Raw genomic sequence first — 111,301 nt, forward strand, 5'->3', positions numbered from 1 at the left:
AAGGCAATAACTCAACATGCCAACAAGGCATCAAGGAAATAAAGACATCTCAGTATCAGCTCTCTTCATGTCGTCTACTGACAGCTAAATGAGCACAATTCTATGGTCTTCTTGGCTTTTGGCATCTATTCCTCAGCTGAAGGTTTATACATCATCGTAATCAGGACAGCCAGGCTGGGAGACAGATCCAAAATTCTCAGTCAGTGATGAAAATCAAGCTTTTTTAGTTCCATCATATTAAAGCAAATTACATTTTCATTTCCATTTGTCCTGACAGGAAATAGCAGAAAATGCCACATTTTGTTTAAACATGGGCTGAATGCTATGCAGGTTAATATCTGAGCTGATCTCGTGGTACAAAACAAACAAAAATCGTTCCTATTTTCACACGTGAAGTCAAAACTTTCTGGGAAGTTGAGTATATTGGATGTTTAATGGTAGAAACAGACTTTTTAGACTTCTAGAGACTGACTGATGTGAGTTTAAATCAAATCTGAATCCGATGTGCTTATCTTTCTAGTTGTGGTCTGCAAAGATGTCAGGTTTTTAAAACTAATTAAAGGGCAATAGTGTGATATTTTGTATTTATTTATTTCCTTTTTTTGTCCTTCTTTAAGAAATTTGTATTGAAATAAAAACAAGTGCAAGGGCTTTTATTTTGTCCTGATGAAACCCACTTTACTATACTTGACATAATTCTTTTTGATTTACACAGATATGCAGATATACTACATGTGTAACATTCATGTCATTGTTTAAATGTTTAATAATAAAGTACATGAATAACTTGAGCTTATTATATATCATAGTAAAGTATATTTCCTATTAACTAGGCAGGTCATTCTCTTTCTCTTGACAACGCTGTCTTTAAATAAAAATATATAATTCTCTATATTCCTATCTATTCCAAACAACGGTAGTAAGTAACAAAGTTTCAAATTTGTCTTTCACTTTGACTCTTAATTTAATAATAATAAAATAATGAACAAGAGGTCAGAGGTCAAATGTGGCATGATACCTTAAATCTTTCTATGACACTTTCTGTATGTGGACCAGAGATGGGCAATAACGCATAATCCGATTACTTTTTTCAAGTAACGAGTAAAATAAGGGATTACTATTGCAAAAAAGGTAATTAGATTATTGTTACTTTCCCGTTAGCACGCTGTGTTACTGCGTTACTACGTTACTAAACCGTGATTTCGTTTGCGAGAGTGTCTCGTGACAATGATGTAAGCGTTGTTCGTGGCAACAGCTGTGTGCAGATCATTAATGGATAATATAACGAGTGCGGGAGAGAGAACGACTGTGCAGCGTTTAACTCACGTTCAGTATTCCAGTGCCATTGTTCTGCCATTTGAGTACTGGCTAGCGTACTCCGAATCTGGGAACATATCCTTCATGGACGTGTTGAAAACATCCACAAACGTGAATGGGATGTTGCTTGTAGCTAACAGCATAGCCATCTTTGTCTCGGCATAAATACCACCCTTGGGTCTCCCTTTGCCAACATGGCCTAAAATACTGGGCCGTGATCGGTGCTGCACGCATATTTCCTTCTCTTGCTGGTCGTTGCTATTTCTCTTCTGCTTCGTCTTCCTTTGTTCTGATTCCCGCGCTTGACTTCGAGGTGTCACCGTTATTATTGTCCGGCCGGCAACGGAAGCCCAGTTAAGGATGCTTTAGCAATTTTTTTGTTTTGTTTTTTAAAGTCTTAAAAAGTCTTTAAAATTTACAAACTCTCAATGGGAGATAATATTGGTGCAATTACATCTGAACAAAAAACATAGGAAAAAACAAAACAACAAAAACAAAAAATTAACATTTACAATATAAATGGGCCATATTCTTATGACATTTTACATTTTCTTTTCCGGCAACACTAACATACGTGAGGCTTACCTGGTACAAAAAATTAAACACATTTATTAATAGTGTTTCATAATTATTCATTATTAGTTTCAGGAATCTGATTTGACTGTAAAGAGGGCAGCTTTATTTGTCCTTTAGAGTAACATAAATGATTTTGTATCAAACTCAACAGAAGTAAAGGGATCACGTTACAAACTTTGTTATATACTCTAGGGGAACACTAAATGTTAAACTTGGCATTAAAAACACCTATTTTGAGAAACTGCCCCTTCTCCTCAAGTAAATCTGTTATAAAGATGTTTTTTTCATTCCACTCTTTAATGAATGACTTCCTATTAATTGTAATGGTCCTTTTATTCCACAAGGTGGAGCCATGGGGCGTGAGGTCATGGGGAAGAACCATCTTCCAATAAGATAAGACTTGCTTATGATATTCTGACAGTTTGACAAGCAACTTCCATATATCAAAATCACATTTCAGGAGAAAATCCAACCCTCCCACATTTTTGAAAATATTTTTGGGGATATGGAACGATATGATGGGAGAGGCGTGAGTTTCTCAAAATGGGCTCAATGAGTGCAGCACGGATAAGATCTTAGAGAGGCTACGGCTGCTGTGAATACTCAGAATAAGATCTCTGACTGCAGACTGGATACATCTCGGAAGGGCTAGCTCGGAATAACATCTCTGGGCGCAAATTGGATGACATCCCAGGGAGGCACACTGTTGTGAGTTCTCAGAAATCGCCTCCTTGAGCACAAGAAATGACAACATCACAGAACGCAAGTGTGGCGAAGCTCGCGGCTCTCCAACGGGAGATTGAGAGACTAGTGTTGGACTGTAGAACTGCTTTGAAATTCATATGAGCTGTTCGCACTAAAGTAAAAACCACCATCACTTATGCGGATACCTCTTTGGCGCCAGCTGCGGTCTCAAGGCTGGAGCTGAACAACAACACCCTGATAACGACTGTGTTTAGTCTGTTCCTTCCCATTCCAGGCAAGGCCACCTGGAAGACTGTTTACTTAGCCTAGCAGGGCGAAGGACACTGTCTCAGCTGAACTCTGGACACGCACACACATACATATACACTGATATGCACACACTCATCCCCCCTCCCTTTCCAAACGCCTTCAACACTTATTCCCTTCCGATGCTGACGGTGGATCAAGGAGACCAGCGCACACAGGCCCGGATGTACTGTCTAATTCGGCTGTCTCTCACCCTTTACCCACCCCTGTTGCTTGTCATGTGTTTCTTTGGTGTATTAAGAGTTTTTTCATGTGCTATGTGCAGAGGTGTTTTTTTCTGTTCTCAAACTGATCTCCCTGTTGGAGCTCAGTCTGGGGGGAGTTATTTTTTTTCTCCTTATCTTTCCTCATGTGGTGCACTCATTTCACTCATAAAATGTGCCGGTCATAATAACGTTACAGGCTATGCTAGGCTTTGGCCCACATCAGTCTAAAATTGTATGCAACCATGAATAACGTGTTTTGGAAACTAACTGCACAACAGCAGCACTATTAGTTCTCTCAGTCTCAGAGCAGCATTTCTAATTTTGATTGAAACTGTCAGAGAAAACGGCAGCCTCGAGCAAGCCAGGATAATAATACTAAAATGTTTAATTATTACTACATTACCTTTGACTAAAACTCTTGTTTGCGAGCAGCTTATTGATCTTGATAAAGACGTGCTGCTTACTTGTGTAAAAACAGTGAAATATAAAAAGTGTTTACTAATTTGTACCAACGTGAGAGAGAAATGGATCTGAAACCACTGAAACCAGAGTGTTTGCAGACACACAGATAATGAAGACATGCTGCTCGGAAATGTTAGATACAGATAAAAATGGAGTGTGTGTTTGTGAGTGTGTGTGTGTGTGTGTGTTTGTGAGTGTTTGTGTGTGTGTGTAGGTGTGTGTGTGTGTGTGTGTGTGTGTGTTTGTGTGTTTGTGAGTGTTTGTGTGTGTGTGTGTGTTTGTGTGTGTGTGTGTGTGTGTGTGTGTGTGTGTTTGTGAGTGTTTGTGTGTGTGTGTGTGTGTGTGTTTGTGTGTGTGTGTGTGTACTGAGCCAAGATTGCGAAACAGCCTAACTGCCTCGGTAATTATGGACCTTATAGTCCTTACAAACACGCACGCAGCGGTGCACGAGCCACTGCAGTGGAGCTCACGTACAGCTTTGTGGGCTCAAAATGTGGTTATAAATATTTTGTACTTGTACTTTTGTATGTGTAAAAAGAATTTGTGCGTGTGTGTAAAAAAGATTTGTATGTGGACTTAGCCAAAAAAAACAAAACGTGTGAATCTCTGCAAGTTACAAGTACGAATTTTGACGCTATTTTTCTTCCTTTCATCTGATTGGTCAATGTCATGTCAATCACAAATGTAACAATCCAATCAGAGAACAGATGGGTTTGGCTGTCGGAGGGCAGCTTTTTTGAACTGCGGGTTATTACTCTATAATATTACTTACTCTAATATTACTAATAATAATTATTAGTAATATTAATTATTAATTATCTAATAATATACTAATCTAATATTACTTACACCACACATCATAATAATCTGACAATAATATAATATTGGCCATATTATATTATTGTCAGATTATTATGATATATATATATATATATATATATATATATATATATATATATATAGGCTTTAAAACCAAGTTAACACTGTAAGTACAAACATCACTAATGTCACACAACTTTGCCAACATGTGGCCAACAGCAATGTTTTAATGTTCTTCATTATTAAACATTCGCACATGAATAAGTGACGTCATATTCAGTACTTACTTTTGACAGTTCACTCTTCGGTCGCTCCCTTCTGCCGTATTTTGCGGCAATTATCCACACCCACCGCCACGCTATGAATTGTGGGGTATATGGGACCACGAAGCGTGCACCGGACCACGCTTGATATTTGGGGAAATCGACGGCGCATTTGGAGTACGCATTTGAAGTACACTTCGAATTGGGACAGTCGTCGTCGCGTGGCGGTGACGTAATCGCACTTAAAATGCATACTTCAAGCGTGCAGACCCTGAATTGGGACACAGCAGACGAATGGTACAGTCGGGGTCACATAGGTCACAAAAGATTCTTTATACTTTTCATGTCATATCTTATCATTTGCTGGGTTTTTAATTTTCTGAATAAATCTGTCAGCGTGCTGTTTCCGTATCCTCTACGAAAGGAGTTTCTTGGATTTGGGACCATTTTCATAATAATTCTGCTTAATGAATTTAGCCCTTTTCTCTATTTGGTCATCATATAACCTGTTTAATATCTGCTGTGCTTCTTTCATTTGTGATAAGGTGTCATCGTTGTTACTTTTCATATGTTCTGATTGTAGGTGTTTCAGTCTCGTAGTGAGGTCTTTTAGATACTTCTCTTTTTCCTTTTTTTTATATGAGGACCACAAAATTAGCTTCCCTCTAAGAACTGCCTTCGCTGCATCCCATAAAATACTGAGGAGAAACATGTTATTATAGTCCATGTATTCCTTAAATTCTTCTTTTACAAACCTTTTGAATTTGACATCATTTAGTAGACTAGTATTAAGCGTCCATGAGTGCAGAAGTGTCAGGTACACGCCTGCATGGTCCGAAATATCTCTCAGCCCTATATCACAATTTACAATCCTGTGCTTATCAAAGTGTGACATAAACAAATAGTCCAGTCTTGAATACATATGGTGGGAATGTGAAGAAACAGTATATTCCCTCCATACGTCGACCAACCCTTCTTCTTTTAACATATTGAGCTTCTGATTGTGACACTTTAGTTTTACTGGACGTGTCCAGAAAAAGTGAATATCTCCACCACATATTAATACGCCTGATGTTTCTGTTGCAATTGATTCAAAAAGGGTCCTGATCAGATGTTTATCAGTCCCTGGCCATCTGTACACATTAAACTGTCTAACTTCCTTGTGATCTGTGACCCTTTAACCAGTATATAACACCCCTCCTTATCTCTGATTTGTGAGGAAAGTTGGAAATGTACTTTGACAATAAGATGGCGTGTGGGATATGTGAGGAATAATACAGATTTTTAAACCCCATTTTACACAAGTTTTTGTGCTCGGTGGCAGAAAGATGTGTTTCTTGCCAGAAAATGGTAAATGGCCTGTATTTGTATAGCGCTTTACAGTCTATAAGGACCCCAAAGCGCTTTACACATTCAGTCATCCACATATTCACACACTGGTGATGGCAGCTACATTGTAGCCACACCCACCCTGGGGCGCACTGACAGAGGCGAGGCTGCCGGACTCTGGCGCCACCGGGCCCTCTGGCCACCTCCAGCAGGCAACAGGTGAAGTGTCTTGCCCAAGGACACAACGACTGTCGGAGCCGGGGCTCGAACCGGCAGCCTTCTGATTACAAGACGAACTCCCAACTCTTGAGCCACGATCGCCCCCCCAAAAAAAAGATAGAGTCCCAGAGAGCCCCTCGTAGTGCTGCTGGGTGATCTCCGCTCATCATAGCAGCGCTCTTGGAGAAAGCCAGTAACATCCCATAACTGCGGTCAAACCTATTACTCTTATTTTACAGAGAACTGCAGTCTTAGATTAGGTGTTACTATCCAAACGCTTGAATCCCTGGAGCTTTTCCTGGATGTATTTCATCCGTTCCTCCCGGGTCTGCCGCGGCGCTCCGCTCGCTCTTTCCCAGAATGGCGTCCTCGGCTTGTGTCTGGGGATGCGTGGTATTGGGTCATCTGCTCCCTTTTCCATCAACTTCCTCTTCTCCAGGTCTTCGGATGCGTCGTAAATCACGGGCCCGTTTTCATAAAACACACAGTCTGGGACAGTGGCTCAGCTGCCCCTCTGTTGGTCTTCCTTGGTGTCTTGTGTTCTGGGGGCCTCTGGATGTCTGGATGATCTCCTCCATACCTGCTTCATGCCCTGGAGGACAGGGCTGTGGCCCCCCCACACCCTCTAGCAGATCATTACATGAAGGAACCTTTTAAAAACAAGCGCGTCCATGCTCACAGGTGTACACACGGGTGCTCACACACACAAACTACACCCTTTTTGGCTCCTACCTCAAAGCACAGTGTGCGCTGTCGATCTTACGTGCTGCACAATAATGTTTAATATTTAGTATTTACTGTTATATTCACATAGATCATCATGATGTTGTTTATTATGTTGCTCTGTTTCTTCTGCTTGTTTTCTTTTTTCTTTCTCAACAGGTGAAATTAAAAAAGTATCTACTGCTAGCTAGTTTATTGTGATCGTGTTGTTTTTATTATGTTGCTCCTTTTTTGTTTGTTTTCTCTTCTGTTTTTTTTCTCCATACAGGTGATCCAGGTGTTTGTTTGTTTTTCTTTTTGTTCCTTCCCCCCTTTCTCATCATCTCTTCTGCCCTCTGTTTTTCTTTCTCTCCTTCTCTTTCTTTCATTCTTTCCTTCTCCCTGTCCTATCCCCCAGTCATGTCTGTCCCGTCTGTAACAACCGATAATAAAATAAAATAAATACACAATTATAATAAAGGTCAATCAAATGGACCAACATGGCATCTTTCTTGGCCTTCAAACAACAATTCTGATGGCTAAAGATCCAAATGGGACAGGCAAAAAAATAAATGAATAAATAAATGATGATAACCATGTGCAGCTTCTCTCGTCTTCCATTTTTCCATGATATGTTTCACTCTACATCAGACACGTGTTAAAGTGTGTTGGCTGCATATTAAGTTCAAAATGCTGATGAGCTCTGATCCAGTTGACTGATATACTCTGCTCTACATCCTGCACTGAAATATGAGGATTGTGTGTTTATTAAAATTTAAAATCATCATGGAGTCATTGACAGAAGAGCATCAACGTTCAGCCTGATAAATTAGATTTAGATATTTTTATTTCAGAAATGATTCCTAACAAAAATGGAGAATATAAAAACACAATCAAAGCAGTAACGTCCATATTATGAAGTGTTTGCTGTATCAGACAATCATGTTTATTCACAACAATGAAAACAATATAGTGCAGATAAACATGGTGCTGTAATGAATCTGCTCTTAAACACAATAACAAAATACATTTTCCAAGAGAGATGATAATGATTCACATCAGAGTGAAGAACGAATACATTTACAACTGGTTTCTAACATTTATTATAGATCGAACTGATCACTGATAGAAACAGAAGAATATTCAAAATGATACTCTGAGAGATACATGAATGAGATATGGATAAACATCAAATCACATAAAACAAAAAAGCACATAATCATTATAACTGAAATAAAATATGAGCAGAAATAAACAAGAATTAAGTCGAAAGATAGAAAAAGGCAAAATGTTTAAAATATATAATCATATAAGAGACTGAACCGTCCAGTCAGGTCACAGATTCATATCTACAATAATATTTTTGTTTGTTTTTGTTTTGATTTCTTCACTTCTATGTATTATTATTATTATTATTATTATTATTATTATTATTATTATCATCATAAGCATATTAAGTGTGTGCCTGAGCTGAAAGCTGCTCTCCTCTCCTGGTTTTCTGTGTCACACAGATCACAACAACACAAAGCATCACCTGCAGACCGTTGAGCAGTATCCATCTGACTCTGTAGAAGGTCGAGTAAACCCCAAAGGGCTCTCTGTAGATCAGAACTGTTTTTACTGCTGACACACACTCACCTGACTTAAAACCTGCACACACATACTCTCCTGCATCTTCCAGTGAGACATTAGAGATTATCAGGCTGTCATAGGAACAAGTGATTCTATTGTCACTGCAGAACTCAGCAGTGTACGCAATTTTAACTTCTGTTTGAATCAACTTAAAGAACAAAAAGTCCAAAGTACTATTTTTCCAATCATCAGAGCATCTCATAGTGACTTCATCTCCCTCTGAGAAAACCTTTACTGCAGGTGGACCAAATTTAGGGCACACCAAAAGCCTGTACATATGTCTTACTTTTTCACCTACACAGTAGTAGATACCTGAATCATTTAACATTAGTGATGGAAGTACCAGTGAGAAGTTTCGACCAATTTCTTGATCAATATTGTAGGAACCTGCTTCCTTCATCCACCAAACTGGGGGCTGGTCATGAATGGGGTCCATGAAGGGACACTCCAGCACAGCTGTGTCTCCCTCTGAAACATAACGTAGCTTTGTTTCTTTGGTCAAACGTACACTCACACACTGCTGTTGGTTCATCACCAGGCAGATGTAAACAGTTTGTTCTTCATTGAAGACATGAAGAAGTGATGTGTTTTTCACCTCCAGGAAACTTTCTTGGACTTTATTCACCTTCAAAATTCTGTCTCTGAAAATACTCAGCATGTCTTGTTCCCACTTACTGTCATGTCTGATCCAACACACCGTCAGATTCTCACCTGCTCCTTTACATTGTACGTCTACAGTGGCATCAGGACTTGTGATATCTTCTTCCCACCAATATTCTCCCCACCTTACTGTCTTACACACAGTCAGGCTGATGTTTCTCTCATATGTCACGCTGCCCTGAGTCCAGCACACATCTTGGTACAGTCCAGAGTCTGAGTGGGTCAGGCTGTTGAGAGTAAATGAAGGAGAACCATGAAATGTCTCAGGAAATGAGAGTCGTCCTGTCAGGTCTTCATGTACTGTGAAGTTTCTGTTCCAGGGGTCAGAGATGTTCCACAGGACCAGAGTATCTTCACCAACACGTCTGGAGGTGATGCAGGAGCTGTTTTGATCTGGGAGCTTGAACTGTAAAGACTCTCCTTCTTCTTTTATGGCGATAAATTCTTCTGCATGAATGTTGCTGATGAGAGTGAACAGCAGGGAGAAGCAGAGCTGTGCGACTGCAGCCATCCTGCTCAGAGGTCTCGTGGTGAGTGTCGTACAAGCACTGACACTGCTCGCTTCATGAGCTTCCTGTTTGTGGTTGGAGGAGGAATGCCACTTCTTTATCACATCATCAAGGAACACTTTGAAGCATTTGGCTCAATATCACGCCGTATATCTGCTTTCACTCTTCACAGGCCAAAGTGTGGACACGTTTTTTTATACTTCATTGCATGGGTCCAGGGGTATCAAACATGTGGCCTGGAGCACAGAACCGGCCAGTCACAGTGTCCAATCTGAACCATTACAAGTGAGATTATGTCAGCTTTACCACACAGCCATGAATATTATGAATATGTAAAAGTCCTTTCTAAACTATTAATAGTTTTTTTTCACAAAAAAGACAGAAAGATGGCGGGGCGCTAGGTCGCAGCAGCCACACCGTGTCCTGTCTTGTCTACAATATCCCGACCATAACTTGAACCTGGTATTTAATACCTACTGCACAATCCACTTCGTATTGTCTCTGTCCTGTCTTCGTGTACAGTAGTCCCTCGCTATAATGCGGTTTACCTTTCGCTGATTCTTTTGTGTGCAATTTTGCATGTTTTTTCTTTTGGGGGGGGGGGGGGGTTAACAACGCATTGCGTTCTGTATCTTGATTGGCTGTAGACCATTGTCAAATCAATCTGGTGCCGTGTCTCCTGTACAGTACAAAATGTGTTCAGCTTGTCAATTTTACATAACTCTTTGATCACTAGCAGTGTGACTCTGAAGTGCTGTACAGTATGTTTGTAAGTCTTCTCCCCAACAAACACAAAAATATCGACGAAACGTTTTGCACTGTCAAAAGGCAGCGGCGGGTGTTTTTGGTTTCATTCTATAATACTGGACTCATTTTTCTATGGAGGACCGCGAGAGCCACGCGCATCGAAATAAAGAATTCTGTGCTTAAATAATGAATTGTAGAATAAATTCTGCATTTGTAAATTTATTTTTGAATTCCAATTTAATAAACTCATTTCAAAATCCATTTCCCTTTCCTGTTCGCTGGCGCTGCAGGCGACGGCGTGGGAGCCGCAGGTGGTGGCTGGACGGGCCCCTCGGACCCTCCAGCTGAGGCAGACGAAGGCTGGACGGGCCCCTCGGACCCTCCAGCTGAGGCAGACGAAGGCTGGACGGGCCCCTCGGACCCTCCAGCAGGAACAGGCGGTGGAGTAAATGACTGAGGTGAGAACTGAGCAGGTGACTGAGCTGATAGGTGAGCTAAAGTCTGAGCTACGGAGAGAAGTTTAATATGTATCGACTGTTGTAAAGATGGTAGTAATGGTGGGTAAGGTGGTGGATCCGCAGTAAGCTGAGCTAGTTCCCCTGAGCCTCCAGAACCTGAAGAAAACTGCTGGACGGGCTCACCTGAGCCTCCAGCGAGGTCAGAAACAGGTGCAGGTACCTGCCGGACACCAGCCACTCCCACCCGAGGAGAAGGTACGGGTGCCGGAGCTAACTGGTTCCCGGTCATCCTCACACTGGGAGCCGGGACAGGCACCGTCAATGGCTGGGCAGCTGCTGTCCCCACCCGAGGAGCTGGCATGGGTGCAGCGACAGGCAGAGGCTCAGCCGGCCTGGATACCGGAGCAGGGACCAGCTGGACCTCAGCTTCCCTCACCTGAAGCACTGAAACAGGTGCAGGGGAATGCTGGGGCAGCGCTGCGCTGGGAGCAGGAACACAACGGTGCAAAGGAGCAGGCTCAGCAAACACAGACTCCTCTAAAATGTTTTTTAGCTTCCTACCACCACCACGTCTAACAGTCTTAACAGTTTTCACAGTCTCAGAATTTACAGTGTGCACATGATTGTCTTTTTCCAGCTCAGAGGGAGCAGAATGAAAACAGTCATTATACCTCACCACGGGGAGTGGCTCAGCAGAGACAGAGTGGCGACCGCGTGAGCGTCGCTTTCTCCGGAAAGTGGGAGGTGGCAAACTGGGCTGCGAATCCTCCAAAAGACCAGGCTGCGATGAGGAAGCAAAGAGTTTGTGAAGCTCAGAACGTGGCAGACCCAAAAACAGAGCAAAGGACTGCAGTGGAGTGAGTCTAACGTCCGGCGTCACGTAATCCTTCTTCCTCCGCCGCTTAACCCTCTTGTCGGACTGGTAATCCAGGGGTGGAGGCGGAGGTGTAGCGACTGGAGAGAATGAGCACGTGCTCAATCTGATCGCCCGAGGCATAGGCGCCGGCTCGGCCGTAGCCATGGCAGTTTGGAGGCTGCGGGGCCCTCCCCAAGCCAAACGTGAACCATAGAAAGGTGATTCGAGCTCCCGGGCATGCTTAGCCTCCTGCCTCACGCTCTCCTTGAGGAAGGCAGAAACTGCGGGTCGCCGATACCACACGGAGTCTGCTGGGTCCATGTTATGGTCGCGATCTTCTGTTATGGAACGGCTGTGTGCACACAGGAATAGGACCCAAGGTGCAGACACTCGGAGGCAAAACTTAAACTCAAAACAGCTTTAATGTTAAACTCAAAAAAGCAACAAAACGGAGTATCCAAAAATAAGCTTACACAAACAGACTGACAGAACACACAGCTAGATAAACGGTAGATCGCGACAATGACAAACTGAAAAACAGGGCTCAAATACATAGAGGGAGCAATCAGGGAATGGACAACAGGAGGGAAACACAGCTGGGGCAAATCAGAACTGACGAGACAAGGAAGCGTAAACTGAACACACTGAGATAAGACAGAGACCTTCAAAGTAAAACAGGAAACACATAACACAGACTGAACAAAAGACACAGACTCACATGCAGGCACTACAACAGAGGGAACAGAGACGTGGGACCAGGGCAGACACAGACACTGACTGGACACGGGGATATAGCAGACAGGGGAGACAGCAACTAAGGATTACACAGAGACAAACCATAAGACATGACTCTAACGAAAACCCAAAGACTAGAAATTATAAATAATATAATAAACTCAAAAACCCTGGGCATCCTAACAATTAGAGCCTCTTAATGCGTGTTTTTTTGGGGGTTTCTGTCGGCATGGAATTACCAAAAACAGAGAGGGCATAGCCGAACATATGAAACAGGAAAAGACGGCCGTGTAATCCCTTTATTTCAAAAAAGTAACTGTATTCTGAATACCACCATTTTAAATGGTAACTGTAACGGAATACAGTTACTCATATTTTCAATTTTAATACGTAACTTCGGTACATGTATTCTGTTACTCCCCAACACTGAAAATAAATAAAAGAACATTGAAGTTCTTGAGATGTTCAGTGCAATAACACACAAGCTAATCCAAAAGTTAACAGCTCACATCATGACTTATGACCTCAAAGTCTGCCTGGATCTAAATGAGGGAACCATGCGGACCTCATCAGTACAGGGCCTGCTGCAGCACACAAACTAATTTATATATATATACACACACATATATATATATAGATATAAAAATATAAATTTGTTTTATTCTTATTTATTTTTTTAATTACCTCTTCATCTGCTTTCAGCTGCACAAACTCAAGTCTCACATATGAGTGACAAACCACAGTTGTGCTGTTGGAGCATCCACAGCCTCTGTGTGAGTGCACTGCAACATCATGACATGAAGAACACTGGACACTTGAACCCGCTTTCAGTCTAACTTTTTATCGCCAATAGACAAGTTGGCAAAATGTAACACTCAGAACATGGAGTCAACAAATAATACTAAAATGTTTAATTATTACTACATTACCTTTGACTAACACTCTTGTTTGCGAGCAGCTTATTGATCTTGATAAAGACGTGCTGCTTACTTGTGTAAAAACAGTGAAATATAAAAAGTGTTTACTAATTTGTACCAACGTGAGAGAGAAATGGATCTGAAACCACTGAAACCAGAGTGTTTGCAGACACACAGATAATGAAGACATGCTGCTTGGAAATGTTAGATACAGATAAAAATGGAGTGTGTGTGTGTGTGTGTGTGTGTGTGTGTGTGTGTGTGTGGCCTCCTGCTGACCAAAAGGGTCATAAAAGCAGGAAGCAACATCACAAGAAACCGATCTTCCAGACAGGATGTGCCTGTGATAAAACACTACAGCCCCCACCCAGAACCTCGAGAATCTGAGGAGGGGACAAAGAATTCCTTTCATCACAGAGTTAAAACAATGTAGACATGGTAAGCATAAAAATGACAACATTTAACAATTCACTTTAACAAATATCTCTCATTAACCAATGATTTTGTGTTTTGGACATACCATCAGTTTTATTTATTTTATCTTTTTTGACTTTTAATATCTTTTTTAAATAGATGCCTAAAGATTTAACTTCACTTTTCACGGGAATCGTCCTCATGCTTTTTTCCAACAATCATAAAGTGAACATTTCTTTAGATTCAGGTACAAGTCTGAAGCTTTAGAAAAAACTGAAATTCCATTCAAAGCTTTATCAAGCATTGATTAATCCTTCAAAAATATTACTGTGTCATCTGCGAACTGACGTCTTTTCAGTTCAGTATCAAATATATTTCTTCCTTCAAGGTCTATGAATGCCTATCACCGTTTCTGTTAGGGGACTTTACCCGAATGGATTTAGTGGCAGAAACACACACGAGCACAAGATTGTAGTGATGCAGGTTTATGTACACAGATGAGGGAATATTTACAAGGGAAGGGGCTATATACAGTGACAGATAAAAATGTGCACGGAAAGCAACGCTGACAGGATGAGACGGAGCCGGGGTATGCGGGCGAACCGATGACGCACCGGAATTACCTAAAAGCGAGGGACAAACAAAGTTACAGAGTACGTCGATCGCCGAGAGTTCAACTAAAAGTGGACGAGGAGAGTTGGAGAGCTTACTTGCAACACCGACATACAGATGTAACGGTGGTCACAGCCTGGTATGAAGTAATTCTCCGTCACGGATCCACAGAAGCCCACACACAGAAAACTAGGCAGGCGAACAGGCAGCGGGACAGACTAAAACAAAGGAGAAGCAGGCAAATGATGGATCCTAAAACATGCAGCTCAATAGCGTGGAATCAACAGATTCAGCTTGCACCAACACGTTACCACTTATGAAAACGACAATACTCCGACACCAGACGTCCGAGATTCAGCTCCATAAAAGCGCTCCCTAATGACGTCCGATGCGCCGCAGGTGTGCCGGAATGCCATCAAGCCCCGCCTCGCCCACCTGTGCCAAGAAAGAAAACAAAACCCAAAAACAACAAAAAACCTACCCACCACCTCCTAACAGTATCCCCCCCTCAAGGGACGCCTCCTGGCGGTCCTCCAGGCTTGTCAGGATACCTCCTGTAAAAATCCACAATAAGACCCGGGTCCACAATAAAAGCCCCAGGAATCCAGGAGCGCTCCTCCGGGCCATACCCCTCCCAGTCCACCAGAAACTGGAAACCACGACGGCGCACATCCAGCAGCCGCCGGACCGAATAGACAGGGCCGCCGTCCACAATTTGGGCAGGCGGAGGTGGTTCCAAGGGTGGACACAGTGGGCTGCGAGAGACAGGCTTGAGTTGGGAAACATGAAACGTGGGATGAACCTTCATGGAAGCCGGCAGTTGCAGCCTCACAGAAATAGGGTTAATGATGCGTTGGATGGTGAAAGGACCCAGGAAGCGAGGAGCAAGCTTCCTGGACACGCACTTCAGAGTAACATTTGCAGAGGACAGCCAAATCTGTTGACCCACAGTGTATTGAGGCGCGGGCGTTCTCCTCCGATCAGCAGCACGGCAAGTCCGAGTTGCGGTCCGGAGCAGCGCTGCCTTAGTCTGGCGCCAGATCCTCCGACTGCGGCGTAAATGGTCCTGCACCGCCGGAACCGCAATCTCCGCCTCCTGAGAAGGAAACAGTGGCGGCTGATATCCAAGGCATATCTCAAACGGAGAAAAACCAGTAGCTGCCGAGGTGAGGGAGTTATAAGCATATTCAATCCAGGCAAGATGACTACTCCAGGAAGCGGGGTCAGAGGAGGCCACACAGCGCAAGGCGGACTCCAGCTGCTGATTAGCCCTTTCAGTCTGTCCATTAGACTGCGGATGATAGCCCGAGGAAAGGCTCACCCCCACCCCCAAAGCAGTACAAAAAGCCTTCCACACTCGAGAAACAAACTGAGGCCCCCTGTCAGACACAATGTCCAAAGGAATCCCATGTAACCGAAAAACATGATCAACGAGCAAGCGAGCAGTTTCGAGGGCAGAAGAGAGCTTAGAGAGAGGAACAAAATGTGCTGCCTTGGAGAACCTGTCAACAATGGTGACAATAACTGAGTGATTAGCGGAACGCGGTAACCCAGTAACAAAGTCAACTGCAATATGCGACCAGGGCTGACCTGGGACAGGCAGGGGGTGCAGCAGCCCGGGAGGGGCCAGGTGACGGCTCTTATTGCGCGCACAAGTGTCGCAGGCCAACACATATTCGCGGGTGTCACTCTCCAAAGCGGGCCACCAAACCGTACGACGCACGCCGGGGTGACAGGCGAAGCGAGAAGCGTGTACCCAGTGCAAAACGCGGGCACGCACGGCCGACGGAACAAACAGCCTACCAGGCGGGCCCGAACCGGGGTCCGGGTCCTGCCGCTGCGCACTGCGCACCAGGCTCTCAATCTCCCACGTCACGGCCCCCACCACGCAGGACGAGGGGATGATAGTGGCCACCCCCGTAGACTCAGATGCGGGAGAAAATTGACGGGACAAAGCGTCAGGCTTAGCATTGCGGGAACCCGGTCGGAAAGAGATAGTAAAATGAAACCGGCTAAAAAATAGCTGCCACCTGGCCTGCCTGGAATTGAGCCGCTTCGCACACCGAATGTAAGAGAGATTCTTATGGTCCGTCCAAATCACAAACGGCTGTTCCGCCCCCTCTAACCAGTGACGCCACTCTTCCAAAGCCAGCTTAACCGCCAGCAGCCCACGATTACCCACGTCATAGTTCCGCTCAGCTGGAGAAAACCGCCGCGAAAAAAATGCGCACGGATGGAGACGGCCATCGTCGGGCGAGCGCTGCGACAACACGGCTCCCACACCCGCATCAGAAGCATCCACCTCCACAACAAACTGTCTGGAACCATCGGGGTGAACGAGAATGGGCGCGGAGCAAAACAACTCCTTCAACCGAGTAAACGCCTGCTCGGCCTCAGGCGACCAACTGAAAACTCGAGCCGGGGACGTCAGCCGGGTGAGCGGAAGAGTGATCTGACTGTAGTTCTTGATAAACCGGCGATAAAAATGAGCAAACCCCAGAAACCTCTGCAAGTGTTTGCGCGAGGAGGGAGTCGGCCAATCAGCAATTGCCCTGATTTTACCAGGATCGGGCCTAACTTGCCCCTTAGCAAAGACATAGCCCAGGAACGACACAGAACTAGCATGAAACTCACACTTTTCCGCTTTCACAAAAAGTTTGTTTTCCAAAAGCCGCTGCAAAACGCTGCGCACCTGCTGAACATGGTCCTCAAAAGATCGTGAAAAAACAAGAATGTCATCAAGGTAAACGAACACACACCGATTCAAAAAGTCCCGTAGCACATCATTAATCAATGCTTGAAACACCGCTGGCGCGTTAGTCAGACCGAAAGGCATTACCAGATATTCATAATGTCCACGTGGTGTGTTAAAGGCCGTTTTCCACTCATCTCCCTGGCGTATGCGCACCAAATGGTACGCATTACGAAGGTCCAGCTTCGTGAAAATGACCGCGTCCTGTACAGGTTCAAAAGCAGACGAGATCAGGGGAAGAGGGTATTTGTTCTTCACAGTTATATCATTAAGACCCCGAAAATCAATGCAGGGTCGAAGAGATCCATCTTTCTTGTCCACAAAGAAAAAACCCGCCGCCACCGGCGAGGATGACGGACGAATTAAGCCCGCCTCCAGTTACTCCGAGATATACCTCTCCATGGCCGCCTTCTCCGGACCAGAGAGGTTATACAGCCGGCTGGTGGGCAATGGAGCTCCAGGCAACAGTTCAATGCTACAATCATAAGGACGATGGGGGGGAAGCGAGAGCGCACAGCGTTTACTGAAAACTGCCCCCAGATCATGATACTGTTCAGGTACAGACGAAAGATCCAACTCCTCAGGTGCCAGCATAGACGAGCAGACAGGCGAGGGTGGAAGAGCAGACTGTAGACAGTGAGACAAGCAGTGGCTACTCCAACTCTCAATGCGACGGGTGGACCAATTAATCTGAGGGTTATGACGCTCGAACCACGGGTAACCTAAAACGATGGGAGACTCGGGGGAGGAGAAAACAAAAAACCGAAGAAGCTCGCGATGATTACCGGAAAGAACCAATGAAACTGGTTCAGTCTCGTGAGTAACAGAGGGTAATAACTGTCCGGTGAGAGCCACAACGGAGATGGGAACCTGCAGGGGCCGCGTCTTAATACCGAGACGCCTCGTGAGACCGCCGTCAATAAGGTTCTGCTCAGCGCCAGAATCCAAAAGTGCATTAGTGGAGAAAGCACCAGACGCGTTGGTCACAACAGCAGGAAGCTGCATGCGGGGGACTCGGGAAAGAGAGGAAGCGCTACCCACCAGTACCCCCACAGCTACTGGCGGGCACCCCCTTTTGACCGCAACGGGCAGGTGGACACAAAATGGCCCGACTGGCCACAATACAAACACAACCGCCCCTCAAACGTCCTCCGACGCTCCTCCGGAGTAAGCCTCGTACGACCCAACTGCATAGGTTCCTCAGCAGCGTCCGCTGGAGGAGACCATGCGTGGGCCGGACCGGAAAGAGGGGGGCGGGAGACTGCGCGCACAGCAGCGTGCTCTCCCCACCCAGCACGGGACCGGCCTCCCCTTTCTCTCTCCCGCTCGCGAAGGCGATTGTCGATACGAATGGCCAGATTAACGAGAGCCTCAAAACTCTCTGGTTCATCACGAGTGGCGAGCTCATCTTTCATGCGATCGCTTAACCCGATAATGAAAGCCCCGCGTAACGCGTCATCACCCCACCCCGTCTCAGCGGCTTTAACCCGGAAATCAATAGAAAACTCCGCCACCGACTGGCTCCCTTGTCGGAGCCCGTGCAGCTGCCGTGCCGCCTCGTCAGAGCGCAGAGGGTGATGAAAAACAGCTTTAAAATCCCGAACGAACTGTACATAAGATTCGGCCCAGTCCAAAGCACGATCACGAAGGGCACCGATAATATGGGAAATCTTAGAAGCATCATCAGAAAACGCTTGGGGAAACCGCTGAAAAAGCAGTGAAACCTGAATCAAAAAACCCCCACAGCGGCCCAATTCTCCCGTGAAAGGCACCAGAGCCGGGGGAGCGGGGTCACGAACAGAGCCCGAACTCTGCGGAACGGACGGTACAGGTGGGGGGGACGAAACAGTGGGTACGGTTGGAGGAACTAACCGAGCTAAAGTTTCTTGAATGGCTATCAAGGTCTCATTAACCCGACCAGCCCATTGCTCGGATTCCTTAAACTGCTGAGACAAGCTTGACAAAGACTCCTCGTGTTTCTGGAGTAATTCGCCAGAATCGGGACCTGCGCGTTCTGCCGAATCCATAAGAGTGGTCGGAGTATTCTGTTAGGGGACTTTACCCGAATGGATTTAGTGGCAGAAACACACACGAGCACAAGATTGTAGTGATGCAGGTTTATGTACACAGATGAGGGAATATTTACAAGGGAAGGGGCTATATACAGTGACAGATAAAAATGTGCACGGAAAGCAACGCTGACAGGATGAGACGGAGCCGGGGTATGCGGGCGAACCGATGACGCACCGGAATTACCTAAAAGCGAGGGACAAACAAAGTTACAGAGTACGTCGATCGCCGAGAGTTCAACTAAAAGTGGACGAGGAGAGTTGGAGAGCTTACTTGCAACACCGACATACAGATGTAACGGTGGTCACAGCCTGGTATGAAGTAATTCTCCGTCACGGATCCACAGAAGCCCACACACAGAAAACTAGGCAGGCGAACAGGCAGTGGGACAGACTAAAACAAAGGAGAAGCAGGCAAATGATGGATCCTAAAACATGCAGCTCAATAGCGTGGAATCAACAGATTCAGCTTGCACCAACACGTTACCACTTATGAAAACGACAATACTCCGACACCAGACGTCTGAGATTCAGCTCCATAAAAGCGCTCCCTAATGACGTCCGATGCGCCGCAGGTGTGCCGGAATGCCATCAAGCCCCGCCTCGCCCACCTGTGCCAAGAAAGAAAACAAAACCCAAAAACAACAAAAAACCTACCCACCACCTCCTAACAGTTTCACGTGTATTCTCATTTTCTTTCTCTGTCAGGCCTGAGGTCCCATCTTCTGCGGTACCGTGCGCTCTCCAGACAGCTCTCCTTCAGTTCTTTGTTTTCCTTCATCAGCGACTCCATCTTTGTCCTTAGCTTGTCAACTTCCTCTTTGTTTTCTTTGGTTGCCTTTGTGTTTGCTTCGATGCGTTGTTCAAAGCTTCTTGTCAAGCGAATCAAATCTTTCCTCACATGTTTTTGTGAAGGCTAGCAAGACTTCATATATATTCTAATTGCCCACCTGCTTCCCGGTAGTTTTGCTTCTCAGTTTTTGGGATTGGGACTTGGTAACGGAGTGTGGTCGCCCGTGGGTGTCGCCATATTTTGTTGAAGTTCCATCTCTTCTATATCTTCATCCTCACATGCTTCTTGCATTGCAGCGAGGTTGTAATCGTTGTTGGAAAGGCTGTTAGCTTAGGACAAACGGAGGAAAATGGAGGATTTTGTGTTGGAGGCAACCGTGAGTTCACTCACTGAAAATCTATTTGTGGCCGAAGATGTTTAATCTGTCCAAAAAAGTTGAAAAGCAATTTCTCAGTCTTTGTTTTCTGTTTGTGAAATCTTGTGCTCATGTGCAAGACCCTGCAGAAACACTGAAAAGCACCACAATAAACCAACTCTGCCAACCACACAGCTGTTTTAGGTCACCATGAATAGCTCACATTGTAAATCACAAAGAGCCAGTATATTATACTGTAGATTACACTCACTGTGACAGGATGGATTGAAGGAAGTAATTACACTCTGCTTCATTTGGTTACAGCTCAGATTAAGGGACAACACATGGACAGATGGAAAAAATGTCTGAAAAATATTTACTGGTAGAAAACATTTATTACAGAAGTTTCTGTTTGGCAAACTTCAAAGGGGGCTTAACAAAAGCTTGATTTTGTCAAACGACAGATAACTAACTATTTAGGAGGGTGCAATGACTGCCCTAAGCTTTCAGTAGAATATTAGCTCTGATTTCTAATTAAACTACAAACTGAGATAGAGCATATATGATTTTATCTCGGGGGCTCGACAGTAATTTGATTTATTCACACACTCACAGTGTATTCAGTTTCAAAGATCAGGGAGCACTTCTTTAGGGCTGGTCTGGAGACGTCAACAGACTTTAGGTGACAGGAAGTGCTGCAAGAAGTGAGAAAAACAGTATTCATCTCTTTTTGGTGCACATGATGACAGGTGTGATTCATGTATTGTGAGTATTATGTGTTGAGGATTTCTCTTTGTGACTGAGATTCTTACCGGTGGCAAGATTTATATTGAGCATGTGTCATGCATGTAGTGTCATCAGACACGTATGTGCTGTTCCACAAACATGTGATGTTTTTATTGTAGTCAGTGTTTTATTTCTCCAAACAGTCACACAGAAAAAAAAAGTTGGCTACAGATAAACGTAGAATAAACCGAGGACAGAACAACAGAAACAGAAGTGTTTCAGATCCTGCCTCAGTTTGTAAAACTAAAAGCAGTGATGATGTAATCCACACTCCTACTGTGTATACTAAGTACCACTTAAACTTACTGTGTTTAATTTACTTTCTTAACATTCATCCATTTTCTTCTACTTAAACAATTTAGCATTGCAGGGGTGAAAGCTAGAGTCAGCTTGCACAGGTCGAGGGGTAAGGTGCACCCTGGACGAGTCACCAATCTAGCAGAGGGCTCATTCAGGTATGGTTATCATCAGTGGAAATGATAATAATCACTCCTCCATCCCTATTAACCTGTAGGAGTCAGGGCAGAGGAGCACAGAGAGTGAGAGGGGAGAGACCTCTACTGGAGAGGCGAGTCAAGGGTTTCACAGGATGGAGTCATTTGTGATGCAGACAGTCTGATTAGAATTTAATGGAACTCAATATGGATATGAAATATGAAACATTTCAGTCATGGTAAAACTTGAGCTCTTATTTAGGAGAGTCAAGATTAGAAAGTGGAGAGAACAAAGAGATATATATAAGTCAAATTAGCCTGACTCACATATTTGTGAGGGATCTATTTTAATATTTCTTCAATTCAGGTCATTTAGTAATATTTTTCAGGGCTTTAAATTGCAACCACTTTAGTCACATGTGCCCAAAATGTAATCTGTGTAACTTCAAAATATTTGGAGCAACAAATTACTGTGGTGTGTGAGCAAAGGTCATGACATTAGCCTCTATGTTGTATCAGTTATCAGTTCAGTAGGTTTGAATGTATCTTGAAGGGTGAGGCAGAAGGAGAGGCTGAGGGAGAAAAAGGTCAGCAGGCAAGTTTAAGTCAGAGAGAGCAAGAAGAGACAGAGGAGCTGCAGCAAATGGATGGAGAGGCAGAAGAAGATCAAATTATTAGAGAGAGGAGAGCAAACAGGCCAAAAGAGAGAAAATGATGAAGCAGCTGCAGCAACTCATTCTACTACAGGGTTTGATTGTGGTGACAAAGACACAGGGCCCAGACAGCTGAAGCTGAAGAGCTATCCAGATGACTGTTGGTCACAGAAGCGAGCATTTCACCACAGCTGGTTTGAATATTCAGTCAGTCAGTCTCTGGTGTTCTGTTTGTGTCTCTCCCTCTTCACTCCCCCCCACCATGGTGGCATCTGGTTCCTAGTTCCTGCCTTGTTCTCCACACCCACTCATCACTCACCTGCTGCTCATCATCTATGATTGTTCCTGCCAGTACTTAAGGCCTTGGTGGAGTGCTGTTCTTTGCTGGATTGTTGTAGTTACCCCCATTAATGTAGTCCCAGCTCTCTCTTGTGAATCTGTTTGTCTGCCATCGTGTTTATTGGTTTTCCATTTTCTTCTCTCTGCACAGACCTTCCTGGACTCCCGCCTGTTTCCCGTGGATCCTGTTTGGATGAGCATGAGTGGGAGTGAGTTTCAGCGTGGGACTAGAGTTAGTGTGTTTGAGTCAGTGTGAAGAGGAGTGTGAACTAGTTACCCCTGCCCTGGCCCTTTCCTTTGAATTTCTAGAGCCCCTGTCCCTTCAACACTGTACATATGTATACATTTCACCTGGTGTTGTAAATAAACCTCCCTTTAGTTGCACAGTTCTGAGTCCTGCATTTGAATCATGCCTGATCTGATGTGACAGAGATGGAGATGTGCCGGGAGGGAGCTCATCATCAGAGATCATCAGGAGGAACATTATTTATTGATATCCAGAATTCATAGTTATGAGGAGACTGAAGAGGCTCTGAAGGACCGTTTTTACACAACAATGTGAGAAGTGCTTTGTGATAAAGTGGGGAGGACATTTATGGCGTGATGGATTGCGAAACAGGCTGAATTAATGTATGTTCAGATAATGCTGTAGCCACCAGGACTGTACTGTGTTTCACAAATACTAAACCGTGGCTCAGTCCTGACATCAAGGCTGCACTTAGGTGAAAAAGGAGAGTCTGCAAGTCAGGAAACAAAGAGGAACTGAAGAGCTGCAGAAAACAGAGATTAACACTGTCTGTCAACAGAGGTGGCAAAACACAGACATTTTTTAAATTAAGAGAAAGTACACATATACTTCTACTTAAGAAGTATAAAAAATACTTCAGTAAATATTTAAAGTACTGTGAAGTCAAAGTTATAGTCAAATGTATTTATATAGCAGATTTAAAACAACAACCGTTGACAAAGCTGCTGTTCAATTAAGATAAAAGAAATAAATACATTGGGAGACATGATAAGAGTTAAGAAAAAGAATCATAAAATTAGAAGATTTGAGTGAGAAATAAGATAAATAAAAGTGATACAAGCTCATTCTGTTTTAAAAGCCAAGGAATAAAAGTGGGTTTTCAGACGGGTTTTAAAAGTGTCCAATGTTGGGGAAGTCCTGACGTGAAGGGAGCTTAGGAGCAGTTACAGCAAAGGCAGCATTAATCTGTTCATCAAACATTAGATTAGAGTCAAAAAACACTCCTAGGTTCCTTGCAAAGATTTTTCTTTTTATTATTAATATGAATTCCTAAAGGGCCAAAATCACAGCGGTCACAGGGACCAAACACAATCACCTCTGTTTTCTGTTCATTTAGGTTAAGGAAGTTTAAAGCCATCCATGCCATCCTTAACATCCTCCAAACAATCTAGCGAACCCTTCAGAGGACTCACAGATTTACGTTTCAGTGGAAGGTAAATCTGTGAGTCGTCTGCATAGAATGGAATGAGATCCCATGTTTTTTAAAAGTTGAACCCATAGGGAACATATAAATAGAAAAGAGAACTGGACCAAGATTGGACTCCTTGAGGACCCCACAAGAAAGTGAGGCTTTTGAGGACGATGTATCCCCCAATCTAACAGAAAAACTTAAGGTAAGATTTAAACCACTCCAAAGCAGCCTTTGATTCTGACACAGTGCTCAAGCCGAGAGATAAGAATCCCATGATCTACGGTATCAAATGCAGCACTGAGGTCTAACACTATTAAAATGGCAAAATCTTCCAAGTCAGTAAAAGTTAAAAGGTCATTAAAAACTTTTACAAGAGCAGTTTCAGTGTTGTGGTGCGTTTTAAAACCAGACTGAAATACTTCACTAATGCCATTTTTATCTAGAAAGGTCTGGAGCTGAAGAAGGACAACTTTCTTTAGGAATGTCTGGACTGACAACCAAACATACCAAGCTTCTGTGTTTGAGCCAGAGACTGCACTTGTGGGTGAACAATACAAACATTTTATATTTCTTATATCAGTAATTTAACTTGCAACAAAACGTTCTGGGAAGCTTAAACTTAGTTTCAGAATAATTAAATCTGAGACTTTGTTTTATTGAAAAGGTTAATAAAGTTTTAAATTGTATCACAAATAAAATAAATTATTAAATAACACCAGCTACAATATTGGTAACATATGTGTGTTGTTCAGCAGAACTTTTGTCCAGGCTTTTGTTTAAATGCTCAGTTGAAAATCACTTTAACATAATTTTCAGCATAATTACTATTTTTGTGACTATTCAGTACTTGAGTATAATTTATTGAATTATTTAGTAACAAATGTGAAGTAAAAAGTTTTGATCACAAATGTGATTTTTCCAAAACGAATCTTGCTTAATAGTTCTGAACTGTTACTGTAAAGTTTATAATAAAGTCATAATAACCTGATATTTAGAATCTCCATATATCATTTCCTTTATGCTTATATGTTGTCAAACAATGGCAGTAAGAAACATAGTGTTAAAATAGCTCTATATAGCATTATCTCTTTAACCTTAAGATTCATCTTGAGAAGAGGTCAAAGGTCAGTTATCGTTATGGGGTCTTGCTATATGTTATGACACAAACATAGCACAGTTGTAAGTATCATAGTTTCTAGGCTCTAAGGCTTTTTGTCAGTTTAATAGTGAGCTTTACAAGATTGATTTTCGTGCCAAAGGCTGGCACAGAACTAAGTTCGCTTATGACCACTAGAGCTGGAAACAACCTCAAGCAATCCTAAGGCTAATCAGCACGGCTAGCATTTTAAAAACATTTGTTAAATGTTGTCATTGCTAACATATACCTGTTTAACAGCATGGTGAGTAGCGAGAACGCTAAGTTATTGTTAGCTTTGAAAAGAAAAATGTCAAAATGTAACATTAGCATGAGCTACATGCTAATGTTATTCACTTAAGCAAACATCTCAGTATGATTGAGATTGATTTGATTTGCTGCTTTCTAATATCTGTGTTTATTTCTGGATATACCTATACCTGCGTGGTTAGTATACATGCTACTTAAAGGCTGACAGAGGCAGTAAGTGTGAAAGACCATAAATTAACTGTAAATTACGTTGCGTGAGCTCCATTCATATAGTTATATCACGTGCACTTGCACACGCATGATGGCAACCGTAACCATGGCCTGCGGAGGGTATATAAATGCTGCACAATGTTCCATTCGTCCCTTTACACTTGCTATTGGACTTGTTTTGACCTGCTCCAACCTCAGCCTGTGGAAAGTTAAGTTTTCAGAAAATATTTTACTGAAAGCGGATTTTACTTGCTAGCGACAACAAGTACTTCATCCTTGGATTGTTTGTACTTGTTTTTCATACATCAAAGCCTGAAGATGGCTCGCCGTGGACTCGACAGTCCCCTGGACTTCGCTGCAGGTACTTTTAACATTTCTTCAGTTATTTTAAGAGCCACTAAATGACTGTAATAATTTAATAAGTTCCAGTGTGAATATCAAGTTTTAATGTTATCAAAATATGCTTATTCCAAGATTTTTCCCTGTAAACTGTTTGTGTGCTTTAAATTTTCCGGGAGAGGTGTAGAAATTATTAACGACTGGTGTATGAATTTGAAACAAAAGGTGTTACTTTGATTTGAAGGCTTCAAATTTGACACTTTTTTAATGATTTGGTTAAAAATAGCTTAATGGGCTACAATTTGTAAAATGCCCCAAAACCAGTCTCTGTGGTAACAGCATCTTCAGCATGTCATGACGTCAGAACACACAGGTGTAAACACACCAGATCCCGGTCCCCTCCTAACATCCTGTTCTTCTCGGATCAAAGGCTTTATTGAAATAAACTATAACTTTTTCCCTGCTACAAAACATGATAATAAAAAATAACAAAAATAAAATAATATAATAAAGAATATGAAAACAGTAATCATAGTACAGTAGTAATAATTGTATCCTTATGTTATGCTAATACTATATCTTATTATATAGCAGTTAATGATGTGAACTTAGTTGACTTAGCTGTTTTTTGCTTGCATGAACAAGTAGAAGTGTCATTCAGTCTGACATAAATGTATCCTAAAATGCTTTTCTCTCATCATCTGATCAAACTAACAGATGTAGCTCTGTTCCTTTAGCACTTGATGTTTATTACATTCTTAATGTTATTTTGAACTTATTTCCTCACAGGTCGTCTCGACTACGTGGTTGAGCGTCCCGCAGAAGAAGGCCTTCCTGAGGTCATCAGGATCCTGGATGACTCTGACACCCAGCATGTCAGTGAAGGTGAGTATGGTGAGTATATCCTTCTCTCATCCTCCCCCTCTTCTCATGAAGCACAGGATCCTGATGACAGTGAAGAGGAAGGTGAGTACCCTCCCTACCTACCTGAGGACGTCGATGAGGTGAGTGAAGACACTGACAATTCCTCTGACTGGAACAACTCAGAAGAGTGGGCCGATTGGCCTAGTGACGACTCGGGGTATGACACCATGGATGAGAGAGATGATTCCCCTCTCATCCAGGAGCTCCCTCCAGAGCCGTTTTGGCACGATTGGCGACATCCTATTGCTCCAGGTGCTGCCCCGTTCGCCATGCCGCCTTTCGGCCAGGCCAACGCCCCACTCTTCCCAGTTGGTGATCTGTCAGCTTCTCCTCCTTCCTCTGCTCCTCCCTCAGCTCCTTCCTCTCCTGCTCCCTCAGCTCCTTCCTCTGCTCCTCCCTCAGCTCCTTCCCCTCCTGCTCCCTCAGCTCCTTCCTCTGCTCCTCCCTCAGCTCCTTCCTCTCCTGCTCCCTCAGCTCCTTCCTCTGCTCCTCCCTCAGCTCCTTCCTCTCCTGCTCCCTCAGCTCCTTCCTCTGCTCCTCCCTCAGCTCCTTCCCCTCCTGCTCCCTCAGCTCCTTCCTCTCCTGCTCCCTCAGCTCCTTCCTCTGCTCCTTCCTCTGCTGCTCCTTCTTCCGCTACTCTCTCAGCTTCTCCTTCAACCTCAGCTCTCACCTCCTCAGCAAAGAGAAGCAGAGAAGACATCTGCACTGAAGAGGTAAGTGCAAAGAGGTGCAAGGTAAGTGATGACACGTTCTGTTGCCCTTCGACATCCTCAGGTTCTTTTGGAGTCAGACGCTTCTGGGAAAGGCCTTTTAACCTTTCACTTGATGACAGTGACTCTGACTAGGTAATGTTAGAACTTGTTTTTAAACTTTAAATGTTTAGGTTTGCTTTGCGTCTTGCAGTGTTTGTAAGACACTATTTAAATGACTAACATATTTTTTCTCAAGCTCTAGCTCACCATGCAGGACAAAGGTAAGTCCGTACTTAATGTCAACACAAATAAGTAGAAAATGTTTAAAAATGAAGTCGTGAACTGACTGTAGTCTCTTGTTTTTACATAAGGTATAGCCTGTGGCTAAGGGATCAGAGGTAAGGTAAAAACACATTACAGAAGAAAAGTAAATTGAACAACTCGGTGATCTGTGAATTCATGCTTTTCTCTTTGTCTTTTTGTCTTCAGGTGCTTTACACTTGTCCTCTCCCAGCATTCAGCACTTCAGACACTCAACGTCCAAGACGGAGCTAACACAGAGAGATACTCCACCCAGAAGACAGCCTTACCCCAACCCGATGAGAAGGATGGATGACCAAATGACAAACTGGAGAGTGGTGCTGTGTTCCAGCTATGTAAGTTATCACCTCACATTGGCTACAAACTGTCTTGAAGACTAAATCCTTCCAATAGCTGGTGTAAATCATCGTCCTACAGTACTGTAGGTTTAAGTTTATTTATAGTTATTGTGTATATGTTGAGTTTAAAATTGCATTTTAACAACATGCTGCAGCTGCCAACAATGGAAATGCTGTATTGTGTTAAAATGACGTCTTTCTCGTGTTATTGCTTTGCAGGGCAGCTGAGAGTGGACAGAGCTGCACAGAGGACCAAAGATCCACTCTCAGCACTTCATACCTGACTGGCCACAGCACCACCCCTCTTCACCCAGGGTGAGGAGGGCCCTGACCCCGCCTGCACAGAGGGAGTTGTGAACATGCACTTCTGTGTCGGTGGGTTTAGGAGCCTCCTCACACTCACACGGATGAAGACTGTCACTGGAAGATGTCTCCATTGCATCAGCAGGAAGCATTTGTATAATATTACAGTTTGTGATGTTTTATACATGTTTTTATTGCTTCACTTCAAACTAGGAGATATAAAATAAACCAGTTTTCATAATATTTTCTGTGTATTTAGTTGTTTTCTTAATAAGTTATTTGGAACATCATTGCAACCTGTCAGCTTTTTATTGAGGATTTAGAAAGTTGCTGGTGGCCCGAGTGTGTACAGTGGGGTGTTGTTTTTGTCACATGGTGAAAGTGACCTCATGGGGAGCAAAAAGAACAACTGAACAATTTGGGGATTCACAGACTTTGGTAATCATTAAAAGATGAAGAAAAATAGTTTTGTGTGATCAGTTTTAAGTACTGTAGAAAGTGAGCAGCAATTTAATCAAATCCTGGGATGAAATGGGACAAAAGGGTAATGTGACAGCCACATTAGTTCCCTTCCCTCGTTTAACAATGTGTAAGCTGCTTTAACCTGCAATTTACTGCATGTTATTAGGCTGCATGGTACAACCACAGTCTGCTAACCACCCGTGGTGAGCGAAGGTTTTGAGGCATTGTTCCAACTACTGATGAAGCTTCATCAATGCTTGTTAAGTTTCCCAACCACATTTCATCCCGATGGTCCAAGGCTTACATCTTTATGCTCACAAACGTGCTTCTGTAATTAATCAGTAACCAATTTATTACTTTAAGTTACAGTGTGAGGGGCATTGATGAACATAAATTAGATTTAACTGGATTATGTGTTTAGGTCAAGAGACACAGACCTTCATCTTTAAGAGGCTCTTCTTAAATGTGTAATCACGATGTTTGTGTTTGTCTGCAGCATCACTGCAGCAGAGAGGGTATAACACAAGGCCACAGTCATGTGGTATTCTGTCCTGCTATTAAGTGAATAAAATACTGAAAATTCAATCTAGACACTAAATACAGTCACCGGCCACTTCATTAGTTACACCTGCCTTAATTCTTTGTGGCACAGATTCAACAAAGACCTGGAAACATTCCTCACAGATTTAGTTTCATATTGACATGATAGCATCACACAGTTGCTTCAGATTTGTCGGCTGTGCATCCATGTTGCAAATCTCCTGATCCACCACATGCCAAAGATAATCTGCTGGATTGACATCCGTTATAAGATGAGTATACTGTGGTCATAAAACGATGGACATGGTCAGCAGCACAGCTCAGGGAGGTTGTACCTCTGGAGAGGCCTCTTCCTACACCTGAAGTTTTTACCAGTGAAAAGAACAGGTTTCCTCACACAGTGTTTCCTAGTGTTTCATCAACAAAGGAGAATTTATTCCTCAGACTGTGCAAAATTGCATTCATGGTTATCCTGCTGCGAGGGCGAGCTCTGAGATGGGCCCAAGCCATGCTTGCTCCTCAGCAGCCTTTATTTAACCTGATATGTGGAAGACTGCTCGACTCTGGAGAAGGAGTTATGCTTTCTGTTTTTTAAAATGAGCAGTAATGATACTTGTAATAAATGTAGTCTTTATGCAGCTCTGGAGGCCTGGATCACTGAACTGAACTCTCGGCATCCCACCCTTGAAAAACTCGTAGCTGGTCAGGCCTCTGTAGCTGGAGCAGTGGAAGGTGGCGTAGACCCTGCTAACTGTCTCCCAGCAGGTTATCCTGAGCAGACGTGAAAACATGATGGCTGGGTGACGGTGAGGAGGAATCATAGACTTAAACAGAAGCCCTGGTACACCACAACCCTGTTCCTGTGTCGAACTGTTTTTCCCCACTCGGTGACACACCCGCCGGGGAACAAACTCTGCTAATTAGTGATTCTGTTCTGAGACATGTGAAGACACCAGCAACCATAGTCAGTTGTCTTCCAGGGGCCAGAGCAGGCGGCACTGAGGGAAATTTAAAAACTGCTGGCTGAGGGTAAACCTGAATTCAGTAAAAGTATAATTCACATCAGCAATAATGACACCCGGTTACGTCAATCAGAGGTCATTAAAATCAATATTGAATCAGTGTGTAACTTTGCAAACACAATGTCAGACTGTAGTCCCCTCCCCAATCACACCAGGAGTGTCATGTTCTCCTTAAATTGCTGGCTGTCTGAGTGGTGTCCAAAAAACGATGTGGGCTTTATAGATAATTGGGAAACTTTCTGGAGGAACTCTGGTCTGGTTCGGAGACATGGCATCCATCCCACTTCGGTTGAAGCAGCTGTTATTTCTAGAAATCTGGCAAATTTATGAAATCCCCTGAAACATGACTATCCAGTGTTGGGACCAGGAAGCCGAGTTGCAGTCTCACACACCTCTGCAGCTTCTCTCCTCCTGTTATCCCCCTAAAACCGAATCTCCATAGAGACTGTGTCAGCTCCCAAACAGACAAAAAACAAACTAAAAACCAGCAAAAAAATGACTTAAATGTAAAAAGTAAAAGAAAGAAAGAACAATACAGTATCCTCAACAGCACCAAAGAGTTATTACATGACTTAATAATTGATCAACAAATCGATTTACTCTGCCTTACTGAAACCTGGTTACAGCAGGATGATTATGTAAGTTTAAATGAATTAACACCCTGAGTCATACTAACTATCAGAGCCTTTGAAGCACAGGCCGAGGAGGCGGTGTGGCAGCAATCTTCCAAACCAGCTTATTAATTAAACAAAGACCAACACAGAGTTTAATTTATTTGAAAACCTGATGTTTAGCCTTGTCCATCCCAGCTGGAAACTTAGATAATTGTCCTCTTCACACAGATTCTTACTCTGGATGGCGTTACCTTGGCCTCCAGTAACACTGTGAAGAAACTCTGAGTCATTTTTGACCAGGATATGTCCTTTAATGCACATATTAAACAAATATGGAGCACTGCTTTTTTCCATTTGCACAATATCAATAAAATTAGAAATAGCCTGTCTCAGAGTGATGCTGAAGAACTAGTTCATGCATATGTTACTTCTAGGCTGGACTACTGTAATTCATTATTATCAGGATGTCCTAAAAACACCTTGAAAAGACTTCAGTTAATCCAAAATGTTGCAGCAAGAGTACTGACAGGGACTAGAAAGAGAGAGGTGATGGCGATGGCGTTCATTTCACTCTCCTTGAAGCTCGGTGTGAAATTCTGCAGTAGACTGGAGCGAGGCAAAGAGTATGTAAAGGGACAATAAGAGGAAATGAAGGGAGAGAAAAAACATGGCAGAGAAACACAAAGAAAGAAGAAGAAAAATAAAAAATGGTGGAAAAAAGGATCAGAGCCTAAATTCTGAAGCTGCAGCTTTGCATACCTGCAGCTCCAAGATCTCACTGACATGTAATCATAGACTGTATATAAACATAGGCCAGTGTGATGTCATTGATTTGTAGACTTTAATTTTGAACAAAGGGCAACCTCTGGGTACACTTCATCATACTATTTATTCATCTCTGGCTCTCACAGCAGGTCTTTTGTTCTGTCGTCCTTCTCTCAACTGCTCCCAGCAGATGGCCCCGCCCCTCCCTGAGCCTGGTTCTGCTGGAGGTTTCTTTCTGTTAAAAGGGAGTTTTTCCTTCCCACTGTCGCCAAAGTGTTGCTCATAAGGGGTCATATGACTGTTGGGTTTTTCTCTGTATGTATTTGTAGAATGCACTCCACACACACACGGCTCGATACAGCGAGATGTCACGTTTATTTGTGACTTTTTTTGTGACAGTTCACAGTCTGGTCAGCGCCCGTCTCAGCGTTTTCCTCTCGTCTCACTAAAACAGGGGAAAGAAGACTGTCATCAGACCAAACGCCACCAGCTGCTCTCACCTGCCTCCCCAGCACCGCCCCGTTGAGCTCACTGCACCACTCCTCCCCTGCAGCTGAGCCACGGACCACACCTCCACCACAGTATTGTTGTAGGGTCTACTTTACAATATAAAGCACCTTGAGGTGATTGTTGTTGTGATTTGGTGCTGTATAAATAAAACTGAATTGAATTGTGTCAAGTCCATGTTTCTGTTCCCACGTTCAGTTATTTCCTGTTTTATTCTGGTAGCCTGTGTCTCCTGTGTCTAGTGTTTAATTACACCTCAGCATTTTTTGTTATCAGATTTAGTTCAGCTGTGTGTTTTTCCTCAGCTGTCTCCACTCTGCCTACATGTATTTAACCCCTCATTGCTGTTTTGTCCCTGTTCTCCTGGAGTCCTGCTTCAGTCTGTTTTGTTTCTGTCCTGCTCTGATGTTGTTTTGTTTACTGATGGCCAAATAAAGCTTTCTGAAGCTTGTACTGAAAAGGTTTCATTACTTGAAACTTTTCACCACAGTTGTCTTTGGTGACATCTGGTGGCCTGAAATATGAAGAGCAGGTTGAATCCCAACTTCAAATAAACGGCTTCATTATGATCGCTCACTCTACAGAGCCCTGTTGCCAGTTTCTGTTTAATATCCTGTGACGGTGCTGTGTGATATCGTTCTACCACTGTGGTGCTTTGAACATGTCTATTTGATCAATAAGTAGCTTTGATGAATAAACATTCCTTGTTTAAACATGTGTCATGGTGTGGTCTCTCTTTGCTTGTGACTTCTTGACATTTGTAAACATTTGGTGAACTTTATGAGTTTATTTCTGCCTTCTGTAGAGACTCCTTGTTGTACCTCTCTCCTCTACATACTGAGGATGATTTCAACCAAATCTTTGTCATTTGGATTCATCCACAAAACCTGTTGCAACAGATTTTCAATCCACTTCTCATGTAATTTGGCATAGATAAGCCCTTTTTAACTTGATTAGTTTTCCTCAAGTTCTTTTAATGACACGTGACATACCAGGCTGTGATATGCTACATTTTCAAATAACAGCTCTTTGTAAATCACCTTGTTGGTTCCAAAGTTCATCCTTTGAGTTAGGGGCATTTTTATTGATTGAATGATAAAGATCATATTCATATGTGAGTGTCTTGATGACACAAATACTTTAAGAAAGGTCAGGTACAAGGACTGAGTGGAAATGAGTGAAAAAGCAGCCAAGTCCAGTAAAAAGCCTGGAGAACTATTTGTATGTGATGTCATGGCTGAAGGCCAAACCAGATAAACAGATTCAATTACAAATACAAACAGAGGCATTGGTAAATGTGATTACAAAACTTTATTTACAAACAGAAATAACACAACTAAAAAACTATATAAACAAATAAAAAACTATATACATAGAGCCGCACCAGGAATCACTGTCCCGGGAGTCACTGTAACGAGAGGAGACAGGGTTCAGATTCAGCTTACTCGCTTGAGACTTAAGAACACATCACTGTACAAAAGGTTACAAGGGCTCAGACTGAAGGGTGGACATGGTATAATTTATTTTCCATTCTGTTTGTTTTCTGTATCCAAGCTTGAGCAGTAGGTGCATGTTTGTCATTGTTTTCCTCTATTCTGTTTCCTTCTCTTCCCCAGACATCTCCTCTCCCAGTGGGTCTGAGCAGGAGGTCTTGTCAACTGTGAAGCTTTGTCTGCCCTTTTCTAATCTTCTTTCTTCTACACAAGTCTCTGCACTTTTCACTATTTCCCCTTCAGCTGCTATTAGATGATATTAGTGAGACTAATATGATGTGAGAATATAATTAAACTGTTGAGAGGGAAAGTGTGATTTTTAGCTGACACAATGTTAGCTTATCACCAGCTGTTGTTTGGCAGTAGGCTACATGTCTAATCTGCTGACAGTATTTATGATTCTACTGAGAATAAATAAGAATGCTATTACAAATGTTCTTGTTAGAGTCCTGACTACAGTTTGGGAGAAGTGGCTTGAGCTGAAGAGGAAGAGAATAAAGTGAAAATGGAGCCGTGGTGGAGGAAGAGAAAGACATACTGAAAAAAAGATGATGAACATACACATGTACAAATGTTAAATGGTCATACAGTTTGAACCAGTGGCCTACATTACATACCATTTGATATTTTCTTAACGTGGTATACACCAGTGCCGATTTATATGACCAAGAATGTATCAGGTTTTAATTAATCACAGGTCCTGTAATGAATCCCCGTTGCTGTGTGCATCTGTTTTCTGAGTGTGTGTAAGCGACTTTGGACACATGCATACATACATAGATGCATACATACATGCTGTATATGCAGCTATGCAGAGGCGCAGAGCTCTGGCTTCAGCCAGGGACTGAATGAGTCATATCTGGTCACAGATAGCGGAGGTGGCTGACATTCAGAAATCCTACCAGTGGCTGGACAAAGCTGAACTGAAGACAGCACAGAGCCACTAATCATGGCAGCACAGGAACAAGATCCACAGAGGCCACCACACCAGGCAAGACCCCACGTTTTGTAAAGAGGAATGGTCCAAAATACCTTCAACCACAATCCAGACTCTCATTGGAACCTACAGGAAGCGTTTAGAGGCTGTAATTTCTGCAAAAGGCGGATCTACTAAATATGGATTTCATTTCTTTTTATGTGGTGCCCAAATTTATGCACCTGCCTGATTTTGTTTAAACAATTATTGCACACTTTCTGTAAATCCAATAAACTTCACACACTGACGTGGGATGATTCTATATTTTCTGCCTCCCACAGATTTACCTTTCTGTCTCTTCATCCTGATTGGATGCTGCTGCTCTCCTTCATACACGCCCATGTAACCATCACTGTGACACTCGCCCTGCTCTTTGTTCCCAAGGTATTCCACATTTTTATGTCATAGTGCCAAAGTAGACTAATTATACAGTAAGAATTAGTACTGTCAGCGTCAATGCATTAGCGCGATAACTCGCTAGCGGAGATTTGCTGCGTTAATGCGGTTATGGCGTTAACGTCATTTTAACAAGATTAACGCTGACAGCTCTGGTAAGAATAGAAAAAAGTCACGAAAAATGGATTAGCGCTTTTCTACTCTGAGCAGCAAAATTCTTTTTACTACAAGCCTCATTCAATACCCAATCACACACATTAATATATTGTCTAACAGTCACATACACACTCACATGGATGCATCAGGAACAACCCTGTGTTCAGTATCTTGCCCATGGATATTTCAACATGCAGAGTTGAGTAGCTGGGAATCAAACCTCTTACCTGGGTAGCTGTGGCTCAGGGGGTAGAGCAGATCAGCTGCTGATTGGAAGGTTGGTGGTTCGATCCTTGGCTTCCCCAGTCTGCATGTCAAATATTCTTGGGCAAGATACTAACACCAAGATGCGTTCATCTGTGTGTGAATGTTTATTAGTTTGTGCTTGGGTGAATGAGGCATGTTGTATACAGCGCTTTGAGAACTCCAGGAGAGTAGAAAAGTGAATCAGTCCATTTAAATACATCAGAAAAAGCATAGAATCACCTCTTCTAAGTCTGCAATAATAAAGGTCACGTTTGTGTAGTTCTGCAAGTTTTTCAGGCCCCACAGTTTGGATGTGGTAACCAGCAACGCCTCCAGTGTGGACATCAACTCTTTCAACAACCCCTCAGATCCTTTTGTCACTAACATCAAAAAGATGCTGAAATTTGACCTTTTCAGCACCATCGTCCTCACTATCGGTAAAGTATTCATACATAAAGCTACTTTCGGCTGCTCCCGTTATTCCACAAGTGTTGACCTTAGCTTATAGCTCTGCATGTTTGATTAGGCAGATTCTTTCCTGGTGCAGGCTAAAAGATTTGCGTCTCCTCCTGGGATCAAACTGGGCACCACTACAACATGTCTTTCAGTGCAGCTGCTGTCCATCTTCTTCCATTAATAAATGTCTTCGTGTCTTTCCCTTCATGATTCCCATATTGGAAAAAATTGAGTTTTCCCTTTTCCCTACATCGGTGACAGACTTCTTTTACGCTGCACAATAGAAGATCAAGATTGATCGAGAGACCAGCAAGCAAAAGGTACAGCTTTGAGTTTGTGTTTGTACCAATAACCTGACTTCAGTCACTTTGTATCTTTTACATGTCAAGATACAGGTATGGAAAAAAAAAGTACACCTTTAATGGTTCAACTAGACTCACCCAGCAGGAGAGGGGGGGCTTTATTTTGTTGGAGATCTTTGAGGGAGACAGGAGCACAAATACAGTTTGTTAGCAAGACAATTAAGCAAAACCTTTGATGGTCAAATAAGCCTTTGAATTTTAAATGCTGAAGAGTGAGAGTCTGTCTGCAACAGTGTTGGGCAAGTTACTTTGAAAAAGTAATTAATTATAGTTACTAGTTACTGTTAGGAAATAAAATATATAATCTGAATGCTGATTAGTGTGTTTTATGAGAGGCCCAGACTTCAGTGTAAAACTAGGTTGCAGGCTGACAGGAAACTGCTTTTGCAGCTAGAAAGTGAAACCAACTAGGCTGTTTGATCGAAACTTAAAGTGTGACGTAGAGAGCAAGTATATAAACAACCAGGCTTCCTTTTGTGCTTCAGACCTGGGGTTGTGTGTTTTGTCTTAAGGTCTCCATATCCGGATATGTAAAATAAAGATCATTTTTAAAGTAAAAGACCACTTCTGAGCTGTGTCTTTTTGGCCGTAGGGAATACAAAAGAACTGGAATTTAACACTTGGTGCACTTTTCTTCAAAAAAGTAACTGAGTTAGTAACTGAGTTACAATATTCTAAAAGTAAATAATTATTTGAAAAGTAACTATTGCGTTACTTTTAAAAAAACGTTTAACCCTCTGGAGTCCAGGGTATAATTGGCCATTTTTAACTACTTTTGATTTTCACTCCACATTTCACCTTTAAAAACGATTTACTTTGCCTTGTTTGGTATCATCGTTTTCAGCACAGCCTCACGTGTCTGAATTTACAGTTATGTTTTCATTTTGACGACAAATTTTGACAAATTATTTGTGACACTCCAAAAAAATAATTTCTGTCCTCTATAAAGGAGAACATCACAGCCTGATACCTGCAGGTCTGACAGCAGCAGGTGTATCGCTCCTGTTTCTACCTGGAGACAGCAGTCGCCTCATTGTTCTGACACACAACACAAAACGATCCACAACACTACACACTAACTACACAAGACAACACATTAACTACACACTCCAAACACGCTAAACGTCACAAATCTCTCACATCTCAAAACTCTGCCTGCAGCGAGTAAGGCAAGTTCAATTCACTTTAATTGTATTTATACTGCACCAAATCACAACAACAGTTGGTGCTTTAAACTGTAAGTTAAAGACTCTACAATGATACAGAGAAATCAGAAAAAGCTCCAACAATTAGATGTCCCCCTATGAGCAAGCGCTTTCACAACATAACAAGTCTTGTTAAATCTGTTCTAACAAATCTTGAGGAGTCAAAATATAGCAGTGGTGGACAAGCAGAGGAAGAAGTGACATATATAGCTATACCAAGTGATAGCAACTTCACTCGAGAAGCTCAAGAAGGGTGAAGATTCAAGATTCTTAATCTGTCACATGCATAGCCATACGAGTCCCGTATTTTCCGCACTATAAGGCGCACTTCAAATCCTTTAATTTCCTCAAAAATCGTCAGCGTCCCTTATAATCCGGTGCATCTTATGTATGAATTCTGGTTGTGCTTACTGACTTCGAACAGATTTTATGTTGTACATGGCACTCAAAAAAATCTGTCGAAAAATGTTAGTTCAGCTTTGGTAAGCTACAAAGCCACACCGCTTGATGGATTGTCGGCGCATTACTGTTACCATTGTCAGGAGCTTCGTGAAGTGAAGTTAGCTCGCTAGTTTCCACCTAAACATGATGCACCACGCTCTGACTGAGAGATTTCTGAAAAAATTACTGTCACTTCCAACATAAATGAAGACAGAAAACTAAACAGCAGTGACTTTTGTATAACTGCATTAGAACAGCAATGCAATGCAAAACACTATTAAACTGAAAATCTGGGTGCTACTACTGCATAGGTACTTACTTTGGAGTGGTTTTCTTGTCTTGGTTTTCCTAAACAAACAAACAAAACAGCAGGTTAAGAAATAAATACTCCAATTCTGACACTTTGGAAGGTTTTCTGTCTCACCATGAATTAAAAAAACAAATGAATCCATGAATCTTAAAAGCACTGGACAAGTTTTCTTTTGTAATGTTTGCATCTTTTAACTGTTGCATTACAATATGGTTAGGCAAGTAAAATAAATAGCATTGTTTAACCCGGTCACAATACTGTCAATAGTATAGACATTTAATTTAGGAAATTCGTTTGCTAATACTACAGGTCAGCAACATCTGTTTCAAATGAAACAATCTCAAACACACACAAACAATACTTTCTGGGAGTAGCCCCTGGGCTAATTGCTCCTAATAAAATACATTAAAAAAACAAAAACATAAGTACTTCCAACAAACATTGCTGCCCAGGTCAATGAAACTTACGGTGTAATAACTTCATGACTCAAACCACACATATCCGGACCTCCTACCGAAGCTGACACCGATCCGCCTCCCCAGGTGGTGGCTGCTCCTCCCAGGCCTTTTTATACTCACTTACTTACTGGCACTACTCCCTGCACCAGCTGGTCCTGAAAAAATACATTAGAAGAAAAAACATAGGTACTTCCAACAAACATTGCTGCCCAGAACAACGAAACTGATGGTGGAATAACTTCATACCTCATCCCACACATACCCGGATCTTCCACTGGGGCTCCCTCCTATCCGCTTCCCCTGGTGCAGGATGTTGTTCCCAAAATTATTTGTGAGCAAACATGTAACTATCACCTCGATGTGAATATGATGGGTGTGATTCTTCCAGACTGCTGCAGTATTAAGGAAATACAAACAGAACCTTACAGAACTGTTATACAGCATGAGGATAATCAATAGATATTACTGTCCTGTATTTGGCATAATTACTGTCTAACTGACACTAGCACAAGTTACAGCCAAGTACAGTAAGTAAATGAAGCTGTATATATCTCACCTATGGTGGATGTGTGGCTGGGCTGAGGGATGGGGCCGGCTCTTTTCTGCTGAGCAGGGAGACGCTGTGCAGTGGCACTCTTTTTAATTTTTGATCCACTGTGTTTTGGAACTTACTTCACTACTTGGGGGGGGGGGGGGGGGGGGGGGGGGCAAGACAGCACAACTGATCAGATGAGAAGTCCGCTCACCTGATCAGTTGTGCTGTCGAAGTGGACTTTGCCCCCCACACCCACACTGGTTGGGTGTGGGGGTGGCAGTCCTTTTCATTTTTGATCCACTGAGTTTTGTAACTTACTGGCCACTGTTAATGGAAAGAAAAATCTTTATATAGCTATTCTGGTTTGTTGCCAGTTTACAGGACGGTCCTTTGGGCCTTTGATGACCTTGAGTCTGCTTTCCCTACAAAAACAGAAAAACAGAAGAAAAAAATATATTAAATCTTCAACAGTTATTAACAGTAGAAAATGTGAAGGCTAATTTCAATAAACTACTGAATTGAAATAAGTTCATTAATATAATATAGCTACAATATAGCACCAAATAACAACAACAGCCCCTCAAGGCACTTTATATTGTAAAGTAAAGACCCTACAACAGGCTAAACCCATAGAGAAAAAAACACAACAATCAGATGACCCGTTTATGAACAAGCACTTGATGACAGTGGGAAGGAAAAAATGCCAGAAGAGGAGAAAAACAGGACAGAAGACACACTATGAAAGAGAACTCTATTAAATTTACCAATATTAGAGACTACATTACCCACCATGCCTTTCATGTGTCATTCAAAGACACCCTGTCACTCACACTTTGATGGTTCAGGTCTGACTCAGGTGACTCCTGCTCAGGTGATGTGGCTCAATGAAGTTGAGCCAGTCTTTCTTCCAGACAGCTCGCTGTACCTGCAAACACAAATCACTAACCATCAGCAAACCCAACACTTCACTCTCAGCTACTTTAAAAGAGACATAGTTTGCTTATTTCCAACTCCATGTTGTGATTCTTGGCTACTTTGAAGAGAGTAGCAAAGTCTGTGTTAATACATGTAGAAATATTAAACTTTCCCTGCTAAAATTAGCAAATTTCCAGCTCAATATTTTTGCCACAGTTCAAAATAATCCTTTTTTATTTGAGAGTAGGGCTGCCACAAATGATTATTTTGATAGTCGACTAGTCACCGATTATTTTTGCGATTAGTCGACTAATCAGATTATGAATCCATTGGACGTAAAACGTACAATTTATTGCGCCAGCAGCATCTGCTCTTATATAACTATCATTAGCTTACAGCTTTAAGTGTTTAAGGTATGTGCTAACTAAAAATAAAGGCAAGATGATAGTTTATTAAATTTTAATGAAATTTGCAGATTGTTTCGGTATAGTTGAGTAAACTTAGCCGTCTGCTCCTTGCTATCTAAAATATAACATGACACCGGAGTATATTCTCGAGCATCTCACACTTCTGATCAGTTGTCTGCCTGACGTTTATTCAGCTGTGTAAAAACTATAATTTAATCTCAGCCAAACCGATTTACTCAGGAACAAATAAAATACTAAAAAAAGCCAAACAATAACATTTTAAAGTTATCTAAGTGACTCATATATGTTTAACCTGAGTAGCGAAAGACGGCGGTGGGTTTGAAAATGATTTGCCGGGAGTCCGGTGTTCTCACGGCTCTAGTGAGCTTTGCCCCTGGCTAGCTATCGAGCTAGGGGGTAACAGACGTCGGAGCGCTTTTGAAAATATGTGGTGTCTTGATAAACTGAGCAGATATTTGAAGTTTACACAGCTACATTCTCACCTGAAAATATGTTAAACGTTTATTTTGTGACCCAGAAAGAATAATAAGAGTAATATTAAAAAAACTAAAACTAACTAGCTGCCGCCATTGTTGGAAACTGAGCAGGGCCGTGCTATGAATTCTGGGACACAGTTTCTTCTTCTTCGGGGTTTAACGGCAGCTGGCATCCTTGTACATGCAGTGCTGCCATCTTCTGTTTCAGTCCGTTATTACACTCGTAAATCCTAATACTCATTCCTGCGTCTTTTGTGATCTTACAAAGCTTCACTAGTCGACTAATCGTGGCAGCCCTATTTGAGAGTGAGCCTTGGTTCTGCTTCAAGGTTCATCTACTGTCTGACAGGATGACATTTTAGTTCCTCTTCCTATAAGCGGCTCCAAGACAACATTCTCCTGATTGGCTGCCCCTCAAAGGGCTGAAAAAAACGGCCTTAAAATGAGCATTTAGATCAGTGAGAAGCTTAAGTCTCACATCGATTACTAACACACATGCACACCTCATTATTTAAAACACTGGACCATGTTTAATAGAAGTATTTATTTCGTAATAGTACATATGTATATTAGAAAATAAGGGAAAGCACAATCAGCCCGCCTTTTTGAACTTGAGAGCAGGATTTTTATATCAAAACAATTCAGAAGTTTTTCAGAAGAAAAAAACGATGCAGCTCATTTCTTACTCCTACTTTTAAAATCTCTTAACCATGAAATGATGATTAATATTTATAACCAATTAAATTATTGATTTTTAAATCATCCTTTAAGTTTTGTAGATCATGAGATGAAATACAACTACCTAATCACTCTATATAAGTAACTGAGCTACTTATACAGTAGCTCGCAGTATGGTCGCATAGAATTTAATGCAAACTTTCCCACAGTAAACCACCAAAATATACATTTTACATCCAACAAATATTACGTTTGACCACAAATAGTGCATAAAGGATAAAAGTGCTTGGTTACATCATTGTCAAAGTTTGGTGAAACCACATTCTAACACAAACGGCATTTTTACTGCTTTTAAACACATAAAAAAAAACACTCGTGAATTTTCGTTAGCAAAATGCTAATTTTAGCAAGAGACTAGCATACCTCTTTAGCAAGCACATGGTCTCAACTCACCAAGATGAGCTACCAGCCGAACAAAGCAAGGTGCTTTCGGACAGTGCAAACACTTGTTTATAACACTTTTTTTTGCATTCAAACTCACCAAATCCATCGATAATTCCGCACCACCATCTGCAAACTGTCTCATTTGTTTTCAAAGTGAAAGACCTAGCTAATGCGATGGTGGTCCGATGCCTGGAAGGCGGGACTAATATTGCTTCTAAAATGAAATTATTAACACCAAATGTGATCCTCTCTCTAACTTTAGAGAGAGGATCACATTTTGCTTTTCAAAATAAATATTTTTTTCAAAATAAAACAGTGAAAATGCATTTATACAAATAAAAGGATTTGTACAAATCATTTATACAAATAAAAAGAATAAAAAGAGCCGTTTGACGATAATGTTCAAGTCCTCACTCAAAGAAAACTGAGCAAGGGCCTTGGAAATCTGGACCAGGGTGCCTAGGGTCCTGAGGCTGTAGGGTATATACTATTAATTAAAACTTTCCAATCACCAGCTTCTCACTGTTTCTAGATGCTGACGGATTCCTACAGCAAACTGTACAACACCAAAATCAAGACGTTTTTGATGGATGATGTACTCAGTGTTGAAGGGGGCTATGTGAATGGGAGGGTTACTGCCAAACCACCTGTACAAAGCTCATCCAAGGTCAACCTAAGAAATGACATGGGGCTGCCTCGCCTTGGAGTTGACTTTGGACTTCTGAAATCCAAGAAGTCCAACAAATCTTGATATTAATCTTCCAAATGCAAAATTGAATATGAAACAACCCCAGATGAAGGGACATATATTTTCTCGTCCCTGTCGTTGGTCCAGGGTTGTGAGGACGGGGGGGACAGCGCTCCACGCTGACACTGGCACATATGATGCATCTTCAATCCAGTTTTCAAACCAGGAGGAATCGTGGATGAATCTCGGGAGTCAGAAGATCGCCCAGAGTCAGGGTTCAAAATTCGGGTTTACACGAAGGATATCAGCGCACAGGATTGAGGGCTTGTGTGTTGTGTAGGGCGTAATAAAGCGCCGTTACACAGACGTCACATTCACACCGCCCTTTTCTTCGATGTTGAATAGTGACCACTGTGAAAAGTTCTAATGTACATAAAGTTTGTCTTTTGCTCAATCTAATTGTTTCTTTTTTCATAAAAACACGATTATTGAACAATGAACAAAATGAGATTAAATATTTTATTTGAGCAAGGAGACAGGCACCAACAGAGCCGTGTGAAATCTCATTTTCTCACCATATAATGCAAGATATGCAGCTTTAAAAAGGTTGCCTGTTGTCCTTTGTGCCACTTTTCGAGGTATCTTTATATCCACATCAAGTTTCATGTTTTTTTTATGTTTATCTTTAGTTTCCCCAGTTTAGGTTATTGTTTAGCTTCACCTTTGCCTTTTGTTTTTTAATCTTTTACCATCCTCAATAAATGGCTCGTTTTCTGTTAACATTTACGTTTTTTTTCCATGTTCCTTGGTGTCTGCATTTGGGGTCCACTCCTCAAAATCATACAGTGTGCTGCTGCTACTGTGACAGCTCAGGGCGGGGCGGGCATCTGCCGGCACCAGTTGAGATGACAGAAGGACGACAGAACAAAAGACCTGCTGTGAGAGCCAGAGATGAATAAATAGTATGATGAAGTGTACCCAGAGGTTGCCCTTTGTTCAAAATTAAAGTCTACAAATCAATGACATCACACTGGCCTATGTTTATATACAGTCTATGATTACATGTCAGTGAGATCTTGGAGCTGCAGGTATGCAAAGCTGCAGCTTTAGAATTTAGGCTCTGATCCTTTTTTTCCACCATTTTTTATTTTTCTTCTTTCTTTGTGTTTCTCAGCCATGTTTTTTCTCTCCCTTCATTTCCTCTTATTGTCCCTTTACTTACTCTTTGCCTCGCTCCAGTCTACTGCAGAATTTCACACCGAGCTTCAAGGAGAGTGAAATGAACGCCATCGCCATCACCTCTCTCTTTCTAGTCCCTGTCAGTACTCTTGCTGCAACATTTTGGATTAACTGAAGTCTTTTCAAGGTGTTTTTAGGACATCCTGATAATAATGAATTACAGTAGTCAAGCCTAGAAGTAACATATGCATGAACTAGTTCTTCAGCATCACTCTGAAACAGGCTATTTCTAATTTTATTGATATTGTGCAAATGGAAGAAAGCAGTGCTCCATATTTGTTTAATATAAAATAGAGTTTTAATAAAACTCTGCTTCCTGGTCCCAACACTGGATAGTCATGTTTCAGGGGATTTCATAAATTTGCCAGATTTCTAGAAATAACAGCTGCTTCATCCAAAGTGGGATGGATGCCATGTCTCCTAACCAGACCAGAGTTCCTCCAGAAAGTTTCCCAATTATCTATTACGCCCACATCGTTTCTTGGACACCACTCAGACAGCCAGCAATTTAAGGAGAACATGACACTCCTGGTGTGATTGGGGAGGGGACTACAGTCTGACATTGTGTTTGCAAAGTTACACACTGATTCAATATTGATTTTAGTGACCTCTGATTGACGTAACCGGGTGTCATTATTGCTGATGTGAATGATACTTTTACTGAATTCAGGTTTACCCTCAGCCAGCAGTTTTTAAATTTCCCTCAGTGCCGCCTGCTCTGGCCCCTGGAAGACAACTGACTATGGTTGCTGGTGTCTACACATGTCTCAGAACAGAATCACTAATTAGCAGAGTTTGTTCCCCGGCGGGTGTGTCACCGAGTGGGGAAAAACAGTTAGACACAGGAACAGGGTTGTGGTGTACCAGGGCTTCTGTTTAAGTCTATGATTCCTCCTCACCGTCACCCAGCCATCATGTTTTCACGTCTGCTCAGGATAACCTGCTGGGAGACAGTTAGCAGGGCCTACGCCACCTTCCACTGCTCCAGCTACAGAGGCCTGACCAGCTACGAGTTTTTCAAGGGTGGGATGCCGAGAGTTCAGTTCAGTGATCCAGGCCTCCAGAGCTGCATAAAGACTACATTTATTACAAGTATCATTACTGCTCATTTTAAAAAACAGAAAGCATAACTCCTTCTCCAGAGTCGAGCAGTCTTCCACATATCAGGTTAAATAAAGGCTGCTGAGGAGCAAGCATGGCTTGGGCCCATCTCAGAGCTCGCCCTCGCAGCAGGATAACCATGAATGCAATTTTGCACAGTCTGAGGAATAAATTCTCCTTTGTTGATGAAACACTAGGAAACACTGTGTGAGGAAACCTGTTCTTTTCACTGGTAAAAACTTCAGGTGTAGGAAGAGGCCTCTCCAGAGGTACAACCTCCCTGAGCTGTGCTGCTGACCATGTCCATGGTTTTATGACCACAGTATACTCATCTTATAACGGATGTCAATCCAGCAGATTATCTTTGGCATGTGGTGGATCAGGAGATTTGCAACATGGATGCACAGCCGACAAATCTGAAGCAACTGTGTGATGCTATCATGTCAATATGAAACTAAATCTGTGAGGAATGTTTCCAGGTCTTTGTTGAATCTGTGCCACAAAGAATTAAGGCAGGTGTAACTAATGAAGTGGCCGGTGACTGTATTTAGTGTCTAGATTGAATTTTCAGTATTTTATTCACTTAATAGCAGGACAGAATACCACATGACTGTGGCCTTGTGTTATACCCTCTCTGCTGCAGTGATGCTGCAGACAAACACAAACATCGTGATTACACATTTAAGAAGAGCCTCTTAAAGATGAAGGTCTGTGTCTCTTGACCTAAACACATAATCCAGTTAAATCTAATTTATGTTCATCAATGCCCCTCACACTGTAACTTAAAGTAATAAATTGGTTACTGATTAATTACAGAGGCACGTTTGTGAGCATAAAGATGTAAGCCTTGGACCATCGGGATGAAATGTGGTTGGGAAACTTAACAAGCATTGATGAAGCTTCATCAGTAGTTCGAACAATGCCTCAAAACCTTCGCTCACCACGGGTGGTTAGCAGACTGTGGTTGTACCATGCAGCCTAATAACATGCAGTAAATTGCAGGTTAAAGCAGCTTACACATTGTTAAACGAGGGAAGGGAACTAATGTGGCTGTCACATTACCCTTTTGTCCCATTTCATCCCAGGATTTGATTAAATTGCTGCTCACTTTCTACAGTACTTAAAACTGATCACACAAAACTATTTTTCTTCATCTTTTAATGATTACCAAAGTCTGTGAATCCCCAAATTGTTCAGTTGTTCTTTTTGCTCCCCATGAGGTCACTTTCACCATGTGACAAAAACAACACCCCACTGTACACACTCGGGCCACCAGCAACTTTCTAAATCCTCAATAAAAAGCTGACAGGTTGCAATGATGTTCCAAATAACTTATTAAGAAAACAACTAAATACACAGAAAATATTATGAAAACTGGTTTATTTTATATCTCCTAGTTTGAAGTGAAGCAATAAAAACATGTATAAAACATCACAAACTGTAATATTATACAAATGCTTCCTGCTGATGCAATGGAGACGTCTTCCAGTGACAGTCTTCATCCGTGTGAGTGTGAGGAGGCTCCTAAACCCACCGACACAGAAGTGCATGTTCACAACTCCCTCTGTGCAGGCGGGGTCAGGACCCTCCTCACCCTGGGTGAAGAGGGGTGGTGCTGTGGCCAGTCAGGTATGAAGTGCTGAGAGTGGATCTTTGGTCCTCTCTGCAGCTCTGTCCACTCTCAGCTGCCCTGCAAAGCAATAACACGAGAAAGACGTCATTTTAACACAATACAGCATTTCCATTGTTGGCAGCTGCAGCATGTTGTTAAAATGCAATTTTAAACTCAACATATACACAATAACTATAAATAAACTTAAACCTACAGTACTGTAGGACGATGATTTACACCAGCTATTGGAAGGATTTAGTCTTCAAGACAGTTTGTAGCCAATGTGAGGTGATAACTTACATAGCTGGAACACAGCACCACTCTCCAGTTTGTCATTTGGTCATCCATCCTTCTCATCGGGTTGGGGTAAGGCTGTCTTCTGGGTGGAGCATCTCTCTGTGTTAGCTCCGTCTTGGACGTTGAGTGTCTGAAGTGCTGAATGCTGGGAGAGGACAAGTGTAAAGCACCTGAAGACAAAAAGACAAAGAGAAAAACATGAATTCACAGATCACCGAGTTGTTCAGTTTACTTTTCTTCTGTTATGTGTTTTTACCTTACCTCTGATCCCTTAGCCACAGGCTATACCTTATGTAAAAACAAGAGACTACAGTCAGTTCACGACATCATTTTTAAACATTTTCTACTTATTTGTGTTGACATTAAGTACGGACTTACCTTTGTCCTGCATGGTGAGCTAGAGCTTGAGAAAAAATATGTTAGTCATTTAAATAGTGTCTTACAAACACTGCAAGACGCAAAGCAAACCTAAACATTTAAAGTTTAAAAACAAGTTCTAACATTACCTAGTCAGAGTCACTGTCATCAAGTGAAAGGTCAAAAGGCCTTTCCCAGAAGCGTCTGACTCCAAAAGAACCTGAGGATGTCGAAGGGCAACAGAACGTGTCATCACTTACCTTGCACCTCTTTGCACTTACCTCTTCAGTGCAGATGTCTTCTCTACTTCTCTTTGCTGAGGAGGTGAGAGCTGAGGATGAAGGAGAAGCTGAGAGAGTAGCGGAAGAAGGAGCAGCAGAGGAAGGAGCTGAGGGAGCAGGAGAGGAAGGAGCTGAGGGAGGAGCAGAGGAAGGAGCTGAGGGAGCAGGAGGGGAAGGAGCTGAGGGAGCAGGAGAGGAAGGAGCTGAGGGAGCAGGAGAGGAAGGAGCTGAGGGAGGAGCAGAGGAAGGAGGAGAAGCTGACAGATCACCAACTGGGAAGAGTGGGGCGTTGGCCTGGCCGAAAGGCGGCATGGCGAACGGGGCAGCACCTGGAGCAATAGGATGTCGCCAATCGTGCCAAAACGGCTCTGGAGGGAGCTCCTGGATGAGAGGGGAATCATCTCTCTCATCCATGGTGTCATACCCCGAGTCGTCACTAGGCCAATCGGCCCACTCTTCTGAGTTGTTCCAGTCAGAGGAATTGTCAGTGTCTTCACTCACCTCATCGACGTCCTCAGGCAGGTAGGGAGGGTACTCACCTTCCTCTTCACTGTCATCAGGATCCTGTGCTTCATGAGAAGAGGGGGAGGATGAGAGAAGGATATACTCACCATACTCACCTTCACTGACATGCTGGGTGTCAGAGTCATCCAGGATCCTGATGACCTCAGGAAGGCCTTCTTCTGCGGGACGCTCAACCACGTAGTCGAGACGACCTGTGAGGAAACAAGTTCAAAATAACATTAAGAATGTAATAAACATCAAGTGCTAAAGGAACAGAGCTACATCTGTTAGTTTGAGCAGATGATGAGAGAAAAGCATTTTAGGATACATTTATGTCAGACTGAATGACACTTCTACTTGTTCATGCAAGCAACAAACAGCTAAGTCAACTAAGTTCACATCATTAACTGCTATATAATAAGATATAGTATTAGCATAACATAAGGATACAATTATTACTACTGTACTATGATTACTGTTTTCATATTCTTTATTATATTATTTTATTTTTGTTATTTTTTATTATCATGTTTTGTAGCAGGGAAAAAGTTATAGTTTATTTCAATAAAGCCTTTGATCCGAGAAGAACAGGATGTTAGGAGGGGACCGGGATCTGGTGTGTTTACACCTGTGTGTTCTGACGTCATGACATGCTGAAGATGCTGTTACCACAGAGACTGCTTTTGGGGCATTTTACAAATTGTAGCCCATTAAGCTATTTTTAACCAAATCATTAAAAAAGTGTCAAATTTGAAGCCTTTAAATCAAAGTAACACCTTTTGTTTCAAATTCATACACCAGTCGTTAATAATTTCTACACCTCTCCCGGAAAATTTAAAGCATACAAACAGTTTACGGGAAAAATCTTGGAATAAGCATATTTTGATAACATTAAAACTTGATATTCACACTGGAACTTATTAAATTATTACAGTCATTTAGTGGCTCTTAAAATAACTGAAGAAATGTTAAAAGTACCTGCAGCGAAGTCCAGGGGACTGTCGAGTCCACGACGAGCCATCTTCAGGCTTTGCTGTATGAAAAACAGGTACAAACAATCCAAAGATGAAGTACTTGTTGTTGCTAGCAAGTAAAATCCGCTTTCAGTAAAATATTTTCCGAAAACTTAACTTTCCACAGGCTGAGGTTGGAGCAGGTCAAAACAAGTCCAATAGCAAGTGTAAAGGGACGAATGGAACATTGTGCAGCATTTATATACCCTCCGCAGGCCATGGTTACGGTTGCCAACATGCGTGTGCACGTGATATACCTATATAAATGGAGCTCACGCAACGTAATTTACAGTTAATTTATGGTCTTTTACACTTACTGCCTCTGTCAGCCTTTAAGTAGCATGTATACTAACCGCAGGTATAGGTATATCCAGAAATAAACACAGATATTAGAAAGCAGCAAATCAAATCAATCTCAATCATACTGAGATGTTTGCTTAAGTGAATAACATTAGCATGTAGCTCATGCTAATGTTACATTTTGACATTTTTCTTTTCAAAGCTAACAATAACTTAGCGTTCTCGCTACTCACCATGCTGTTAAACAGGTATATGTTAGCAATGACAACATTTAACAAATGTTTTTAAAATGCTAGCCGTGCTGATTAGCCTTAGGATTGCTTGAGGTTGTTTCCAGCTCTAGTGGTCATAAGCGAACTTAGTTCTGTGCCAGCCTTTGGCACGAAAATCAATCTTGTAAAGCTCACTATTAAACTGACAAAAAGCCTTAGAGCCTAGAAACTATGATACTTACAACTGTGCTATGTTTGTGTCATAACATATAGCAAGACCCCATAACGATAACTGACCTTTGACCTCTTCTCAAGATGAATCTTAAGGTTAAAGAGATAATTCTATATAGAGCTATTTTAACACTATGTTTCTTACTGCCATTGTTTGACAACATATAAGCATAAAGGAAATGATATATGGAGATTCTAAATATCAGGTTATTATGACTTTATTATAAACTTTACAGTAACAGTTCAGAACTATTAAGCAAGATTCGTTTTGGAAAAATCACATTTGTGATCAAAACTTTTTACTTCACATTTGTTACTAAATAATTCAATAAATTATACTGAAGTACTGAGTAGTCACAAAAAATAGTAATTATGCTGAAAATTATGTTAAAGTGGTTTTCAACTGAGCATATAAACAAAAGCCTGGACAAAAGTTCTGCTGAACAACACACATATGTTACCAATATTGTAGCTGGTGTTATTTAATAATTTCTTTTATTTGTGATACAATTTAAAACTTTATTAACCTTTTCAATAAAACAAAGTCTCAGATTTAATTATTCTGAAACTAAGTTTAAGCTTCCCAGAACGTTTTGTTGAAAGTTACATTACTGATATAAGAAATATAAAATGTTTGTATTGTTCACCCACAAGTGCAGTCTCTGGCTCAAACACAGAAGCTTGGTATGTTTGGTTGTCAGTCCAGACATTCCTAAAGAAAGTTGTCCTTCTTCAGCTCCAGACCTTTCTAGATAAAAATGGCATTAGTGAAGATTTTCAGTCTGGTTTTAAAACACACCACAACACTGAAACTGCTCTTGTAAAAGTTTTTAATGACCTTTTAACTTTTACTGACTTGGAAGATTTTGCCATTTTAATACTGTTAGACCTCAGTGCTGCATTTGATACCGTCAGTAGCGGTTTTTGATACGGGCGACACGGGCGGTTGCCCGGGGTGGCATCGTGGTGGGGGGCGGCATCACAGGCATCGGCAAAAAAAAAAAAAAAAATGCTCGTACTCATGCTGCATGTCAGCCAGCGCATGGCATATGGCAATGGCATAGGCACCGATCGGTTTTCTATCGCCCATTTGCTGAGAGTAAGGTCGCCCTTCATTTGCGAGGTGCGCCTGCTGCTTGGCGCAGAGAGGAGAGGGCGGGGCGGCGGGGGATTCTCTGACCAGCTGGAGCAGCATCTAATAACCAACTCGCAAAACAAAACAAAATAAAAACAAACCAACAAACACGAAAACACCAGACATTATAATACAGATGTTTTTTTTGAAATTCTATACATGAAAAGTGAGCGCGAGAGCCCTCGGTGCGCCTGCTTGCTGCTGAAGTCAAAGTAAACTTTATTGTCATCTTCGCTACTTACAGTCCAGTATATAGAGAGACGAGACGACAAGGCTCCAGTTACAGCAGTGCAAGTAAACAAACAATATATATAAGAAGAGTAAGAAAATAAATATACACTTTAGGACTCGGGGTAAAGGGATCAATAACAATTTAAAATTTACAGTTTGATGATTTAAAGTCTCACACACAAGCCGTCGAAAGGGGGGGGGGGGGGCCTGCTGCTTCCAAATAGAGCGCATTTCATTTATAATGTTGTAAATCCAAGCTCATTATGTATTCATGTTTTGAATCCTGGGTTGTGTGAAATCCCAGAAATAAACCCTAGACAAATCGAATCTGTGAAATAAGGTGTATAGGTCTGTTAGGTTATGTTGTGGTGATCTTTGTGTTGGGGGATTTGTGTTCATACTGGAGTGCAAAATTAAAACCAATGGAAGATACAAGAAAAGGTCAAAGCCATCAGGTGCTCAGTTTATAAAAATGAGAAAAGAAGAGGAGGAGAAACGAGCAAAGGATACACGTAAGCAGATGTGTCACTGGATAATGGCAGGTCATCCTGAAACAATCAGAATCAGAATACTTTATTAATCCCTGAGGAAATTATGTGCGTAACAGTTGCTCCAAGAAGAAATGGTAAAAATAGCAACAGTAACAAACTAAACTCCAAACAATACATTATGTTACAGATTTTAATATTAATTAGTAATTGTTAATTGTTGATTTGTCCTGTTCTCATTGTATGATGAATTATGATGGCTGTTTGGTAGCCGTTTGCTTACTATGTATGAGTGTTTGCCCAGGGCGCCAAACAGGCTAGGAACGCCACTGGATACCGTAGATCATGGGATTCTTATCTCTCGGCTTGAGCACTGTGTCAGAATCAAAGGCTGCTTTGGAGTGGTTTAAATCTTACCTGTCCAACCAAAGTTTTTCTGTTAGATTGGGGAATTCATCGTCCTCAAAAGCCTCACTTTCTTGTGGGGTCCTCAAAGAGTCCAATCTTGGTCCAGTTCTCTTTTCTATTTATATGCTCCCTATGGGTTCAACTTTTAAAAAACATGGGATCTCATTCCATTGCTATGCAGACGACTCACAGATTTACCTGCCACTGAAACGTAAATCTGTGAGTCCTCTGAAGGGTTCGCTAGATTGTTTGGAGGATGTTAAGGATGGCATGGATGGCTTTAAACTTCCTTAACCTAAATGAACAGAAAACAGAGGTGATTGTGTTTGGTCCCTGTGATCGCTGTGACTTTGGCCCTTTAGGAATTCATAATAATAATAATAAAAAAACCTTTGCAAGGAACCTAGGAGTGTTTTTTGACTCTAATCTAATGTTTGATAAACAGATTAATGCTGCCTTTGCTGTAACTGCTCCTAAGCTCCCTTCACATCAGGACTTCCCCAACATTGGACACTTTTAAAACCCGTCTGAAAACCCACGTTTTATTCCTTGGCTTTTAAATCAGAATGAGCTTGTATCACTTTTATTTATCTTATTTCTCACTCAAATCTTCTAATTTTATGATTCTTTTTCTTAACTCTTATCATGTCTCCCGATGTATTTATTTCTTTTATCTTAATTGAACAGCAGCTTTGTCAACGGTTGTTGTTTTAAATCTGCTATATAAATACAGACTCTCCTTTTTCACCTAAGTGCAGCCTTGATGTCAGGACTGAGCCACGGTTTAGTATTTGTGAAACACAGTACAGTCCTGGTGGCTACAGCATTATCTCAACATACATTAATGGGGGTAAATACAACAATCCAGCAAAGAACAGCACTCCACCAAGGCCTTAAGTACTGGCAGGAACAATCATAGATGATGAGCAGCAGGTGAGTGATGAGTGGGTGTGGAGAACAAGGCGGGAACTAGGAACCAGATGCCACCATGGTGGGGGGGAGTGAAGAGGGAGAGACACAAACAGAACACCAGAGACTGGCTGTGTCCCAATTCAGGGTCTGCAGCCTCAACGGTCCTCAAGGGCCGCGCACTCAAAGACCGCTAAGGCCGGAAGTGTGAGGCTTGTGAAATGAGACGGTCTAGCCTCCGTCGCGCTGCCCAGGTTGCCTAGCAACCATGATAGCTGGAAACGCGTGGTTGACAGAAATGAAGGAGAACATAATTTGTTCGTTTGTTTGTTTCTACATGAGCTTTGTGTGATTTAATAAGTATCTGAGGCTGAGACCACAGGACTGTAAAACATGATTGTTGGGCTTCATATCTGTACTGAACAGTCATTTAAGATTAGCTAGTAAATAACAAATAGTTAATGTTGTTCATGAGACTAAAGTCAGTGTAAATATGAGATGGCCAATATTATAGTTATTATATTAATCATTATTAGTTATTACAGCAGTGAGTTTGAACTCTCAAATCAAATCACTTCTATTGTCACATCACATGTGCAGGTACACTGGTACAGCACATGTGAGTGAACTCTGTGTCAAATACTGAGCTTCAGTAAAGATTCAAGTTGCATTTATTTATATTTCCTATCACCTTAAATCTTCACTTAAAGACACTCAAGTATCTTTGACAGTGTATCTATAGATGTATTATATATAAGAGACAAATATTGTTCTTTTAATATGTTGGCATTACTAAATTTGGCTCAATGCTTACATATATGTGTGGAAGAAGCAAATGTACGAGCTGTGATAACTGTTTCTGATAGAATGAAGAGTAGACTGATATATGAAATATTCCTTTATTGGGTGAGAAAATCAGACCATGTCATAACTGCTTTAAGTCATACAGAATAGATATCAGAGCCTTAAACAGGCTGACTTCTGTTAAATGGGTCAAACTGAGCAGAAAGTCTACAAACACATAACATCCTTATAGAATATGATGTAACACTATAGATCAACTTACCTCAGAATATATAAAGCATATAAACAATTACAGCAATATGATGCAACAAACACAGCAGTGCTACTGATCCAAAATACTCAAAGCTTCATAGAACTGAAACAAACATTTATTTTTAGCTCCATTCTGCTGCTGATACATACTTTAGGTTTCTGAACATTAAACTTGTTGCTGCCTTTCATAGTGTGTAACTTGAAGGCCCTGAGTACTTTCTCCCACACTGAAAACACTGGGATGATACAATTATTTGAACATTACCTAATAAGAGTGATTCAGGACAGACAATTAGTTATGTTAAACTTTTCTAGCAGTCCTTCACAAACAGGGAACAGTCTGTCTATTCTCTCCATCTGTCAGCTGCTGCTGGCTCTTCCTCCTCCTCTTCCTCACACACTGCTGAGTTTGTCCTGGTGGATCATTGGGGGTGCAAAGCCTCACAGATGATGTGCAGCAGTGGGTCCCTCAGTCTGTCCTCACTCTGGACACTTGCAGTCGTCACACATGGGAATCAAATGTGTGATAAGCTGCAGGATTCAAACACAAGTGTAACTTATAAACACATGTTCATACTTTTATTACACAATCAGAGAGAAAGAAACAGAGAGAGAGTGCAGGACAGACAGACAGGTGACAGTCTCAGGTGTATACACTGCTACAAACAGGAGGATTTAGTGTTATTATGAGTGCTAAACAAGAAGAGTTCCCAGATGGTACAGTGGACACATGTGTTTTTTCCGTTGTGTTTTTTCCTATTTCCGTTGTGTTGTGTGTGCTTTTGCAGCGCTTTTCTTTTTGCAGCATTTTTCTTTTTGCAAGTGTTTTTCTTTTTGCAGCATTTTTCTTTTTGCAAGTGTTTTTCTTTTTGCAGCGTTTTTCTTTTTGCAAGTGTTTTTCTTTTTGCAGCATTTTTCTTTTTGCAAGTGTTTTTCTTTTTGCAGCATTTTTCTTTTTGCAGCGTTTTTCTTTTTGCAAGTGTTTTTCTTTTTGCAGCATTTTTCTTTTTGCAGCATTTTTCTTTTTGCAAGTGTTTTTCTTCTTGCAGCATTTTTCTTTTTGCAAGTGTTTTTCTCTTTGCAGCATTTTTCTTTTTGCAGCATTTTTGTTTTTGCAAGTGTTTTTCTTTTTGCAGCATTTTTCTTTTTGCAGCATTTTTCTTTTTGCAAGTGTTTTTCTTTTTGCAGCATTTTTCTTTTTGCAAGTGTTTTCTGAAGTTGCAGTCCGTTTGGCCTCTCAGGGCCACCGTACTATATAAATAAAACTGTACTTTTACCTTTTACTTACTTTCTTTACTCACTTTGTATGTTATTGCAATAACACTTTTTTTATTTTTTATTTTTTATTTTTTTTTTACAAAAGTAACAGGGATTGAAACTTCATTGGTAATTTTCCAGGCAAAAACATTATCCTCATTCAGAACCTCATTGGCTTACGGAATGTTGATGTTATTTAAAAAGATTCAAACAAAAATATGACCTCATTCAAAAATGTCATGTGACTTATGGAATTCTGATGTCACAATCCTCTAAAGCTTTGATCCTTTGAAGCTTTGATCGTCATGAATCCTTAAATAGGGGTGAGGATGTACAACTTTTAGTCCGTTATTTGCAGCACTTATGTTAGCAGCATTCAAACGTTCGCCAGTAAAACATTTTGAAACATTTGGATCCTTTTTGTAGTCACGGTATACAGACTCCAACATGTCTCAGAAAGATCAAGAAAGACAAGAAGTTGACCCCAGCTCTATTCCGTGGTATGAGTCCCTAGACCCTTATATCAGCTCTCTTCCTTGGGACGAACAGGTAGAATTAGAGGAACAGCGATTGGAAGAAATGCAAAATGAAAATCTCATGAACAGAGAGAAGATTAAGATCCTGACGGAAGAAAATGAGAGAAAGAGCGCTGAATTAGAAAAATTATCCTACCAGCTTCAAGAAAAAGAGGGTATTATTGAGGAGAAACAATGGGCTCTCCAAGATAAGAAGAATCAGGAGCTCCAAGAAAAGCTTGATGAAGCTTTGGAAAAAATTAAAGATCTGCTCCAAAAGGAGAAAAAAGAGAGCATTAAAGGGGATACAATGCTCAAGAAGAATCAAGAGCTCCAAGAAAAGCTTGACGAAGCTCTAGGAAAACTTAAGGAAATCCACCAAGACAAGAAACAACAGCCCACAGAGCAGAGAGACCTGCAGAGGAAACTCCAAGGCATGGAGGAAAAATACAAAGCGCTGCAGGTGAAGTATGATAAAACTCTGCACAAAAATCAACAGTTGCTTCAAGACAAGAAGCAACTGAGAGAGCAACGGGAAATGCTCGAGAAAGGAACGGACTCCAAGGTTGAAGTCTTGGAGGAAAAATTGAAAATGCTCCAAATAACTCTTGAGGAAACACTGCTCAAAAATAAAGAGTTGCTTCGCGAGAAAGACCAACAGAAAATACAACAGGAAGAAATGGATTGCAAGCTGAGGAACATCGAGAAACACAACGAAGGCTTGCAAGTAATTCTTGATGAAGCTCTGGAGAGAAATAAAGAGATCCTCCAAGACAAGAAACAACAGCCCACAGAGCAGAGAGACATGCAGAGCAAACTCCAAGGCATGGAGGAAAAATACAAAGCGCTGCAGGTGAAGCATGACAAAACTCTGCACAAAAATCAACAGTTGCTTCAAGACAAGAAGCAACTGGAAACGAAACAGAAAGAAATGGACTCCAAGCTTGAAGAGATGGAGGAAAAACACAGAGGGCTCCAAATCAGGCTTGATAAAAAAGTGCACAGAAATAAAGAGTTCATTCAAGAGAGAGAGCAACGGGAAATGCTCGAGAAAGGAACGGACTCCAAGGTTGAAGTCTTGGAGGAAAAATTGAAAATGCTCCAAATAACTCTTGAGGAAACACTGCTCAAAAATAAAGAGTTGCTTGACGAGAAAGACCAACAGAAAATACAACAGGAAGAAATGGATTGCAAGCTGAGGAACATCGAGAAACACAACGAAGGCTTGCAAGTAATTCTTGATGAAGCTCTGGAGAGAAATAAAGAGATCCTCCAAGACAAGAAACAACAGCCCACAGAGCAGAGAGACATGCAGAGCAAACTCCAAGGCGTGGAGGAAAAATACAAAGCGCTGCAGGTGAAGTATGATAAAACTCTGCACAAAAATCAACAGTTGCTTCAAGACAAGAAGCAACTGGAAACGAAACAGAAAGAAATGGACTCCAAGCTTGAAGAGATGGAGGAAAAACACAGAGGGCTCCAAATCAGGCTTGATAAAAAAGTGCATGGAAATAAAGAGTTCATTCAAGAGAGAGAGCAACGGGAAATGCAACAGGAAGAAGAAAAACTTATTCTCCAGAGGAAAATTCAAGAACTCCAAGAATTGTATAATGAAACGAGGTACAAAACAACTGTACTGGACGGAGAAAAGAAAGAAATGGAAAAACAATGCTCAGCGATGCAGAGTAGCATCAATGAAATGCTGAGAAAAAATACCGAACTTGAGGAACTTTCAAAGAACTTGAAGTGCAAAAACACTGAAATCCAGGTGCAAAAGCAAGAACAACAGAAAACACATAAAGACCTGCAGTGTAGACTTCAGGAAATCCAGAAGAGAAACCAGCAGTTGGAAGACATGCACAAGAAAGTAGAACAGAGAAATACAGATGTGCACAAGGCAAAGCGAATAGAGGAGGCAACAGTTAAAGAACTGAAAGACAAGCTTGAAGAAAAACAAGAACAATTAGAAGACATGGTGAAAAGATGCAACAAACTTGAGAAAGAAAACACAGAAACAATGGATGAGCTGAAAACCCTCATCATTGAGAAAAAGGTGCTCGTCGAAGAATATCTTAAAAAGAAGAAAAAACGCTTCTTCTGGTTCTGGAGGAGGGACACTGCTGCTTCTCACCTGATGTAACCTTGTCTTCCTCCACCTTTATTCCAACTTAATTTTCCCCCTTCCCCTTCCCCTCCCTCCTTTTCTTTTTTCACCCTCACCCCCCGACCAGTCCCGGCAGTTGACTGCCCCCTCCTGAGCCTGGTTCTGCCATAGGTTTCTCCTTTAGGTTTCTTTCACTTTAAAGGAGTTTTTCCTATCCACTGTCGCCTGGTGCTTGCTCAGAGGGGATTGTTGGGGTTTTCTATCCCCCCCCCTTTTTTTTTTTTACCTCTTTCCCCCTTCTACATTTTCCTTTACCCAATAAATACAATTGGCCACATTTTACATGTGTTTGAAAAATGTCTTCATTCAACAATAATTCATCTTAGGTATAAAAACAAGAAATGTGTAATAGCTGCATGTGTGTTTGTGTGTGTGCATAATATACATACTTAACTTGTATCCCAGAAAGATTTAATACTAGATGGGTAGAGACAGGTTTTAAAGACTACAAATGAAAACATGTGAGTCCTATAATCTAAGCTCGTTTCACCAATAGGTGATGTTACATTTTAAATTAGGCACTTCATTACAGGACTGTCATTGTACCGAGGTACATTAAATAACATGAAAATGGATTTCTCGTGTCTCAGGTGACCTCGCTGTGAAGCTATTAACTTGTTGAATAATTTAGCTCTGCAATAGCAAAGTTATTTCTCACCACAGAGATGAGGGAATTTCACAAAGTCAAAATTAAAACTTGCAAACATTACACGGGGAAGGCAATAACTCAACATGCCAACAAGGCATCAAGGAAATAAAGACATCTCAGTATCAGCTCTCTTCATGTCGTCTACTGACAGCTAAATGAGCACAATTCTATGGTCTTCTTGGCTTTTGGCATCTATTCCTCAGCTGAAGGTTTATACATCATCGTAATCATCATCGCAACCAGCCAGGCTGGGAGACAGATCCAAAATTCTCAGTCAGTGATGAAAATCAAGCTTTTTTAGTTCCATCATATTAAAGCAAATTACATTTTCATTTCCATTTGTCTGACAGGAAATAGCAGAAAATACCACATTTTGTTTAAACATGGGCTGAATGCTATGCAGGTTAATATCTGAGCTGATCTCGTGGTACAAAACAAAAAATCGTTCCTATTTTCACACGTGAAGTCAAAACTTTCTGGGAAGTTGAGTATATTGGATGTTTAATGGTAGAAACAGACTTTTTAGACTTCTAGAGACTGACTGATGTGAGTTTAAATCAAATCTGAATCCGATGTGCTTATCTTTCTAGTTGTGGTCTGCAAAGATGTCAGGTTTTTAAAACTAATTAAAGGGCAATAGTGTGATATTTTGTATTTATTTATTTCCTTTTTTTTGTCCTTCTTTAAGAAATTTGTATTGAAATAAAAACAAGTGCAAGGGCTTTTATTTTGTCCTGATGAAACCCACTTTACTATACTTGACATAATTCTTTTTGATTTACACAGATATGCAGATATACTACATGTGTAACATTCATGTCATTGTTGAAATGTTTAATAATAAAGTACATGAATAACTTGAGCTTATTATATATCATAGTAAAGTATATTTCCTATTAACTAGGCAGGTCATTCTCTTTCTCTTGACAACGCTGTCTTTAAATAAAAATATATAATTCTCTATATTCCTATCTATTCCAAACAACGGTAGTAAGTAACAAAGTTTCAAATTTGTCTTTCACTTTGACTCTTAATTTAATAATAATAAAATAATGAACAAGAGGTCAGAGGTCAAATGTGGCATGATACCTTAAATCTTTCTATGACACTTTCTGTATGTGGACCAGAGATGGGCAATAATGCATAATCCGATTACTTTTTTCAAGTAACGAGTAAAATAAGGGATTACTATTGCAAAAAAGGTAATTAGATTACTGTTACTTTCCCGTTAGCACGCTGTGTTACTGCGTTACTACGTTACTAAACCGTGATTTCGTTTGCGAGAGTGTCTCGTGACAATGATGTAAGCGTCGTTCGTGGCAACAGCTGTGTGCAGATCAAAAATGGATAATATAACGAGTGCGGGAGAGAGAACGACTGTGCAGCGTTTAAAGCGTGGAAGTACTGACCTTACTTCGAGTTTGATTCCATAAAAAGTGACAAAAACATTAGTGTCCGCTGTACACTGCATGGGAAGAAAACTTCTTTTTACAGCGAAAAACCCCCTAAACTACCGAGCAAGCACCGAGTACGCTGCCACGGGAATGCGAAATTCACAGAGAAACTCCAAGATTCTTCCACTGACATGTGGCACACCTGCACCAGGACAAACCTCTGCCTGCCTAACTCCTGCTAAGCAGGGGAAAATAGAGCAACAGGACCACTGAGTCTTTGATTTGATTTGATTTTTTTTCTGCTGTGTTTTACTTGCATCTATTTGAAAGAGTGAGTGTAAACACAAAAAACTATTTAATTTTATGTGCTGGAATGTGCAGAAAACAGGTTTAAATGTTAAACAAATTTCTTCCAGTCAGACAATGTTGCATATGATTTAATTTTTGCTTGATGCATAAAGTTAAAAGATTAAAACTAATAAAACTAGTTTTAAAAAGAGACTTTTTCATTTGATTACATTTTATATGGTGGATTATGCAGAAAAAGTAGAATTGGGCTGAAAGATCTATTGCTTTATTACCTATTCAGGTTGTAAATCATGTTTTTTAAAAGTAACTAAAAAACTAATTACTTTTGAAAATAAGTAATCAGTAAAGTAACAGGATTACTTTTGGGGGGAAATAAGTAAACAGTAATTAGTTACTGATTCCTTTTTTCAAGTAACTGGACCAACACTGATTGTGATTACTTTGGTTGCAATCAGATTGCCATGGTCACCTGCAGTTTGCATGTAGGATGCCAACTACTCACCAAGTGGTGGACAAAGTTTGGTTTGGTTTAGTTTGGCTTTCATCTTTACTTTTGCGCCCTCCTGTGTCTCATGGTCTAATCAGCCCCTTGTGCATTTATAATCCCTCCTTTCCCTCTGCTTTGCCTCACAAACAGCATGCACACCTGACTTGACTGCCAGATAAAATAAATAAGGTCAGTATAAAAAGAAAAGGAGCAGAGAGAAGAAAACATTTAAAGTCCCCCCATCAAGCAAAGATTTATCAGTAAAACCTGGCTTTTGGCAGCGTTTGGGAAAACAATTCATCCAAAATTAAATCAAAGTATTAAGCATGCAAGCAAGCAATTTATTTATATAGCACTTTCAGAAAAACACAGCTGAACACAAAGTGCTGTACACTTGGCATGCCAAAAATGATACATGAATAAGTAAAAAAAAAAAAAAAAAAGATTTACCCAAAATAAATAAATAAGAATAAATAATAATAAAATGAGAACAAATAGCGCAAAATAAAAATGTATAAAATTATAATTAGAATCAAAAACAATAAAATCTGTGTCATACAGAGTCATATGCCAAGGATTAGAAATTTTCTCACAATCTCATAAAGAATAGTGTCATTTATAGTACCTCTACTCTCTGCGTTTATGTGGTCATTTATATGGCGTGTCATACAAAACCTAAACTGTTTTAGGTTTTCTAGCATCACTTCTGATGCTTTCAATCATTGTTTCCACACAAATTTTGCTTAAATGAATGCATGTGCGCGTCACACTCCTGGTGTTAATGCACAAAACAAGCAGTTCCAGTACTTGCAGATGTTGACTTGTAATACACAACACCCCCAATGGGTTAAATAAAGAAGCATAAGCAGATATTTACTTGATAAACTGTCTCAGCCATGAACAGAGCTCAACAAATGTTGTGTTTGTGAACACTAGAAACATCGTGCACTCTATATATGAAGACGTAGATTCTCTTTTTCACATGTTAGCATGTTGTTTGGCCCACAGCTGTGGCTTACATTACCGCAGCTGTGATAAAATGATCAGGAGTAGTTCTATGTGCACATTAAGCATCTCCTGTAAGTTTCCTTGTACTTCCTTGCAGGTCTATGTGGGAGGAGGCAAATATGTTCACCTTTGTGTTTACGAGAAACTCCCGGCTTATGGAGGAACGCTCAAGCTGACCAGGCTGCAGCATCCCAACAGTCAACATGACAATATTGAGTCATATTGAGAATTTCAATCACAGAACCTGTAAAGTGGGGTTAGGCGAGATGTGCTTACGTGTTGGTGCCATACTCTACGCTGTTCTAGCAGCTCTAACATTGATTAATGCATTTGATAGCATTTAGGCCAAGTTAAACTGAAAAAGATTAAAAGAATGGCTGCACAGTGAAAGGACGGGCGGGCATGTCCCAGTAGCTGTCACATCACGTGAAAACTATGGATTGATCGATACTGAAAATGCAGGGTCTGTCAACAGAACACAAAGCAAACATGAAGTGCTCCCTATGTCACTACCTGATGACGTGCTTGCCTGTGTTAGTCACAGCTGCTTCCTGCACTGCACAACTTGAAATTTCCCAAATGATAAACGACTCGTTCTGTGAAGCACTTTGGCATACCTGTGGTTTTTTAAATGTGCTATATAAATAAAATTGTATTGTATTGTATTGTACAGATAACAGACCATCGAAGCAAAATTCAAATGTCTGGCACAGCAGACGGTAAACAATTTGTCTCTAGAAGCAGATCACGATCGAGTTTGTTCGGACACAGTAAACGTATTAAACCACCTGAAAACACACAACATCCTGCAATCTAATGAATGCATGAAGGGCAAGAGCAACAATGCAGTGACTGCTAATGTGAATCGTCTCTGAACTCAGATGTCCATAAAGGTACTGTTACTTCAGTGCAAAGCAAAAGCCTCAAATATAATAACAACACTGTTATCTCAAATAGCATGGCACTCAAAATTAGAGATGTACATATAGGCCCTTGGGGGTGGGTACTTTGTTTCTCTCCCCCTTAAGTTCAGTAGGTATAACGAAATTGTATTAAATAAATAAAGTTTTTGGAAATTTGAATTTCAATCACAGCTCACACCCTGTATTTTCACTTCCCGGCAGACTCAAGAGTATTTTGTCATACGCTCTGTTTTGTTTTGTTTTTTTCAAGTTACTCATTACTTTCAAAGTAACTAGTTACTAGGGAAAGTAACTTTGGTTTTACTCAGAATTCTTCTACTAATGTGTTGCTTCCCTAACTGGATACCAGCAAGGATGCCAGTCTTCTAGCTTGCTTAAATGGTAGCACTATCCTGCCACAAGTGCACTGTGCCACCTAATGGCCTGAACCTAAAATGCCAGTGTAGTAGTGTGAGTGCAATTTAATGATGAAATGAATGAAACTAAATTTGAAATTAACAATGTTTTTTTAATGTGTCACTTTTTAATCTGTCTGTTTTAATCTATTTCTATTGTTTCAAACCTCTATAAATGCAAACACATCATTTTGGAGTTGATGCAGCAGTGTTATAAATCTAATCATTGTATGTAATATCACTAGGAAGAAGCAGTGGATCACAAAACACGACATACAGTGTGTTGAAACTTTTGAAAAGTATATTTATTTTTGCCATTGAAATTGGTAGAAAGTTTACTTTTAGCAGTGCCAACATTAAACTGTGCCTCAGACCATTTAGGAGCTGTAGGTATCAAAATAGTGCAAAAATGGTTCAACATGAACACAGTGAGGTTTGTCCATTCTGTGTAAACTCTAAGCTGAACTGCACCAACTGCAGACCTCATGTTCAGTAATGATGGGCAAACTTTAAAGTATTTTGAGCCTCACAAAGAAACATAAAATAAATAATAAGTATTTTCAGCCTCATAAATAGTCTAGATTTAACCAAAATAATAATTCATCCAGTCAGGCCAAGTAGATAAATAAAATATGATGGTAGATTTACATGTGTCTTTCATAGTGGGCACAAAAACATTTCTGTAAATTAATAGAAATTGTTGATCATTTTGATTATGGAGCAAAGCACAGAAAAAGAACTCCCAGTACTGTCTCTGTATTTTATTTTTTATATTTATTTAGAGTATAAGCTCAGTAGATTTCTTTGTAATGACATTAGATTGGCTGAATGTGGAAAAACACCACAGGCTGCTCAGCGCAGGTTTCATACATGAAGAAGAAGAAATTTAAAATTGTGGCAGTCTTTGTTTTATTAAGCAAACGTTTTAGTTTTAGTGGTCTAACACACAAAAGGGCTGTTTGTGACACTTGAACTGAACACCTGCTGTAACCTGACTGCACTTTACACCAGCTGTTCCTGCTCCTCCTTGTCATCTGTCTGTGCTGCAGTCAGAGCCTTTGAGGATTCATCAGGATTCAGTCAGGATGAGAGTATACCTAATGAAGAGAGATGAAACGCTCAGACTGAAACAGCTTCACTCATAAAACATGTGCATGTATTTCATAATAAGTCATTTGCTGAGTGTCACTTGCTCCAACTCCAATAATGCAAATAAACAAACCTCAGTCATCTCTACAGGTTCATTTGGTTCAGTTTTTAAGATGATGCGCTTCTTCCTCCTGGATATAATAAAACAACAACTTTAGTATAAATGTTATGAACTTTCAACTTTCAAACTAAGGGTCTAATGGGAAAATAAAAGAGGGGTAAAGTGTTTCTATTGTTTTACCTCGTCAACAGACTCAAGACAAGCAGAGGAATCAGGATCAGGACCACCAGAGTCAGCCTGATGATATTCCTGATTATTATTTCGGATTTCCCTAAAACAGAGACAAATACATGGCAGAGATTTCTCAGCAGTAAGATTAGATTGTTTGCCAGGTGATGCTATTAGTTATTTATTGTCATAATCCACTCATACAAATGTTTTTCCTTTAAAATTAATGAATAAATAACTATTTTAAATATTGTATACAGTAAAACAATTATATTAATATACTAGAAGATGCATTTTCTGAAGAAACAGCAGTGTGAATGCTGATAACTGATATTTTGAGCTGAAATGAAATAATTGCTGAATGTTAAGTGAAAAATAAAGAATTTTTCACTTGAAAACAAAAGTGCAGAACGGTTGAAAACTGAAGTTCACACAGAAGTTGAAAAATAGCCGAACATGTTTAAAATGTGTATTAGAAAAACCTGAGTAATGACAAAAGAAAATTTAGAGTCAGAAAACATCTGAATAAATATTAAAAGTTCATATTCTGCATCTCTGAGCTTTGGAAGACACGCTGTCTGAAAGAAAACAACGATGGCTTTGTTTTGAGGTAAAAACAATGGCTGTAGATCAAACACTGTTGTTTTCTTTCTTCGATGTTTAATCAGCATCCAAACTAATTACTGTATAAATGTGTGTACTGTATTTACTTTACATTTGTTATTTTATAGAGTGTAAAATTTACTTGTGACAACAGTCAGCTGTAAGGTGGAGTTATGAGTCCCTCTGTTGTTGTGGGCCACACAGTAATAACTCCCACTGTGCTCAGGTCTGATGTTGCTGATGGTGAAGTTGTGTCCTGATGTTTTAGGTGAGTCTTTATCCTCCTTGTACCAGGTGTAACTAGCTGCTGGGTTAGCATCACTGCTACAGGTCAGAGTGACTGAACTGCCCTCCACTATCTCAGCAGAGGGACTCACTGACACAGAGGGAAGCTTTGGAGCATCTGGGGGAGGAAACATACAACATATAATTACAATATATACAATATATAGTTAGAACCAAATTTTCAAATATTAATAGCTTATATTCTAAAAGGAAAACATTGTAAACTTCCCAAAACGAAACAAATCAGCTTTATTGAGGAGTAAAGGAGTAAGAGAAGTGAACTCACACACTGTTAGAATGGAAAAGCTCTGATCCTTTCACAGCACAGTTAAAACTGTCTGCAGGTTTTTCTTCAAAAACTTGTTTGATTTCAATATTAGAGGAAACTCAATGAAACTGCTTTGCTTTGAAGAATTGCTTTGTGTATAATGAGAAGCTGCAGTTGATGTTCTCAGTTGGATAAAGTCGTCTGTTATTTAAAGAAATGTCACAAATATTTGTATGAACACACTTTTGAAAGTGGAAATGATTGGATCAAACTTTATATCACTATTTACTGAGATTTTGATGTAGACATTTGTAATGTTTCTTACATGTGTTCATATACAGTGGCTTGCAAAAGTATTCGGCCCCCTTGAACTTTTCCACATTTTGTCACATTACAGCCACAAACATGAATCAATTTTATTGGAATTCCACATGAAAGACCAACACAAAGTGGTGTAAACGTGAGAAGTGGAACGGAAATCATACATGATTCCAAACATTTACAAATAAATTTACAAATAAATAACTGCAAAGTGGGGTGTGTGTAATTATTCAGCCCCCTTTGGTCTGAGTGCAGTCAGTTGCCCATAGACATTTCCTGATGAGTGCTAATGACTGAATAGAGAGCACCTGTGTGTAATCTAATGTCAGTACAAATACAGCTGCTCTGTGACAGCCTCAGAGGTTGTCTAAGAGAATATTGGGAGCAACAACACCATGAAGGGATAACGTTATGGAGAAATTTAAAGGAGGCTTAGGCTACAAAAAGATTTCCCAAGCCTTGAACATCCCACGGAGCACTGTTCAAGCGATCATTCAGAAATGGAAGGAGTATGGCACAACTGTAAACCTACCAAGACAAGGTCGTCCACCTAAACTCACAGGCCGAACAAAGAGAGCGCTGATCAGAAATGCAGCCAAGAGGCCCATGGTGACTCTGGACGAGCTGCAGAGATCTACAGCTCAGGTGGGGGAATCTGTCCATAGGACAACTATTAGTCGTGCACTGCACAAAGTTGGCCTTTATGGAAGAGTGGCAAGAAGAAAGCCATTGTTAACAGAAAACCATAAGAAGTCCCGTTTGCAGTTTGCCACAAGCCATGTGGGGGACACAGCAAACATGTGGAAGAAGGTGCTCTGGTCAGATGAGACCAAAATGAAACTTTTTGGACAAAATGCAAAACGCTATGTGTGGTGGAAAACTAACACTGCACATCAGTCTGAACACACCATCCCCACTGTCAAATATGGTGGTGGCAGCATCATGCTCTGGGGGTGCTTCTCTTCAGCAGGAACAGGGAAGCTGGTCAGAGTTGATGGGAAGATGGATGGAGCCAAATACAGGGCAATCTTGGAAGAAAACCTCTTGGAGTCTGCAAAAGACTTGAGACTGGGGCGGAGGTTCACCTTCCAGCAGGACAACAGTAGTAATAAGGGGGCACTAGTCCAATATGGCGGCCAACCAAACCGGTTTGACAACCGGTTTGACCGGATGTGTGCGTGTGCGTGTGCGCATGCGCGTTCAGGTGTGCTCGGGGGGCATGTTAGTTCATGTGTGGAAACACACAGGACGTCAGCAGGTGTTGGCGGGAAACAGGAACTCCAGAGCAGGTGTCTTTTGTCTCTTGGAGGACTCTGGGAAGTAGCAAGGGAGTGTGAACCTTAAGGTGTGAAACAGCTATGTACTGGCTTTGTTCCTGGAGAAGGTATTTAATTGAGAGCCATGCTAGGCTCAGGGTGAACTCTGCATTTGTCGCAACAACACCATTTTCTTTGAGATCATCAAAACTAACATCGTTCTTTATAACATGGACATCTTAAACGGTAAGTAAAACAAAACCTATTATTGTATTTTTAAAAGTGTTATGTTAACATATTATAGGATATTCAAACTATCTTTTTCCTAAAACAAAAGCTTAATTTTTAGGAGTTCGGGAGAACGGCACAGGACCCTTTTCTTTAGAAACGGGAGCTTTTACAGATGGAACAACTTCTCTAACAGGCACAAGGTGTGTACAGAATTACGCGATTTTTAATCGTATGTATGTTTTAAGCTTGCGATTGTTTTAAATTATATAATAACAGAGTTTTTCTTTGATTTGTTCCAGGGTTAACAAACTGAGCAGGAAAACATTCAGACACCGTGACCACAGAGCCCATCCTTACAAAAGGTATGTATACAACGGGGTGTATAATTGTGTATTTTAAAAAAAACAGCAAATGGGTTTAAACAATTCCAAATGTTCTAAAACCGACCGTTTTACACATACACAGCCACGCCAGAGAACCTTATGTGTGGAGAACCAGGGCCGTCCGGAATAACGCACACTACAAGGTAAGCATAGGTATATATAAATTAGATAAAAAGAGATCGAGAGGGAGACACGCTTATTCTGTTTGAAATGGGTACATGTATAAATGTTTTAACACATATCTATCTTCACAGACTGCAGCACAGTACCCCTCCTCTTAATGATCAGGACAGAACAAGTACCTGCGCGAGTGCTTAGCCAATGTGGTAGACCGAGCTGTGGCTGGATTTCAACAGGGCAGTGTTCTAAACGTGGTCCTGCGTGGCCCCTCGCTGGCTTCAGATGTTCAGGCTGTTTTAAACGCTGATGATCGGTATGATCCGGAGCTGTTTCTCGATCGAATTGCACAAGTTATGCAGAGTAATGATGAATCTATCGGTGATGATGAATTAGAGTTTATTGTCACGGTAGCTCAGAACAGTAGTGGTGGGGCTCGCTTAAGACTGGCACAAATCCCTTATGATGAGATTCTCTCAAAGAAAGGCAGACATTTATACACACCAAACAACACACACAACAATTTGTGCTTCTCCCTATGTATAGCACATTCATTAAACTCATCAGCCTCTGAGCTAGAAAAACTCGCTACAGCTAAACGGATGCATGCTGAAGTAGGTCTATGCGACACACAGCAAGTATCATTCACTGATGTCAGTAAATTTGAGAAGCACTTCAACATTAAGATTGTAATCTATTACCACACAGAAGGGCGTAAACGCCTGGAATGTTTTTTCACACATGAAGAGCCAAACACAAACACGTTGATGATGTATCTCCATAATCAACATTACCACATGATTTTAAACCCGACATGAACACAACATGATCCCATGTGATAATATGAAACATTGCATGCACTGTGGCACCACATATAGAGAATCCAAGAAATCGCCACACAGATGTGCCCAGCCTAGATGCGAGCACTGCCGCGAGCCTAAATTACCCGGAGACTCCGACCATCAGTGTTTCATACAGCCTGTTGAAAAACAGAAGCCTAGCGATAAATACATTTTATATGATTTCGAGACTAGGTACCACAACGGTAAACACGAGGCTAACTTTGTGTGTGCGTCTGATCTGAAGGGCAATAAGTTCACATTTAACACATTAAAGTGTGTGGAGGCGTTTGTGCAACATTACAGACGCCCAAGGTTTCGTGGGTACACGTTCATAGCACATAATGCATCTGGCTTTGACAACTACATACTCCTCGAGTACTTTGTCAGACAGTGCATAACACCTAGTGTCATAATGAGCAGCAGTCGTGTGATTTTGATGTATGACAGGGACTATGACCAGCGATGGATTGATTCGTTCAGCTTTTTGCCCATGGGCCTTGCCAAAATACCCTCTGCTTTAGGTTTTCAAGACCTGCAGAAGGGCCATTTCCCACACAGGTTTAATACGAGGGATAATGAGCATTATGTGGGCCCGTACCCAGACCCCTCCTTCTACGGCTATGAGCACATGTCTGAAAGCGATAAGGTGCGATTCATGGAATGGTACCAGGTTGCCTCACAGAATCCCTTTGATTTTCAGGCTGAACTCAGGCGTTACTGTGTTAACGATGTTGATGTCCTGCGTAAAGCATGCAGCATTTATCGTGACACGTTACTGGGTTGTACACAAGTTGATCCATTCATGTATACCACCTTGGCTGCATTTAGTATGGGTGTGTATAAAACGCTGTTTCTGCCTAGAGACACGCTCGCTCTCACGTATGACGGGGCATATGTTGAGCAGAATAAGACGTTTTCTAACGTCTCTATCGAATGGCTTCAATACGTGTCCCACACCACCAACAAAGTGGTAAAACATGCTCTCAGAGGAGGCGAACAGAGGGTTGGACCGTATTTTGTGGACGGTTTTGACCCCACAAGTAATACAGCTTATGAATTTGCAGGATGTTTTCACCACGGCTGTGTTAAATGTTACCCCGAGAGTGAAGTTAATCCTGTCAGCAAAGCATCCTATGGACTGCTGCATCGCATGTTTTGTGACAAAGTTGATGCACTGAGATCACAACACAGTGTGAGCGTAATAGTGATGTGGGAATGTGAATGGGCTGCCTTGAAGCAGACAGACCCTACAGTTGTGGCTTTCATGCACACATACAGAAAGCCAGAACGCATGAATCCCCGAGACGCCCTTTTTGGAGGTCGCACAAATGCTCTAAAGCTGTACCACAAGACTGGTTGTGATGAAAAAATATTTTACTACGACTTCACCAGTCTCTATCCCACAGTGCAGTCTAAAAAAGACTATCCTGTAGGACACCCTCAAGTCATTTACACCAACTTTGACAAGCTAGAAAATTATTTCGGCTTTGTTAAATGCACAGTGCTCCCCCCTAAGGGTCTTTTTCACCCCGTCCTTCCCTACAGGTGCCACGGAAAACTGATGTTTCCACTCTGCAGCATGTGTGCTGAAGACCAAAACCAGCATACTGCATGTGGGCACAGGGACAGTGAGCGGGTGTTGAAAGGCACGTGGGTCTCATTTGAGCTTGAAAAAGCTGTTGAGAAGGGATACAAGGTTCTTGCTATTGATGAGGTGTGGCATTTCCCCAATAAGACCGACACATTGTTTAAAGACTATGTGAAAGCCTTCCTAAAACTCAAACAGGAGGCCTCGAGGTATCCTGAACACGTGAAGACACCTGACGAACAGAAGAAGTACATAGACGAGTATTATGAGAAGGAGGGAATAATGCTAGACCCATCCAAGATTTGTGTAAATAAAGCTGTTCGTAACTGTAACAAGCTGTTGCTAAACTCGTTATGGGGTCGTTTCAGCATGAGGTCAAATATGGCATCATCTGAGCTCATTACAGACCCTTCCAGATTTAGCCAGCTAATGTTTAGCGACCAGTACGACGTGCGTCAGTTTTGTTTCATCTCTGACGACGTCGCAATGGTGCAGTGGCGGCATGCTGATGGTAGAGCTTCCCGTGTGAAGGACGTTAATGTCTTTGTCGGGGCCATGACCACTGCACACGCCAGACTCATGCTGTATGATTTGCTAGACAACTTGCAGCAGCGCGTGCTGTATTGTGACACGGACAGTGTCATTTTCACGGCACGCCCTGGCGAGTGGATGCCTCCTCTAGGTCCATTTCTGGGGGATCTCACAAGTGAATTAGACTGTGGAGAGGGTGGTGTGGAGGATTACATAGCGGAATTTGTTTCCGGTGGGCCAAAATGCTACGCGTATCACACATTGCTGGGCAAGACCCAGGTCAAATGTAAAGGCGTGACACTGAATGCATTAAACTCAAAAGTTGTCACCCACGACTCCTTGAAAGGTTTAGTCCACAAGTTTGTAACCAATCAGACATCAGACGCACACCTAGTTGCCGTGTCTGATAGCATCAGACGCGATAAAAAGAAGCTTCATTTGAAGAATAAAACCATTGTGAAAAAAGTTAAAGTTGTTTACAATAAGAGCCGTGTGCTCCCAGACTATACAACCGTACCTTATGGATTTTAAATTAGAACAGGGGTTTGACGCCCGGTTGCAGCACCCGTTCAGTATGGTGGTCAGCGGTCCCAGTAACTGCGGCAAGACTTTTTTTGTTAAAAGCATAATTGAAAATTCTTCCAGGATTATATCATGCAGCATTGACAATATTGTATATATATACTCATGCTGGCAGCCATTATATGACCAGCTTCTTAAGATAAGAGACATAAACTTTGTTAACGGTATACCCGAATCGCTTGCTGATGACACCCTTCTTCCTGCAGAAAAGAACAATTTGTTAATTATAGACGATGTAATGAACGATGCAGCTAACAATTTAGAAGTACAAAATGTGTTCACAAAGTATGTGCATCATAGGAATTTGAGTTGTATATATCTGGTTCAAAATTTGTTTATTCAAGGAAAATCCAGTAGAACCATTTCCTTGAACACTAACTACCTAATATTGTTAAAAAATCCGAGAGATAAATATCAGGTTATGCTTTTAGGTAGGCAAATGTTTCCGGGTAATACTAAATATTTTATAGAAGCGTTTAATGATGCCACATCCACAACATACGGGTATCTTTTAATAGACTATAAAGCTAAGACCCCGGACTATTTAAGACTCAGAACAAATTTACTATCAGAGCGTCCGGTTGTTTACATTCCAAAACAAAAATCAGCAAAGAGGTGAAAGGATGTCATCACGCATGCGGAGGAATCTGTCTCTGTTGGAGATGATATACAGGGCTCCTCCTACTCTACGCAGAGTTATTATTAGTAATTCAAACTTAGATTTTATCAATGCGCTGTGTGAGATAGCCTTTAATGTATTGCATGGTAACATTCCACTGACCAATCAGCAGTACAGACAGCTGAAAAAGAAAAAATCAATAATCAGACTGATTGCAGACAAAAAAATAAAAACTTTGAAAAAGAGAAAGACAATCAACCAATCTGGAGGGTTTTTACTGCCGCTATTAGGGGCTGCAATCCCTTTCATAACCAGTCTGATAGCAAACAGGTGAAAATGGAACATGTGCAAAAGATGTTTTTGGTACCCCAACACCAGTTGGACTTAATAAAGCAACAGCAGCAGCAGCAGCAGCAGCAAACAGGCAGCATCAGACAACAGTCTCAGAACGAGTTGGACAAGGAGATGTTACAAGTGTTACAAGATTCTGACATAGATGTGTATGAGAAGGCTAAAAAATACAGCGATATTCTCCAAAGATACCTTACCCTTGTGAGACAAGGTGCCCGTGAAAAGAATGTATTGTCTTTATCATTACCTGAACAATTTAACAGGGATGTGCAACCCCAGTCGGCGGACACATCGCCTGTTCATGGTGATGCAGGGGTGAGGGATCTTGTTGCGGAGAATGTTTTAACACACATACCTAAAAGGAGTAGGAGGAATGCAGAACTTATTCTATCAGCGGTGAGCCGTTCGCCACACTTGATCTCTTACAATGACAAAGGCGAAATTGTTGTTGATAAACACACCATTCCTGGTTCACACATTTATGATCTAATTAAAGGCGTCACAACCACACACACACCCTCTGAGGGTTTGAGACCTATCGGCTGGACAGAGTTTTTAAAAGCTGTCTCAGATTTAAACGTACCGTTATCAGCCATATCTAACACAGGCATACGTAAGACCGTCGCCATGTATAAAACCGATCACACACTGTCTGAAGACCCTGGTTTTTTAAAACACACACCAAAAAAGATCACCCCTGGCGGACCGCTGCGACATAGTACACTAAAAAAAATAAAGAATAAAAAAAACAAATTAAAGGGGGGTCCTGTAGAGTGGTTGGATTTTTGAATTCAGGTTTTTCTTATTGCACCTGAAATTGTTTTTCTGCTGTTTGGTGTTTTTCTCCTGTAATGTTTTTTTCACTTATTGCTGCTAAATTGTTTTGTTTTATTTTATTACTGTTAAATATATTATGTCTTTATTACTGTTAAATATGTTTTTCTTTTTTATTACTGGTTAATGTTTGATTTCTTTTATTTATGTTTAAACAATGTATGTTGTGAATCTATATATATACATACATATATATACATATACGAGATTTGATAATAAATACCATTGACTCGATTATCATGCTCTCATGTTGTTTTTATTATTCTCATTAGTACATGTCAGTATCCGCATTGCACACACACGTAATCACTGCATACAGCAACAGGTTGTATGCTGTTGACAAATCGACACACCATAGCATCATTACAAATTAAATCAGACCCATACATGTTAAGCAGACGCTCATAAGATACACCATTTTGCACATGATATAAAAAAAATACACAATGTTGACCGCATGTGATGGAGAAGTCGTTCTGCACTTGTTTTCCTGAATATAAAACAGTGGAACAGTTTTTTAGAAGAAACATCTTTATTGCTGGGGGAAAACTGTCTAACGAGTGACCAAAACTATCAAAAAAATAACCGCGTCTGTCTCTCGAAATATAAACAGCAAGCCAATGTTCCCCGGGCATCGTAGAAGGGTGGGTGTTTACAATACCCATAGCAGGGAGTCTTTGAAGCCGTTCAGTGGTTAGCTGATCATAGGCTAACACGCCTAGGAAATGTGTTTTTATTGATAATGCTGCCGATCACGGCTGATAGTTCTAGTGTTCATGACCGTTTTTGTCTCAATAGTAGTCCAAGAGCACCTGTCTCATGTTAGATATTTCAATGACTGAATCAAATACCGAATAACACAAGAGGTTCACTGTACGGGGTAGTGGATTTCTGAAACGGGTTTCCAATCTCACGTTCCCAGTTTTAATTAACGACACATTCCCTGAATGTCCTTCGTCAGCTTCCAGATTGAAACAGAATAAAGTGTAGCCGTTACCAAAGTCAGCACGTGTAATAGCTAAGGATCTGTCCTTTAAATGTCTTCCTGTGGTTTGTATCAGCTGGTAAAATTCTCTGGTATAGTGTTTTCTCTGGAAATTTGGCTGGAATGGTTTAGCAGGATAAGCCTGACTATCAGCATATAAAGACATAAATTCTATATCACAGTTTTCAAAATGAAATGGATTACGCTGGTAGGAGCCAGTGTATGCTTCATTGTCTATAAATGCAATGATCACAAATTTAGGTATCCTACCCATAAATAAATTGTCATTTGTTGATATTCTAGCCCCTGCAGGTATGGAGAAGGTCTTTAAAGACACTCTGTCTACCGTGTATTTTGCGTTTGCATGGTGCAATGCCTTGCTGTGTGCAAGTCTGACGGTCGGTGATACACTAACTTTCTTGACAAAGAGACTGGCTGAGACAATTTTAACTCTGTATGCATTGGCATCCGCTGTCATGAGAGCAAATTCGTCTTTAGAGCGCACAAATTTCAGTGACAGGTCGATTCCATTAAGTAACAGTTTTTCTTGAAAAAACAGGTCTGCATGTACTGGTGCAATCAATTCAACAATACTGCTATTTGCTGTGTAGCCACCTCTGGTCACCAGGCCCTGGTTCTCTCCTTCTATAGATGTGTCATTCATGTGTGATGATGTATCCTTACAGAATAACCCGGTGCTGAACTGTGTGTCTAAAGTGTCCTTATTATAATTGATAAGACATTCTATCACACCTCTGTATGGATATGTGTTGGATGATTGACTAATGAGCCGGTCTCCCAAATTAACATCAACTTGACTAAATATGCTGCATCCAGGATAATTAATAAATCCTACATTAGCGTCCCTAGCCAGGTTTGAGCCATCAGCGTTTGTGATTCTCACACGTGTGTAGATATATGAGTCATTTAGATCCAGGTAATCTTCACCGGACGATGAGATGTAAAACTCGATCGGCCCTCCATCAGTGATTGCAGATACAGGTGGGATTTCGATAAATGTACTTTTCTCAATGCTAGTCTGTGTGTAGGGAACAGTAAACAGGTCCAGCTCTGTTTTTACACATTCTCCAGAATGACTGTGTAACAGTGCCATTTAGAATATGTCAAACGCTGCAGTTTTTGAACGACTGGTTCTGGGTCTTTTCACTCTGCGTGGCGGTGTCCGTTTGCTAGCTCTCCTGCTAGGTTTTGTGGTTTTACGCTTTTTAGACAACGGCTGCCCTGGGGGTGGGGTCTTAGATGGTCTGGGCGTATACACATACAATCCGCTACCGTCCTGCTTAGTGGTTGAGGGTCTGGTTATGTTGGTTATGACATCAGACACTATGCCCGATGCGGCTGTTTTTAGGTGTGGTTTGACTATGCTAACTCCTTTTTTAAACAGTGGTACAGCAAATCTAAACAAGCTGCGGAACAACCCACCCAGCCCTGACCCATATTGCGTACTGGTCCCAACATACCCTCCGAGCTCTCCACCAGCCTGTGATAAGTAGTATTTTACATATTTTGAGTCATCAGTGTTGTAGACGGCCATCCTTTTTTTCAAAAATGGTGGGTTATCGGTCGGAAGTGTAACTTGACAAACACCTTGCCGTATAAAAAGGGTATGTGTTGATTTCGATCGTCTTTCAAATCAATTTCTATGTCGTCGATCAATGTCTTTGACACAGGTGTGTAGTGTGGGCTGTCAAATTGTAGAATAGGCAAGCGGCGGTCATCGTCCGTGATATTTATAGCTCTTAATAGCCTCGCGTGGGCGTCACCCACAAGCTGGTAATCAACGATATCTGCATAAATAAAGATGTTATATTTTCCCCCGTATATGTCTGCGGGGTGCGGGGCATATGTGTTTTTATAATGAAGTACAAACGGCTCTCCTGTTTTGAATCCTAGGATTTCCGCCAGTCTCCCTCTAAATGTGAGAATAGTGCCCCTAGGTCCCATAACACAGGCATGGTTAGTAACTGTGTTGTATTGCATTTTAAGGTCTCCAGTGGTTTGGTACTGCTGACATTTAAAATTAAATTCTTTTATTATCTGTTCCACAGATGCATAATGACCCACAGACAGTTCGATCATGGTTACGGCGATGGTTCCATCTTTGACTGGGTCATGAATTTCCACTTGCGAATCTGATTGTGGAAAAGACATCCATATGCGTGGGTACTGTATCTCTATAACAGCGACCTCATATGGCTTATCCAAAACGATAGGTTTTGCTAGCTTTGTTCTAAAATTAGATATCTTATTACCCGGGTAAACATGCGCCGAAGCATTCGAGAAGAGGCTTACATAGAAGCCTGCATTGTTGTTGTTCTTTTTATTCATGCTTTCTCAGTCTATGCTCAGTGTTGAATGAATGTGTGTAGAGCTGCGTCATCTGAGTTAATTACGCCTCAACGATGTCTTTTTCTGGAATCCACGAATTAAAGCTGTCGGGCCATCCTAGCCATTTCACTAGCACATGCTTTTTCCGACCCACTTTTTTTCTAGCCAATATGTTTTCAATTTTAAATGTTTTGTTTTCATCAACAACCACACGTTGTATCTCAGGCTCATAAAATGACCCTTTCAATACCTCTCCTGCTAGATCCGCTAGTCTGTACACTGGGGGCTGTCTCCCTATACGTTCCTTGACTGTGAAAATCTCATCGGTGTAGGTCTGCTCGTATCCTTTTCGAAACTTTCCTCTCAGTTTTGATATTCGTACAGTGTCGCCAATATTAAATTTAAAGCACAGTTCCTTCTGAGGCCTCGTTTTGTACAGCGCGTTAAAGACCGACTTCTCATTATCCTTATTCACCTCTTCCGGAGCCATTTGGATAGATCTGTGATAAGCATTGTTATATGCTTGTGTGAGATCTGGTATGACATCTACATATCTCCGGGAGTTGGCTGATGTTAAGTACTTCCACATTCTACCCTTGAAGCTACGATTGAATCTCTCGACAATACTGCATTTAACCTCGCTAGCTGTTGAGAAATGCTTGATATTATATCGCTTCATTAGCTGTTTAAAGGTTGTATTATAAAACTCTTTGCCTTCATCTGTTTGTAGTTTCACAGGGATCCTACCCTCACTAAGTATATCCTCAAAAGCAGCTGATACAACATTCGCTGTCTTGTTTGTTAGGCATCTAACCCATGCGTATTTTGAGAATACATCTATACATGTTAGCAGATATCTCACATTATCATTATCTGCCACATATTCACACATGTCAACCAGATCGGCTTGAAACTGTTTGTCGACCCCTGTCACCAATACTCTATTTCTGGGGAAATGGATCCTCACAGGTTTATGGAGTGTGTAAGTGTCGTCTTGTTCTAAATAATGTTTGACCTGAGATATTGGAGGTGTTACACCTGATGCCTCCCCTGCCGCTATACGTAGCTTATTTAAACTGGCCAACCCCGCAGGATGGGCTGGATCATGATATATTTTATGCAATGTGCTTTCCATGACTGTGCAAACCACAAATGACTAAGAAGTTGATGTGAACACATCTTTTTATTTAATTTTCACACAGACACAATCACAGACAATGGATACTTGAACAGCACACATTAAACCAGGTGTCTCCCATCCCAGTAGTTTCCAATCATGCGGAGCATGGCTGGTTTAACACGGCGGGCGCAAGTACTTGCTTCTAGCAGGTCCACAATGTTGTCATTAATGGCGCATACTATATGTCGCTCTGATCTCAGTTCACACATGATGTGTTCTGCAACTCTGCGGATTTGTGTTCCAGTCCCATCTGCGGTGTATGAGCGTACAAACAGCCGGATGGCTGGGATGAATCGGTCAGTCTTGAGCCTTATCATCACATCGTCATAGTAGGTGTCGAAGAAATACTCAGACAATTCCTGCAAGCAGCTGTGTTGCACCTGACTGGGGTGGCCTGTTTGGCATCCGTAACATGTCTCTTGTAGAAACTCATTCAGCGCCAACATCAACAGGTGGAGAGTTGCGAGTTTGATGTCGATTACAGTTTCCTCCCACAGGTCTGATATGAGGGGGTCCTGCGAGCATGCTGGTGAGGGTGGTGGAGTCTGGGGGGTCGGGATTAGCAGCCCTATTGATGGTGACTCTGACAGGTCCCACGACGGCGTGTCATGCTCTGTAAAATGAAAACCACAAGCTCTTAATTTGTCACATAGATACACACGCAACTCCACACACACACGCACATTAAACCTACCAGTTTATTGTTTAGTTGTCGGAAGGTCTTATGATTTTAGGTTTGCACAGGGTAGCAGGCAAACCAGTCTTCGGACAACTCGCCAGATCGTCAAAAACAAGGCGTTTTCTAATACTCTCGTACGCAGTGTTGAGTCTGTCCCTCTTGATCGCGTCGTCAATCTGGCTAAACAGACGCGACAAACCTCTCCAGTCGCACCACTGTATAAAAAACAAGTCCTTAAACCATCTTGTGCGCTCTTCAAGGTTTAGAGGGTAAGGATTTAACCTCCAGTTTTCAAGCCCTCTGGAAGCAATAAGACTATCCCTGTCATCACACACACTGAGAAAAATAAAGTCTTCAGGGTTGCGATTGAAACGATCAGCCTCAACCCTGTAAAGCTCAGGGCCTGATGCACTGTTCCACTGGGAAACATACAGCACCTCTGGGAAGCCCACATTGTCCAGGTCCGCACACACTACGGTGCGGAAGAGCTTCCAGTTTTTGGTAGACATGCTTTGGGGTTCCCCCCAAAACAATCCCTCGCCACAATCTACACTAAGCACAACTGTCCCTTCGGTATATTTAATGGTATACACATACCCTTCAGCGCCGCGATATTCTAACTTAAATACAGTCCCATCTACGGCATTTTCACAGCGTTGCTTTTTACGTTGAGGACCCCGGCTGCATACTCCTGTAGACATACCTAGAGCGGCTGTGGCATGGGCGATGTCCTGGCTGGGTGTCATGGTTGATACAGATGGTATTCTGTGCTCCTTAGGTCGATGAGTCGGTGGGGTCCTTAGCGCGATGTGTCTGTGCTCCTTAGGCCGTGGCGGTGATGCTCTTAGAATGTGAAAGGATCACTTTTATACCTATATAACCTAAGCCATCCCACTAGGAGGAGTCGTTACCGCCCAGAGGGTGTGTTTTTCACACCTGAACGCGCATGCGCCGAGCACACCTGAACGCGCATGCGCACACGCACGAATCCGACCAAACCGGTTGTCAAACCGGGGGGGGGGGGGGGCAAAAAAAGTGCAAGTATATTACTACTAACATCACAAGAAACCGATCTTCCAGACAGGATGTGCCTGTGATAAAACACTACAGCCCCCACCCAGAACCTCGAGAATCTGGGGAGGGGGACAAAGAATTCCTTTCATCACAGAGTTAAAACAATGTAGAGATGGTAAGCATAAAAATGACAACATTTAACAATTCACTTTAACAAATATCTCTCATTAACCAATGATTTAGTGTTTTGGACATACCATCAGTTTTATTTATTTGATCTTTTTTGACTTTTAATATCTTTTTTAAATAGATGCCTAAATATTTAACTTCACTTTTCACGGGAATCGTCCTCATGCTTTTTTCCAACAATCATAAAGTGAACATTTCTTTTGATTCAGGTACAAGTCTGAAGCTTTAGAAAAAACTGAAATTCCATTCAAAGCTTTATCAAGCATTGATTAATCCTTCAAAAATATTACTGCGTCATCCGCAAACTGACGTCTTTTCAGTTCAGTATCAAATATATTTCTTCCTTCAAGGTCTATGAATGCCTATCACCGTTTCACATGTATTCTCATTTTCTTTCTCTGTCAGGCCTGAGGTCCCATCTTCTGCGGTACCGTGTGCTCTCCAGACAGCTCTCCTTCAGTTCTTTGTTTTCCTTCATCAGCGACTCCATCTTTGTCCTTAGCTTGTCAACTTCCTCTTTGTTTTCTTTGGTTGCCTTTGTGTTTGCTTCGATGCGTTGTTCAAAGCTTCTTGTCAAGCGAATCAAATCTTTCCTCGCATGTTTTTGTGAAGGCTAGCAAGACTTCATATATATTCTCATTACCCACCTGCTTCCCGGTAGTTTTGCTTCTCAGTTTTTGGGATTGGGACTTGGTAATGGAGTGTGGTCGCCCGTGGGTGTCGCCATATTTTGTTGAAGTTCCATCTCTTCTATATCTTCATCCTCACATGCTTCTTGCATTGCAGCGAGGTTGTAATCGTTGTTGGAAAGGCTGTTAGCTTAGGACAAACGGAGGAAAATGGAGGATTTTGTGTTGGAGGCAACTGTGAGTTCACTCACTGAAAATCTATTTGTGGCCGAAGATGTTTAATCTGTCCAAAAAAGTTGAAAAGCAATTTCTCAGTCTTTTTTTTTCTGTTTGTGAAATCTTGTGCTCATGTGCAAGACCCTGCAGACCTTGTTTTAGGTCACCATGAATAGCTCACATTGTAAATCACAAAGAGCCAGTATATTATACTGTAGATTACACTCACTGTGACAGGATGGCTTGAAGGAAGTAATTACACTCTGCTTCATTTGGTTACAGCTCAGATTAAGGGACAACACCTGGACAGATGGAAAAAATGTCTGAAAAATATTTACTGTTAGAAAACATTTATTACAGAAGTTTCTGTTTGGCAAACTTCAAAGGGGGCTTAACAAAAGCTTGATTTTGTCAAACGACAGATAACTAACTATTTGGGAGGGTGCAATGACTGCCCCTAAGCTTTCAGTAGAATATTAGCTCTGATTTCTAATTAAACTACAAACTGAGATAGAGCATATATGATTTTATCTCGGGGGCTCGACAGTAATTTGATTTATTCACACACTCACAGTGTATTCAGTTTCAAAGATCAGGGAGCACTTCTTTAGGGCTGGTCTGGAGACGTCAACAGACTTTAGGTGACAGGAAGTGCTGCAAGAAGTGAGAAAAACAGTATTCATCTCTCTTTGGTGCACATGATGACAGGTGTGATTCATGTATTGTGAGTATTATGTGTTGAGGATTTCTCTTTGTGACTGAGATCCTTACCGGTGGCAAGATTTATACTGAGTATGTGTCATGCATGTAGTGTCATCAGACACGTATGTGCTGTTCCACAAACATGTGATGTTTTTATTGTAGTCGGTGTTTTATTTCTCCAAACAGTCACACAGAAAAAAACCAGTTGGCTACAGATAAACGTAGAATAAACCGAGGACAGAACAACAGAAACAGAAGTGTTTCAGATCCTGCCTCAGTTTGTAAAACTAAAAGCAGTGATGATGTAATCCACACTCCTACTGTGTATACTAAGTACCACTTAAACTTACTGTGTTTAATTTACTTTCTTAACATTCATCCATTTTCTTCTACTTATACAATTTAGCATTGCAGGGGTGAAAGCTAGAGTCAGCTTGCACAGGTCGAGGGGTAAGGTGCACCCTGGACGAGTCACCAGTCTAGCAGAGGGCTCATTCAGGTATGGTTATCATCAGTGGAAATGATAATAATCACTCCTCCATCCCTATTAACCTGTAGGAGTCAGGGCAGAGGAGCACAGAGAGTGAGAGGGGAGAGACCTCTACTGGAGAGGTGAGTCAAGGGTTTCACAGGATGGAGTCATTTGTGATGCAGACAGTCTGATTAGAATTTAATGGAACTCAATATGGATATGAAATATGAAACATTTCAGTCATGGTACAACTTGAGCTCTTATTTAGGAGAGTCAAGATTAGAAAGTGGAGAGAACAAAGAGATATATATAAGTCAAATTAGCCTGACTCACATATTTGTGAGGGATCTATTTGAATATTTCTTCAATTCAAGTCATTTAGTAATATTTTTCAGGGCTTTAAATCGCAACCACTTTAGTCACATGTGCCCAAAATGTAATCTGTGTAACTTCAAAATATTTGGAGCAACAAATTACTGTGGTGTGTGAGCAAAGGTCATGACATTAGCCTCTATGTTGTATCAGTTATCAGTTCAGAAGGTTTGAATGTATCTTGAAGGGTGAGGCAGAAGGAGAGGCTGAGGGAGAAAAAGGTCAGCAGGCAAGTTTAAGTCAGAGAGAGCAAGAAGAGACAGAGGAGCTGCAGCAAATGGATGGAGAGGTAGAGGAAGATCAAGTTATTAGAGAGAGGAGAGCAAACAGGCCAAGAGAGGGAAAATGATGAAGCAGCTGCAGCAACTCATTCTACTACAGGGTTTGATTGTGGTGACAAAGACACAGGGCCCAGACAGCTGAAGCTGAAGAGCTATCCAGATGACTGTTTTGGTCACAGAAGCGAGCATTTCACCACAGCTGGTTTGAATATTCAGTCAAGCCCTTTCTCAATTCTCAAGTACGCGAGTACGTACTCGCGTTCTCGGCGGGTACGTACTCGCCGAGAACGCACAGGAGTATGGACTCGCCGAGAACGCGAAATCGCGATTTGTACAATTGGAACACCAGCGTACTTGATGATGTCACAGGTCCGGAGTTTTTACTGCCGTCCTTAATTTAACTGTGAGTAATATGTTATGAAGCTTAACTTTAATCACAGCCAAACCGGTTTACTCAGGAACAAATAAAAAGCCGAAATAAGCCAAACATTAACATTTAGAAGTGATCTAAGTGACTTATATATCATGTTTAACCTCAGTAGTGAAATCTCTATTAATAAAAATAGTGTACATGTACATACGTATACATACCTTAATAAAAACAAGCAGGTGAGATGTTAGAACGCTTTTATTTTTATTTTAGTGGACACTCAATACAATAGACAGCTACTGGGGTTTGGGGTTTGTTTAACCTGAGTAGTGAAAAGACCGTGGGGGGGTTGAAAACGATGTGCCGGGAGTCCGCTGTTCTCGCCGGCTGTAATAATCCTTGACCTCGCTGTCTCCTATGGAGCTGGCGGGTCACAGACGTCTCCGAAAAAGTCGGATCTCGTTTGGAAATATATGATATCTTGATAAACTGAGCAGATATTCGAAGTTTACACAGCTACATTCTCGCTTGAAAAGAACTTAAAAGTTTATTTTGTGACCCAGAAAGAGTAATATTTAAAAGTTTTTAGCCCCGCTCGTCCGCCATTGCCGCGTTTGAGTTTTGGACGAAATGCATTCTGGGATATTTAGCTGTACCAAGTCCACACAAGTCACCACCGATGCATGCTCGATAAAACGGGCGGAGCGAAAACACATCCGGGACTTTTTCGCGTTCTCGGCTTGATGCTTACTTTGAATTGGAACAGTACTCAATATACATACGCAATATAATATAATATAATATATATATATATATATATATATATAATATACATATTATGTATATAAGTCTCCGACTGATGACGTATCACGAGTACACGAGAACGCAAGTACGCACAAGTACGCATATTGAGAAAGGCCCTCAGTCTCTGGTGTTCTGTTTGTGTCTCTCCCTCTTCACTCCCCCCCACCACGGTGGCATCTGGTTCCTGGTTCCCGCCTTGTTCTCCACACCCACTCATCACTCACCTGCTGCTCATCATCTATGATTGTTCCTGCCAGTACTTAAGGCCTTGGTGGAGTGCTGTTCTTTGCTGGATTGTTGTATTTACCCCCATTAATGTAGTCCCAGCTCTCTCTTGTGAATCTGTTTGTCTGCCATCGTGTTTATTGGTTTTCCATTTTCTTCTCTCTGCACAGACCTTCCTGGACTTCTGCCTGTTGCCCGTGGATCCTGTTTGGATGAGCATGAGTGGGAGTGAGTTTCAGCGTGGGACTAGAGTTAGTGTGTTTGAGTCAGTGTGAAGAGGAGTGTGAACTAGTTACCCCTGCCCTGGCCCTTTCCTTTGAATTTCTAGAGCCCCTGTCCCTTCATCACTGTACATATGTATACATTTCACCTGGTGTTATAAATAAACCTCCCTTTAGTTGCACAGTTCTGAGTCCTGCATTTGAATCATGCCTGATCTGATGTGACAGAGATGGAGATGTGCCGGGAGGGAGCGCCATACTAGAAAGAGATCGTACAAACTAGTTCTTTCCTCTACTTCAATTAGAAGAGATCATCAGGAGGAACATTATTTATTGATATGCAGAATTCATAGTTATGAGGAGACTGAAGAGGCTCTGAGGGACCGTTTTTACACAACAATGTGAGAAGTGCTTTGTGATAAAGTGGGGAGGACATTTATGGCGTGATGGATTGCAAAACAGGCTGAATTAATGTATGTTCAGATAATGCTGTAGCCACCAGGACTGTACTGTGTTTCACAAATACTAAACCGTGGCTCAGTCCTGACATCAAGGCTGCACTTAGGTGAAAAAGGAGAGTCTGCAAGTCAGGAAACAAAGAGGAACTGAAGAGCTGCAGAGAACAGAGATTAACACTGTCTGTCAACAGAGGTGGAAAAACACAGACATTTTTTAAATTAAGAAAAAGTACACATATACTTCTACTTAAGAAGTATAAAAAATACTTCAGTAAATATTTAAAGTACTGTGAAGTTAAAGTTATAGTCAAATGTATTTATATAGCAGATTTAAAACAGCAACCGTTGACAAAGCTGCTGTTCAATTAAGATAAAAGAAATAAGATAAATAAAAGTGATACAAGCTCATTCTGATTTAAAAGCCAAGGAATAAAAGTGGGTTTTCAGACGGGTTTTAAAAGTGTCCAATGTTGGGGAAGTCCTGACGTGAAGGGAGCTTAGGAGCAGTTACAGCAAAGGCAGCATTAATCTGTTCATCAAACATTAGATTAGAGTCAAAAAACACTCCTAGGTTCCTTGCAAAGGTTTTTTTTTTTATTATTATTATGAATTCCTAAAGGGCCAAAATCACAGCGGTCACAGGGACCAAACACAATCACCTCTGTTTTCTGTTCATTTAGGTTAAGGAAGTTTAAAGCCATCCATGCCATCCTTAACATCCTCCAAACAATCTAGCGAACCCTTCAGAGGACTCACAGATTTACGTTTCAGTGGCAGGTAAATCTGTGAGTCGTCTGCATAGCAATGGAATGAGATCCCATGTTTTTTAAAAGTTGAACCCATAGGGAGCATATAAATAGAAAAGAGAACTGGACCAAGATTGGACTCCTTGAGGACCCCACAAGAAAGTGAGGCTTTTGAGGACGATGTATCCCCCAATCTAACAGAAAAACTTTGGTTGGACAGGTAAGATTTAAACCACTCCAAAGCAGCCTTTGATTCTGACACAGTGCTCAAGCCGAGAGATAAGAATCCCATGATAATGGTATCAAATGCAGCACTGAGGTCTAACAGTATTAAAATGGCAAAATCTTCCAAGTCAATAAAAGTTAAAAGGTCATTAAAAACTTTTACAAGAGCAGTTTCAGTGTTGTGGTGCGTTTTAAAACCAGACTGAAATACTTCACTAATGCCATTTTTATCTAGAAAGGTCTGGAGCTGAAGAAGGACAACTTTCTTTAGGAATGTCTGGACTGACAACCAAACATACCAAGCTTCTGTGTTTGAGCCAGAGACTGCACTTGTGGGTGAACAATACAAACATTTTATATTTCTTATATCAGTAATGTAACTTTCAACAAAACGTTCTGGGAAGCTTAAACTTAGTTTCAGAATAATTAAATCTGAGACTTTGTTTTATTGAAAAGGTTAATAAAGTTTTAAATTGTATCACAAATAAAATAAATTATTAAATAACACCAGCTACAATATTGGTAACATATGTGTGTTGTTCAGCAGATCTTTTGTCCAGGCTTTTGTTTAAATGCTCAGTTGAAAACCACTTTAACATAATTTTCAGCATAATTACTTTTTTTTGTGACTATTCAGTACTTGAGTATAATTTATTGAATTATTTAGTAACAAATGTGAAGTAAAAAGTTTTGATCACAAATGTGATTTTTCCAAAACGAATCTTGCTTAATAGTTCTGAACTGTTACTGTAAAGTTTATAATAAAGTCATAATAACCTGATATTTAGAATCTCCATATATCATTTCTTTTATGCTTATATGTTGTCAAACAATGGCAGTAAGAAACACAGTGTTAAAATAGCTCTATATAACATTATCTCTTTAACCTTAAGATTCATAGTGAGCTTTACAAGATTGATTTTCGTGCTAAAGGCTGGCACAGAACTAAGTTCGCTTATGACCACTAGAGCTGGAAACAACCTCAAGCAATCCTAAGGCTAATCAGCACGCAGTAGCGGTTTTAGATACGGGCGACACGGGCGGTTGCCCGGGGTGGCATCATGGTGGGGGCGGTATCACGGCTCGTTCTCATGCTGCCCCGACATCATGCCAGCGCATATTGGGAATGGCATTGGTTTTCTATTGGATAATGGCAGGTCATGTATCCTAAAACATTAAGAATCAGAATACTTTCTTAATCCCTAAGGAAATTATGTGGGTTACAGTTCCTCCAAGAAGAAATGGTAAAAATAGTAACAGTAACAGACTAAACTCCAAACAATATATACAATAATATAATATTAATTAGTCAGTGTCAATTGTTGATTTGTCCTGTTCTCATTGTATGACGAATTATGATGTCTGTTTAGTAGCCGTTTGCATACAACGTTTGCATACAATGCATACTCTGTCTCTCTCTTCATGTGTATGTGTGTGTGTGTGTGTGGGGGGGGGGGGGGGGGGGGGGCGCCAGAGGGGGTGTTTGCCCAGGGCGCCAAACAGGCTAGGACCGCCACTGTCAGCATGGCTAGCATTTTAAAAACATTTGTTAAATGTTGTCATTGCTAACATATACCTGTTTAATTAACAGCATGGTGAGTAGCGAGAACGCTAAGTTATTGTTAGCTTTGAAAAGAAAAATGTCAAAATGTAATATTAGCATGAGCTACATGCTAATGTTATTCACTCAAGCAAACATCTCAGTATGATTGAGATTGATTTGATTTGCTGCTTTCTAATATCTGTGTTTATTTCTGGATATACCTATACCTACGTGGTTAGTATACATGCTACTTAAAAGCTGGCAGAGGCAGTAAGTGTAAAAGACCATAAATTAACTGTAAATTACGTTGCGTGAGCTCCATTTATATAGTTATATCACGTGCACGTGCACATGCATGTTGGCAACCGTAACCATGGCCTGCGGAGGGTATATAAATGCTGCACAATGTTCCATTCGTCCCTTTACACTTGCTATTGGACTTGTTTTGACCTGCTCCAACCTCAGCCTGTGGAAAGTTAAGTTTTCGGAAAATATTTTACTGAAAGCGGATTTTACTTGCTAGCGACAACAAGTACTTCATCTTTGGATTGTTTGTACTTGTTTTTCATACAGCAAAGCCTGAAGATGGCTCGTCGTGGACTCGACAGTCCCCTGGACTTCGCTGCAGGTACTTTTAACATTTCTTCAGTTATTTTAAGAGCCACTAAATGACTGTAATAATTTAATAAGTTCCAGTGTGAATATCAAGTTTTAATGTTATCAAAATATGCTTATTCCAAGATTTTTCCCGTAAACTGTTTGTATGCTTTAAATTTTCCGGGAGAGGTGTAGAAATTATTAACGACTGGTGTATGAATTTGAAACAAAAGGTGTTACTTTGATTTAAAGGTTTCAAATTTGACACTTTTTTAATGATTTGGTTAAAAATAGCTTAATGGACTACAATTTGTAAAATGCCCCAAAACCAGTCTCTGTGGTAACAGCATCTTCAGCATGTCATGACGTCAGAACACACAGGTGTAAACACACCAGATCCCGGTCCCCTCCTAACATCCTGTTCTTCTCGGATCAAAGGCTTTATTGAAATAAACTATAACTTTTTCCCTGCTACAAAACATGATAATAAAAAATAACAAAAATAAAATAATATAATAAAGAATATGAAAACAGTAATCATAGTACAGTAGTAATAATTGTATCCTTATGTTATGCTAATACTATATCTTATTATATAGCAGTTAATGATGTGAACTTAGTTGACTTAGCTGTTTGTTGCTTGCATGAACAAGTAGAAGTGTCATTCAGTCTGACATAAATGTATCCTAAAATGCTTTTCTCTCATCATCTGCTCAAACTAACACATGTAGCTCTGTTCCTTTAGCACTTGATGTTTATTACATTTTTAATGTTATTTTGAACTTGTTTCCTCACAGGTCGTCTCGACTACGTGGTTGAGCGTCCCGCAGAAGAAGGCCTTCCTGAGGTCATCAGGATCCTGGATGACTCTGACACCCAGCATGTCAGTGAAGGTGAGTATGGTGAGTATATCCTTCTCTCATCCTCCCCCTCTTCTCATGAAGCACAGGATCCTGATGACAGTGAAGAGGAAGGTGAGTACCCTCCCTACCTACCTGAGGACGTCGATGAGGTGAGTGAAGACACTGACAATTCCTCTGACTGGAACAACTCAGAAGAGTGGGCCGATTGGCCTAGTGACGACTCGGGGTATGACACCATGGATGAGAGAGATGATTCCCCTCTCATCCAGGAGCTCCCTCCAGAGCCGTTTTGGCACGATTGGCGACATCCTATTGCTCCAGGTGCTGCCCCGTTCGCCATGCCGCCTTTCGGCCAGGCCAACGCCCCACTCTTCCCAGTTGGTGATCTGTCAGCTTCTCCTCCTTCCTCTGCTCCTCACTCAGCTGCTTCCTCTCCTGCTCCCTTAGCTGCTTCGTCTCCTGCTCCCTCAGCTGCTTCCTCTCCTGCTCCCTTAGCTGCTTCGTCTCCTGCTCCCTTAGCTGCTTCCTCTCCTGCTCCCTCAGCTCCTTCCTCTCCTGCTCCCTCAGCTCCTTCCTCTGCTGCTCCTTCTTCCGCTACTCTCTCAGCTTCTCCTTCAACCTCAGCTCTCACCTCCTCAGCAAAGAGAAGCAGAGAAGACATCTGCACTGAAGAGGTAAGTGCAAAGAGGTGCAAGGTAAGTGATGACACGTTCTGCTGCCCTTCGACATCCTCAGGTTCTTTTGGAGTCAGACGCTTCTGGGAAAGGCCTTTTAACCTTTCACTTGATGACAGTGACTCTGACTAGGTAATGTTAGAACTTGTTTTTAAACTTTAAATGTTTAGGTTTGCTTTGCGTCTTGCAGTGTTTGTAAGACACTATTTAAATGACTAACATATTTTTTCTCAAGCTCTAGCTCACCATGCAGGACAAAGGTAAGTCCGTACTTAATGTCAACACAAATAAGTAGAAAATGTTTAAAAATGATGTCGTGAACTGACTGTAGTCTCTTGTTTTTACATAAGGTATAGCCTGTGGCTAAGGGATCAGAGGTAAGGTAAAAACACATAACAGAAGAAAAGTAAACTGAACAACTCGGTGATCTGTGAATTCATGCTTTTCTCTTTGTCTTTTTGTCTTCAGGTGCTTTACACTTGTCCTCTCCCAGCATTCAGCACTTCAGACACTCAACGTCCAAGACGGAGCTAACACAGAGAGATGCTCCACCCAGAAGACAGCCTTACCCCAACCCGATGAGAAGGATGGATGACCAAATGACAAACTGGAGAGTGGTGCTGTGTTCCAGCTATGTAAGTTATCACCTCACATTGGCTACAAACTGTCTTGAAGACTAAATCCTTCCAATAGCTGGTGTAAATCATCGTCCTACAGTACTGTAGGTTTAAGTTTATTTATAGTTATTGTGTATATGTTGAGTTTAAAATTGCATTTTAACAACATGCTGCAGCTGCCAACAATGGAAATGTTGTATTGTGTTAAAATGACGTCTTTCTCGTGTTATTGCTTTGCAGAGCAGCTGAGAGTGGACAGAGCTGCAGAGAGGACCAAAGATCCACTCTCAGCACTTCATACCTGACTGGCCACAGCACCACCCCTCTTCACCCAGGGTGAGGAGGGTCCTGACCCCGCCTGCACAGAGGGAGTTGTGAACATGCACTTCTGTGTCGGTGGGTTTAGGAGCCTCCTCACACTCACACGGATGAAGACTGTCACTGGAAGATGTCTCCATTGCATCAGCAGGAAGCATTTGTATAATATTACAGTTTGTGATGTTTTATACATGTTTTTATTGCTTCACTTCAAACTAGGAGATATAAAATAAACCAGTTTTCATAATATTTTCTGTGTATTTAGTTGTTTTCTTAATAAGTTATTTGGAACATCATTGCAACCTGTCAGCTTTTTATTGAGGATTTAGAAAGTTGCTGGTGGCCCGAGTGTGTACAGTGGGGTGTTGTTTTTGTCACATGGTGAAAGTGACCTCATGGGGAGCAAAAAGAACAACTGAACAATTTGGGGATTCACAGACTTTGGTAATCATTAAAAGATGAAGAAAAATAGTTTTGTGTGATCAGTTTTAAGTACTGTAGAAAGTGAGCAGCAATTTAATCAAATCCTGGGATGAAATGGGACAAAAGGGTAATGTGACAGCCACATTAGTTCCCTTCCCTCATTTAACAATGTGTAAGCTGCTTTAACCTGCAATTTACTGCATGTTATTAGGCTGCATGGTACAACCACAGTCTGCTAACCACCCGTGGTGAGCGAAGGTTTTGAGGCATTGTTCGAACTACTGATGAAGCTTCATCAATGCTTGTTAAGTTTCCCAACCACATTTCATCCCGATGGTCCAAGGCTTACATCTTTATGCTCACAAACGTGCCTTCTGTAATTAATCAGTAACCAATTTATTACTTTAAGTTACAGTGTGAGGGGCATTGATGAACATAAATTAGATTTAACTGGATTATGTGTTTAGGTCAAGAGACACAGACCTTCATCTTTAAGAGGCTCTTCTTAAATGTGTAATCACGATGTTTGTGTTTGTCTGCAGCATCACTGCAGCAGAGAGGGTATAACACAAGGCCACAGTCATGTGGTATTCTGTCCTGCTATTAAGTGAATAAAATACTGAAAATTCAATCTAGACACTAAATACAGTCAGCGGCCACTTCATTAGTTACACCTGCCTTAATTCTTTGTGGCACAGATTCAACAAAGACCTGGAAACATTCCTCACAGATTTAGTTTCATATTGACATGATAGCATCACACAGTTGCTTCAGATTTGTCGGCTGTGCATCCATGTTGCAAATCTCCTGATCCACCACATGCCAAAGATAATCTGCTGGATTGACATCCGTTATAAGATGAGTATACTGTGGTCATAAAACGATGGACATGGTCAGCAGCACAGCTCAGGGAGGTTGTACCTCTGGAGAGGCCTCTTCCTACACCTGAAGTTTTTACCAGTGAAAAGAACAGGTTTCCTCACACAGTGTTTCCTAGTGTTTCATCAACAAAGGAGAATTTATTCCTCAGACTGTGCAAAATTGCATTCATGGTTATCCTGCTGCGAGGGCGAGCTCTGAGATGGGCCCAAGCCATGCTTGCTCCTCAGCAGCCTTTATTTAACCTGATATGTGGAAGACTGCTCGACTCTGGAGAAGGAGTTATGCTTTCTGTTTTTTAAAATGAGCAGTAATGATACTTGTAATAAATGTAGTCTTTATGCAGCTCTGGAGGCCTGGATCACTGAACTGAACTCTCGGCATCCCACCCTTGAAAAACTCGTAGCTGGTCAGGCCTCTGTAGCTGGAGCAGTGGAAGGTGGCGTAGACCCTGCTAACTGTCTCCCAGCAGGTTATCCTGAGCAGACGGAAAAACATGATGGCTGGGTGACGGTGAGGAGGAATCATAGACTTAAACAGAAGCCCTGGTACACCACAACCCTGTTCCTGTGTCTAACTGTTTTTCCCCACTCGGTGACACACCCGCCGGGGAACAAACTCTGCTAATTAGTGATTCTGTTCTGAGACATGTGAAGACACCAGCAACCATAGTCAGTTGTCTTCCAGGGGCCAGAGCAGGCGGCACTGAGGGAAATTTAAAAACTGCTGGCTGAGGGTAAACCTGAATTCAGTAAAAGTATAATTCACATCAGCAATAATGACACCCGGTTACGTCAATCAGAGGTCACTAAAATCAATATTGAATCAGTGTGTAACTTTGCAAACACAATGTCAGACTGTAGTCCCCTCCCCAATCACACCAGGAGTGTCATGTTCTCCTTAAATTGCTGGCTGTCTGAGTGGTGTCCAAGAAACGATGTGGGCGTAATAGATAATTGGGAAACTTTCTGGAGGAACTCTGGTCTGGTTAGGAGACATGGCATCCATCCCACTTTGGATGAAGCAGCTGTTATTTCTAGAAATCTGGCAAATTTATGAAATCCCCTGAAACATGACTATCCAGTGTTGGGACCAGGAAGCAGAGTTTTATTAAAACTCTATTTTATATTAAACAAATATGGAGCACTGCTTTCTTCCATTTGCACAATATCAATAAAATTAGAAATAGCCTGTCTCAGAGTGATGCTGAAGAACTAGTTCATGCATATGTTACTTCTAGGCTTGACTACTGTAATTCATTATTATCAGGATGTCCTAAAAACACCTTGAAAAGACTTCAGTTAATCCAAAATGTTGCAGCAAGAGTACTGACAGGGACTAGAAAGAGAGAGGTGATGGCGATGGCGTTCATTTCACTCTCCTTGAAGCTCGGTGTGAAATTCTGCAGTAGACTGGAGCGAGGCAAAGAGTATGTAAAGGGACAATAAGAGGAAATGAAGGGAGAGAAAAAACATGGCTGAGAAACACAAAGAAAGAAGAAAAATAAAAAATGGTGGAAAAAAAGGATCAGAGCCTAAATTCTAAAGCTGCAGCTTTGCATACCTGCAGCTCCAAGATCTCACTGACATGTAATCATAGACTGTATATAAACATAGGCCAGTGTGATGTCATTGATTTGTAGACTTTAATTTTGAACAAAGGGCAACCTCTGGGTACACTTCATCATACTATTTATTCATCTCTGGCTCTCACAGCAGGTCTTTTGTTCTGTCGTCCTTCTCTCAACTGCTCCCAGCAGATGGCCCCGCCCCTCCCTGAGCCTGGTTCTGCTGGAGGTTTCTTTCTGTTAAAAGGGAGTTTTTCCTTCCCACTGTCGCCAAAGTGTTGCTCATAAGGGGTCATATGACTGTTGGGTTTTTCTCTGTATGTATTTGTAGAATGCACTCCACACACACACGGCTCGATACAGCGAGATGTCACGTTTATTTCTGACTTTTTTTGTGACAGTTCACAGTCTGGTCAGCGCCCGTCTCAGCGTTTTCCTCTCGTCTCCCGTCTCACTAAAACAGGGGAAAGAAGACTGTCATCAGACCAAACGCCACCAGCTGCTCTCACCTGCCTCCCCAGCACCGCCCCGTTGAGCTCACTGCACCACTCCTCCCCTGCAGCCGAGCCACGGACCACACCTCCGCCACAGTATTGTTGTAGGGTCTACTTTACAATATAAAGCACCTTGAGGTGATTGTTGTTGTGATTTGGTGCTGTATAAATAAAACTGAATTGAATTGTGTCAAGTCCATGTTTCTGTTCCCACGTTCAGTTATTTCCTGTTTTATTCTGGTAGCCTGTGTCTCCTGTGTCTAGTGTTTAATTACACCTCAGCATTTTTTGTTATCAGATTTAGTTCAGCTGTGTGTTTTTCCTCAGCTGTCTCCACTCTGCCTACATGTATTTAACCCCTCATTGCTGTTTTGTCCCTGTTCTCCTGGAGTCCTGCTTCAGTCTGTTTTGTTTCTGTCCTGCTCTGATGTTGTTTTGTTTACTGATGGCCAAATAAAGCTTTCTGAAGCTTGTACTGAAAAGGTTTCATTACTTGAAACTTTTCACCACAGTTGTCTTTGGTGACATCTGGTGGCCTGAAATATGAAGAGCAGGTTGAATCAACTTCAAATAAACGGCTTCATTATGATCGCTCACTCTACAGAGCCCTGTTGCCAGTTTCTGTTTAATATCCTGTGACGGTGCTGTGTGATATCGTTCTACCACTGTGGTGCTTTGAACATGTCTATTTGATCAATAAGTAGCTTTGATGAATAAACATTCCTTGTTTAAACATGTGTCATGGTGTGGTCTCTCTTTGCTTGTGACTTCTTGACGTTTGTAAACATTTGGTGAACTTTATGAGTTTATTTCTGCCTTCTGTGTCCTGCATCTGGGTCCACACTCTACCTGCCACACAGCTGACCACGACGGCTGTAACTAGAGAACGGTCGAGGAATCTGGCTGTTTATTTGAAGCAGCTACTGCAGTTCATGGAAACTGGTACAGTTAGCAAAGTGTGATCCATGGTCTGATTTAGATGAAATCATTGAACAAAGTGAGGAAGCTGATCCACTTTGACATGTCTGTTGTGAAAAGACTTTATTGGATTCCTACATCCAGGTAGGTCTGGATAGCTGCTTGTCCCTCAAAAAACTATTCTTCTGTGTTTTGTATACACTCAGATCTTGGTCTATTATTAAAGGTGTGATATTTAACAGCAACAAATATACAAAACAAAGAGGAAAATAATTTACACACCAGTGTATCAGTGATAAAATCTATTTATGTTAAAGAACAACAACAAAGAAGGATTTGTAAGTCCAACATTAAGCGTAAAACCAAAATGTTGGTTATTTGTACAACACTGATGTGACTTTTTTCTGTTGTTGGCTCTGTCTTCAGATTGAACAGATTCCTTGGACATCCTCTTTTTTCTGGTTGGGAGAATTGATGATTAAAAAAATTATTATTATAAACCTAAAATATCAAAGTTTATCTCACAAATAATAATGTAACAGATGACTTCAACGATGTGCTTTTGGTCAGGCTTGGTGTCTGCTTCCCCCACAAAGAAATAAAAACAGAAAAAGAAGATATTACATGTTCAACCGTTATTAAGACAAACTCTTTAAAAAATGACCAGCTTTTCTACTTTGCTCTTATTTTCTTTAAGTACTTGGATTGTGCATAAAGCACGCTCACACAATAAGAGGTCTTAGCAGAACATGTACTACACAGTAAAGAAGGTACATTTAACCCCGTGTGCACACTAGCATTACATAATCCATCTGTGGTCCAGATGTTGACTGCTTTTTATTTTTGCATTCCCCGTCAACATGAACTGACACTCCTTCAATAATGGTGACGTCCAAACTCTGGAGGCCAATCCATGACTGATAGTCCTTTTCCACTAGTACCTGAGCTCAGCTCGACTCAGCTTATTCTTTCATTAGGTAGTAGTACCTTGTACTAGGTACCTTTTTAGTACCTCCTTGGCTGGGCTTCTAAACAACCTTAGTCGACCCAAAAATGTGATGTCAACAAGCTACATGCAGATGACTGACCCAGTCACAGGACTCTTGGTCGCCTCGTTATAACGACCCCATGCACATTAGGTTGTGCTCAGTTGTAATGGAAACAGACTCGAGTACGTACTAGTGGAAAAAGAAGCTGGAGTGCTCCATTGTGTCTTTTACTATCAAGGTATGCTTTACTGCTTTAGCAGCGTGTTTGGGATGTCATACTGAAAGATAAAGCTGCTGTCAGTCAGACACTGCCCAGATGTGTCAAGGCTACTGGACGGACTCACGCGCAGACAGTTCTTTCTTAGAGAACAAAAGGAGATTTATTTACAACAGGGATCACCTCAGTGCTATATATATGTACAGTGAGTTGGGAGGGGGGTCCAGGGCTCCAGGGAGAGAAGGGGGGGGGAATCCACAAACACGCTTCCGCTTCCACACAGTCACCGCCACAGCTCCTCCGCACATACACACTCCTCTTCAGCCACACCCGGGCAGGTCCCGTGATTTGGTCCAGAAGAGGGATATCTACACACAAAAGTTAATGTTAGTTCCACAGCAAAATACATACAGAGGATTCTTTTGATAATGCCGAGAGCACGAACTCAGGAGGTTCAACGTTCCAGCGGCGAGCTGCTCTGTGCCACTGCCTTAAATAGTAGCTGGAGAAATCAGCCAGTTCAACAGCAGGTGGACACAATCACACAGGTGCGTGGGCCAAGAGCGAAATAACACAACTAAAAAAACTATATAAACAAATAAAAAACTATATACATAGAGCCGCGCCAGGAATCACTGTCCCGGGAGTCACTGTGACGAGAGGAGACAGGGTTCAGATTCAGCTTACTCGCTTGAGACTTAAGAACACATCACTGTACAAAAGGTTACAAGGGCTCAGACTGAAGGGTGGACATGGTATAATTTATTTTCCATTCTGTTTGTTTTCTGTATCCAAGCTTGAGCAGTAGGTGCATGTTTGTCATTGTTTTCCTCTATTCTGTTTCCTTCTCTTCCCCAGACATCTCCTCTCCCAGTGGGTCTGAGCAGGAGGTCTTGTCAACTGTGAAGCTTTGTCTGCCCTTTTCTAATCTTCTTTCTTCTACACAAGTCTCTGCACTTTTCACTATTTCCCCTTCAGCTGCTATTAGATGATATTAGTGAGACTAATATGATGTGAGAATATAATTAAACTGTTGAGAGGGAAAGTGTGATTTTTAGCTGACACAATGTTAGCTTATCACCAGCTGTTGTTTGGCAGTAGGCTACATGTCTAATCTGCTGACAGTATTTATGATTCTACTGAGAATAAATAAGAATGCTATTACAAATGTTCTTGTTAGAGTCCTGACTACAGTTTGGGAGAAGTGGCTTGAGCTGAAGAGGAAGAGAATAAAGTGAAAATGGAGCCGTGGTGGAGGAAGAGAAAGACATACTGAAAAAAAGATGATGAACATACACATGTACAAATGTTAAATGGTCATACAGTTTGAACCAGTGGCCTACATTACATACCATTTGATATTTTCTTAACGTGGTATACACCAGTGACGATTTATATGACCAAGAATGTATCAGGTTTTAATTAATCACAGGTCCTGTAATGAATCCCCGTTGCTGTGTGCATCTGTTTTCTGAGTGTGTGTAAGCGACTTTGGACACATGCATACATACATAGATGCATACATACATGCTGTATATGCAGCTATGCAGAGGCGCAGAGCTCTGGCTTCAGCCAGGGATTGAATGAGTCATATCTGGTCACAGATAGCGGAGGTGGCTGACATTCAGAAATCCTACCAGTGGCTGGACAAAGCTGAACTGAAGACAGCACAGAGCCACTAATCATGGCAGCACAGGAACAAGATCCACAGAGGCCACCACACCAGGCAAGACCCCACGTTTTGTAAAGAGGAATGGTCCAAAATACCTTCAACCACAATCCAGACTCTCATTGGAACCTACAGGAAGCGTTTAGAGGCTGTAATTTCTGCAAAAGGCGGATCTACTAAATATTGATTTCATTTCTTTTTATGTGGAGCCCGAATTTATGCACCTGCCTGATTTTGTTTAAACAATTATTGCACACTTTCTGTAAATCCAATAAACTTCACACACTGACGTGGGACGATTCTATATTTTCTGCCTCCCACAGATTTACCTTTCCGTCTCTTCATCCTGATTGGATGCTGCTGCTCTCCTTCATACACGCCCATGTAACCATCACTGTGACACTCGCCCTGCTCTTTGTTCCCAAGGTATTCCACATTTTTATGTCATAGTGCCAAAGTAGACTAATTATACAGTAAGAATTAGTACTGTCAGCGTCAATGCATTAGCGCGATAACTCGCTAGCGGAGATTTGCTGCGTTGATGCGGTTATGGCGTTAACGTCATTTTAACAAGATTAACGCTGACAGCTCTGGTAAGAATAGAAAAAGTCACGAAAAATGGATTAGCGCTTTTCTACTCTGAGCAGCAAAATTCTTTTTACTACAAGCCTCATTCAATACCCAATCACACACATTAATATATTGTCTAACAGTCACATACACACTCACATGGATGCATCAGGAACAACCCTGTGTTCAGTATCTTGCCCATGGATATTTCAACATGCAGAGTTGAGTAGCTGGGAATCAAACCTCTTACCTGGGTAGCTGTGGCTCAGGGGGTAGAGCAGATCAGCTGCTGATTGGAAGGTTGGTGGTTCGATCCTTGGCTTCCCCAGTCTGCATGTCAAATATTCTTGGGCAAGATACTAACACCAAGATGCGTTCATCTGTGTGTGAATGTTTGTGCTTGGGTGAATGAGGCATGTTGTATACAGCGCTTTGAGAACTCCAGGAGAGTAGAAAAGTGAATCAGTCCATTTAAATACATCAGAAAAAGCATAGAATCACCTCTTCTAAGTCTGCAATAATAAAGGTCACGTTTGTGTAGTTCTGCAAGTTTTTCAGGCCCCACAGTTTGGATGTGGTAACCAGCAACGCCTCCAGTGTGGACATCAACTCTTTCAACAACCCCTCAGATCCTTTTGTCACTAACATCAAAAAGATGCTGAAATTTGACCTTTTCAGCACCATCGTCCTCACTATCGGTAAAGTATTCATACATAAAGCTACTTTCGGCTGCTCCCGTTATTCCACAAGTGTTGACCTTAGCTTATAGCTCTGCATGTTTGATTAGGCAGATTCTTTCCTGGTGCAGGCTAAAAGATTTGCGTCTCCTCTTGGGATCAAACTGGGCACCACTACAACATGTCTTTCAGTGCAGCTGCTGTCCATCTTCTTCCATTAATAAATGTCTTTGTGTCTTTCCCTTCATGATTCCCATATTGGAAAAAATTGAGTTTTCCCTACATCTGTGACAGACTTCTTTTACGCTGCACAATAGAAGATCAAGATTGATCGAGAGACCAGCAAGCAAAAGGTACAGCTTTGAGTTTGTGTTTGTACCAAAAACATGACTTCAGTCACTTTGTATCTTTTACATGTCAAGATACAGGTATGGAAAAAAAAAGTACACCTCTAATGGTTCAACTAGACTCACCCAGCAGGAGAGGGGGGGCTTTATTTTGTTGGAGATCTTTGAGGGAGACAGGAGCACAAATACAGTTTGTTAGCAAGACAATTAAGCAAAACCTTTGATGGTCAAATAAGCCTTTGAATTTTAAATAGAATAGAATAGAATTAGAATTCAACTTTATTGTCATTGCACATGCACAGGTACAGGGCAACGAAATGCAGTTTGCATCCATCCAGAAGTGCTTTAGTGATATAGATATATTACAATATATATTAGCAATAATATAGATATGTAAGTATGTTACAGAAATGGGTCTATTATGGTATGTTATAATGTACACGGTATGAAGTATGTTATGAATATTCTATAACTATAAGTATGTACAAGCTGTAGTGAGTACAAGCTATGTACAGGCTATGAACAGGATATAAATATGAAATAAAAAACTATACAGAAATATGAGATATACGTTTATACAGAAATGTGAACTATGCAAGTTATAAACAGTTGTAGGATTAAAAATTATCGTATGATTATTTACACAGAACTATACAGTAGTGCAGTTAAGATAAGTGAGATATGTGGATAATTTCTACAGAGGTATATAAAGTGCTAGTGATTGTGAGTGGTGGTTCAGTCCATGTTATTATTGTGTGTTTGAGGGTACGGTTGTCCATTGTGTGTGTGTGTAGGTGGTTGTGGGTGTGTGTATGTCCAGTCCATGAGTTTAACAGTGGGTCAGATGTCAGGAGGCAGAGTTCAGGAGTCTGACAGCTGTGGGGAAGAAGCTGTTCCGGTACCTGGTGGTCTTAGTCCGGAGGCTCCTGTAGCGCCTCCCAGAGGGCAGGAGGGTGAAGAGTCTATGTGATGGGTGACTGGGGTCTTTGATGATTTTCCCAGCCCTTTTCAGACACCGCTTCCTGTATATGTCTTTTATGGCAGGAAGTGGTGCTCCGGCGATGCGCTGGGCAGTTTTCATGACCCTTTGCAACGCCTTCCGGTCCGAGGCAGAGCAGTTCCCATACCAGACTGTTATACAGTTGGTCAGGATGCTCTCGATGGTACAGCGATAGAAGTTCACCAGGATGTCCGAGGACAGGTGGTTCTTCCTCAGAGTCGTCAAGAAGAAGAGGCGCTGGTGAGCCTTCTTGCTTGGAGCCAGCTTGGAGCAGTTGGTCGTCCAGATGAGATCCTCGGAGATGTGAACTCCCAGGAACTTGAAGCTGCTCACACGCTCCACAGCCGTCCCCTTAATGTGGATGGGTGGATGTGGGTCAGCATTCCTCCTGTAGTCCACGATGAGCTCCTTGGTCTTCTCTGTGTTAAGCAGCAGGTTGTTTCTGTCGCACCACTCAGCCAGACGATCCACCTCCTCCCTGTAGGCGGCCTCATCGTTGTCACTGATGAGGCCAATCACCGTGGTGTCATCTGCAAACTTAATGATGGTGTTGGAACCATCGGCAGGTCTGCAGTCGTGGGTGAAGAGGGAGTAGAGGAAAGGGCTCATCACACAGCCTTGTGGTACACCGGTGTTCATTGTGATTGTAGATGAGCAGTGGTTATCCAGCCGGACATGTTGGGGGCGGTTGGTCAGGAAGTCCAGTAACCATTTGCAGATGAGGGAACTGATGCCCAGGTCTGTCAGTTTTCTGATGAGTTGTGAGGGGTGGATTGTATTGAATGCTGAACTGAAGTCTATAAACAGCATTCTGGCATATGTGTTGTTGTTGTCCAGGTGTGAGAGGACAGAGTGCAGTGCGATGGAGACTGCATCCTCTGTGCTCCTGTTCTGGCGGTATGCAAATTGGTGGGGGTCCAGGGTGGGGGGGAGACAGGATTTGAAGTGTGCTAGGACCAGCTGCTCTAAGCACTTAGTGATGATGGGGGTGAGTGCTACTGGGCGGTAGTCGTTGAGGCAAGATGGGTTGGAGTTTTTGGGTATCGGGACGATGGAGGTGGATTTGAAGCAGGCCGGTACCACAGCGTGGGCCAAGGACAGGTTGAATATGTCTGTGAGCACTCCTGCAAGCTCCCCAGAACACGCTCTGAGAACACGCCCGGGGATGCCATCAGGACCTGCAGCCTTGTGGACATTGATCCTGCTCAGCACCGCTCCTACATCGGTGGGGGAGAGAGTCAGAGGTTGGTGGTCTGGCGTCATGTCTGTTTTGGTTGTGGTTGTTGGATTCCCTCGCTCAAAACGAGCATAAAAGTTGTTGAGCTCGTTGAGGAAGGAGACATCAGAGGATGCGGGGGAGGGTTTGGTGGTCCTGTAGTCTGTAATGGTCTGGAGTCCTTGCCACATGCGTCGGGGGTTGGAGTTGGAGAAGTGTTCTTCTACCTTCTTTTTGTAGTGGTGCTTGGCTTTTTTGATGCCCTTCTTTAGATTAGCCCTGGCTGTACTGTAGGCGTGTGCATCTCCTGACCTAAAGGCGGTGTTGCGGGCCTTCAGGAGGAGACGAACATCCCGGTTCATCCAAGGCTTCTGGTTGGGGTACATGGTGATCCGTTTCTGGGTGGTGACACTGTCTGTGGTTTCGGAGATGTAATCCAGTACAGATGAGGCATACTGGTCCAGGTCTGTGTGTCACGGCTGGCGGGGTGAGCCGTGTGGTGTGGAGGAAAGGAGGACCCAAAATGCAGACAGCGACTGGTGATTCGAGTGAGGGTTTATTTACAGTGCACAAATAACACAACTGAGGGCAGGACAGAACATAACCTAAACTGGGTGAGCTAAATAACAAACCTGAGATCACACGAATGGGGTGGGAGGCAGAGAGACACAGACGAGGAACAGACACCATGAAACACAGACGAGCCGACAACGAACACAGACCGACACCCACTATAAATACACACACCAGGTAATCAGGAAATGGCACACAGGAGGGGACACAGCTGGAACTAATGGACATAACGAGACACAACCCTACAAAGTAAAACAGGAAACACACAGACTGTTTTACATAACACGAGGACATGAACAGAGCACCGAGGGAGACGCAGGTAGGGAAGATAAACACAACCAAACACCAACAACCAATACAAGATCAGAAATAAACTAGAAAACACTAATAACAAACTCAAAGCGCTGGGTCACCGACCCAGGACCATGACAGTACCCCCCCCTCAAGGGCTGGCTCCAGACAGCCCAACAGAAACACAAAACCCCCCCCCAAAAACAAAAAACGACCCGACCAGGGCGGGCGGCGGGGGTCCAGGACGGAGGGACAGAGTCCAAAAAGGCCCAGACGGACAAGTTCAGGGGGCCGACCCGGAGGCCGACAGCGCCGGAGGCCAAAACAGTGCAGTTCCGGGGGCCGACCGTGCGGAAGGCGGCAACGACGGGGAAACAGTTCAGGCGGCCGACCGTGCACACGGCAGCGGCGGCGAAGCGGAAACAGTTCAGGAGGCCGACCGTGCACGCGGCAGCGGCGGCGAAGTGGAAACAGGTCAGGAGGCCGACCGTGCACGCGGCAGCGGCGGTGACGTGGAAACAGTTCAGGGGGCCGACCGTGCGGACGGCGACGGCGGGACTGCAAGTCCGGGGGCCGGCCACGGTGACAAAGATGCCGATCACGCGGCCTGGCAGATGACCGACGGTGTCGAGGCGGCAGTTTGGGACCTGAAGGTGGCGTGGCCCCTGCAGCACCAGGCGAGGCGGAAGCTGAGGCTGGACCAGGCGAGGCGGAAGCTGAGGCTGGACCAGGCGAGGCGGATGCAGAGGCTGGACCAGGCGAGGCGGACGAAGCCGGAGCTGGACCAGGCGAGGCGGATGAAGCCGGAGCTGGACCAGGCGACGACGAAGCCGGAGCTGGACCAGGCGACGGCGTGGGTGAAGCCGGAGCTGGACCAGGCGACGGCGTGGGTGAAGCCGGAGCTGGACCAGGCGACGGCGAGGATGAAGACACGGAGGCTGCAGCTGGCGAGGATGAAGACACGGAGGCTGCAGCTGGCGAGGATGAAGACACGGAGGCTGCAGCTGGCGAGGATGAAGCCGCTGCTGCTGCCGGCGGTGTAGATGAAGCCGCTGTTGCTGCCGGCGGCGTGGATGGAGCGGCAGCCGGCGAGGATGATGATGAGGCTGCAGCTGGCGGCTGGACGGGCTCCTCGGGCCCTCCAGCTGACGAGGCAGAAGACTGGACGGGCTCCTCGGGCCCTCCAGCTGACGAGGCAGAAGACTGGACGGGCTCCTCGGGCCCTCCAGCTGACGAGGCAGGAAGCTGGCTGGGTTCTCCTGAACCACCAGCTGACGAGTCTTGGGGCTGGACGGGCTCCTCGGGCCCTCCAGCGGACGAGTCTTGGGGCTGGACGGGCTCCTCGGGCCCTCCAGCGGACGAGGCAGGCAGCTGGACGGGCTCCTCGGGCCCTCCAGCGGACAAGTCTTGAGGCTGGACGGGCTCCTCGGGCCCTCCAGCGGACGGGTCTTGAGGCTGGACGGGCTCCTCGGGCCCTCCAGCTGACGAGGCAGGAAGCTGGCTGGGTTCTCCTGAACCACCAGCTGACGAGTCTTGAGGCTGGACGGGCTCCTCGGGCCCTCCAGCGGACGGGTCTTGAGGCTGGACGGGCTCCTCGGGCCCTCCAGCTGACGGGACAGGAGGCTGGACGGGCTCCTCGGGCCCTCCAGCTGACGGGACAGGGGGCTGGACGGGCTCCTCGGGCCCTCCAGCGAGAATAGTCACAGGACCAGCGGGCACAGGGGCCCCTGGCGGGCGCAGAACAGAACCAGCAGGCGCGGAGACCTCTGGCAGGCGCAGAACAGAACCAGCAGGCGCGGAGACCTCTGGCGGGCACAAAACAGAACCAGCAGGCACGGAGACCTCTGGCAGGCGCAGAACAGAACCAGCAGGCGCGGGGGCCTCTGGCAGGAACGAATCAGAACCAGCAGGCGCACGGGCCTCTGGCAGGAACGGATCAGAACCAGCAGGCGCACGGGCCTCTGGCAGGAACAAATCAGAATCAGCAGGCACACGGGCCTCTGGCAGGAACAAATCAGAACCAGCAGGCGCACGGGCCTCTGGCAGGAACAGATCAGAACCAGCAGGCGCACGGGCCTCTGGCAAACACAAGGCTGCCTGCAGCTGCACCGAGCATTGACTCAGCTCAGGCAGCGACAGCCGGGTGCAGTCCTCAGCTGGCTCCTTTACCTCCAGGGGTCCAGAGTCTGCTGGGGGCTGAAACCCAGCCTCTGGGGAGGCCCTGGAGTGCATTCCAGTCTCACAACTGGCCAGCTCTTGAGGAAAGTGTGCAGGATTGTGTGGTTTGTCTCTCTGCAAAAAACACTTAGAAAAAGAGTCCAAAACGGGAGGCAGAGACGCAGCCTGCTGTACAGAGGGAGTCGGTGAAGATGGCATAGATGACTGGGCTAGTGGGGATACCGGGGGCCGAGCTGAATGCTGCTGTGCAGCTAAACGAGCTTGCGGCTGCGCAGCTAAACGAGCTTGCGGCTGTGCAGCAGGCTCAAAAAACACAGCCCCGGTATAAACCGTCACAAGTTCTGGTGAAACCAAAAGAGTGTCTTGTCCACTCACCACAGCCGGCCGCTCAGAAATCCCCAGGTCCGACTGTGGCGAGGAGCGTCGGCGGCGTGAGCGCCTTTTCCCCCTTGAAGGCTGGGTTGACGGGCCGGGCAGAACATCCTCTGTCGAAAGTGAAGCATGAGTTGCAGGGTGGGTGGTAGCAGCCGGGGGGTGAAGACGGAGCTCGTTCAGAATGAAGTTCTGTGCGAGCGGGTGAAGTGAGTCCAGTAGCCAGGAGTGAGCAAGGATTAGCTGCTGTAGCCTGGCTTCTACAGCGCGGTGAAATGCCTCCCCCTCATGCTCAAGCCACAGGTTAACTAACCTTGAAACAGAGTCAACCAATTCCTCCCGAAACTCCTGGGAGGGTGCGGATGCTGCTGGGTCCATGTTTGGTCGGCTCGTACTGTCACGGCTGGCGGGGTGAGCCGTGTGGTGTGGAGGAAAGGAGGACCCAAAATGCAGACAGCGACTGGTGATTCGAGTGAGGGTTTATTTACAGTGCACAAATAACACAACTGAGGGCAGGACAGAACATAACCTAAACTGGGTGAGCTAAATAACAAACCTGAGATCACACGAATGGGGTGGGAGGCAGGGAGGCAGAGAGACACAGACGAGGAACAGACACCATGAAACACAGACGAGCCGACAACGAACACAGACCGACACCCACTATAAATACACACACCAGGTAATCAGGAAATGGCACACAGGAGGGGACACAGCTGGAACTAATGGACATAACGAGACACAACCCTACAAAGTAAAACAGGAAACACACAGACTGTTTTACATAACACGAGGACATGAACAGAGCACCGAGGGAGACGCAGGTAGGGAAGATAAACACAACCAAACACCAACAACCAATACAAGATCAGAAATAAACTAGAAAACACTAATAACAAACTCAAAGCGCTGGGTCACCGACCCAGGACCATGACACTGTGTGGGTGAACATATTCCAGTCTGTGTTTTTAAATCTGTCCTGGAGCACTGCGTCTGTCCCCTCTGGCCACACTTTAATTGTCCTCACAGCAGGTTTCACACGTTGGATGAGTGGTGAATACCGAGGTGTGAGGAACAGGGAGAGATGGTCCGATTGTCCAATGTGGGGGAGGGGTGTTGCTTTGTAGGCTCCAGCCAGGTTGGAATACACATGGTCTAAAGTCTTGTCTCCTCTGGTGTGGCAGGAGACATGTTGGTGGAATCTGGGGAGGACTGTCTTTAAGTTGGTGTGGTTGAAGTCGCCAGCAACAATAAAAGCAGCCTCGGGGTGTTTATTCTGGTGTTTGTTAATGGCTGCAGAAAGTTCTTTCATGGCCAACCTAGCATTAGCGTCGGGGGGTATATACACTGCAGTGAGTATGATCGAAGTGAGTTCTCTGGGGAGATAATAAGGTCTGCATTTGACCATTAAAAACTCCGCATTAGGTGAGCAGTGACTCTCAGTAGTAGTGGAGTTCATGCACCAAGCATTGTTAATATAAATGCACAAACCTCCACCTCTGGTCTTGCCGGAGTCATCTGCTAGCCTGTCGGCTCGGTGTGTGTGGCGTCCTGCTAACTCGATAGCATTGTCCGGGCAGCTGTTGTTCAACCATGTTTCGGTGAAAAACATGACATTTGAGTCCATAATCCGTCTGTTGTTAGTGATGGAGAGCCGTATCTCATCCATTTTGTTTGCCAGAGAACGGACATTGGCGAGGAAGATACTGGGTAAAGGCAGCCGGTGTGGTGTTAGCTTTAGCTTAGCCCGTAGCCCTCCGCGCCTACCTCGCCTTTGTTTACGATCTCGGCGCCGTCTGCGTGCACTTCCGCCCGGCTGGGGAGAGTGGGCAGCCTCCGGTGTTCTGGAGATCTCTGGGATGAGTCGGAGATAGGCGATAAAACTGTTGGAGTTATGAGTCCAGATGTCCAGAAGCTCTTGTCTGCTGTAGGTCAGCAACGCACAGCAATTCTGGATGAATAATCCGGTCAAAAGTAGATAAAAAAACCGCTAAATAGCAGATTCTGGAGAGACACTGAGCCTCGCGTTGTTCACGCGCCGCCATCTTGCTGAAGAGTGAGAGTCTGTCTGCAACAGTGTTGGGCAAGTTACTTTGAAAAAGTAATTAATTATAGTTACTAGTTACTTCTTCAAAAAAGTAACTGAGTTAGTAACTGAGTTACAATATTCTAAAAGTAATTAATTACTTGAAAAGTAACTATTGCGTTACTTTTAAAAAAACGTTTAACCCTCTGGAGTCCAGGGTATAATTGGCCATTTTTAACTACTTTTGATTTTCACTCCACATTTCACCTTTAAAAACGATTTACTTTGCTTTGTTTGGTATCATCGTTTTCAGCACAGCCTCACGTGTCTGAATTTACAGTTATGTTTTCATTTTGACGACAAATTTTGACAAATTATTTGTGACACTCCAAAAAAATAATTTCTGTCCTCTATAAAGGAGAACATCACAGCCTGATACCTGCAGGTCTGACAGCAGCAGGTGTATCGCTCCTGTTTCTACCTGGAGACAGCAGTCGCCTCATTGTTCTGACACACAACACAAAACGATCCACAACACTACACACTAACTACACAAGACAACACATTAACTACACACTCCAAACACGCTAAACGTCACAAATCTCTCACATCTCAAAACTCGCTCTCTCTCTCCGTCACTCCTAAAACTTCCCCTGTTTTTTGTTTTTGCTCATAAGCAGAGAGTGCTCGCTGCGCTGTCCTTAGACAGTAAACGTGACGAAACCATTGAGGAAAAAACGCCATGAGCAAGCGCTTTCACAACATAACACCTAAACCACCTAAACATGATGCACCACGCTCTGACTGAGAGATTTCTGAAAAAATTACTATCACTTCCAACATAAATGAAGACAGAAAACTAAACAGCAGTGACTTTTGTATAACTGCATTAGAACAGCAATGCAATGCAAAACACCATTAAACTGAAAATCTGGGTGCTACTACTGCATAGGTACTTACTTTGGAGCGGTTTTCTTGTCTTGGTTTTCCTAAACAAACAAACAAAACAGCAGGTTAAGAAATAAATACTCCAATTCGGACACTTTGGAAGGTTTTCTGTCTCACCATGAATTAAAAAAACAAATGAATCCATGAATCTTAAAAGCACTGGACAAGTTTTCTTTTGTAATGTTTGCATCTTTTAACTGTTGCATTACAATATGGTTAGGCAAGTAAAATAAATAGCATTGTTTAACCCGGTCACAATACTGTCAATAGTATAGACATTTAATTTAGGAAATGAGTCTCAATCGTTTCAAATAATTGCTAAAAGAAATTTAATTTGTAGTTCTAAATAAATTCTAAATGCATTTAGGACGTTTTTTGCTCACTTTGTCTCGTCCACGATGTTATTTCTCTCTCCAGCAGCGTAGGTTACAATTACATTAGCATTAGTGATGTGCGATACCACTGATTTGCTTTCCGATCCGATACCAAGTAATATTCAGGGTGGTATCGACGATACTGATCCGATACCGATACTTTGTACAAAAACATATTTTATTTATTGTATCTCAAATTATAGCGTCATAATAATTACAGGACATCAGATTACTTGTTCTTATCACTTAATAACGCAGAGTTCATCATATAGAAATAAAAAAACTGAAGTTGTGCCTATTTGAACACGTTGCCTGCCTGCAGCACTAAAAGACTCCATGAGAGACGTCTGTCTCGCCCTAGCAGCACCTGTCCCTCTCCTCCTCTTCAGTTCGTCTCAAAATACGCTCGTCATATTCTTTGATATGATTTACTCTGAGGTGTTTGACAAGGTTAGTTTTGTTGCCACAACCATACATGCCAACCCTCCTGAATCCAATCCCGTATTTCAGTGCCCCTCCCGAATTTCTCCCAATTTTCCTCCCGGACAACAAAATTGAAAGACCATATCTCAGAATTTATAGCGCGGCCCAGCCAATTCCAGTTTCCAACAATGGCGGCAGCTGCTTCGTTTTAATATTACTCTTATTTCTCTTTCTGGGTCGCAAAAAAACTTTTAACATATTTTCAGGTGAGAATGTAGCTGTGTAAACTTCAAATATCTGAGCCGACCGACACATCGTCTTCAAACCCCCGCGGTCTTTCGCTACTTGGGTTAAACATGATATATAAGTCACTTTGATAACTTAAAAATGTTATTGTTGGGCTTTTTCAGTGTTTTATTTGTTCGTGAGTAAATCGGTTTGGCTGAGATTAAAGTTATTAGATTAGATTAAATTAAACTTTATTAATCTCTCGGGAGGGTTCCTCCGGGGTTTTCACACAGCTGAATAAACGTCAAACAGAAAACTGATTAAACAGAAGTGTGAGACAGTCGAGAGTTTACATCAGTGCCCTGTTATATTTTAGATAGCAAGGAGCAGATGGCAGTTTCACTCCACCGAGGGAGCCTGTGACGTACTACCCGGCTTTCTTTAGACCGCGAAGGCCGGGTCCTCAGGTGGAAGCAGCTTCTGAATTTGGACACCCCCGCTGTTTCCAGGCCGGCCAATAATAACGGTGACATTTAATGTATTTTATCTGATAAATAAACACTGTAAAATGTACTTTGAATGTCTCCCTAATTCTGAGGTCTCAAGGTTGGCCGGTATGGCCACAACACCGCACTTTTTTGCCACATGTATGGCAAATCACGTCTCAGCTGTTTGTGGAGGTAAAATACGTCTGCACATGACTCCAATTACGCTCAACCATTGTTGTGAGTGCGCACGCCAGCGGCTGCAAGACGTAGTTTCTTTCCACTGTGTTCCTGTTAATGAAAAACTACAAATTTACCCTAAATTACTAAAATATCAATATTTTAATGTGAGAATTGATTCTAGAACATAAATGATTGGTATCGGAGGAATCGATATTTCAGGATAGATCCGCACATCACTAATTAACTAACCTAACTAACACAAATCAGGTGATGACGTCATTTAGCAACTTCTAGCGACTTTTAGGACAACCAATAGCGATTTTCCTTACTGAGGAGTTGGCAACACTGTACTTATACAGTAGCTCGCAGTATGATCCATAGAATTTAATGCAAACTTTCCCACAGTAAACCACCAAAATATACATTTTACATCAAACAAATATTACGTTTGACCACAAATAGTGCATAAAGGATAAAAGTGCTTGGTTACATCATTGTCAAAGTTTGGTGAAACCACATTCTAACACAAACGGCATTTTCATTGCTTTTAAACACATAAAAAAAAACACTCGTGAATTTTCGTTAGCAAAATGCTAATTTTAGCAAGAGACTAGCATACCTCTTTAGCAAGCACATGGTCTCAACTCACCAAGATGAGCTACCAGCCGAACAAAGCAAGGTGCTTTCGGACAGTGCAAACACTTGTTTATAACACTTTTTTTGCATTCAAACTCACCAAATCCATCGATAATTCCGCACCACCATCTGCAAACTGTCTCATTTGTTTTCAAAGTGAAAGACCTAGCTAATGCGATGGTGGTCGATGCCTGGAAGGCGGGACTAATATTGCTTCTAAACAAATGAAATTATTAACACCAAATGTGATCCTCTCTCTAACTTTAGAGAGAGGATCACATTTTGCTTTTCAAAATAAATATTTTTTTCAAAATAAAACAGTGAAAATGTATTTATACAAATAAAAGGATTTGTACAAATCATTTATACAAATAAAAAGAATAAAAAGAGCCGTTTGACGATAATGTTCAAGTCCTCACTCAAAGAAAACTGAGCAAGGGCCTTGGAAATCTGGACCAGGGTGCCTAGGGTCCTGAGGCTGTAGGGTATATACTATTAATTAAAACCTTCCAATCACCAGCTTCTCACTGTTTCTAGATGCTGACGGATTCCTACAGCAAACTGTACAACACCAAAATCAAGACGTTTTTGATGGATGATGTACTCAGTGTTGAAGGGGGCTATGTGAATGGGAGGGTTACTGCCAAACCACCTGTACAAAGCTCAACCAAGGTCAACCTAAGAAATGACATGGGGCTGCCTCGCCTTGGAGTTGACTTTGGACTTCTGAAATCCAAGAAGTCCAACAAATCTTGATATTAATCTTCCAAATGCAAAATTGTATATGAAACAACCCCAGATGAAGGGACATATATTTCTCGTCCCTGTCGTTGGTCCAGGGTTGTGAGGACGGGGGGGACAGCGCTCCACGCTGACACTGGCACATATGATGCATCTTCAATCCAGTTTTCAAACCAGGAGGAATCGTGGATGAATCTCGGGAGTCAGAAGATCGCCCAGAGTCAGGGTTCAAAATTCGGGTTTACACGAAGGATATCAGCGCACAGGATTGAGGGCTTGTGTGTTGTGTAGGGCGTAATAAAGCGCCGTTACACA

At 42.2% G+C, this 111,301-nt stretch overlaps 7 protein-coding genes, 2 long non-coding RNA genes and 2 pseudogenes across 14 annotated transcripts in view; 5 read left to right on the forward strand and 6 right to left on the reverse strand.

Annotated features, from left to right (window-relative positions):
• Positions 1–1,104, forward strand: part of LOC146517502 (uncharacterized) — a 4,390-nt gene extending 3,286 nt beyond the window's left edge. The window contains exon 1 of the mRNA XM_085164344.1: positions 1–1,104. This exon is cut by the window's left edge and continues 3,286 nt beyond it. The gene's annotated coding sequence lies outside the window, so the exon portion shown is untranslated.
• Positions 1,105–25,970: 24,866 nt separating this feature from the next.
• LOC146517503 (uncharacterized) lies at positions 25,971–29,032 on the forward strand. Of its 2 annotated transcripts, none has more exons than XM_085164363.1 (5): positions 25,971–26,040; positions 26,808–27,915; positions 28,006–28,032; positions 28,124–28,290; positions 28,513–29,032. In XM_085164363.1, the coding sequence occupies exons 1-2, from the start codon at positions 25,998–26,000 to the stop codon at positions 27,785–27,787; spliced, it is 1,023 nt and encodes a 340-aa protein (XP_085020489.1). In that variant the 5' UTR covers positions 25,971–25,997; the 3' UTR covers positions 27,788–27,915; positions 28,006–28,032; positions 28,124–28,290; positions 28,513–29,032. The 2 variants fall into 2 exon arrangements, with proteins under 2 accessions (XP_085020489.1, XP_085020490.1); XM_085164364.1 differs by having other exon boundaries at positions 28,518–29,032.
• Positions 29,033–32,489: 3,457 nt separating this feature from the next.
• On the reverse strand, positions 32,490–39,688 carry LOC146517504 (uncharacterized). The gene is made up of 5 exons (XR_014874781.1): positions 39,562–39,688; positions 39,252–39,397; positions 39,015–39,160; positions 38,557–38,585; positions 32,490–36,705 (listed from the first exon to the last, which is right to left on the reverse strand). It is a non-coding gene; the product is annotated as an uncharacterized LOC146517504 (long non-coding RNA).
• A 13-nt stretch (positions 39,689–39,701) lies between these two features.
• On the reverse strand, positions 39,702–42,672 carry LOC146517505 (uncharacterized). Its single transcript, XR_014874779.1, has 3 exons — positions 42,579–42,672; positions 40,330–40,465; positions 39,702–39,962 (listed from the first exon to the last, which is right to left on the reverse strand). It is a non-coding gene; the product is annotated as an uncharacterized LOC146517505 (long non-coding RNA).
• A 1,931-nt stretch (positions 42,673–44,603) lies between these two features.
• On the reverse strand, positions 44,604–46,309 carry LOC146517506 (uncharacterized; annotated as a pseudogene).
• A 370-nt stretch (positions 46,310–46,679) lies between these two features.
• LOC146517507 (uncharacterized) lies at positions 46,680–50,406 on the reverse strand. Of its 3 annotated transcripts, XM_085164376.1 has the most exons (6): positions 50,107–50,406; positions 49,539–49,593; positions 47,797–48,772; positions 47,680–47,706; positions 47,422–47,588; positions 46,680–47,199 (listed from the first exon to the last, which is right to left on the reverse strand). In XM_085164376.1, exons 1-3 carry the CDS (start codon positions 50,107–50,109, stop codon positions 47,925–47,927), a joined length of 906 nt encoding a protein of 301 aa, XP_085020502.1. In that variant the 5' UTR covers positions 50,110–50,406; the 3' UTR covers positions 46,680–47,199; positions 47,422–47,588; positions 47,680–47,706; positions 47,797–47,924. The 3 variants fall into 3 exon arrangements, with proteins under 3 accessions (XP_085020502.1, XP_085020501.1, XP_085020503.1); XM_085164375.1 differs by having other exon boundaries at positions 47,680–48,772; XM_085164377.1 differs by having other exon boundaries at positions 47,680–48,772; positions 50,328–50,389.
• Positions 50,407–55,893: 5,487 nt separating this feature from the next.
• Positions 55,894–59,351, forward strand: LOC146517508 (uncharacterized). The gene has a single exon (XM_085164343.1). The coding sequence runs from the start codon at positions 56,248–56,250 to the stop codon at positions 58,453–58,455; it is 2,208 nt and encodes a 735-aa protein (XP_085020469.1). The 5' UTR covers positions 55,894–56,247; the 3' UTR covers positions 58,456–59,351.
• A 4,923-nt stretch (positions 59,352–64,274) lies between these two features.
• On the reverse strand, positions 64,275–66,252 carry LOC146517509 (B-cell receptor CD22-like). The gene is made up of 4 exons (XM_085164395.1): positions 65,768–66,252; positions 65,035–65,125; positions 64,867–64,924; positions 64,275–64,741 (listed from the first exon to the last, which is right to left on the reverse strand). Exons 1-4 carry the CDS (start codon positions 66,042–66,044, stop codon positions 64,721–64,723), a joined length of 447 nt encoding a protein of 148 aa, XP_085020521.1. The 5' UTR covers positions 66,045–66,252; the 3' UTR covers positions 64,275–64,720.
• Positions 66,253–87,887: 21,635 nt separating this feature from the next.
• LOC146517510 (uncharacterized) lies at positions 87,888–91,004 on the forward strand. Of its 3 annotated transcripts, none has more exons than XM_085164372.1 (4): positions 87,888–88,121; positions 88,888–90,004; positions 90,096–90,262; positions 90,485–91,004. In XM_085164372.1, exons 1-2 carry the CDS (start codon positions 88,079–88,081, stop codon positions 89,757–89,759), a joined length of 915 nt encoding a protein of 304 aa, XP_085020498.1. In that variant the 5' UTR covers positions 87,888–88,078; the 3' UTR covers positions 89,760–90,004; positions 90,096–90,262; positions 90,485–91,004. The 3 variants fall into 3 exon arrangements, with proteins under 3 accessions (XP_085020498.1, XP_085020499.1, XP_085020497.1); XM_085164373.1 differs by lacking the exon at positions 90,485–91,004 and having other exon boundaries at positions 88,888–89,887; positions 89,978–90,004; positions 90,096–90,276; XM_085164371.1 differs by lacking the exon at positions 90,485–91,004 and having other exon boundaries at positions 90,096–90,276.
• A 371-nt stretch (positions 91,005–91,375) lies between these two features.
• Positions 91,376–94,468, forward strand: LOC146517511 (uncharacterized; annotated as a pseudogene).
• Positions 94,469–101,840: 7,372 nt separating this feature from the next.
• Positions 101,841–105,879, reverse strand: LOC146517512 (uncharacterized). Its single transcript, XM_085163056.1, has 7 exons — positions 104,946–105,879; positions 104,402–104,774; positions 104,052–104,128; positions 103,597–103,721; positions 103,555–103,565; positions 102,598–103,498; positions 101,841–101,943 (listed from the first exon to the last, which is right to left on the reverse strand). The coding sequence occupies exons 1-7, from the start codon at positions 105,318–105,320 to the stop codon at positions 101,841–101,843; spliced, it is 1,965 nt and encodes a 654-aa protein (XP_085019182.1). The 5' UTR covers positions 105,321–105,879.
• Positions 105,880–111,301: the final 5,422 nt, after the last annotated feature.

This window comes from Neolamprologus multifasciatus, chromosome 6 (assembly GCF_963576455.1).
Source record: "Neolamprologus multifasciatus chromosome 6, fNeoMul1.2, whole genome shotgun sequence".
Lineage (NCBI taxonomy): Eukaryota > Metazoa > Chordata > Actinopteri > Cichliformes > Cichlidae > Neolamprologus > Neolamprologus multifasciatus.

Bases quoted from the DNA above. Each gene is read 5' to 3' on its own strand.
- LOC146517503 (XM_085164363.1), top strand. From the start codon at position 25,998: ATGGCTCGCCGTGGACTCGACAGTCCCCTGGACTTCGCTGCAG. The intron at 26,041-26,807 runs GTACTTTTAACA...ATTTCCTCACAG, and splicing joins TCCCCTGGACTTCGCTGCAG to GTCGTCTCGACTACGTGGTT.
- LOC146517507 (XM_085164376.1), bottom strand. The intron at 48,773-49,538 runs GTACTTTTAACA...GTTTCCTCACAG, and splicing joins TCCCCTGGACTTCGCTGCAG to GTCGTCTCGACTACGTGGTT.
- LOC146517508 (XM_085164343.1), top strand. From the start codon at position 56,248: ATGTCTCAGAAAGATCAAGAAAGACAAGAAGTTGACCCCAGCTCTATT.
- LOC146517509 (XM_085164395.1), bottom strand. From the start codon at position 66,044: ATGTTTCCTCCCCCAGATGCTCCAAAGCTTCCCTCTGTGTCAGTGAGT. The intron at 65,126-65,767 runs GTAAATTTTACA...TCTCTGTTTTAG, and splicing joins ACAGCTGACTGTTGTCACAA to GGAAATCCGAAATAATAATC. The intron at 64,742-64,866 runs GTTTGTTTATTT...TCTCTTCATTAG, and splicing joins AACCTGTAGAGATGACTGAG to GTATACTCTCATCCTGACTG.
- LOC146517510 (XM_085164372.1), top strand. From the start codon at position 88,079: ATGGCTCGTCGTGGACTCGACAGTCCCCTGGACTTCGCTGCAG. The intron at 88,122-88,887 runs GTACTTTTAACA...GTTTCCTCACAG, and splicing joins TCCCCTGGACTTCGCTGCAG to GTCGTCTCGACTACGTGGTT.
- LOC146517512 (XM_085163056.1), bottom strand. From the start codon at position 105,320: ATGGACCCAGCAGCATCCGCACCCTCCCAGGAGTTTCGGGAGGAATTG. The intron at 104,775-104,945 runs GTGAGTGGACAA...CCACTAGCCCAG, and splicing joins TTTCTGAGCGGCCGGCTGTG to TCATCTATGCCATCTTCACC. The intron at 101,944-102,597 runs GTTTTTGGGGGG...CCGAAACCACAG, and splicing joins CCCTGGTCGGGTCGTTTTTT to ACAGTGTCACCACCCAGAAA.